Source organism: Oenanthe melanoleuca, chromosome 3 (genome assembly GCF_029582105.1).
Source record: "Oenanthe melanoleuca isolate GR-GAL-2019-014 chromosome 3, OMel1.0, whole genome shotgun sequence".
Classification (NCBI taxonomy): Eukaryota; Metazoa; Chordata; class Aves; order Passeriformes; family Muscicapidae; genus Oenanthe; species Oenanthe melanoleuca.
In genome coordinates, this window is record NC_079336.1 from 71073896 (window position 1) to 71218074 (window position 144179).

Genomic DNA, 144179 nt, shown 5'->3' on the forward strand with positions numbered 1-144179 from the left:
TATAATTTTTAAATAACTTTGGTTGGAAGGCACATCCAGAGCTGTGACACTTCTCTCCACTCCTGCTCAGGTTTTTGTCTAATGTCCAGATCATGATAAAACCTGATACATGCTGGGAAATTCTGCTCCAAAGAATCCAAACAAATTGAAAACATTAATCACTTCCACACATTTTTTGATGATTAACTCAGGAAAAAAAACCCATGTAGATGCATTTTAGTCAGCAGAAGGCAGCACTAAACTGTATATTCGGGGTTCTTTTAACATAGTTCTTAATTGTAGTCACTTTCACAACAAATTGCAATAAAACTAGGGAAGGTGTGATCAATACCATGAGACAAAGACTTTGGTGAGAAGTACTGTGGGTATTTGTTTTAGTGTTGAATACACAAAAAGGGCATGACTGCCTCTCCTTCAGTGTCACTCAAGAGACATTTCATTCATGTTATTCCACTCTAAGCACCAGTTGTTGAGCCAAAGTAATTTCAGCCCTACAGATCCATCCATTCATTTTCACATTTTCTCCTCCTGAGCTGTGCAGTGTGAATTTCCCTTTGACCATCACTGAACACCACTGGTTTATCTCTTTTATCTCCATTCCTAGAAGGAGCATCAATGAGTAAAGTGATGAGAAAACATTGCCTTTTATTAACCTGTCTCACAGAGCTGTCTAGCATGATTCAATGAAATTGGAAATTAATATCAAGTGGAAAACCTCAGGATTTACATGGGATGGCGTCAGAGATCTGGTCTCACCAAAAGACTTCAGTACACAGTGTAATAGCTAAAGGATGGTGACATCTGAATTTTACATGATTTCATTCAGGGATCTCAAGGCATTTTGCAGGCAGAAAATCCATTTTACAGCAGGATCCTTCCTCTTCTCCAGAAGAGATGTGTAAGTGAGTCCTGATGCTGTTTTTCTCATCTTGCATGGAGGAATAGAGACAATACAGATTCACAGAATATGAAGAGACCCACAAGGGCTCTCAAGTCCAGTTCTTAAGTGAGTGGCCCCTTCAGGGGTCAAACCCACAACCTTGGTGTTATTAGCACCATGTTCTAACCAACTGAGATAATTTCAGTCCTTGCCCAATGTTAGAGGGGGACCCAAACAGCTGGGAATAGAGCTCAGGAGCCCTCATCCTGAGTCCCTTGGTACCCACATTCCTGACACTGACAGCTGGGGATCTCCCAGATACTCCGGTCAGTGTAAAGTTGCATGGAATTAAATGAGGAATATTCCACCATCATTTGGCCAGTGCTGAATCGTTACCTATCATTCAAGCTGGAAGTGAATATTCAGTACCACATTCTTGCAAAACCCTTGTTATCTTACAAATCCTTTTCCCCTTCATCTAGAAATTTCCCAGCCATGCAAAATCCAGCCACAGTTCTAAATGTCAGTGTCACTATACCTATGTCCAAAGTGTGGTCCCTGTTATTTACACAAGACTTATTTTCCTACTACTACTACTTGCATCAGTCCATCACTGTAGGGGCATTTCACATGTTGTCTGGGAACACAGTTTCTTGTGTGCCATCAGGATAATATTTTTCTGTAGAAAAGAAGATGTAAAAATTCTGTCTAGTGTTCTTTCAGGTTGCCTTATACAAAGCTAGGTCAGGATTTTTTTTTGGACGTTGTAGTGAGGATGTAAATTATATCTACAGTACTGGTAAAAGAATTTAAAGAATCACATAATCAGACAATCAGAATTGGAAGAGCTGCATTTACATTATTATATTTGCTTGTAGGAGGAAACTGAGAAGTGAAGTGATGGAATACACCAAAAGTGAAATGCAAAGACAATGTGAAATGGCAAGAAAATACACAATCTGCTGTAATCAGAAATAAGATCACACTTTCACAATAAAAATAAATCTGCATATACAGTTCTCATTAGGAGCTCTTGCATACCTATCTGATTTTTAGGGAACTGCAGTACCTCCAGGACATCTGGATAAGCAGTGTGAATTGTCTGTGCATCTGCATAATAATAAATCTGGAAGGAGAGTGAGATGATAGCAGCATGTTCACAGCATTTGCATAAGCAGATTCAACCATAACAATGTGCTCAAAAGCAAGCCATCTTTAAAAAGTCATTTGAAGGTAATTTTCTGCATCTGCCAACCGTAAAAGTAGCTATGTTCACATTGCTGTTCCTTCCTCTCATTCACCCTCATGTTGTGCCCAGATGATGCTACTTTCACCTCTGTAGTGTGCAGGAGAACAGTGCATACATGAAAGTCCTCTTCCCACCTCTATGCTTTGCCTCTCATCCATGAACTATTAATTTAAAATAATCCCAGTGCTGCCAAGGCCTCACTTATTTCCAGTACAGCCCATATTTTTATTTATACATATGTATAAAAACCAGTCCTTGCTTCAGATGACTGCCCATGCCCCTTGCCTTTGCTCAGTCTCCTGCTTGGCCAGCTACACATTTGTTCCTTCTTTGGCTGTTACCTTCATGCCTTTCCACTTCTGTCTTTGTAGATGAAGTAGTTTCCCTGCTCAGGGTTGTTAAACCAACACCCTTCCTCACCAGTTTCTCTCAGAAATCTCAAGATAAATTATAGAATCTTGCTGGAAAATAAGTTACTAATTTTATTTTCCTTAAAGAAAAGAAAAAGTCACCCACCCTCTGACCTGGCATGATCTTTTTCATATCTCCATTGGAAAAGCTGATAGTTGTCATCCTTTTATCAGCACTAATCTTTTCAGTACCATGGTGGAAAGTGAGGTCCATCAGAAAGCACCTCTTTTACCTCCAAACACACCAAGCATCCAATATCAAGGAAGTTAAAGGAAATGAGCAGTGATAAAAGTGCATTCTGGCAAAATAATCTGTACAAAATGCAGAGAAAAAACACAGGAACAGAGAGCAGAGCTATCTCTGGGTATTGGGTTACTGATTTACCAAGAAAGGTGCTTGTATTAGCTACAGTCACTCTTCCAGAACAAATTACATGGCTCTTAGCTGTTAGATGGTGCTATCTGTGTAACCAAGGGCTATTCTGGATGTTACAATTCCAGTTTACCATTACCATAAATGTTCTTTGCAGTCTGGCAGTGTAAAGCCTTAAGTCAAGTGACATCTGGCACACAGCATCCAGGGCAGTCATGAGCTGATGTTAATTACAGTTTGAAGATGTGGTGAATTTTGAATTATGGGATCTGAAGGAATAGGGAGAACTGCTCCCCACAGGGCAATGATATGCTTCAGTAAATAACTATACACACCATGCTCAAAGTTGCCAGATCCATCTCTACTGCTGTGTCTACTGCATAGGATGTGGGAACACAATACTTTCTGTTTCTTAGTGTGTTTTATTTATTCTCACAGAGGGAAAGAACAGAGTTGCTGCTCATGGAAGAACAAGAATTTTAAGTAGCTCAAACCTTTTATTCAGCATCCAGAAAAGTAGAACTGTCTGTAGATATTTTGTTGCCATATGCAATTATGCCATTTCTCTTGTGTATGGTCACAAAAGCCACTTTATACTGAGCTTTTAGCAATTTTCCTGTCTTTTTAAAAGCTTGTTCTTCCTGAGACAAAATTAAAATGTTAACTAACAAAATAAATCTGTTAATGTTCAACAGTTGTGCAGAAATATATTGGTAAAGAAATCTATTATTTGAAAGCCATTGCAATGTTGTTTTAAAGACTGCATTTATATAAAGAGTAAAGGCAAAAAGATAAAGTCAGGAGAGTATCATTGCCAAATGAATGGAGTTAGCATGCTCCTTATGAAAACTATGACCACAGGCTTACTGTAACTCCATTCTATAGAGTTAGAAGGTGAAATTCCTCTATTTCTTCATTGTTCTTGCAGGGTGCAAAGCTGCAAGTGTCATTCCTGTGGTTGTGTGAGAGGAACGTGTTTTCTGAGCTATATGAAATGGACAAAGGTGTCCCTGTAAGAAAAATCAAAGAAAAAAGGGTCACTGAAAGCACATGAAAATTGCTGACTAATATGTCCACACCTATCTCAGGCTTTTAAAATGGCAGTTTAAATAGACCTTGCTGCTGACTTACTTTGTCTGGTTCAAAAGGTGGTGAGGGGTCCTCCTGCCAGTTGGTGTTGTACTTCTACCAATGGAGGAATTAGACTTTTTCTCTTCTTGGTGTTCCTTTGTCTCTGATCTCAAAGAGACCAGAGCTATTTATGTCCTAAAAGGTGTAAATACACTTGTATGAAGTTAATATAAACACCTTCAAATAGCATGAAAAATCCTTCTACAATAGGTATTTATCTATTAACCATTAAGTGGTTAAAACTTTAGGAAAATGTTTGGTTGTGTCTGGCACATTCAAGCACACACACACATTTTGTACATAACTCTGTATTTAGGGTCTTGTTTTGCTTCCCACATTTCTCTGTGCTTGGACAGCAATGCAAGTCAGGGGTAATCCAAGGGGTAGAGTGTGAGGCCAACAGCTGCTGAAAGGCTCTCATCTAGGTTATCACAACTGGGCTGAGTCCAGCAAAATATTGCACAATATTTCATATATTGCACAATAGTTCATTTTTAGTCCAACCTTTCTATGTTTTGGTCTCATACATCTCCATCAATCAAGGCTGATACAAGACTTGTAGGACTCTAAGGGGTGTGTGAACCACAGAAAGGAAATGACATGCAAAAATTTTCAAACTATAGCAGTTATTTAGACTGGAAAGATCATGAACACTTAAAAGCACTTCCCCAATTTTTCACTGAGGCATTAGAGCAGAGCACAGAGGAAACATAAAATATTCTGCATGATCACCATGAGATACATGGGATTTACAGGATTTGCACAATGACTCTCAGGCATTTGGAGCTGCCAAGAAAATATTACATTGATATGACAGGAAAACTGAGGCTGCATTCCTGCCTAACCAAAACTTTGAAGGTACTGTACTTAATGTAGAACTGCATGGCAATGTGAGACAAAGTCTCACTGCCCACATTGCTTAACTAACCCAGAAATGGTAAGGGATTGTCAGAATTGATAGCAGAAGGATCTCTAATGCACTGAGTTGATGAATGACTTGGAGTGAGTATATGATGGTAAGAAACAAAGAAACAATCAAAGTAAGTTGGAAATGGCACCCATAACTCTGATTTTGAAATGTCTCACACACTGAAGAGTGGCTGCTTGAGAAGATGTGTGTAAGCTATTCAAGGAAAGAATACATTTACCATTAACTTAATTTACTCAAGTCCATGAGCTATTGCTCAAGGGACATGGGACTAGCAAAGCACAGATGGGAAGATTGCACTTCTCCTTCTCTCATAACAATGGTTAGTGTTTGACAGCTGTAAAATTTTCTCCATGTTATCAATGAAATTTAGGGTATCTGCTGCTGCTGTGGATGGTGATGACTTATTTATAGTATTAAGTGACATTACAATTTAATGTATGCTTGCAAGGAAGGAGCCAAGAAATCAATCCTATTGCAACACCAGAAAATGGCAGGATTTTAAAAGGCTAAATTTTCCTTCAAGCATAAAACAGTTCTCAGCAGAAGAAAGGCAGCTGATTAGCTCTTTCAGACAAGGTTGCCAGAAGGTACATAAATTAATAGAATTTATTGCGAAAAATAATAGAATTTGTACTTTGCATTTGGTGATATTTTCTGCAGTCAGATTCTTTGGATATGTCTTAGTTCTCCAAACATTATTGGGTTTTCAAATAAAGGTGAATGGGCAAACTGTTAAAGTATGCCTGGGACTTCAGCTTGAGACATATGGTATAGAACTGGGGACCTTTAAGGCTATTTCTGATGAAGAAATATTAGCTCAGAAATTGTAGAGGAATAGAAGGAAATTTCCATCATTTCACAGCTAAATATCTCAAGACTGAAACTGCCAAATTATTTAAAAGAACTTGAAAAGCCATTGGAGCAGTTTCACAGCAGTTCAAACCAATTTCAGCCTAGATTGCTGGAGTCTCACTCCTTTTCTCCTGTCCCCAGCCACATTTCCAGTCCCTCCTTTATAAGGCATCAGCAGCTACAGAGGGGAATTGACCTGGTTCATTGAGTAGAATCAGGCAGAGATGAGCTATTTTTTGCAGCCTGGTTAGTTTTGAGCCAGCTGGCTCACCAAGTTTAGAAAGTGCCAATAGGAGCACAGCAGCTTAAATATTCACCAGCTTCGGTGAGACACTAACATGTGGCAGCATTTGTTATCCTTGTGGTTTATTATAGAAAGAATGTTGCAATTCAAGCTTTTGAAAACCTTACATAAGACTTGTAAATAGAAGATGCTTTGTGGCAAGATGGTGTCAGAGGAAGTAGCAGTATTTCCATGAACATGATGAGATGTATCAGCCAGCTCAGCTGAAGGAGCATCCATGCAGAACAGTGTTAGTACTTCAGCTTGTTACACATGCCATTGTAAAAGCCAGATTTCATTTTTTATGCATTGCATACCTATTTTTAAAGCAATAATGTCAAAGGGATCCAGACAGGCTTACATGAATCACATGTAGTCTCTGTTTCCATTCAGAGGAATGTCATTCTAAGAGATCATTTGAAAATTCAGAGCCATCACTGTATCCCAGGCAACCACTACAACTTGGTTTAAAGAGACTCAAATACAAAGCATCTGGCCAAATCATGCATGACTGGGTTCTTGATAAAGATTCCATCACTTTCATAAATGAAGCCATCTAAGTATCTCTAATTTTCTTCATTGCAGATATGTGGATGACCAGTAAATGCAGTCCCTTGATGTAAAGGGGCTACAGGATTAGAGCAAGAAGCAGCATAACAACGTGCACAAGGTAGATAACGTTTTTCCAATTTTCACTGAAAGCATTTAAAAAAATTAATCACCAGATCAGCTGATGGCAACAAAAGAGGTGTAGTTTGGTTAAGAAACTTGAGTTCATTCTGTATCTTCAGCGTGGGAGCTTTTGAAGCACAGTTTGAATTGCCATCAGTGACACTGATCCTGCTCTTGGCAAAAACAGGGACCTCTTGAAATTCCTCTAGTCCTACAGATCTATGCTATCAGGAAGGCAGTGAAGAACAGGAGGAGATATTGTTACTGAGTGTTCACTTGACCACAGGAATTCTAAAAAGATGTTCTCCTGGATCTTCATGCTTAACAATAATCAGTTACATTTTCAAATGAGCTTTTGCCTCCCAGCTGTTAATACCTACAGTTCTTCATCAAATTTTCCCAGAAATCTCTCACTTGTCAATTCCCCTAAATAAGAAATTCTTATTGCCTTCAAATGTCACAGCATGTGTCTTGCAGAATTCACATTCCTCTTAAAAAAATAAAAAACTTGAGAAAAGGCAACAAGTACTCATCAATAAAACACTGAAGTTCAAATGCTATTAAAAACTGTCCACATATTCACAGACCTTCCCTGCTTCAGAGTTGGTAATTTGTCAGGGAGAACACTCACAGGCAAGGAAATAACATGCTCAAAGGTCATAAAAATCCCTTGCAAGATTAGACAGCAAAATCCATCTAAGATTGGAAGTAAGCACATTTGACCTTGTCTGAAATATTAAGAAATGCTATCAGTATACTTTTCAGTGGAATTCCCCTCCCCTCCTCCCACTTCCAATCCTGCCAGGCAAATGAATTCATCTTTTTTCACAGAAATCATTAAAATCTATCCATAGGTGCATGTTGGGCAGGGAACTGGCAGCTTGTTCTTGCTAATGAGCAGCATTCAGAAAACAAACTGTTTTCAGAGAATACATGTTAGCAAATATAAAAAAATAATAAATAATAACCATGTTGGCCCATCTGTCCATTCTTTCATGGTTTGAAAGAATCACTAATGAAGTGCAGTTAAAATGAACATTTTTCTTCTCTCACTTAGCACAACTTGAACTGGACAGTTCCTCACCAGCCAGGTCATGTTACAGGACAAATAGAGATCATCCTTAAATGTATTACAGGCAAAAAGAGTACATCATTTTCAGAGATGTAGAACATCTCTTGAATATGTTGGGTTTTTTTTTTACTTCATAAAATCTAAAATGTCTACAAAAAATTGTTTCTTTAACCTGTATTGATCATTTTTCAGACTTGCTTGCCAACTGTTTTAGTGCATATCCTCAAATGCTATTAGCTTTGACAAAAATAAGTCAGATGGCAATTATTTTGCCCTTTTGGTTACAGGTGAATAAACTCAGCAGTCCAAGCGAACTTTAACCTGCATATATGCATGTTTTCTTCCAGTCCTAGAACCATAAAATATTTTAGATTGCAAAAGATTCTCAGAACATCAGTTCCAAACATTGACACAGAACTGTCAAAAATTTCAATTAGAATTCTTTCCAGATGCTAAACAGAACCATTAAACCACCAATAAACCATGTCCCAAAGTGCCATATCCACACATTTTTTTAACAGTTCCAAGGATGGTGGTTCCAACACTTCCCTGTTCAGCCCAATGCCTGACAACCCTGCTGTTGTTCAAGGTTATCCCATTCACTTTTATATGTTCCTATGCTCAGTTTCTCAGTTTTGGATAGAAATAGTATGATTGTTTTATCTAGATCCAAAATGCAGAATTATCCAGATTCACGGGATCTGTGAGGGAAAGCATTCACCTGCATCAAAAGAGCTCAAATGCAAAGAAAATACAAATGAGTCACTGTGTTCAGATATATCACTATGAAAAAGATTTTGGGCTTCTGTTTAATGTTCCATTTACCTGAGGCTTCAATTCTAGAGTCAAATAATTGGCAGCCACTCTATTTACTGTGAAGTCTTTCTGTGCCATCAGATCAGATAAAGAGCATGTGCCTCTGTCAAACATTTTAGAGTTCACTCAGGACATCTGGGCACTATGCCCACCAGTCTAGCTCATGCTTGTGCTGGATTCCAGTTGGACTGGATCCAATCCTGGCTACATCCTGAAAGCCCAGATAGCAGGGAGCCCAAAAGTCTGCTGTCCTCAACTTCCCCCTTCTCAAAACTGTGGCTGAAGTCACAATTTTCATTGCATGTGGCTGTGTGCCACAGGAGGAAATTATCAGTATCTCTTTTCATATCTGGCACAGTATAGAATTCACCAAAATTACTCCCTAGTGACTTTCAAACACACACTCTCATGCTCACTATAGCTGAACAGTTGCCTCCCTTCTCATCTGATCTCTTTTACATTTTATTTCAGTTCCTATACAGGCAGAGAGCAGTGTGTTGGCTAATTTAATATTGTAAGTATTTATAAATATATATAAATATAATAAAATTTTCCTTTAGCCAAAGGAATAGTTTCCAGTAGAGAAGATGAATTTCAGAGAGACAGTACACTTGAACAAAGCATAGATTTCAACCAAGTAAGAAAATGGACTTTGTAATGTCCAAGATGCCCTTAATATGAAGCAAGAAATACAAAGCCAAGAGAAAGGAAAGCATAAAGATATTTAGATATCTAAATTCTAAACAGTGAGATGTGTTAGAAATGTGGTAAGAGAAGTAGTCATGGACATAACAGTCAGAAATAAGCATCTCATTTGACATAGTGAGCTAACTTGTCTCAACTTGTAAAAATCTAAGTGATTTTCCCACTGAGTGTAGGGGGAGAAGTATACTGCTACATATTGGCAAGTAAAGCCTTGAATGGAAAAATACTAGATTTATGGTTTGCCAGGGCAAGGGAATTCCCTGTAAAATCAGCCTGTGGAGTAGCAGGTGCAACAAGTTCAGAAAACTCTTTGGAAACAACACACAATTCAGTTAGGTCTAGAAAAGAGTCGGGGGGAAGGATTTTGCTCCTGCAAGTGCAAAACAAGAAGGAAATCTATAATTCATGTAGAATTATGCACAAGCAAGAAAACATGATTATTCTTATACATACTTTCATTTGCAGAAATTTTTATTCCAAAGAACATTCTCTTAAATACATATTTGAAACTCTAGAAAAGTGACTACTGGCAATAGGGATGCATACTTTATTATTCTCATCTCCAAGGAAGTGTTTTTGCAAAGATGTCTTCAGCCCCACGTGAGAGATGCTGTGGCTCTTGTGATTATCTTTCCATGAACTTTCTTCTGGTTTGGATGAAGATGCTGTCCCTCACAGAACAGCTTCTGCAACCTAGCAGAGAATTTTTTATAAATACATAATCTTAAATTCAAGTCACAGCTAGTAGAATCAAACAGCCTTCAAAGCCACCTGCTCCAATTTAAGGCCATTATCTTTTCATAAGAATTATGATATTTAAACACAATGAATGAAATTCCACATGTTGTTCTGCTAGGGACTGAAAATCCCCAGCATCAGAGAAAAACTTTGTAGGTGCCAACCTCTCATGTTCATATACAGTATCCTAGTATTACTTTCACACAACAAAAATATTCAGTATTTCAAGTATTAGTTTTATATCAGCAAAGTGGTAGAAATAAAACAGAAATCTGGCCAGCAGCAGAAGTCAATTAGCTTTTTCTTATGCTGGCATTCATTGGAATTTTTATGTGTTTTAATTTTGTATCTGTGACTAATCTTTTTTTTTCTCTGACCTTCACAATCTATGAAAGGATGAATCATAAGAGCAGATAGGTTTGGGAAAAGTAAAATAAAGTGCAATTTAACTTCAAATTACATTTTCAGTGAAATTTAGGAGTTATCTGGAAAATCTCATGAACAAGTATATTACAAGCAAATTGAAAAAGAGACACAAAACTTCTTCACTCCAATAAAGCAAAGGATGGGTTCATTGGTGGTTTTAACATTTTTTTAAAATACCTGACTAGAAATTAGACTTGAAAATTAGGGAAATGCCTAAGAGAAAATGGCTCAATTTTATTTTATTCTAGGTTTGGCCATTCTGTGGAAGTGGAAGTTTCATCTCATTAGACTATACCATCTAGGAGATCATTATTTTTTCTAGTATCCTTGACACACATTTCCTTAAACTGATCCCTCAAAGTATGTATTTTTCTCCCTTGAATACACACAAGGAAATGAAATGACCCACTCAACCCAAATTTCAGGGTTTTCTTGAATTCTAGTCTGAACCATTTAATTTCACCAAGGCTTGCTGTCTCCTCTATAAAAAGTGAGTAACTTTAATTTCCTTTAACTCCCTAACAAGAAATTACTCAGTTATATACTAATGGAACAAGGAAAATTCTAGTAGTACATTTAGCAAGTAGAATACTGAATAAAGATATTACAAGACTCTCTGTAAACCTGTGATTAAATAATTTTGATTTCCAGAGAAAAGCAAAGATATTTACATCAGCCAGCTACATTTTCCACTCTGTTTATCCCTCCTGCTCCATCCCAGTGTAACTCCTATTCAAGAACCCAACTTGTGCCTCTGCAAGGCAGGCCACTGATGGTGTTTCTTCCAGAAAGTTTACAGCATAAAATAAGAACTAAGATTTAAGAGGAGGTCCAACTATATTTTTTTCCAGGCTGAAGAGGTGTTTTATTTAAAAGGCAAATGGCACTATATATATAAAGAGTAGAATTATTTTCAGGAGGCTTTTCAGGAGACTTTAATTTAGGCACTGAAAGTAAATTAGTTATCTAGACTCCCTTGCTAGTTAGTGGAGGGAGACATCTGGCCTAAGAGTCTATGACAGGCTGGCTGTATCACCTGGTAAAGCTGGACTCCTCATGGATGAAAAGGCTGGGTGGGAGAGAACCACACAAAAAGTGCATTTTAACATGGCTCACTGCAGAGCTGACTTTCTCCCCTTCAGGCTAAGCATGGCACGAGTGGAGTATTCACACATGACAACTCCAAAGAAAAACTACTGAATTTTTCAAACTGTGTTAAGCAGATAGTATCTTCCAGTACCAGAGTCTCTGATTTTCTGTCCATGAAATTAATATCTTTGGGGGTTTTTTCTGCTTTCTGCCTCTGCTGTTCTGAAACTCTGAGCTCATCTCAAAGCTCTGTGTTCTGCCTGGTCAGCAGCTCAACCTGGTGTCTCAGTTTGCTGCAGGCAACATGCCAGTAGGGCTCAGTTCTCTTGAACTGCTCCTGCAGTCCAGCAATCTGCTCTTTTAATACCCATCAGTGAAAAAATGAAAGTGTCCATGTCATTGCCTGCTCTGAGCTAGGCATGCCCACCTTACATATCCAGAAGCAAGCACTGGAGCCTTTTGTTCTGCTTAAAGGTCTACAGTATTAAGGTATGTAATAAAAAACCAACCAAACAAACAAACAAAAAACCCCCAAACAATAAAAAAATACTACTTTGCAAACTCTTATATTAAAACAACCCAATTGTTACAAAATGAGCAGAGACAAGTCCGTGCTGAAGAAAATCATGAAATTCAAACTAATCATGCAAACAATCAGCATTAAATGTCAACATCTCTAAGAAAAGGCTAGAATACAAGGTAGATCTTAATGACAAGGATGTCAGGTAATCAGATCTTTGTATGGTGAAAAGAGCACAGGAATAGTTAAATACTTCTTACAAACGGCAGGGGATTGCAAAGATGTAATTTTCAACTGAATTGAAAATGAAAGTAATGAAATTTGGAGAGGACATTTCCATATACACCCACCTCCATTATTTTTGCCTTCTCCCTTCTTCCCTCACCCCTGCTGGTGCAGACACTGATTCCTTTTCCTTCAGGGCACCAATGCTGGATAGTGCAAAGAGAATACTGGTGGAGTTGAGCTAGAAATGTGCAGTTTGCTCTATAGCCAACCAATTCTCAAGTGCAACCCTTTCTCACTTTCACTTGTGTGTCTGCCCACTTGTTTCCTGATCATATTCCTTTGTTAGCTGAGAGCTGCCTGCACACATAGTCAGGAAACACAATGATTCCTTGGCATACATTCTATTATTTTTTTCTAATCCAGGTGGAAAGAAAACTGATATTTTAATATATTGTGCAGAAAGTGCATTCAAAATATTTTTAATCAAAACACTAAAGCAGCCTCACTGAAAGATTTCCTGTTGAAAATGCGACTTGTAGACAAATAAGAAAAAACATTTACTATATGTATGACCCAAAAAGGTATCCCAAAAATGTACAATGAAAAATAAAGTATAAAAATTTTGAACAAAGTACTATGTTGCCAGTTTTAATTGTTCTGAAACCTTTTTGATCATGAAAGTAATTTGAATTGTCAGTTTGCTGTCAAATATATCAGTTTGGCTTAGACATTCTTTTGCAGCAGAACATTGTTCCAGACATTTCTGGGCTTTACTATTGCCTATTCTTTTATTTTATAAAAATATAACTTTCAGCTGCCCCATTTCTGTTATTGGTTTCACGTGTCTAACCATTTTTTTCTGTTTATCAGTGATTCTTTTAGAAAATTGCCCCTTAAGTCATATTATGTCAAGCTGTTTTTAATAGGGATAATGGCCACAGATAATCAGAGATTATTTTATCACTAAGAAGTTTGAAATAAAAGCTTTAAAAACATAGAATCCCCTAAAGGAATTTAGAAGAAACCCTAACAAATGACTTGGGGATGTAATTAGGCAGGCTAGATTGTTAGACACAGGGCTAGATATCATAAAAATAACTCAAAGCCAAAGAACAGGATAGTTTAGAGAAAAAAATAATGACAAATACTCAGCACAGGAATGAGAATGGTGGCCATTAACTGTGTTGCACTTGGCACAATGAGTCCCAATGTTTACAAGTAGGAAAGTTCACTGTGCAGGAGTTGGAAATTTTTCAAGAGTCAGCTCTGCTGGAGAAATCAGTACCAGGAGGTATGAGGAGCATGGGAACATTTTAGCTTCCTTAAAAAAATGATAGGCTCAACCTTTTTTTTTTCTTATACAAAAGAAAGGGATGTACATTTAAAACACAAATCAAATCAGAATCTTATTAAAATTAAAATCTTCACTGTGTATCTTACCATCCTAAAGAATGGCAGGAGTAATTTACCATGTGTGGCAAATGGAAAGATTCAGGTGAAAACATAGGATGTTTGAATGGAAGGACATTAATTGAAAGGGACTGCATATTATTCTACAGAAGACAGCTTACTTGCATTTATTCTGATTTTACGTGTTCTCCAGTGACTCTAGTTGTTCTTTTTCACTTGCTCTGGGCAATTCTTTCTGCAGTAGGTGAGTTTGATCTCTATTGCATTCCAAAGGGTGAGCCAGCTCCGTGCTCCTGACAGTCTCGAGCTGGTCTATTCATGTTCTGCTCATAAGATAAACAAAGAGTGTGAAATTGGTGTAAGAGACTGTAATGAAGGACTGTATTTGAGTGTACCTTCTTTGGGAGTGATCTTTGGAGGGCTGGGGCATGTCCCTCCTGTGCTGATCCTGCTGGGAGTGGAAACCAGTTATCAGCACTTGTCAAAATTAAGGAATTCCCTCCCTGGGAACACCCATGAATGCATGCAGTTGGAAAATTTGTTCTCTTTAGCATCTGGAAAGAATTCTAATTGGAATTTTTGACAATGAACTTAGAGGCTTTTTAAACACATTTTGTATTCAGGTAGCTGAATCAGGTCAGACCTGCAGAAGGCACAGCTTGTTACCTGTCAGTGTATCTGTGAATCTGTATCATGCAAAACTGGGGACTGGGCTGTATTTTCATCTGCCCAGTCATTCCTACAAATCAGATTAGCTATGAACCTGAATGAAATGGGATAAAGTATTTATTTCCCACATGTAAATATCCACCAATAATTAAATGAGGGTGTTCAGAAGAGATTTTGCCTTTGAACTCAATGGCCCAAGATGTGACTGATCTGGAAATGCACTTAACATTCAGAAAAAGGGGAAAAGTACAGATCTTTACATATCCTCAAGCTGAGCTTATTTATATGACTCTGATCTAACTTCTCAGTTCATTTTTAATCTGACATGAAATTATTTGTTAGCTTCCTGCTAACAAATAAAAAGTGAGCTTCCAGCTCCATTCATGACCTACAGCCACCATCTGTCCTTCACTATTACTCAAAAAGAAACATGAACTACAGGAGGCATCCATGACCTCATCTTTCCCTTTCAGTAATAGAGTTTGAGCACATCAGGAACAAAATGTGAAAGTTCTCACAGATACTAGGAGAAAAAGAAACTCCCTATATCCTGCTGCTCTTTGTAAATAATTACCTAATGTTGTTGTTCTCTATTCTAAATAATCTTGACTAATATTCTGGTTATAAGCATGATGGAGAAAGCCTCAGCAACAGACAATATAAGTATTAATTCTCCTCAAAATAATCAAATTGAATGAGTGAATAGAGGCCCTGTGTGATAATGTCTAGCCTATCACTCCTCCATATCCAGACCAGTTACTCTGAAATACAATGCACTACAACAAAAGCAAGATGCAACATCTATGTACAACATTTTCCATCACAGACTGAACAGCACTGTGTTAAGTCAAGGCTAGAAAACAGACCCTGCCCTGAGGAAATGCAACAGCCAAGGATACCAGGAGCACTTGTGACTTTGGAGCTGCTGACAAACAGGTCATAGCCCAGCCATAAATTACCAGAGCTATGTGTAGAACCCAGATAGAAAATGCTTTAGAAGAGGCTAAGCACTTTGCACAAACTGAAATTCTTGCTTGTGTGCCAGGCCCACCTCTGCATGAGGCACGTTCCCTGAGGCAGGGCTGCCTGTGAGGCAAGAACATACATGAAGCAAGTATTTTTTCCCAAAAAAATGTTTTTCAGTGAGACGCAGGTGGAAAAAAATAAACCAACCACTAGCACTGTTGGTCCAGCAAGCATGCAGATTCCATACTACAAGGAAACTGCATTAAAAATGGCAAACAAGCTGCATTGGTTGGAGGAACAAACAAATTACCATGACAGAATCCTCTGGCTGACACCAAGTGCCAGCAGAACAGCCTCAGTGCTGCAGGGTGGAGCCACAGGCTGATGCCTTGGGCACTGTCCAGGCACTCTTGGGCACCAGATGCACACAAGGCACTACATCCCTGCTGGTTTTACCCTCTTGCATATATTAGTTGTGCCTGGAAAGGTCTGAAAACAAAGTGCTTGGAAACAAAGCAAGTTTGTCATGTTGTGCTGCTCTGAAAAAGAATTTCATTGCTTCCAGTGGGCACAAGTTGTCACACAGCACAAGTGAGCTGTTCTCAATGGGCAGTTATCTCATGCTCCTAACAGGGCTGCTGATTCAAAAATGTAAAGCAGGTTCTTGGATTGCATCAATCAGCACAGGGAAAACACAGCCAGGGAGGATAAGCTGCTTTCTGCAATTAGCTTTAGCTCACAAATTAAAAAAAGTGAGTGAAAAATGTATGCATTATACTGGGCAGGCGTTTTTGGATAAACATCTGTGTGGAAATGATAGGGGTTACTATGGCTAATGACATTTATAAATCCATTCAAGCTCTTTTAAAAATATGAATTATTATTAAAAAGTCTCAGTAATTGCATGGGTAAGGCAGCACAGTCAGCAGGCTGAGAATACAGTGCTGGCAGAACTTGGCACTGCAGGAATTCTGCATCAGTACATCATTACACAGCCAAAAGTTGCAGCAGTAAAAGCAGCACCTAATTTCATCAGTAGTTCATGAACTGCCAAATCCCACAAATATTCACATCTGGAGCACCTATCATGGTCAACCAGAGATCCAAGAAGGATCTTTAATGAAACCCGTTCATTTTTAAGACAATGAAAGCATTTTGCTGAAAGGCAACTATAGGAGAAAATTATACAAACCAATAAATGTAAAATAGCTTTTTGCACTATTCCCATTGTCTTTGAAATGGACAGAAGAATGGACAAGCAGATCAGGAAAATAATTTTTTACTTTACATAATATATCAAAAAATAAAAATCAATAAATTATGCTAATTTTGCACCAGTTAAGAACTAGGCTTGAAATACAAAGAGGAAAAGAATCTCTCCTGTGTTTGTAGTTGATAGCACCTACTAATTTCTAACAGATTTTATCATGTTAAAAATTCATATTTGATTTGATTGTAAACAAGCTCAATTTTTATTAGAGGCATTTGTATAGCCTACAATTAGTTAGTGCTGTAAAGGCACTTCCATTACATACCCCATAGATCCAAAATTATTCATTGTAGGAATTTTGTGTTAAGAAATTATTTTTCTTCTATGAAGGTGTAAACAAAAACCAAACCAAACTAAAACTTAACAAAAGCAACTTCTGAATTTTTATAGTGTCAATCATATCCTCAGTCTAGTCAAAATATTAGTATTCCTGAAATAAGAATGCTGTTGGCACTGATGTGTGCTCTACACTTTTTGTTGACCTCAGAAATCTCACTGAGTTCTTACTGGTTTCACTGAAACCCAAAAATATTCAGCAAATTATGGGAAGCATTTGACATTACTCAGCTTTAGACCCAAAGTGTACCAGTTTTTTGAGAACTGATGTCCTTCAGTGAGGTGTTTACTTTTAATCTAAATGCCTAAATAAGTGTTTCAGTTCAAAAACAGCACAGATGCCCCTGGAAAAATGCTAGTTTGTAAGTAAGAATTTAGCAGCCTGATTTTAAGAATTCTAAAATAAATATTTTTCTCACTGCACACAGAAATCAGTTTCTTGTGTATATAGATTTACCTGCAGAAATGCATTTCTTCCTCAGGTTCTTCTCTCACCATGGTCAGTGAAGGGTACACATCAGTCCCTCATCCTCTGCTAAGGATGTCCTGGGTTTCCTCTGCACAGGTATCTATGATAACACACAGGACTTTGTGACTATTTATGAACCCTCTCTATGTTTTTAAAACCACAAACTGTATAAGTGCAGAAAGATTTATTCCTTAATCCATCAAAAAGAATTAATGCATTTTGTCTAATCATTCAACCATTCCATTCCCAGTATAGGTTTTAGTAGTGTAATCCAAGCCCTGCAAATCAAGTAAGTGAAACAGATTTGGTGTGTATCAATGTCAGTAGCTGAACTCCTTTTTAGGAATGTGAATGCCATGTGATGGTTCAACTTTTATTGAATGTAACTTTCAGAGGCCACAAGAGCCCTTTTTTTACAGCAGTCTGACACAGAGTATAGTGTGCTTAGTAGATTATGACAGAGCAATTGAGAGAAGTGACTATTTCTGCCATGTTGATTATTGGAGAGAGGAAAACTTATTCCAGTTAAAAAGAGAAAGCCTTAGGGTTTAGGATGAGGATAAATGTGTGGGAAGTCCTTCAGTGGAAACCAAGAAAAGTCAAGAACCTGTTTAATATAAAGGACTAAAGCCTTCATTACCAGAAGTAAGATCACTGGGCCCAAAGCTGATTGACTAAAAAGCTGGGACCACATTAAGAAAAAACTGAGTGAAGTTCTTAGGAGATTATAACATTGTCACTGATCTGAGGCTTTCTGTGTTTTAGGAGAAAAACATGCAAATTTGAGAGTTAAAAAGAAAATGTGAATATTTCACTGTCAAGGGGTGAGTCATACCTAAGCTCCAGCGAATTAATTCTAGCCCTGACTTCAGGGATTCATTGAACATTGCATCCATTTCATGGAATCAAAAGTCTGCACCTGAAAGTGCACCTCAGACTTAGGAAGAATGACTAGTGATGATGGAGAAGAAAGAAAAACAAGGGGTTTGTAGATGTATCTCTTCCTTCTTCTCTGTTTTTTCCAGTTTAGGTCTGAGAAATACTGACAGAGGTGGGCATATAGCTAGGGAGCACAGGCAGAATGAGTCATAAATCCAAGAAAAAAATTTTCCCTAATGAAAAATAAACACAAACCAACACTTGGGTAGTTCTTATCTAATGTGTCTGCAAAGAGTGTTTTCTGTAGTGCCTCCACTTCAAGAGTTTCTTTAATTTTCAGTGCAGGAATCTCATGAGCCACTCCTGAAGATGGCAGATGTAGGCTTTTAACATTGCTGGCCCTATTCCCATTCTTTGACTCAGGCTCATACTCTCTCCTTTTCAATCTTGTGAGATGAAATAAAGAGTCCTGAAAAGAAGAGTGAACCTTGCTCCCTTTTAGACCAACAGCTCCAGTACTAGAATCACTGCTGCTTGTGCTGCAGGCTGAAATTCCTTGAATATCTTGCTTCCTTGATCTGTTTTAGTTTCTAACAGAGAATTTTTTTCTGTTCCACTGGGTTTATCACTAGCATAATCACCATCAGAAAGACCCAAATGTCTGTCAGTGTGATCTACTCCCTGAGGCACAGGCTAGGAAGGTTTTTGAGCATGGTGAGTTTTGGGGTCATCATCCCTTTTTGGGTATAAGCAGTTTGACTCACAGGAGGAAGATGCAACTTGTCATATTGAGGCAATTGTTCCCTTCCTTTGCCACTCTTACTGCAAGGCTGAGGATGAACTTCCCTTCTCCACAGCCTCAGCTGAGCTACATGTAATTTTGATTATCTTGTCACTGACCACCTTAAACCCAGCGTGGATTTGCCTTTTGCTTTACGAGTTGTGGCTCCCCACAACAACTTCCTGTGGGCAGATCTGAACCCACTTCTGACCCTGTGTGAATGAAGGACCTGCACTCCACCTCTTACTGTGATCTGTACCTACATCCTGGAGTGGATAATGCCTTTGTAGGGCTTCCAAGGGGGTTTTTGTTCCCTCTGTGAGATGGCCTTTGAGAGGCTGATCCTCCCTATCTACATCCTTTTGCAGAGTACCCTCCATGGCAGTTCTGCCTGCTTTTCCTAGAGGATCCATGTGACAGTCTCCATTTCCTCACCTACTTGTAGGTTTGTGTCTGTCACTGTTTCATGGTTGCAGGATTTCAGGCCATCTTCTCTGTGGTGAGTCACAGAGATTTTCCTTTGAGTCTTCATCTCTCCCAATCACTTCTTGTTCTTCTGCACTTTGCTCAACTACTTTTGTTTCACAGTCAGTCTTAACCTTTATCTCCCTGTCAGCTGAAACACAGTCTGCCTTTTTTTCATCTGTATCCATGGAGCTACTGACCTGCAGCTTTATCTGAGAGCTTTCCTGTGGCCACTTGGCCAGACTGGGAGAAATGACCCCAGCAATTCAAACCAGCTCTTCTGGAATGCTTGCTGTCTTCTTTTAAAGGTTTCTGTTTAATTTTTCTGAGCCTTGACATGATCTCTCTTCATTTCAGAAAAACCCTTTGAGGTGTCATTTTTGGGTTGCTCTGGAAGAAAATAAGAATTAAATCCTGACAATCACAGACAGAATAATTCTCCAGAAAGAAAGATATTTATAATGACTGAAAAAACTCAGACACCAGGAGTCTTAAAGACCCTGGGTATGGATAACTGAGTACATAAGAAACAGCCCTGACACTGCAGGGAAGATGCAAGAAGCACCTTTTTAGAAGCAGTCACTATGTGATGTCTCCATTCCCTCATTCATTGGTAGAGTCAAAGGGTTAAGATGGTGCTAAATGTCTGTATGATAGAAGATGAGAAAAGTTCTATTCTTCTTTGTTTTCAGGGGAAGTTCCTGTAGTTTTTACCATGTGGCACAGAAATAGATAGCTGCATCAGTTTGAGATGTTATTTTGCTGGGTAGACATGGGGGAAATTTCTATGTGATGAAACATGCATCTTTCAAGTCACCAAGCCAAACCAAATGCTGATTCTGACACCTAGAGGTGTCAGGCATAAGCTCATCTCAAACTGTACCCATGGTAAAAAGCAGAACACTCTCACTGTACTTGACCTTTGTACAAAACCTGCATTTGGAAATGCCCCCATTCTCACATGGTGGGACATGAGAGACCAGTTATTATTGAGCAAACAGAGTCATCCTTGATGTCTAATTTAACTAAGTGTCTTGAGACCTGGGCACAAACTATGACCCAAAGAATAGGTGGAAAACAGAGGAATCCAGTGGGAAATCATGGGGGAATGGATTGTGACTGAGTAATACAGCCCTTTTTCACTTTGGGCGATAATCTTCCAATATCACACAAAAGAACAGTGGAAAAATGTGCTACCATGTAATGAACCAAAACAGAGCCCACACAATATCTCTGTCCATGAGAATTTGTCAACAAACAAAGTGGGTACACCAATGGCAACAGTGCCTGTTGCTCCTTCTGCTGTTTTTCTATGAGATGATTATATGCTTTTAGTTGCTCTTCATAAATTTTTTCAGAAGTTTTCTGTCTAATACCAATTGCTGGTGTGATTTGTCTAAGCAAGGAACAAGAACTTACTTATTGGTAGCATACTCCAGTTAGTTTTTTTTTAATATAATTTGTATGGAGGTGATATGGAGTTCAGTCTCTGCAATTCTTTTAAAATGTGAAGCTTGTTAGTAAAATTCCCCTATTGTATGAATCCAACTCTCACTTTAAAACTGTCTAGACCAAGCATTAATTGTACTTTCAGCAAGCAAGGTTTTTTGGCTGGTATCAGTCTGTCCTTAAAAATAGGTAAAAAAAATAGTTAAAAGGAAAAATATTTCAGTAATTTTCTCCAGACTAGAGTTGATGACAATCACAAAGAACTCACTGTCTCTCTGGTAGAGTGGCTCAAATTAGATAGTGAGGAGTGATAGAGTAGGAAAAAAAAAATGTCCATAATGTTGTGGAGGGCCAAATTGAAACCTGGCTCAAAATGAAGCACAGTACAGCATACATGAACATACTTAAAAGGAAATTTGCTTGAGCTTTAGTTTAGACACTTATTAACAATTTCTGCCAAATATTAAAAAATTCTAGAGTTAATAGAAGTGCTGGTTGTGCTGCACATCACTGTCCTTCCCACACCCCATCTCTACCCAGCATCACTGTACCATGGATAACCTTCTGATTTGTCTGTCTCTGTTACCACACAATGAGCTAATAGTGTTAGATTGGTAGGGAGAACACTTGCTAAGGAGGACTCAACATTAGATAATACTCACTTCAGTGAAGCTTGCTTCAAACCAAATATAGCCTGGTGCCAAAGTGAAAGGGTCATGAAGAGCTGCAGAACATTCTGTGCTTTAGCTTCATCAAGATCATGGTAACCACAATGTGAACCAAAGCACAGAGAAAGTTTTAGTCCAGCTGCCAGAGGAGGAGCCCCCAGCCACTGAAACAACTATCAAACCTTCCCTTTCTTTAAAGAACTGCTGCATTTCACTGCTGGAGTACAAGCAGCAGCAGGTGCAGGTGCCACTGTCAGGAGAGATTCCCTGAGTACCTGGGTTATAAAGCAATGATTTTCTGCTGTTCAGCCACCAGCCTTTGCAGCTGCTCCATCTGCTGCTTCATCAGCTGGTCCTGCTGCCCTGGAGCCTGAAAATCAGGAAGATATAGTATCAGACTACACTTCAGCATTGTGTTTAACCAGAAAGAATCACCATATCTGAGCTTTGGGGGTACATGTTTCTTAAAGTGTGTATTACTTTTAATAAAGGATTTTGCCACTTGTATTTAAAGCTTTTTTGCCATGTTAGAACTCAAGGTGTACCTGGCACTGTGCAGGCAGTATGTGCCTTGCCAGGTTTGGCTACTCAGCCTCACATCAGCCAGCTTTTTCTCCTGGTCTCTGGGATTTCCCTTCCACAGAAGCTATAGCACAAAAGTGAGAGAATTGTACACCTGTGTTTCACACCAAGAAGGTGCTAGAACAGCATCAGAGGAGATAATACCATCACTTTAAAACTTAAAAATGTGCCAAGATTCAATATTCTATTGTAGAACTATATGATAAATGGAAGTTACCATTATTATTGATGAAAAGGAGCTTTCAAAAGTCAATATCCACACACCAGAGCTGCAAGTAGCAGGAAATATAAGCATGGTTTGAAAACAAGGATGAGAGGATAGAAAGATGATTCTGTCTGACTAAATTGCTGTCACTATTTCCACAGGCCAGGCACTTCCCTTTGCTTCCCCACAGGCACCCACCTATTCAACTTGCCTTGATTTTCTGGATTTCCCAGTTTATATCTGTTTAACTCCTTCTTTAAGTCATCTGTTTGTCCTGTCCTGTTCACTGAGAAGAACTACCAGAGATCAGTAGCACAAGTGATAGGCCTTTTTTCCCTTTTGTTTATTTATTGTGAATTACAAGATCTGTTCCAGAGCTAAAAATCACTGCATAAAGACACTCTTGTATATCAGATTTTATGACCAGTTTACAGTTTACATTTTATTGCCAGTTTATTGACAGTTTACAATATTGACAGTTTACAGGATACATTCTGGTCATTAAACTTAATGACTTGGTTTACATCATCTGAGAACAGAAGTGGCAGACTCCCAGGACTCACAAGAAATTATCTTCAACTGCAGCATTACTCATGTTATTACTTTTCCAACAACCAAGGAATAACCAGATTTCTGCCCCTATATGTAAAGTACTACACTCTTCCTTAGAATAAAAAAATGCTAAAATGATGCTAAACCTCTAGTGGAGAAAGGATTGAGAACTGCCAGCATAGATACGTGCTAAGTAATAAATTCAACTGTGCTGGAAACATATGAGTTTCTTTTAAAAATGCAGCTTAGGCACTGTATTGTTTACTACCTTATGAGAAGCAAACCACTAGGTTCTGAATGAAATGGAAGTGAACAGCCCTTGCTGGAGGACTCACTCATATTGTCAACCCAACCTGGGTATAAAGAAGATACAACCTTCTCAGTTAAACTGGAAGATGGTACCCTGCTTGTCAGATCACCGACAGTCTGATGTGATGGATGGCCTTCCACCTTTTAAAAGTGTCTGCTTCCATGCCCTCCTTTCCAAAATCCATTCTAGAGAAGCATATCAAAAACCACCATGAAAAATGTGTCACATTGATGTAGCAAATCCTGTGGTTTGTTTTCTTTCTTTATCCAAGAGAGGTTTTATTTTAGCCCAGGCTGACTGTAGAGTAACTTCAGACTCCAGAAACTGCAAATCATGCATATATATTTCTGCATGTTATCATATATGTAAAAGAATATATAAGTATACATACATATAAAATGTTGTTAGGATACATGCAATACAAATCCCCCATAAAATCCTTTGCATTCAGAGAAAGTGTTTCATGATCAAAGACAGCAGGTGATGAAGATAACAGAAGGAAAAAGGTGAAGACAAATGTTATGTGAGGGGAAAAAAACAAACAACCAAACAAAAATATCACTAGAAAACTACCTGATGTTTAAGTAGCTCAAAAGAATGTTTATTTAAAAAAGATAGAGTAACACTGCTACACTACTAGTTTGCATCATTCTCCCTGGGACTGGTAAGTCTGGGACAGCTGGGAAAACACAAACAGTCTGCTTCCCCTCTTCAGGTACTTGGCTCCAGCCCTTCCAGGGCACGGGCCAGGCTTTTGTTACTCACCTTAAAAAATTGGGGTGGGGATATTTCTTTCAGCAGGTGAAGCTGGTGAGCACCCCCATCTTGATTCAAAGGTACTTTATTTCCATTCTCTGAGAAATGTGGAGTCTCCAAGGACTTCCTTTCTGGTTTGCACCTCAGTCAAAATCATGATGAAGCCACTTCTGCTCCTGGCAACACAGTAGTTCCTCAGCAAACATGGGCAAATAAGTCAAAACTGCTCTCTGTGAGGCAGAGGTACCTTTGCACCACTACCTTGGCAGTGCAGGAGCAAGCAAGGAATAGTGGTACAAGCTGATGAATGTCTTGTGAAGTGTTTGTGGGGAATCTCAGCTTTAGCAGATTTATTTTTTTTTCATTTAAAAACTATCACAAAGAACAACGTGTTTTATCTCAGTTGCCTAATAAGTATTAAACAAAGTAGAGAAGTAAAATGCTTTACACTTTCACAGGCTTCCACCCTGGTAATTTTAAATCATTTGATGTGTTAATTGGAGTGTTAAAAAAGTCAGTGTGTCTATGCATGCCAGATCTTTGAACACTGCTAAAACCTCACAAATTCACCTGAAAAAAAAGCTTAAATCTAATTTAATCAGGTCCCCAAAAACAGCATTAGGAAGTTAACCACATGTACCAGGCCTGCAGACTTCAGTGGAAGCCTCACTCATAGCCCTGTAAAAGAGCTGCCAGAGGCACCCAAGGGAATCCCCTTCCCATTCCACTCTCTGAAGAACTTTTGGGAGAAGAATTTTCCTAAATCCTGAAGCAGTTGCACAGGTTTCTCCCTTCTGAAGATAGCAATGAGAAGTTATTTCTAAATTGTTCTCTTGCTTTTAAAAATCATATTATTAACAGTGAAGTAGCAGCCATAAACTGAAAACAAATTAGATAAACAGAACAAAGAGACATTAATCAGTGGTGACAATTTTCTTTTAAGTAGCACAGAATATAAAATATTCAACAAGCATTCAAGTGCTGGACTTCTCCTGAACTCACTGCATTCTCCAAAATCTGGTGAATGATTTATCATTCTTTATTTTCATTGCTCTGATATCCAACAATCCAGGCACAGATCTTGATCCTTCTGTGTTGAAAAATCATAGAACCCCAAAACGAAATTGCACTTTATTTTATTTTATCTTATCTACATACATGGACTGTCGGGTCAAGTCCAGAGGAGGGTCAAAAAGGTGATTACAAGGCTGGAGCAGTCTGTGGAGCAAGTCTATGAAGGCAGAGTGACAGTGATGGGGCTGTCCAGCCTGGAGAAGGCTCCAGGGGAGACCTTACAGAAGCCTTCCAGTACCTTAAAGGAACCTGTGTGAGAGCTGGAGAGGGACAAGGTCACATAGTGACAGGACAAGGGAAATTTACCTTAAGATAAAAGCATTAAAAAGTTTAGATTAGATATTAGGAAGAAATAATTAACTCTTAAGTCTGGTGAGTCACTGAGACAGGTTGCCCACAGAACCTTTGGATGTTTCATCCCTGGAAGTGCTCAGGGCCAGGTTGGATGTGACCTGAGAAAACTGGTTTAGAGGGTGGCATCCCAGCCCATGGCAGGAGGTTTAGAACTTTAAGGAACCTTCCAGCCCAACCCATTCTGTGATTCTATACAATATAAAACTAATGCAAAATGGATGAAATCTGGCATTCATTTGCATTAACCTATGTGTGCTATGGGACATGTCTAAACTGACACAATGAAAAATACCATGCACAAACACAAAAATCCCATTAAATATTTTCTTTTAATACTACTGAATAATTTCCAAAAATACTTAGCTAGCCAACTACTTTTATAGAGGAAAACAGAACTATCAGTGATATCAGAGCAATGTCTAACACTTCACACCTCATAGTGGTTTAAGCAAAAAGCAAGATTGGTAGCTACTAACCAAAACAGAGTTCCAGATGGTTCCTAGAATTAATTAAATTTAGGATTTAATTATATTGTATATAATTAAATAATATATATTATTTGTCTCAGTATTTGCTGCTGGAGCACCCAGCAAGCCACTGAAGTCAAGAGGAGCAGCACTGGAGCCCTTCCTGTGCAGAGGAGTGACACTGTTCCTCACTCCCAGCTGAGAGCAGCTTGGCTGAGCTCAGCCTGCTGCAATGTTTTTCTGCAAAGTGTGAGCACCTTAATAGTGGTGTTCCTAACATTTTTATTCTTTCTCCAAGTGGATGGCAGGTCCCCTCCTGGCAGGATGCTGCCACCTGCTCAACTAGCAAGCTGGAGCCTTTAGAAGCAGACACAAATGAGTCTATGCTGACTCATTTTTCTCTTTGTTTTTTTTTTTTAATCCCTCCTTTTCACTCAGCTGCTGGCAGCCTGGATGGCTGTCTGCCCCAAAAAGCCTGCCCAATGTAACAACGGTGTGACCTGCCAACTCAGCTTTGTGGTACTTCCTTCTGGCTTTTTGGATAAACAGTTTCAGACTGAGATCATGACTTCCCCTGTGCAACAGCACGGCTCGAGGGCTTGCTCTTCCTGAATTAGTAACTGTGATTTGTTTACTAGTTTTGAATGCACACTACTATCAACTTAGTAACAGTATCCACAATGCAGTGTAATAATTTAGTTGTCATGAGCTACTCTCATTTAAGCACGGCTCACTTACTGTCTACCATTTAGAATACTCCAGGGTGCTTGAATTACATATCATTTATCTTGGCCTCTGTAAAAGCTCCCATGAAGAGACTTCTGCTGCCTTGCATGCTGCCCATTCAAGTCTCACAGCAGAATTATTGTAAAAGTGCAAACTTCCAAAACAGTTTGGTTTGGAACTTCTTTTTTTCTCATTTCTACACCATGCCTCCATTAATTGCAGGAATGGTTCAGCTACCTGTTAAACATGATCAGCATTCTGAAAAGGTCCCAAATTACATGAAGCTAAAGATCAGTCAGCATGTCCTAGCAAAGGTTTCTCTATAAATGAAAAAGAGAAATCTACATTTTTCCCTATGCTCTCCTGTTAGATATATGAGCTACCTTTCTTTCACTATCTATTTATTTCCCAAGCTTCTGGTACCAACTTTTTGTCCCAGAGTGGAGTGGTGGCTGAGCTGCTACATCCTCAATATCCATGGGACTAACCCAGTGAGATGTTAGCAGTCCTCTGGTATCCAAATACTTTCATATTCAAGAAGGAAATACAATGAGTGCAAATATAATGGGAGAGAAACTCAGTGAAAAACTGAAGTCTACCCTGCTGTACAGTTGGTCAGGGGCTGTCTAGCAGAGGATGTGATCCTAAAGTGATTTGCAAAGCAAACAAATATGAGGTAGCAGGATGCTTAGGACCCCTGACTAAGAAATTTTAGGAAGATAAAAGCTGGATGAAAACGAGGCTTGGAAATTCCCAAATTAAGAAGCATGACCCAAGTCTATAAATATATGCATAATATATAAATACATATATAAAAATATACATAAATATACTTCTTGGTTACACAGAATTTATGAAGAAGTCATAATGTACAATCAGTACAATCATAATGTGCATAATCAGTACCCTATACAAATAAATTTGGAAAGCTCTACATATAGAGACATTTGCCACTGCAGTGGGCTGCCACAAGGTAAGTGCAATTCTTCTCAATAGTTCTGCTTAATCCCTGGCAATAAAGTTTATGAGGAATTTTCTGGGTGGAATGAGGATCAATTTACCTATTGGCCAGTGCAGCAAAACCAGCCACTCCCTGAGACAAAACAAGCAAGCATTGTTAACTGAGTATAAGCAGGGAGGCTGGACCAGCTGACTCCCTTCTACCCTTACCCATTCTGTGACTCTGTAATTATTTAACCCCTAAAGAGAATAGTAATTAAAAGTAGCTTGAGAATGGATTTCAAACTTCCTGCCCTACTGTTCATTTCTATAAATGAATCCTAAACAGAAGAGGAATTCACCAAACAGCTCCCAGTAAATAAGCCTGAAATGGACTTGTGATGTTTTGTTGGGTTTATTATATGTTGCTGTGTCTCAGAAAAGAAATTTACAGGTAAAGTGAAAAAGGGTCAGAGATTTAATTCTCTAGAGACACTACTATCTGCTATGAGGAAAAAATAATTCTGCTAACTGGACAATACTCTCCCAGCTGATGGAGAAAGCTGTAGTAACTGGTAATTTGTGGTGATACCACTGGGAACAGATCCTCTGTTACACAAAGACCGCTCCAGACCACAATGAAAAAAAATATGACTTGGGGAAAAAATAAAATATCTGACTACATTGTGATCTCTGATATGATTCTCTTTATTCAAGCTGTAAAGAAACTTTGGTTACATCTACAAAGTAATTACATGTATTTAAGGTCTGATGTACATGTGTATCCTTTCAATGTAAAATGACAAAAGCCTAAGATAGTACAGACATGACATTACACTTACAGACATTTGGTGCCTGTTGTAACCACCAGAGGGAAATGTTGCACTGGTCTGAGTGTGCAAATAAACTAAAATTGAAGCACACAGATTATTTTTCAAAATGAAACAATTAAAATAATTCTAGGCCTGAAAGAAACGTGTGCTCTTTGAAGAAATCTTAAGGGATTCTTAGGAAAATAGCAGTGTCTCAAAACAAGTTATATTAGATGTGAAATTTCAAAAGTTTGTACTCAAGGAACATTGGGTATTTTGTATATCCTACAGGCTACTAAACTCAAAATGAATACTGAGTTTGCAAGGGTGGATTTCCATGAACAGTATTATTTTGACAGCTGTACCCTTGGTCCTTAACTAGGTAAAGGTATTTTAGAAACTCAGCCTAACATACTTTTCACACAATCTGCATGAGGTTAATGAGTTTCTGCAGAGTTGTATCGTTACTACAAAAAACCAGTTTGTACCTTTATGAAAACAAAAAGAAATATCAGAAAAAGTGAACAGGAATTAAATCTTCTATTTCAAGCAATAAAGCCACCTTAAAACCATGATCTCCATGTCTTTCTTCAGCAACATGTTTTAAAGTCAAACTTGGGGTGAAAGTTGTTTAGAGGGTGCAACAGGAATTAGAAACAATTTGTAATGAATACTGCCTCATGCAGCCTAAGACAAGAAGAAGAGGTTAAAGAAAAAGTAGAAAATGTTTCCTGCATTGACAAGCCTGTTAAAACCCCCCTGTTTTTGTGAAAATCCCAGAACACGAATACTTTCAATAACAAACATTGTGTTCATGCCAAATTAACTCCAACACAAAAAGTACACCAGGTTCTTCAACCACTGTTTGTACTATTAGTATGTCTGCTGATGTTGTTCTTTCTTATAAGCAGCTGTTTTTGAAAAGTAAACCTGACATATATATCCACTGTCTGAAAATACCACAGACTACAAAAAGCTTCTGAACACATTACTATTTTTACCACTGTTGTTATGAGCCAAATCCAGTTTGAATCTGAATCAGAAAAATAATACAAAGATATTATAATTTTCTATTATAATCTTATGAGAAAGATTGTCAAAATACATAATAATTCACCTGAAATACATCCATAAGACTCTTTTAACTTTCATAAGTAAGTCTCTCTTGGAAATCAAACTATAAACCATAAATACATATAATTCATGCGTTCTACCCAACAATACATTTTCTGTGTCTTAGTATTATTTTTTTCTCTTCCATTCTGTATTTCTGTAATTGAATACAGTACCTGAATTGAGTACAGTACAGTTTTAAAAAAACATTCTTGATACTAGCAAAAAAACCCCTAAAAAATTACATGGAGTAGAAGCAAAACTTGGTCTGATACCTACATGAAATTCATAGGTTTAAATCTGAGTAGCAAAAAGATGAGCAAAGAAAATCAAGAACAACAATTAAAGTTCCAGTAGTAACTACTTTAATGGCTCTATATTTCTGTATAAATTTTCCAGAAATGGGACCAGAAATCACAATAAAAACAGTATCTGGAAGATCTAATACAGGATAAAAAACAAATGAAAAAATCACCAATTTTCTAGTAATCAGATATTTTTTACTTTCTCATTCCTTACCACTAGATAGGACTAAGTACAAATTCTTCAGAAATAGTGGTACCATGTTTTGTCCTGAAGCATCACGACTGACTGTGGTTGGCATAAATTCAGATCACATATTTTCTATTTTGGAAAAAACTTTTATTTCAGTGTTCATCCACTGCTTTTTGTGGAAGAAGCTATTGTTTTCTACCTCCCCTAATCCTCAGTGAATCACAAATCTATAAATTAATTCCAGTTGTTGCAGAATAAATACATTAAGTTCATATTATACATATTATTACATCAGTTTGTATTGATTAAAATAAAAGTCTGGGAATGATAAAACTAGGCTAAAATTAAATGAGAGCTTCAAAAACTTTTAGTAAAAGAATATTAATTAAATTTGTTTAGCTGAGCCTAATATATATATATATATAGACCAAATTGATAATGCAATAATTCAATATATACTTCTAACATGAAGGCAATACATGCAAATGAAAAATGAAGATTACATTAGAAATGAATGGTGCACCACTAGTTATAGCTGGGTTACATGATATCCTTAATTCAAAGAAAACTAACTATGGATATCAGCTAGAAATTTGTACAGGCAACGGGGTTTTCAGTTTTTGGGGAAAGCAGCCCTAGCTTGGTGGATAATAATTTTTACCTTCAAAATAGCTTTTTAATTAGTAGGTTGTGTTTTCTAGAGTAAATAAAACTTAGATGCTTTTCAACTCAGGTTAGGCAATGGAGTCCATTCAAGCAAAAATGAAGAAATTGTTTTAAGGAACTCATCATAAAAGGAACTGAACCGTGCTCCAAGAGGCTGAGAGAACAACACTCTGTTTAGTGGTCACACCATTACCACCAGGTCTTGTGTCATGCATCCACAGTAGAGGAGGTGCCACTTAATTTCCTCTTCAGCCTGAGGGACATGCAGAAGAGAAAATGCAGGAAAATTTGAAGGCAAATTGTTCACCCTTTTTTGACTGCACTCAGCATGGATTATTTCAAAGAGGCTATGAGCCCTTGACTCACAAGGGGTGACAGAGGATTGGTACCCCCTGCCATAGGAGGCAGTTGGAGGGAATACCCTGATTACTTGGCAGCAGCATAAAATAGTAGATTAGGAACCACTTTCAGTGGTTTTATGAAATCACTTCCTTGGCATTTGTTATAGTATCTGTAAGCTAACCAGAAATGTCAAAATATTTTAGATGCTTCATGGGACAAATTGTTTTGACAATTTGAAACTCTTATCATTTTCACTTAATCTGAAACTCTTTTTTTTTCAATCGTTTCCAAATTTTTAAAGCTTCAAGTACCATCTCTTGCTACTTCTGCAACAAGAAAATTTCCCCAGAATTTCCTCAATAAATAACAAGATTGCCCTACAAAGATTCAAAGCAGAGTTATATCTGTTATGTACTTCACCATCATTAATAACCTTCCAAAGCAAGATGTTCTTCTCTAGACTGTTTTTTTCAAGCTTCCCTTCAGTTTTCACTCATTATCACCAAATGCTATCTACCTTGGTGTGCAATTTTCTTTCCTTTGCCTTTTGAAGCAAGGCACAGATGGCTTTGATCTTATCTATGCACTTTGACTCTCTTGCAGGCTCATCAGTTTTTAGTGATCACTCTTCTCAAAAATGTAATGTATAAATAGAAGAGAGAACACACGAAATTTAAATTTCACCCTGTGAAGAAAGTTATCATTTATTGTGGGGAGAAGAATAACAAATCAGGTTCATTTTCATGATCATACATGATAGAAAACAGATTTAGCTTTAGACTGTCTGCACTGAGGCTTTATGCCCTTATTTAGCAGTGTGCACTGGTGGCCAACATCCTTCTGGACTGCTAGAACAGGAAGCATCAAGCAGGGCCACTGTGGACCCATTCAAAGCAGAATGGAACCTTGTGCATGCAGCCAATGCCACAACCCAGCCCCAGTCCCCAGCTGGAGGAAGATACAAATCGACTTCTCGAAGCTTATCACCCACATCTTCTCTGTGTAAGGCATGATGGAGCACTGCATATGTCCTCCTCTCTTTAAATGTGGTGGGAAACAAGAACCTGTGCAAAACCAAGTCTTGTCTTTCCAAAAATCCCAGATGGAATACCTGCAACAAAAAAGGAAATCTTACCATATGCTTGTCATACACAGCTACCAAAACAATGAGAAAAGAACCATAAAATGCAGTATGCACAGTAAGCTTTGAAATGTTGCTCTTTAAGCATTAAAAGGAACATCAAGTTCCCAGGCTCCTCTAAATCTGTGTTCTTTTCATGCCCTGAACTTCCAATATCAACCCCAATTCATGAGTTGGTTCTGCTGACATGGCCACCAGAGGAATGATGGAATATCTGAGCCACATCCACTGTCCAGCCTGCCACTATGGCCATCTCCTTCTGGACATTGAGCAGAGTAATCCTTCTCTTCCACTGCTTTTGCTCTGAAATGGTGTCTCTCTTTTACCTTATGGTAGATTTCACAAAAAATGTCAAGAAGGTATAACATAAAATTAAATTTCTCTCTACCCACCCTTCCACCCTGTAGTTGCCCTCAAAGTGTGTGTAAGAGAGCCAGCATCCCACTGGCTGGAGCTGTGGTTCTTCCTGCACAGCCCCCTGGGAGATGTAGGGAGTTTGTTCAGTCAGGTTTTGGTAGTGAGGGAGCTTTAAGGGTGAATTCTACTCCAAGAAACTGCTAGAAGCTTCTCCCACATCCAACAGAGCCAATGTCCTCCAAGATGGACCCACTTCTGGCCAAGGCTGAGCCCTTCAGCCATGATAATAATGCTCAATAGGAATAAAAAATATTGGTACAGAAGTGTTTGCAGACAGAGAAGACAGGAGTAAGAATATGTGAGAGAACCAACACTTGCAGACACTAAGGCCAGCAAAGAAGGAAGGGGAGAAGGAGCTCCAGGCACCAGAGAAGAGATCCATTTGCAGCTCATATGCAGACAATGGTGAGGCAGGCTGTCTCCCTGCAGCCTCCAGAGTTCCACGGGGCTCAGGGACCACCTGCAGACCCTGGAGGAGCCCCAACGAGAGCAGGTGGATGCTTGAACAGAGGCTGTGACTCTGGAGAGCCCACTCTGGAGCAGGCTCCTGGCAGGACCAGGAGAGAGGAGCCCGTGCTGCCAGGTTTCTCATCAGGAACCTCACAGGGAACCCAGGCTGGAGCAGCATTTTCTTGAGGAAGTGTAAGCCATGGAAAAGGATCCCCTCTGGAGCAGCTTGTGACCTGCAGCCCGTGGAAAGAAGTCCTGCTGAGGGAATTCATGAAGAGTGTCTTCTGTGTGAGGAGCTCCAGGTTAGGGCAGAGAAAGACTCCTGTTCCTGAGGAGGAAATGATGGCAGAAACAAGTGCTGAACTGACTGTAGCCCCCATTCCCATCTCCCTGCTAGCTGTGGGAAAGGAGGTAAAGAATCAGGAGCAAAATTATGTCTGGGGAGGAGGACAGGTAGGGGGAAGGTATTTTTAAGATCTGTTGTACTTTTCATTATCTTACTCTGATTTTGGCTGGTAATAAATTCAATTAACTTCTCCAAGTACCGTGATAGTGATCAGAGAGTGATCCCTCCCTGCTCTTATATTAGCTGATGAGCCTTTCATGACATTTTCTCTCCCCTGTCCAGTTGAAGAAGGGAGTGATAGAAAGGCTTTGGCAGATGCTTGACAGCCACATAGGTTAAGTCATCACAGGAATCCCCCCATCTTTCCTAGGGACAGAGCACTCTTTCATGGCAATCAAGATTTTGGCTGCACCCCAACAGGACTTTTGGCAAGGCCTTGGCACCAGCACAAATTGCACTCCAAGTGCTGTTTTAGTCCCACATGTGCACTGTATTCCTCTGCCCTCAGCAGGAATTCTCTCCCATATGCATTGGGGAGCAGCTGGTACAATTTCTGACTTCACTGTCCTTTCCAGTGAGCATTTCACCCTCTCCAAATCCAGCAGCTGAGAGCTGTGCTGCTCCTGCCTGGGCCAGCTGTCCTACTCCAGCACTTCCAGCTTGCCTGGTCCCTCCTTGTCCCATAGGAAGGCTATGGCACACTTTCCCTAATGTGCTATATCTTCTTTTTGCCAGGGTCAGGATTAAATGCACAAGACAGTATTTCTTGTTCGGACTCAGATGTTTATTAATTCCTATCTATATTACATTCTCACAAACTGTGAGTTCCACAGCACCTCAAGCTAACAAGCTAAAAATGGAGCTGTACTTCTCTCTCTACAAGGCCTTTTAAGGATAAACTGTCCAGTTAAGAAATGACACCTCAATTATTTTCACTTTTAACCCAATAACCAATCACCCATGGCCTGCAATGCAGACTGTTTTATCCAGTTACAAAATCCCATCCAGACCCATGAAGAAGAAGGTGAAAAAGACAAACCTCCCCCTTAAAGCCTCCATCTTGCTTTCTATATATTGCTATATTCTAAAACCTCAAATTCTGAGTTTTCCACCATGTGATATTACACACTTCTATTAAAACTACACACCCATAACCCCAGTTCTATCATTCAATTTTGGAAGCCTTCTCCAAGGCCTCGGGTCAAAAGCAGTGTTTTCTTGGGGGTCAGTGCATGTCAGTGCAGAAAATCTAAAATTCTTTGTGACCAGGGTTCCAACATTTCCCTTCCTGGGGCACATTCCCTCAGGGAGTCCCTGATGGATGGACTGTTCAGATTTTGACAGATTTTTCATGGACTAAGAGAAAGTTTCACAGCAATGGATATAGCAAGGAACTCTTACATATGAAGGGATTTTTTCCTTTTCAGTTACATTTTTTATTCACTGAATTCTTTTCCAGAAAATCATCATGGCTATGTACAGCAAATTGCATGCATCTGTATTTACATAATTTTCTACCATATTCTTGCGAATTGTTATTCAATTATGATAAATATATGCACTCGTTATCATATCTGGCACTGATATTTAAAAACCTGATGCTGCAGTGGAAACATGGATGGATTGTACCAGCCAAGGCAGTACTAGTTTCATGTGCCACATTAATTATTTTCTTAAGGGATCTTCGGCTCCTACTTCTGTCTATCTCACTGTCCCACAGTGACTCCAGCAGTGGTAAAGCTCACTCAATGAGCAGAAAATCCACTGAGGATTTGCTGAAGTGTTTTACCCAAGGCTGGGTAAAACTAATTGCATTTATTACAAATATTCCTATATTTATAGTGAGTCAAATACAGACTCAGTAAAATTTCTGGCTGAATTAAGTCAGATTCTGCTCTCTTTTTTTAGATAATAACTTCTAAGTAACTTCTGAAACTATATATTTGCATATTTGAGCTGGTAAATACATTCCTAAGGAATCTTTGCTAGTGGTAGCTAAATACAAAGAAATGCTTCATATTTTGTCACCAATCACATTCCAACAAATAGTGTTGGAATAATTGCAGTTTCATGCAGTTAATTGCCTTTTAAAAAGTAGGGTGTGAATTTCATCTAGAAAGAGACAACATTTTACAAAGATATATTCATCAGATTATCAGCTTTGTTGGATTCCAGCATCTGAATCCTCATTCTTGTTTGTGCCAAACAAAGAGAAGAAACTTTCAAGCAAAGCTTCACTCTCTGTTCAAAATAGCACTGAGCAAAGATTTGCAAGACTAAGCACCACAGCCCAGCTATGTCAGCAGTCCTGAGTTTGTTTTTCCATTTCTCAGTTCACAATCCTTGTTGTGCTTTCCTCAAAATGCCGTTTCTTTGGGTTAGTATTGTCACAATGTGACCAGTCTGCAACACAAACACACTGAGAGCTACACCTCAGTAGGATTTCCAGGTGGAAGTAATCAACAGAAACAACATAAATGGAAGAAAGAGCCTAGACATAACCTTTTTCATTTACTTATTATTTTGGGGATATTTCAGTGGTGTAGAAGAGATGAGATGCAATTTTTCCTTACACAGTGATGAGGGTTCCTCTGTAAACTTCACTTTCTTTATGATTCCAAGAGAATGTACTTTAGAGGAGCACCAAGAGAAATTGATAAGGCTTTGGTTTTACACAGGATAGTATTATTCCTTTATCCTAATTAATTTCCTGAAAGGAGTTGCAGCTCATTGGATGTCCTTTAGAGGCACAGAGAAGGTCAGAAGACTTGCTGCCACATGCACAGTGACATTGGTTTGGGATGCTTGGTGAGAAGATTCCTTCAGAACTAACATTGTTCAAATTGTATTATATAGTGAAAGATGATCCATTGTCAGTCAGAATTTCACTAGTCTGTCTTGAATGATAAGTATCAGAGTTTGTCCTTGAGCTACGTTTATTGTCTTTCTTGTCTCTCTTGCACCATAGGTCCTTCATTAGCTTCACAAAATAACTTCTGAACTTCACTCCAATAAATGCATAGAGCACAGGGTTCACACAACAGTGTAAAAATGCTATGGTTTCAGTGGTGTATTTTGCATAAGCCATGATCTTGTCACTGTCACAAGATTTGTCTATCTTGCCCATGTTGACAGCTGTTATGAGAAGAACAATGTTGTAAGGTACCTGGCAAACTAGGAAAACAGCTACAATTAATACAATCACACGGATTGCTTTGTTTCTTTTGGAATTCTGAGCTTGTTGTAAGGATTTGACAATGAAGGTGTAGCAAAAAATCATGAATATGAAAGGTATAAAAAATCCAAACACAACTTGCAGCCACAGCAGGAGCGATTTCAGCGTCGTGCTTTCAAATATTCCTTCAAATCTGTGATCACAAATCTCTTTGGTTTCATTGATGGAGAAGCTGTAACTTTCACTGTACAGAAAAGAGGAACTGGAGATTAAAATTGATGATATCCACACAGCCAGACAGATGAGTTTACTGTGTGCAAGGGCTCTTGCCCTGAGTCTAAAAGACTTTGTTGCCTGTACGATAGCGATGTACCGGTCCACGCTGATGAAGGCCAGAAGCAGCATGCCACAGCTGAAGTTGATTGCATAGATACCTCTAGTCATTTTGCAAATGAAATCACCAAAAATCCATTCATCAGCAGCGTAATTGACTGCCCACAGTGGAAGAGTAAGAACAAACAGTATGTCTGCTATGGCCATGTTGAAGAGGTACACATCCGTCATGGACTTGGTTCTTTCATACAGAGCGAAGGTCATCACCACAAAGATGTTACCAAAGAGGCCAATGATGCAAATCAATGAATATGCAACTGGCAGAAATGCTTTTGTGAAGTTCCTGACTTCCAGCTTAGAACAAGGTGACGTGATTAGAAAAGGATAGTCTGAATCATAGGGGTAATCTGTAGAAGGAGGGTCTGTCTGTGGAAAAGGACAACACCAGATAACACACAGATGTTAATCTTTGGTCCCTGTACAGTACGAACATGATAGATTACTGACCACAGATTCCAGCTACAAACACCTTTAACACTACAGACAAGGCTTGTAAGAGCTATCTAGGAAATTTCATAAAATCATACTTAAAATTCCAGTGTGGAAATAATCCTTTTGATGTTCATATTTGAATGCATTATGCAGAAAGGACAAGTCTGCTGTCACAAAACACTCTACACTGTAAAAGTCTGAATTTGAATTAGGGGTCAAGTCCTTACCATCACACAAGGCAAACAGGGTTTTCTAGAATGTTATGCATTTCATACTAATGTAGCTTGGCTAAATCAAGCCCAAAAATGATTACTTCTCTCTACTCAGCTGGACAGGCAATCTGTGATAGCCAGCCTGAGACACATTTACCAGCATGATGAATACCAAGCCTGTAGTGAAAATCCAAGAGACAGTGTGCTTTGACAGTGAAGTCTGCTGTCAGAAACATCTCTTCAGATTTTCACTCCTGAAATTATGGAATTTGGATCTGCAGACTCAAGGAACTGGGTCTGACAGTGTCATTGCTTTATTGATATACTAATATAGTCTATCAATTAGATACTTACAAAATTCATTTTGGCAGTACACTTCTCAGAAAAAATATGTTCAGAAGGACCTCAAAATATTTTCCCAAGTATTTCTGGAAACAAAATAAAGATTTTTCGATCAGGAAACCAGCAAAACCTACTCAAAACAGAGTCTCATCACTGGAGCATGTTAACAAATCAGACATCTCTACAAAATGTGTAGTTGTAGAAAGTGAACAGTTTTTATCATTATTATTAAGAGCACAGACATATATTGGATGTTTATTCATAGGCTAAAAATTATATATGAGAATATGTGACGGCTATTTCACATTGAACTCACACCACAAGAAATAAGAATAAATTTAAAATAAAATAAATAAATTTAAAATAAAATAAATTTACTTGGAGAACTTCTGTAGGACAATGGAAATCCATGTACTGAGGGAAATACGGACAAAATAAGGAGTATGGAGTTAATATACCTCAATACAGTAATATAACAATTTACCTTTATTCCCCACTCTGACACTTAATCAGTGCCTCAGCACTTTCAGTCCTCTCCGTCCTTTTTTATTACACTAGCAAGGTAATAATAGTTCCACTAACAAAATAATAATATCTTATAGTACTAAGGATAGTAGACAATATATGAACAGATTGAACACTGGTATTTTGTCTTTGGTCAGTGAACAGATCTACAGTGCAGTGTTTAGTGTGCAATTCAGACAGCATCCTATAAAAATTTTTGTTTTTGTTATCACTGTGATACCTAACTGTTTTACAAATGAGGCTTATTTAATTTGCACAACACCCTGTGGTGAAAAAGTATTACCACCTTTATTTACAAGGAAGAATCTGAGTCATTAAAGTTAACCATCTACTTAAGACGTTCAGTCTGAGACAGGTATCTCTCTCAACATCTCTTCTAAGAGTACTCAAAATTATGAAGGACTTCAGCTAAGTAAAGGATTTAATTCATTGACTGTTTGCATCCAGGATCAGACTACTGCAAATCAGATCACAGAGTCCAAAGTCACAGAAAAATAAAATTGAGAACATGCCATCGGTGACCACGTGTAAGAAGCTGGGTTTAAATAACTTACAACTTGTTCCACCTCACACAGGAGCTCATGGGCAGGAGATTTAATTCCTTAGCATCCCCTTGCATGAGTTCAGCCTTTGCTTCTTTGCATTAGCTGCTCTCTGAAATCAGCACCTACCAGCAAGGCAATAGTTTCAGGGATGAGGTCCCATATTTGTCAAGGCTGTGAAGGACAGTTTTGTCTAGAGTTTGTCTGCTTTTTGCTAGTTGTATTACTAACTGGGAAGAGCACACGGGCCAGCTTTAAATCTATAAAACCAAAACTTCTTGTTTGGGAATTACCTAATGTTGAAAACAAGAGAGAGAGAATTTGCAAAAGTGGGGCAGATGAAGTCCAGATAAAATGGGGAAATTAGAGGAGGGAAAGGACAGAACACTCTCCAAAAACATAAAGAGGATGACTCATGTGGGCATGCTGGCTCATGACAGAGGGCTGCAGCTGGGTAAAGACCTGAACTCTATGATGCAGCTAAGGCACCACAGCTTATCTGGATTTCCTGCCCTTTAAACAAATCTTTAACTATCTCTCAGCTTCATCTGCTGGCTTTTCAAAACTGATTTTTAGAAGCTGCAGCCTGAAAGTGCTTGAACACCTTCTGAAGCAAATTTCAAACAATTTAAAGGTGTCTCTCAGAAGTGCAGACATGTATAGGGCAAGCAGGCAAGAGAGGCTGTGGTCCCCTAGCCCATCTTTGCACAATTTTAGTCACTGTCTGCTGTCACTGTCTACTTTCTGGTCTCATCCAGCTGAACACTCATGACCTTGCTTGGTGTTTCTGTGACTCTTTGCACTTGGCTGCAGCCACAGTAACCCTCCAGATGGACAGAATTAAAGGGGTATCTGTCTAGGTTATTATTTTAGAACCTGTTATTTTATTGCTGCAAGGAAAATACCATTCTAGGCGTCTGCCATTCATGTATTTTTTTTAAAGATCTATGTGGTTAAAATATAGAGACAAAGAGAGCCTGATAGCATAACTTCTCTATAAAAGTCACTCTTCATTCCACTTAGACAAAGCCACTTTGGAACATGAGCATAACATACAGAAGGGAGGTGACTGGGTGAGGGTATTTAGAAGAAAGAGAGCCGTGGGTATTTCCTACAGCCTGCAAGGAGGGCTAAGGAGGGAGATCTTTTCAGATTATCACTAAGAAAAGGCTTTTTAGTTCAGACAAGATCAGCAATATCATATGGGGAACAACAACTACTCATCACAGGAGAGATGCATATTCTCCCTGATCCTACAGGAATTCAAACAGGCACCACCAGCCACACATCTACCCATAAAATTACTTCCACTGTCCTGCAGAAGCTTCCTGAGGATGGTTAGTATGAGAGTTGTAGCAAAGAACTCAAACTGAAATCAGAATTGCAGAGATCAGATTTAGATCTAATTTAAATCTCTTGAGCTGACTTCCTTTTCTGAATTTGAAACAGCAGTCACAGAAGTTATTAAAAAGATGCACTGGCTGCTGAGGAAATTGAATCATAACTCTTATAAACACAATTTCCTTTTCAATTTGAATCTTTCTGACCGTGTTTCAGTAGGCATCTTTATAATTTACAATCTGCATATCTACATCTTTATTTAGCATTAATGTATTAGGTAAATATAAAAATAGATTTCCATTTATATATAAATATAGGGTGGTATGCCCAAACATTGGTACATATTCATTGTACATATGGATAGTACATGTCTGTGCACATGCACTCAAAAACACCCATGTTTTGAATATTAAATATGTCAGCCTTGAATTTTTGAGCTTAGTATTTTTCCACTTTAACCACATCATCACATTTCTTTTCACTATGAAAGCAGTGTGTGAGTACTCAACATAAGACTAAACCACAATCTTAAGAGAAAATATACTCTTTGAATTATACAAACAAAACACGATGGATAAAGACAGACCTGAGGAAAAAGACAATGCTATGAAGAAAAACAATTCAGTCATTAAGTACTTTTAATAATAGCTTGCCCTTGTAAGCAGAACCCCACTTACATCTTCAGTTTAATACATTTGCCACACATATACATGAATTATAGATTACCTGTTTTAGTTTAGTACTTACCCGATTTAAAAATTGTCTGAAGGCCAGAGGAAAGAGGATGTGTGATTCTTTTAATGTCTATTTTGGCTGCCTCAAGCACATTTACCATCAGCCTCAACAAGAGTACACTCTAATTTAAAAAACAAGAAATAACAGCACTAGTTAAAGGTGCAGATTTAAATTGAAATAACCACCACTTCCTCCTTACAAGCAACAGATATAACCTGTTTTTTATGTAAAGGAAAATGTTACTGTGCTGAAAAAATACAAGCTGGAGATGAATATTTTATTGATTTACTTATTAGACTACCTATGTTATGACATTATTTTAAAAATAATCAAGCTAGATTTAGAATCATAATAAGTGGGGTGTTAGATGTCATTGTGCTCAGAACATGTCCTGGGTGTTGACCTGGTTTTGCAAAGGGTACACTTAGTGTCATGCAGATGAGTAGTTTCAACACCAACCATTTAAATCAATGAGACTGCTCAGAGTAAAACTGTGAAATGAGACAAGTATTAGTTATCAAATTGATTAACAGCTGTTCTAGAAGAAAAAAAATAGCAATCCATTATATGTCAAAGTGCACACAACCCAAATGTTTGTCCAGATCTGCAAAATGTGTAAATGCAGGTAAATAATAAAATGTGGTTGATTTGACTGTTTGGCACAAACATTTGTTCATGTTCATGCTGTTCAGGTCTGTTGCTAAAGACAGTTGGAATCAGACATGAAAGTATTTAATGACTCCTGAATTTTAAAAGTAGAACGGTTTCTTTTTCTTTTCCAGACCTTGGTTCTGAATACAACTTAGATGTTTGCATTAGCAGGAAGGAGGAAAAAAAAAGAAAAAAAAAACAACTGGTAAATCCCCCTCTTTGAACTCCTTATTTGTTTTAGAAATTGTGTTTGTCATCTCATAAGAGATGCCACATGGCATAAATACAGACAGTAAGATTCTAAGATATGATTGAATTAATAGAACACTGGTCCTAAAGAAATGCAGGATAACAGATGTTCTGCTCACTCGCCTGTTTTTTTCTAAACTGGGAATATCACAGTAGTGACTCCCCACCAGTTTAAGCTTCTTTCCACTGACCACACCCAGTGAATGGAACAAAAACGCTGCCTGGTGTCAAAAGGAGAACTGGTACATTTAAAGCACCATGCCATAATGGTTCTAATAATCATCTAAGCAGGCACACGTCATTTTCTCAATGGCTCATTTTCACAGGATCCAAGGCTTCAGCCATAACCAAATAACATGTGCAAGGAACAGCACAGAGACACCTGAAAGCCCTGGAATAGGAGTCTTGTTTTACCTAAATGTGTGTGCATACATGGTGAAAGCATTTCTTGATGTTGAACAGCAATCTTCACTCTTTGAGGCATACAAAGCAAAACAGTGTGAAATCTATCTGTGACTCAAATAACTTCAGCTTCAACTTCAACTTTTATAAGATTAATTTGGCCCCTCTAATCGCTGTTTGGACTAAACCACTCCCTGTCATCACAGATCTGGAGCAGGTTGTGATTAAATCCATAACATAGCTAAGCTCTTGGAAATTGTTTTATAAATTCCAGAAACATGGAGGAAAGAAGATGTGTGAGTTTAGTGCAGAGACAAGGAGGTGAAGACAGAAGCCCTTGTGAATCTTTCAAGATATCCTTAATCACAATAGTGAAGTACTCTTCACTCTGGACTTTCTTAGAAAGAAAACACAAGCTTCATTTTGAAGTCTCCTGTTCCTCAGGTGCTGCAAGACACAGTATGTTTACTCCTGATAAACTGAGGTGCATGTGCTCTTTGTGGTAACACAGCTACAGGTAAAAGCCTTGATCCTGCTTACAGAGAACTCCCTTTCTGTAAACACTGTCTGAAGAAAACCACTGATTCTTGTTCACAGTCTCTGACAGCTTGAAACAAAGGCTCAAACCCTTTTAGAACAGCAAACTCAGAGCAAAATCACATTCTGTTGGCAATGGAATTTGCTGATGTGTCATTGTGGGGTATTGCACTAAAACATTTCTTTCTCATAACTGGAAATGAAGAGATGGATCTGTGTCTTGCAAAGCAAACTTGTCACACCAAGACAAATGTAACACACTTGTCACACCAAGACAAATGTAACACATGGCACTCATGTAACCAGCAAATAATAAGTAACAGAAGTAGAAGATCCCTCTCCATTACAAAACATCTGTGACTTCATAATGATTCTAATGTGTATTTGGACAAGCACTTCTAGTAACAGCTTCCAACATCTCTCAGACAACAACTTACCTTTGGAATACCAAGATTAGCCTGTGAAGAAACTGAATATTATCAACATATTTTCATGGAATGATAGTCATCAAAATATAGATCAGATTTTTAATGGTCAATTAAAAGATAAATCAGAGTTTTAGCTGATCCTTTGCAAACTCTATTGTTCATCTTGTTCCATAATCTGGTGATTTATAACTTAAATGTGTCTTATGCTTTTAGTCTGTAATATATTCAATATCCAGCATAAATAACAATCTTTCAGAAGGTAAAAAATACAGTTTGGTGAATTTCAAAGTTACTACAAGACACCTAGTCTAACTTACCTTTTCAACACAGTTTCTTTCAATTGCTCAGCCTTCTTTACAGATGCTTTGTGCTTCACCTTCACACTGTGGCAAGTGGAAAGAGTTTGCTCTTTTTAACACCACTATTTGTTAATCATCTGTGTGTTAGCTAGTGTGGGTTCATATGTTAAAGCTCTGAAAGGAAATCTTCTCTCACTTAGCTAATATGGTAATTGTGGTTTTTCAAATCTCACCACGTGTTAGTTTCCTGCCACAATTAATTAAGGAAAGGAAATATTTCAAGATAAGGGAAGCAAAGCCATTGTCTGAGTTTTTCCAGAATCCATATGTTTCTTCTGAAATGTCACCTTTTTTAATCCTAAAAGAAAGGCTGCATGCACCCCTATGCTCTTCCAACCTGATTTCATGTTCCTTCAGTTAAATTTAGATCAGTCTAATTCAAAAACCTAGCCATCAGATGAAGTTCTAGTCTCTTCATCATTGTTTTGGACTATAAAATGCAAATTATGCATTTACATTCAAGTTGTTTATATTACCTATTTAATTTTCTCATCATGACCATCTTATATTCAATATATACTTTTTTTTCTCATTAATTCTATCAAAACGTCCTTTTGTTAGCATCTAGCTTCTAACTTCTTGCTGGTTTGAGTATTTCTGTATTTAGTTTTTTGTTCTCCCTATTTCTTCCTCTTTCTTTGTTCAGCTTTTCTAGATTTCTCTTATTCCCATCTCTTGTTGTCTTTCTAATTTATCTTCAGCATTGTGTTTTGTAATACCCCTCACTTCCTTCCCCTTTGATCAGTTTTGTTCCCATTTTACCTCACTCCCATCTGCTTCCATTATCCCCTTGCCAGAACAGCCCTCCTCTCACATTATGAGGTGTCAGTGACTCATCCCAGCCACACTGACCAGCATCCATCCATGTTTTTGTCCCTTGTCACCTCTTCAAACCAGGCAGGGAAGACAGAGCCTTCCTAAAGGTTCCACAGGGATTTTTTTCCCACAGGAGGAAACAGGGCTCAGGGACTAAATGGGTAGCAGCTGGAAACAGAGCACGTGGGCAGGAGCCTGCACAGTCACTGCTTAGGTCTCACCTCTAGCCCAAGCTATGACTGCATTTGTGAAGTAGCACAATCCATCACTTTTCTTCCACCACTCAATATTTTTCTTGAAAATGAAGTGAGGCTGAAAAAAAACCTGATGGGAAACAGTTTGCAGGTCACGGTAAAGGTTCAGATGCTTTAGTCTTATCAGACTAAACATGGAATTTCTGAAGGAGGAGCACAGTCATAGTCAGAGCACTACTCTGCTTCACTGCAGCATCACTTCCTAGAACCAGCTGAGCTCATAGCAGGCCTGAGTTCCAGAAAGGAGCATGAAGAGCAGTAAGTGTACCCTCCTGTTGATAATCACTGGCTTCAGAGAAGCTGGTTCAACAGATTTCATTCTATTGGAGAAAATGTTAATAAACCAAAGTTGTAAATTAAAAATTTTCAGGAGATTTTTATGGCAAAAATACTGGTTTATGAAATGCACCAAGATGAACTGCTGAGTTATTATATGCTTATTTATTTTTTTATCCTCTTTTGTAGTCTCAGTTTATCAATTAGGCTAGGTTTCCTAGCTTGGAAAGATAAAGTAGGCAGTGAGTAATGTCATTCCATGGTCAAAGATCTCTCAGAAGTTTAGACAGAAAAAGTAATAGAAACCATAAGGAACAGCAGCTCCCATGAGACACAATACCACACTTCAATTTTTCATAAAAATGTTTCTGGGATAGCTAAAGGCATTCTGAAGGGAATATCTGGTTTATTGAAATCATGGGGTTTTTACTTTAAGAAAGAGCTTTTTCTAGATTATGCTGTACTTGGTCTGTTTCTTACTATTCCCTTTTGACTGCTTATCTTAAAAAGGTTTAAGAACCATTTCTGGTGAAAGCATCTCCCCAGGTTATGCCAGAAGTAATGAACCCTCACAGTGATGAACAGAATAACACAATCCTTGTACTGCCAATGGCCAACTGAATGATGATGCCCAGCATTTGTAATCTATTTTTTCTACCTTTTCAACCCAAAAGAAACTGTTTTATAGACCAGAAAATATATGTCTGTTCCTGAAATCCCAATAAAGAATGTATAAGGTAAGTCAGTCCCTTATTTAAGGGCTTAAGATCATATTCTTGCTAAAGTGCATGTATTTTTTTTTTTAATTAAGTATATCACCTCAAAGAAGACAAAATTTTGCAAAATATTTCCAAATATCTGCTGCTTCCTGAAGTCAGTGGTCTCCTGTAAGAAAATTCTGCTGAATTATCTGCCGGTGTTTACATTAGGCTGAAGAGGACAAATGAATTTCCATGTCAGAAATGTTGCCTACATGAGATAAAGATATATATTTTTGGTCCTGTAGTCAAACAATACCCATTGTGGTAACATTTTTTTATTGCTTGACTCAGGCACACACTCTCTGTTTCATATCTCATTGAAATAACTACCAAAGTAGTTTCTCAGAGCCTGTCATCACTTTGTACTCCCAGGCATTTACACTTTAACCTGAATGTGCTGAATTCAGTGACCTGATTTCTTTTTAGACTCATATTTTCTTCATATGACTGTTTTGTACAAGTGACCCATACCATGGAATGCCCCAGTCCCATGTCTCCAGCACTGGGGTTCATGGCCTGAGTAAGAGCTGAAAATAGTTTAATACTAAACCACAGACGATGAAATGGAAGAATTAAATCTGAAATTTGTTTCTGCACAATATGCAGTCCCTGTGTTGGCAGATCACAGACAATTCTTTCTTCCTGTGCGACCAAGTTACATCATGTACCTTTCAGCACGTGGGCTGTGATTTTGCTGATTACAAAGACAAACTGGAGGTGCTGGCTGGCCACTTCAATGAGAAAATGACTCCCTCATTTTGCATCTATATAATAGTGCAGGCTGTAACCACTAACCACACCAATGATCTGAGGCTACCCAGAGAGAAACTGCCACAAGAGATTGCTCTGCACAGAGGAAAATCTCATTCCAGGTCTTGTGGACAGGAGGGATTTCTGCTCCATACAGTCACCACTGAGATGCCACTTGTGCAGGCTGGTGTAGGAAGGAAGTTGTGTCCTAATCACACATCCTCTCTATGGTCAGATATTAATCAGTGAGATAACCAAGCATGTTTAAATAATTTTGCTTTTAAAAAGTTTTAAATGTTTCAGGCGCTTAACAGCAGAAGAGTTGCACCATGATTCCTTTAGAGCATTGAGCATAACCATTTATTTCTGTGTGGATTGGGAGGGAAAGGAAATGCACAGAGCTGTGTTGTGCCAGGGAAAGTAGCTGCTGGCACAGGATGATCTGCTGTGTACAGCTAACACATCTGTCTGCATTCATATTGCAGCAGACATGTAACCTTCCATATCCTTTCTAAGAGTGGGCAGTTGCTGTTCTCACTTGATCTCCAGGTCTTTATGCATGCAATCACTGGTGGTTAGGGCTTTGATAACATTGATTTTTCCACTGTGATTTCAGAGGTGGTTAAAAAAAAAAAAAAAAAGGAGTAATGGGAGGCACATTACTGAACATTTCCTCACAGGAGGAAGAAATGGGCAACTGCAGTTGCCATTCCCGAGGGATGATGGGTTTGTTGCCTTAAATATAATCTAGCCTGCCCAAAGACAGGAATTTGCTAAAGTTGTGAGGCAGGTATATTAGAGAACCAAGCAGCACAGCTAAATTTACTGGAATGATGCTATAGGGGAACAGCCTGGAGAGTGAAGAGCAGCTAGCCCAGTTACCCAGGTATAACTGTCCTGGTGACACCAGGAGCACAAAGGGACAGGACAGTTTTGTAGGCATTCTGGCACTGACTTGAACTTCACTGGTTGCTGGGTTGACCCTGGCTGGATGCCAGGTGCCCACCAAAGCATTTCTACCACTCCCCTCCTCAAATGGACAGGGGAGTGAAAATATAGACCCATGAGATAAGGGCAGGAGAGATCATTCACTGATTGCTTTGCCTGGGCATCTCTAGAGCAGTTATATTCTCTCATATATTCTTGTTCTTCTCTTCTTTATCTCTCATTGCTCTTGTGAAGGTTTTTCCCCACCACTTCTTAAATATGTTATCCCAGAGGCTCTGCCACCATTGCTGATAGACTTGGCCTTGACCAGCAATGCATCTGTCTTGGAGTGTCTGGCATTGAGTCTCTCAGACATGGGAAGTTGTAGCATCCCCCACTTACCTCTATCAAAACATTGCCACACCAACCCAATATAATCTGGAAAACCAGAAACTTGTTTATGTCTCTTAGCCTTGTCAAGGCAACTTCTTGATCTGCAGCAAAACTTCAAACTTTTTAATGGGTCTCTCAGAGTATCTTCTTTACCCAGTGCAAAGCTATACTAGATAGTTCAGGTGGCAGATGCAGTACAGCCCCCAAAGGATCTATCAATCTTTCTCCAAGTTAGATTATTTTTGATGCCTGCTCAGGCACCTTGCTCATCTCTTCATGGCATTGTCCCTTCTTGCTGCAAGAGGAATGGACTAGATTACCTTTGAAGGCTCCTTCCAAACCAAGCTATTCCATGATTTTAGAATCGTATGATTGTGCTGTGCAGCACAAAGATTTTCTTTAGTGAGGGGGAAAGCTGTATGTGTTTGTGAGGACACACTTGAGAAAGCTGGCAACCCACGGTCCTTTCTCCTCAGGATGTTTTGGTTGCCTCCACTGCTGAGATTTTGAAAAGTGAGCTAGTATTAACCACATCCTGCTTCACTACATCTTTTCCCACTTTGTTGCCTAGATTTAACAGACATCTAAATTTGCACTGGTGAATCTCTCATTCCCAGTGGGCTCTCACTGCTCTGAAGCTTTAGTGCCTGTTCCAGGAATCACCACCTGAGCGCTAACTAGGACACCCTCACCAGGATCTGCTGCTGCTCCCAATTGCCGCTCTCTGTGGTCCTACACAAAGTCTTGCCTCTATCTGCTTCCTCCTACAAAGATGACCATCTTACATATGAAAGAAGTTTCTTTCTCTTGCCCCCAAAACATTCTTTCTGTCCATGCCCAGCTGACCTCACCAGTCTGTTTGGAGCCAGGATCACAACTCAGCTGGTGATGTTTGGGATAGCAGTCTTGCTCTTTCATTACTTCACAGGCACAATATTCCTTTTGCTATTTCCAAGCTCAGCTTCTTCCAAATCACCTCTGACCTGAAATGCTGAAGTAAGACCTGGCCCAGCTGGTCATTTGCCTCTCCCTGCTATCAGCTGTAGGGGCAGAGGAGCTGCTCCTCTGCACCTTCTGTCCATTTGTCTCAAGCATACCAGAGTGCCAGGACTAAGGGTCCTGACTCTCAAGGCAACACCACAAGAACCATCTACCAGACCACCTTAGTAACAAATATACAACACCAGAAGCCAAAACTGTAATTGGAAAAGAGAAAGATGTTGTGCCACAGCAAATGTAGACAGCAGGACCAGAGGTGCTTGTTCTGCTTCAAATGCTGGCAGACCTGTCTGACCAACCTGACCCACACCACCTCTGGCTATAGGCTGGATTGTATCCTTGTCAAAGGGTCCTTGCTGTTAATACTTCATTGGGGCTAAAACAGGCAAAGCTTTCACTAATATGGAGTTTTTGCTGCACTTTTCCAGTGGTTTTATGAAATGAGCAGCCTGCCTCGGCTGTGCCAGAGTAAGGGATGGATTCCTACTTGATAAGCTAAATCAGAAGGCTCTTGGATATCCTTGAGTGATAATTTTGTGGTCTCTTAAAGAATTTAATACAAATACAACAAAAATGTTTGTGCTGTGATGCCTCACTGAGTTGCATTACTGAAAAGAAACTATGAAATTACTGTAATTACTAGCTTTGTGTCCTCTGCTGTTCAAAGTTTCAGTACTCAGGTAGACATTTCTTAGTGCAAGAGGCTGGTAAGAGTGCAAGAGGGTGAGAGAGAAGCCGTGCCAGCAGCTGGAGAGAAGCCCTTGAGCACAAATGAAGCTCCCAAATGCAGCCCCTTTGCCTGGTTAAGTGAAATGGAAGGTGAATGTGAGACTGGTACAGTGTGAGAGAGAAGGTGTGTGGGAAGTGTCAGTACTTTGCAGTTCTCCCTTAAGGCTTTTTTATGATTTAGAAATAACTTTTCCTTACTCTAATTTTCCTTTTCCATCACTGCTAAGTGCAATCAAGACTGTAAAAGACAAGACAGAATGTTAGACTGTAAGATTTTTGCAAGTAACAGGAGATTTGTGGTTAAGTTATTTTGAGCTTCTACTGAGAAAGATGCCTCCTTCCTGAAGGTAGCACAAGGTTTTATTTTTAAAAGCTCCCATCTGATTATAAGTTAATTAAAAAGTTGCTGCTTAAATAAATAAGAAAGAAACTGCCAGAATTCAATTTTCTATAAGCCGTGAACTAAGGGCAGGGTTTTTTTGTAGAGGTCTTAAGAGAATTTTTATTGAAGTTAAAATCTTATTATTCTAATAACTAGAAAATACCAGAATCATTGAAAAATGCTAGACTTGTGTCATCTAATAGTCATACACACAGAGATCTCTGATTGCTTACAACTTTATCTTGTTTTATCTGAGGTGACAACATCCTACTCCAAAAGTCTTTCATCTTCTCTTTCTGCACTCCTGCAAGGCCCAGGGTGGTTTTCAGTCTGTGTTAGAGTACAGCAGCATTCTCACCCTGAGCCTTTGAAGCTGCTGTCAACAGCAGCTTTTCCATGGGCCCGTTGCCAGCCTGCTGTCCCAAGAAGGAGCCCTTCTGTCCCCATCCCCCTCCAATGCTCTGAACCTCAGGCTGCAGCTGGAATCACAATCCCTGCATGAGGACACTGAAGCACATCTCTGGGTGCCCAATTCTCCCTCACAGCCCCACCTGAGACTATAACCTCTCAGTCTGCCTGGTTCCAGCACCTTTTCTCACTACACAACAGCTTTAATGTACCACCAAAAGTGCCACTTCCATTACTGAACACTTCAGGAACTACACAGGGCTCCTAAGGGGAAAACCAAATCTGCTTGATTTTCAGGCAATCCCAGGGTTTTCTTCCAGGTCCCTGGAAGACCAGTAAATATATTAGTGAGGCCTCCCACCCACAGCAGAACTATGTTGAACTGTCTTTACTGGAGGGGCTGTTGTGTCTTTCTCCCTTCTGACTTGCTCTAAGAGCTCAGATCAACACCAGAGTAGGTTTTGTTTCCTTCTGAGCAGCAGAGTTGCCATCTCCTCAGACCCCAATCAGTCACAGGATTTTTTAAGTAAACATCTTGTGGTTACCTGTGCTGTGCTTAGAGTGGCACAGTTCCCATTTTGACAGGCTTCACCACTAATGAAAGCAGAGGGCTTTGCTGAGATCAGAGGTTTCTACCCTTTCACAAGCCATTGAACACTGAGAAGGAAGAACAGCTCAACTTCTCACTAACACCACAGTGCAAATCTGGAAGTGAGGAATGTTCTGCACCATGCAGCTGGAGTGTGCCTGACCATGCTCCACCAGGACTTCAGTGCTGGTCCCACACTGCCTCACCACTGCCCATTCCAACCCCAAATATACAGCAGAGGATCCTCAACCATCCTTCATCCCCCTCCTTTCTGTGCTTAACTGAGACTAGATCTAATTTATGCCTGTGTAGTTTTATCTATATGTGCAGTTTGCTGCAGGTAGAGGTTAAACTAGTCCATAAGACACATCAGTGTCCCTGCATTTATTCACTTCAGTAGGTTTAACACAACAATATTAAATTCCACTGCCCAGTGCAGCCTTGTGCACAGAGAACACACTGCCCCTTCTCAGGCAAATGGTCAGTGAGGGCCATCCTCTCAGCACCTTGCACTGCTGGGCAATACCTGTGGCAAAGTGGCAAAATTTCTCTTTTCCTCAAAGTGTTGGAAAATTCTACACCCCATGATACTTTTCTGCAATGCCACATCTTGAGACAGAGTCTTACATCCATTAAATATTGTATTCACTAAAAATAAAGCACACAGTTCACTAACAATCATCCCAAGTAACTGTGTGCCCCAGGCTGGTAGCTAACAACAGACTGCTGTGGTTTTAGTTTAAACCCTCTGGTTAAGAACAAAAACCAGGAGAGGAAAGGGGCAGCCGTTCTCAAGAAAGAAATCTGTCTTTAGCTATGTAATTAACTTGTCACAGCTCAACTTCTGCTCTTCTATACTGTTGGAACCAAGAAGAAAAAAAGCACCAAGCAATTAAGTTTGCTTGATTTGAATGATCTCTCTTATGTTCCTGCCTGTTGAAAGTTTGTTTCAATTCCCTTCCCTAACCCCTCAAGGATGAGAGGATCAAGTAAATACAAAAATATTCATTAGCAGAATTTGGCACTACCATACAGAAAGAAAAAAAAAAAAAAAAGAAGCAGATAATCTGTGTAAAAAAAAGTAGTGACAAGAAAATGTATAGATGCTATTTATTGTCAAAGACCACACAACTGGACAGTGCTCAGTTTGCTTCCCATGACGAACAGATCCTTTTATTACACAACAACACGAGTCAGGATGCACACATTTTCTAAAAATTCTAACTACGCTGAGACATGAGTAAATGAAAAAGGCTGTTCTGCAAGATTTCCTGTTCCGTGATGCATGGGCAATTGGCCTACATTTGTGACCCCATTTTTCCTTCGGGTCTGCAGCTGTACTGCACAGACTTTATCCTTTGATGGAAGTCTGAAGGAGTGGGAATGGCCAATGCTGGGTCCAGACTGAGCCTTGCGTGAGCTGCACTGCCTTCTCACCACCACATGCTTTCTGGCTTCCACATGGCTCTGAGCCTGAAGTGCTGCTCTTCAGCAAAGGAAAACACAGCAAGAGGAGAGCAGCCTCCTCCCCCAGGCCCCTCAGAACCGCGCTGGAGCTCGAACTGCTCGGCAGAGCCAGAGCCCCAGGCGGGTGTGGGGCTGTGGTGCAGAACACGCTGTCTGCAGGAAGAGAAGGAACCTCTGCTGCTGCTCCCACCAGCAACAGGACAGGAGAGCCACTGCCCCTAAAAATCACATGTTTCACAGGCTCTTGACATGGCTTGTACTGCCAGAGCTGTGGCATTACGAGCTATTTCTGTGGGGCACGGCTGTGAGATCATGGAGTCTATACGAGCTGATATGGCCACACATCTCCTAATCTTTCCCCAACAAATGGATTTTCTAGCTCATTCCCTACAACACCAGGCCACAGCCAAAACTAAGGTCTACTTTCTGAATTTTTGTTTACAAATAGGATTATGACCTCCTGGTTCAAAACCAGAGTGCTCCTCACAGCTAATCTCTAGCGTGATGCAGTTATTTCTTCAGATTTGTGAATTTTTAAAACTCAATCCTTGCATCTCCTCTCTCTTCTCTAAACTGGCCAGCTTGGTATCTGCTTCACCATCAAGAACACATCCACATGCCCTCGGGAAGGGAGTACAGCCTCAGTCAACCCTTGTCAGTGCAAAGGGAGTTTCCTGCACTAAGCCGCAGTTCTTGTGTGGCTGCCAGCACTGTTACTGTGTCAATCCATTTTACATAACTTGCTCTCTGCTACCACCCATTGCCTTCTCAGCTTCATTGTTCTTTGGGCTAGTCTCAATTTGTGTGTATGTGCTTGATTTGATTTTCTTTGTGCAAACTGGATTGACTTGAGTTCTTTCAAAGTGGTACTTGGCACTGATTTCTGCATATATTTTTGTGCCTCTCTGGGCTCCTTTGCATTTTTCCACAGTTTATCTTAATACATTTTGTTATTTAGTGCAAAAGGATGCATGCAAGGAATCAGTGCAGAAGAGCTGCTATGAATTAATATCATACTAGCATATCCAAATCTCACTTGCCAGACTGGATGAGACCTTCAGCCCCAAGGCATTCGTTTGACTGGCACATCCAACACCTTCACATTAAGTACCATCAAATTAGCACAAATTTATTGAAATCAGAAACTCATGAAAGAATTAATTAATTTTAATTTCTCTTTCATGGAAGAAGACCATGAGAATTTGTCCTCTTTTTCTCTCAGATTATCAGCACCTTCCTGCATCTGTGCTCACACCTTAAAGAGATCTGCACTGGCAAAACCTGTTCAAAACTCAAACCTTCTTGTACAGTTAACAGTTTCTGTTCAGGCGTCTAATTTCAAATTTCTCTAGGCTTAATTAACTTCAGTCTAGTGAATGAATGTAAGTGACAAACACCAGGTTTGCAGTGCTACAGTTAACAATAGTGGTGTATGTGTGTGTTGCTCTTTAATGACAGAGCCTACTACTTAAATCCACAATTTATTTCATAAGAATTATTTTACATTTCTTATTTCTCCCATGAATATGCATTAAATTATGAAGTTTAAGTGTACGTAATTCTCACCTCCAGGATTGCTTTAGTCACTGAAACCCAGAAGTTACATTTTGTAAGTTTCATCTTGGCTTGATTGGAATGCTTTGAACTATGTATCTTTCAATTTTATCAGTTTCTTTTTAATGAACAGAGCACAGACTTCTTACTTTGCAGTTCAAAGGAGATGAAGAAAACATCAGTCATCAGCTCCTCAACACCATAAAGGTGCTTTTCTTATAAAGGTTGCCAGAATAATTTTGTAAACCAAATCTGTGCCAAACGTTTCTAGGTAGCCAAGTATCACATTGATTTCAAGGAAACATATGCTTCTAGATTTTGCATAAATTCATCTCTAATTTATCCAGAAGCCAGTACTACTTAGACAGTTTTAAGCATTTTATTCATGTTTAGAAAGAACTGGAAAGAATTTTCAGGGAGAGCAGACAGCACTGTGAGGGGTAGGCACAGTCAGACACACTGTTGAGTGGCAGCCTGTTTGCCCACAACATCCCCCTTCCCTCTCTGCCCATGCTTGTTCCTCCAAACCACCATGACCCTCCCCTTCTCCCCTTTTGGTTCTGGCTCTAAATACCCCAGAACAGGATTTATGTACCCCCCAAACATCCCATCAGTCCGTGTCTCTGTAGGTCACTAAGCCTATGTGGTGACCTGGGGCTTGCCTGGGGGCACCTCCCCTGAGATGGCTCAAGGAAGAGATAGGGCAAGGGGCTTCAGCTTCAAGAGTTCCAGTTCAGTACTGGGCTTCCCCTTTTATTTCTGTCCTTATAAGAGCTGAGCCTTAATCCTAAACCAAACATTCACCAACGTAAAAAGCAGGCTGGCTGCACCATCACCTCATATAACCTAACACAAAGCACCAGAAATACATATCTGAAACATGATGGGAAAATCAGTTTAAAAGCAAGTCTGCCACAATGACCTAAGCCAGATGCCAGCCTTTCCCCAATAGTTCCCCTTGCAGGGAAAGCGCAGCCTGAAGGACACCTGTCAGCCAAAACAGACCATGTTGTGAGCACAAGGTGAGACCTTTTCCATTTCAGAGAAAACAAAAAGGTGAAGCAGTTTCTTGCTATGAAAGTGCATGTGATACTTTAACAGGGGAACGAGGCAAATGACCTGATTTTACTACCTTCTATCTGTTGTGGTTTCCCCATAGCACAGAGCAATTGAAACTAAACACTTAAAGCTGTTAAGAAACTGAAAAACAACTTTTAGAAACCTTACACTTTGTTTTTAAACTTAGATCCAAGTGTAAGGATCAGCTGCAGTTATTCACACGGCACACTACTCAGTTATGTTCCAAGTCCACATTTTCTAAAAGATTTCTTCAAGGCTGTAAGATTTAAGTCTTTAGAGTCAATGTTAAATTACTGTATTTACAAACTTTGGCCTTTCTCTGTGGCATAGCTAGTATGAACATAAACACCTGCATTGATAAACTGTAGCAACACTATTTCTAAGCGCAAATAGGGTAGTTTGTACGCACAGAGGCAGCCTGATGGTCTGTCTATCCTCATAATTAGTTTTCCATACAGAGGTCTGTTTCCACAGAATCATGAAATAATCTAAGTTGAAAGGGCTGGGTGGAGGTGCAGCCTGCTACTCAAAGCAGATCAGGTGGCTCTGAGTCTGTCCATTTGAATTTTGAAAATGTCCAGTGATGGAGATGTCACAATCTCTCTATCTGCTCTAAGTCCTGGACCATTTTCATGATGATTCTTTAGATTTTATTTCATGTATAAAACTGGAATTTCTCTCACTGCAGATTGTTGTCCTTTTAATGGGCACCTGTAGGAAGAATACAGGTCTCTTTTCCATATGATCCACTTTACCATCCATCTTTACCTTTTCTTCTACAGGCCGAACAGTCCCAGCTCCTCATAGATCACACATCCCAGCCCCACCACCATCCTCTAAGCTCTTCTCCCAGGCTCTATTTTGTTGGCAGCTCTTGTACTGGGGAGCCAAACTGAGCACAACACCCAGGTACTGGTCTCACAAGGAAGGGGAAGTAACCACCTCCCTCAGCCTGCACACTGACCCAGGCTTCCACTCTCCACAGCTGCCCCCAGGCCCTTTTCTGCAAAGCTGCTTTTATCCAGCCTATCTGTCCACAATTTGGCTACAGAGATGCTTTGGGAGATTTTGGCATCTAGCCTCTAGATTTAACTTCAGTATGAATGAGTTCACTTACAAATCTACCAAAACTGCACCTCTTGCAATTCAATTCAGTTTCTCAGCTCTGCCTTACAAGGAAAACATCAAACCAAAGGGCCGGCACAACGACACGCATCCGGCACCACAAAGTTCTACCCATGGATGAATGTTTTTACCTGAAGAGGAGGTTGGTCTTTGTTGATAGTATTTCATCAGTGAAAGTTACTATACTAAAATGAAAACAAAGTAGTAAACCCCATGTTTATCAGCAACACCAAATCAGATCTTTCAGTTGTCTCAAGAGCTAGGTGTAGTGTATATATGTCGTCAAAACGGTCTAAACCTGATAGTGATTTTATTATATCTGGGGAAAGCATCTCTTACAAGGAAATATTTTATGAGATGTGCTGTGGTTTCCTACTTAAAAAGAGATGGAATGCAGTAAGTGCACTAAAAAAAAGATAAGTATCATTTTTATAATCCATCCTTATTACAAGAGCCATGTTAATGCTATAAAACTCTCAGACATGGTCTAGTTTTTACTTCTGAAAAACCATAGAATTTGTTAAAAAAATTACAGAGCATTTAACAAAAGACCAGACCTAGCTTACACAGAGCACAGAGCAGTCATCAGTGTCCCTCTCCAACACTCGCTTCTCTGCTCACAGAAATGTTCCCATCCTTTATTACAAGACTCTGGTTGTCAATTCTTACATCTGAGGTGGGGTACTCAACTACATTCATCCTTTTGGGAGAAGCCTATGTGAAACACCAAACAATATGGTTTGAAATGTACAGTGAAAAGGCATTCAAGAGAGCTTGTCACTTCTGTTTAAATACCTCTAACAAGGGCAAACAAGGCAAAATTTTGCCAATTGAGATTGTTTGGTTTGTTTTCATTGTTGAATCATAAACCATCTGACAACTTGGGCTTATATCACTTAATGTAATTCTGGCAGGTCTTACCCAGATTCATCATCAGGAATTGAAAGATCCTTTTGGGCTTAAAAAGATTCTCAATTGCAGACTGGACTAAATAAAAAGCATTTTTCACAAAAACCCCTCAAATCCCACAGAGCTCCCTTAATTTATCTAAATATTAAGATTTCTGGTTCAACAAATCTCAAGACACGATTTAGCCAGCACAATAGCTTTATTATACAATTTGAATTATTATACACAATTCAGTAAAAGCTCACAGGAGGAACAGCATGGAGACGTACCACTTTTTGGTATTTCCTTCAATTAGAGCCAAAGTGCAAGGTCTCCAATTAACTCCCAAGGTAAGAGAACAATACTTGGCTGTTAACACAAGTCATGTTAACACTAAAAATATCTAATTAGTTAATGAAAAGGCCACATCTTCAAATGCAATTAGAAATATTTTAATAAACTTTTTGTTTCTTTTGGTATGATAAATTGCCACATATCCTATAGCTAACTGATAATGGAACATCATGTTTTCCCAAGGCATGTGAGAAAGCAAACAACACTGCCTCTGCATTATTCCATACACCTTAAAAATGAATGCCAGAAAACAACTGTTCATGTGGAATTTTATTTCCTTCAGACATGCAGATGCTCTTCTTAAGAAAAAAAAAAAAAAAAAAAAAAAAAAAAAAAAAAAAAAAAAAAAAGAAAGTAAAAAAGGGGGGAAAAAAGTCCAATCCAAACTTTTCCATACACAGTATCTTGAGGCACAGATTCCCCTACCCTTAAATGAATTTTTTACAAAGGCTACATCATATGTTACAACATGGTTCCTATTTGAAGTTTTGGCACATTGACTTTTTGGGGTGAAAAAAATTCTTCTCTGTGTTCAGCTGCTACAATATGGCACAAAGTTAAAAGTTAACACCAAGACTAAATACTCCGATGCTTTCTTGCTGGCTATTTTTGGGGTGCACATAAATAAAAGGCACACTTTTGCTGTCTCCTCTCAAATCATTTATGTAATGATTTACATCATGTTATTTATGTAACTTCCCAGCACTGCTCCAGGCCTGCTGGCCCAGTGCAAAAAAATATTTTGATCAGCTTCCAGAGCTAGTAGCAGCTTTATATGCTTAACCAATGGCTTTAGTTTAGCATACTACTTCCACTGTGCTGACTACTGATGACAGGCCAACAGTGCTCCTGAAAAAGAAAATTACAAATCCTAAAAAAAGAAAAAAATGCTAAAATAAAATTTATATTCGCTTACATGTCTATTTTCCAGATGTGTTCACAATGTTCAGAAAGTGCACATTTTGAAGTTATGTTTCAGTATTACAAATGTCCATGACCTACACATTATAGCAGTGCCACTTACAACAGTATTGTTGAAGAACTGTCAACCTTGACATGACTGACACTGTTCTGCAAGAGCATCACGAAAATACAAGAATTCACTCTTAGCTAGAACTTAGTCTCCATAACGTCTTCAGTACGGTATTTTTAAATATTTGCATTGAACTTTGTACAGCAGTCAGAATCTGAAAAGCAGAAGTTTAGTAGTTTCACTTTTTGGCGCTTATTTTTATTTAAAATATTTCCAAGAAAGAAAGTGATCTTACAGCACATGAAGAACCCTCAAAAATAAAAGCTCCACTAAGCATTACACACTGTTAAAAACTTACCCCATAAGATTTGGTTACTGATCTGTGGATCCTTACAAAATTACTTTTCGTGATGTAACAACAGATAACATTGATGAAATCATCACACATAAAAACAGCTTAGGTCTTAACATCAATGGTCTGACAAACATATTGAAACAAGAATATTCTGAGTTAAGACTAGGGCTAAATTTAGCTCCTAAATATAGCTAAATTTAGGTTTAAGAGTTTAGATACTCTCAATTTAATATGCCTTTAAAAAAGGTAAAGTCCAACTTTCAGAAGAGTCTGTAAAAGAGCGATTGCAAGTAAGTCTGGAGTAATTGGGTATTGTGGCTAGAGTTGCCATAAACATGTACTACATGCTGCCTTGACAAGATTGTGTTAGAAGTGTGAGTTGAACCACTACCTTTGAAGGTTCTTGCTTTGGTTATCTTTAAAAAAACCTGACTGTTAAAATAACAGTGCAAGTTCACTATAAAGCCACATGCCTCTTCTCGATGTTCTCTTACCAACTGATTTTCATTATGTCCACTGCCAGCAATGGACATTCTTCTTGGAAAATCCACCTCCTGCTGTGAGAGGTTTGGCTGAACCAAATGAAGAAAGTAATTCTGGTATCAGACTCAAATGGGAACACACTATTTCATTTAGTTCTTGTTAAGAATATTTAAAAACCTTCTTCACCTACAGTCTCTGAAACACAAGGCACAAATAGAGAGTGGACATTCCAGCAAAAGGTGATTGTCTGAAATTAATAGTCCACAGCAGTCTTCTTGTCCAGCACAATGAAAGATTTTAGCTGTCCAATTTTATGCCACATCTTCTAGATAATCTGCAACGTCGCTTAACTGAGAAATGGTAAGGTCTTGTGTGATGCTTTCGAGCTAGAAAATAAAAAAATTGCAAACTCAGAAATGACAAAAACAGTAAATATTATACCATGCATTCCTACATATACCTTATGGCCTCAAGCTCTTTCACTGACACTACACCATCCTTTAGGAGGAGGTACTGAGACAGATCTTGAGATACCGGGGTAAACCTTTATATGTTGGGCACTGAACCAGCTTCAAATAAACTTTACACAACTGGAAAAACACTGTGAGTTGCACTACTGAATAACTGTTGAAGGGTTTTTGTTTTGTTGTGATTTTGTTAATCAATACAGCATCTAACTTAGCAAGGATATTAAGTGTAAAAACAGAATGTAATAAATAGAACCTTAACATACAACCTAAGAACTAAAGGTAACAGCACATTACTTCACAGAAGAATACAAAGAACAACAATAATTTTAAAATAATCATACTTTATCACTGGCATTTGACTCTTCTGTTCCCACAGAAATTTCATCTATTTCTTCACCAATACTGATGTCACTTTTTTCTGAGCGATGACTCGTACTAAAGAGAAAGAAAACCATAAGCACAGAAATAAGACTTCCTTAGCAAATATCCAGGTATGACAGAAATAAGACTTCCTTAGCAAATATCCAGGTATGACATTTACTTTTTATCTGACATTTTGCTGGAATTTCACTTCCTAGCAAGTTAGATTTGAAGTTACTTAAAACTCCTTAAAAACTAAAGGTTTTCTACCTAAATGAAGCTATAATAAATACTGAGAAATACTTAGGCCTTTACAACACCAGTACCTTCACATCCTAAGCAAGAGGTTGTTAAATATTTATTGCTGACTACTCATGATGCTTTATTTTTCAGTGGAATACCTCAGTATACAACATAATTATTTACTAATTGCATTAATTGCTAAAACATTATTAAGTGCATGGTTCAGGAAAAAAACCAAACCTCAAACCCCTTCCCCAAACAACCCAACATGGTATCATGCTGAAGTTAGCAGTAGTTTTTAAGGAACTCATTATCCCTATACAAAAAGAAAAACAAAAAAGATTTGGATGTTTTTTAATCTGTAAATAAATCTATTCAAATAGCAAACTGAAGTTTAATGGAGTTCAGAAACACTGGCAGATCCCAGTGATAGTGACTGTCTGCCATATTATGAAATAATTCAAATATGCTATGGGATATGCTTATACAGCAAAAAGTAATACCCTACTGAGATATGATTCTTCTCTTACCTGTTGAAGTCATCAGCATATTCATCATCATCTTCATTTCCTAAATAAGATTTAAAATGTATTAATCAAACAAGTTTTCTCTTCAGGAAACTCAAAAATCCCAGTCTATTCCTGCACCAATATACATGGTTTGATGACCAGCAAAAGTGGGAGGAGATTAAATTGCTTACACTGATTAGAAAGATGAGTTATGTTTGTCATTATTTAATCTCAGTATTATTAACATAAACTGCTTCAAAACTGAACATACATCTTCAGGAAGTTAGCTGCACTGCTGAACACAAAACTTAAATGCCTGACAGCTCTATTTTGAGAGAATTCTTCCATCACACCTTCTTCGTATTGCACCAACTTTCAAAGGTGTGGAGGGCAAGTAAATGTGCCCCTGAAAATCAGTATCAGGCTATCTTTTACCAAAAATATAAACCTGCTCTTTTCATAGAAATCTCAACAACAAAATTCATCACTTGGTGTTAGTAAATGCATGCACAGAATGAATCAAATTTTTGCTCCATGTGTAAAATATTAACCCACAAGACACCAGTTTTCACTTTTCTGTATTTCTTTAGATCACATCTCGCTTTTAACATTAAGCATCTCAATCTATGTTAAATAGAACAACGTTAAGTAAAAGCTGAAGATTTTAGTTCAATACTTATATTTGAGTTTCTCAGATTCCTTTAAAAAGCTGGGCCAGAATTTATCAGTTATGGCCAACCAAAAATATCAGAACTTCCTCATGTTTAGCAGTTACTTGCCTAATTCTAGTGATCCCAGCTTTGCATTCACCAACCGCAGGTCTTTTAAAACAGAGTTTCTATCCAAATCTGTAAACAAAAGCACTTATATCAGAAATTTGACTTGTCACTTGTCAGTAAGATCCCACTTATACATACAAACCAACCATTTATAACAACTGTTCTTCTATATCAACCTAATGTACTTTTATAGTATAGTATGGCAATATCATATTATAATTTCACAGTTAAACTCTGATAACATTTAAAAACTTGAAGAGTAAACAGTAATAATCTCCCACTATTCAAAGATATACAAAATGAAAACAAATACCTAAAGAACCGGTACAAACAATTTAAAAAAATATAAAGGAATAAGCCAATTTTAGTTTAAAACTGAGCAGTAGAATTATATACTGCTTTATATACACACACAAAAGAAGGGACAAAGATAAGTATTTCATGCTCCAAAGCATAAAAAGCCCCAGTGGTAGCACAATATATCCAAACCAATATGCCATCATTCACTAAGAAGGCACTACTGTAAAGCACATTACAACCAGAAGGGGGCCACATACTCTATTGTTCTTCCATCTGAACCTGTAGCTCATTCATTTCATTACAGAAATAACTTCTACAATCATCAAAACACAAAAATAGATGAAAACTTACTGTCAGACTCCTTTAGCAAAGGTGCACCAGTCAGGGAGCTTAACCCACTTTTTAGAGCTGGTGCATCAGAAAGGGATGCTAGACCTCCTCCTTTATTAGCCTCAGTTTTCCTGTAAAAACCAAATAAATAAGTACTCCACAGAGCTGTAAAATATGCATAATTAGGATTTTTTTTCTGTTACTAAATTGCCATTAAACTATAACAGCAATAATACAGCAAAAAAGAGCAAGGGAAAAGGACTATTCACACTGCAACCTTAAAAGCAGTAGGCAGTTCAAGTGACAAGTGACAACCACAACATTGACTGAGAAAGCCACTTTCTCACCCATGCAAAGACTTCTGCCTGTCTTCTCTCACAGACAGAGCACCTTCATCAGCATCACTATTTATGTCTAGGGACCTTTCATCATCCCCACATGTAAATGCAGCCAAAAGAAAAAAGATTCAGATAAAAATCAGTTTGTTTTACATCTTAAAGAGATTACATCCGATGAAGTTATTAATTCTAAGAGCAGTCAGTTCACAGAATGAAAACCTCTTGGCTATAGGAAGATAGATCTTACCACATGTTAAAGTTCATTTGGCTACTACCTAGTTCAAATCCTGCTTGCAAGTAAAGGATGAAGAAACACAAAAGAGACCAAGATTTTCACACTCAGTATTGCCAGAACTGTTTGCTATTTTGATTCCATTCCTATTAATAATGGGCATCATTAGAATCATTCATTATATTTAGACCACCAACATATCATGTGTAACATCACACATTAAACTGCTTCAAAATTTTGAACAATGGGTCAGAGTCCTAGAGATAATGAGTGGCTGGATCATCTCTCACAGTGTCATTAGCAACTGCTTGCTCTGAACCCACCTTAAATGAACAGGCAAGATCTCCATAAGGAAACTACATTTTTGCCAAGAAAGCAATGCTGGCAGCTATCCTACTTATCTACCCCTTGGGACTCGAGCACACCAGCACAAAATAACACAAAGGGGATTCTACCTGGAAAATATAGGGGGTTTTTTGCTCTCTAGAAGTGTTGTCAGGAAGGTAAAAATGATCAATTCAGCACACATAGCTCAGCTAGAAATAGCTTCTAGCTCATTTGTAAATGAGCTAGAAGCAAACCTTATTATGGGATGTTATTAGAATAGCTGCATCACAGTAACATTATGTGCTACAAAATACTACTCACGGACCGGGACTCTACTACAGACACATAATCCAGAAGCAACTTTTTCTGTAGGAAGTTTCTCTACTAGGAAAAAAAAAAATCCTTACTTTACTAAATAATTAGTCTGTTTCTTGGATTGTCTTTTAGAAGAAATCTGACTTTCAAAGAAAATTTCCCTTGCTGTCATATGAAAATGCCCAAAAAATAAGAAATTTGTAAATATTATTATTACGCAAAAGTTTTTACAGACTTTTCTAATTTACCCAATTTATCATTTAGACTACCTGCTACAATGGTTATTTTGGTTAAAGGCCAGTTAGATGAGCTCTTGGGTAAGGAGGAGTAAATGCACTCAGATGCAGTTTTAATCTTGATATTAACAATAAGAAAAGGAGAAAAGAAGGAAGGATTAGTTGTAACACACAATATTTTCCAGAGTACAATCACTGCTCTTCAAGGAAAAAAAAAAGTCTACTCCAACAAAAAACATCCAACAAAAGCTGTATTATAAATAATCTTTCACAAAGAGTCCACTAATTTACTAGGGAGACCTGGTTTTTACTAGGTTTACCTGGCATGATTACTTTGTGCTCTACCAGAAGGATCCTTCTCTAAGACTAAGCATCTACTGTAGCAGTAATACAAAAAAGCTTATGCTGCTCTGCCCACTGTCAGCAAAGCTGGGGGGAAAAGCCAACTGTTAAAGTGACTTACAAATGATTCTGCAACCCCTTCTTAATGTCTGCTAAGCCAGTGCAATTCTCTGACTACTTGAGTACAGCAAAAGATCACCAAGAAATGATCCTGAAGCATTGTTCAATACTGTGATATCTAAGCTAAGCTTCAAAATAACTCAACATGATAACGCAAAGACAGGTTCTTCAGTTTTATAACAAAGCTGCTGTATAGTTCAGTCACTAGCTCTTGCTCCAAAGGGCATTTTTCAGCCATCAGACTCCACAGATGAACAATAAAAAATGTGCTTCAGATGCATCTGCAAAATCGGCACATGCAGAAGTAACAACACTTCACTGAAAACACAAAAGGTGTTGCAACGTGAAGAGAAAATCCTCAGCCATAAGAAAACTTTCCTTATTATTACAGTCTGTGGAGCCAGTTTAGAGTTTTTTTTTTATTCCTTACAAAGCCATATTGATATTTAATGCACTGTCCCTATCACTGTCCACTTCCTTCAGTACAAATCACCACTGCAGCTCTGCTGAAAGAAGAAACACTGATGTCTGTGCCTCATACCTGTTCATTTCACCAAAGAAACAGGCTGGGGACACTAGATACCCTAACTGATGCACCCTAAAGTGCAGGTTCTTCCATTCATGGTACATCCAAGAGATCCCACAGGACACTGCTAATGGAATGGAATGGAACGGAATCATGGAATAGAACAAAACCAGAGACATTAATATTTTGGAAACTAAATGTTACAGAGCTGAACACTTACAAAAGCAAATAATCAAATAACTAGTAGCTCTCAAAGGTCTGCAAGCATTCAGAGGACAAAATAAACCATGTATTAAGAAGAACATCCACGTTACCTACCAGCTGTAAGTTCTTTCTGGTTTGGGTACAGGGTCATCAAAGAAAGAATCTCCCTCTACATCATCTTCATCCACAATTGGATCACTTTTTTCTTTGGTATTCAAGTCTTTGTTTTCTAGTTGAGGATCTAGTTTTGTTTCATTAGGCAGAAAATGAATACTTCTTTTGCTTGCTTCCCCTGATGAGACACTTGTATCACTCTGAGTGTTTTCAGCAGCCTTGAAAGATAAAGACTGCAGTAAGCATTCGTGTCATGTAATACACTAAGTGTATATATAAATGCACAACATATTAACATACACTTAGCATCACTTTTTAAAATATTACTAGTACTTTTCAGGATTTGAGGTAAGTTCATTAGTATAATCAAGAATCACACCAGAAAAAAGTTGTTTTCTCACTTTAGAAAGTGTTATTTATTGTTACTGCTATTAGAATATTTTATTCCATCCTGTGCATCGCTATGCTATCTATATCACTTCTATTACAAAAGCAAACCATTTTAAAATATCTTGATTATCAAATAAAGAAATCTGGCAGACAGACTGATTCTTACACTTTATCCGTGTTATTTTGCAACATCTCTACAAAGGTTTTTAGTTATAGCCATTGCCTTCAAAAGAAGTCAATTTAAACCCATGAATATTACTCTGAATTCCATATTAAATGGTAATCTCTGCAATATAGTGTTAGGTTTTAAAGCAATAAGCGTAAGGAAACTGGAGTTATTGACACATTCTCTCAAATACTAAAACCAAAAATGACAAAAGCAAGGCTTTAAAACTACATAACTTTCAACCATCTTCTCATGCTTATGGCTCAGACCTACAGTCTAGAATGCAAGGACAATTCCATGTGCAACCTTTAACATCAAGTCATACAACTTAAGCTGTAACTTAGCATGGCTTTGTGGACAATAACAATATTCTAATTTACCTAGATAATCAAGGTGCTGAGAAAGAAAAATGTTTTTATATCATTACCTAGCAAGGAGTACTGCTATTTTTACTTTCTCCTAGACTTACTAAAATTAAGCTAGTAAAATACTTACTACATTAGCTTCCCTTCTACAAACTAACAGTAGTACAGTTTTGAAACAAAACAAAAAGTATTATTTAATCCAGCCAATATATATGCAGGTTGTACTGTCTGAAGTATTTTTTTCATCAGTCATTAACTTTCACTCAGAAGGCTGAGGTCAAATTTTCAAACTAAAGACCATCAAAGTTAAAATTACCTTGGCAGGTCTTTTTCATACCAAGGCTATTTTATCTCAGTCACAGAATCACACTGAATCGCTGGCAGTAGATCAGTTTTTCTAGGGCAGGAAAAGGTACTTAACCCACAAGTGGCAGTAATAAAAATATTTTTATTTCCTATCCTAGAGGAACAGAATTGTTTTTGAAATTTAAGACTACAATAAAAGGGAAGCTACTTTTCTGTTCTGGGCCCTGTACTATGCCATGCCAGAAAAGTATAAGCACAACAGTTCATCTTTGCTTGGAATCATATATGAAAATTTTGCTGAGTGGAATAAATATTTTGAAATTGCAGATCATTTAAGTGAATGCTGTCATACCTGCAGTTCCACAGGGGTTCTCACTTTTACTCATCTCATGTATGTTATGAAGCTTTTCATTATATTCAATCTTACCTTATTTGGTATAGAGTGTGCACTTGACCGTCCATCAGATGATTTCGATGTGGGGCACTGGCTGTCATTAAGAACTGGAGCCACCTAAGAAGTTTCAAATAAGCACTTACCAAAACTTATATTTAATTTTGTATTAAAAAAGCACTGGTGAGCTTGCATCTTGACTATTGCATTAAGTTTTGGGCCCCTCACATAAGAAAAAATATTGAGGTGCTGGAGCATGTCCAGAGAAGGGCAGTGAGATCCATGAAGTGATCTAGAAAATGTCCTAAGAAGAATGGTTGAGGCAGCTGGTCTAGACAAGAGGAGGCTCAGGGGTTATAGTGAGGTAGGATATAGTCTCTTCTACTGTGCCTGCAGTGAGAGGTCTAGAGGAAATGCCTTAAGATGAAACTGGGGGATTCAGATTATATATCAGAAAAAGATGTTTCATTGTCATGGTGGCCAGTCATTGGAACAGTTGCCCAGAGGGGTGGTGGAGTGGTGAACGTCCTTGGAGGTGTTCAAGAGGCATCTGGATCTGGTGCTGCGTGCTGTGGGTTAGGAGTTACAGTGCTGGTGCTATGCTGATGCTTGAACTGATGACCTTAAAGGTCTCTTTCAATCTCGATGATTCTCTGATCCTATGATAATTGCATCCAACAAGAAACAAGGCTACCATCCTCTCACCTGGACAGTATGCAAACCTTAACACCAGGAAGACAACTGAGGGTAGAACTAGAGAAAACTGGGAAGTTATAGTCACACACTATGGCTGCTATGGAAATCAGAGAGTCAGGAGATCCTGGAGGGGGCTCTCCTTTCTAAATCGCACTACGGGATTTGACACCAATACACTGCTGGCACATGTCTCTCAGCAAGTCAGTTAAACACCCTCCAATAGAGTGGACTGCTCAGTGGAGTTACCATAACAGGACACTAACAGTCTGGCCAGCCACACGGGTCTTGGCTTTCCTGGGGCATTCCCAGCCTGATCAAACCCAAGGAAATACAACGGCTCAAGGAAACATCCATTTCATGTGACAGAAAATTGCTATGTCAAGAAGTCTATAACAGCTACTCCTGAATTTAAGCTTTCTTTGGGACACTGAATGCATCCTGGGTGTGGAGAACTTTCTTTCAAATCACAATCAAATGCTATTAGTTGGGTTTGAGTCACTTAATCAACATATTAAGTATCTATTCCATTCAAATGCTGCTGTCATTGCCTTCAAGTAGTTCAATACTTTGATATATGTAATTTTAAGTACATATGTTTCCAGTAGAATTTTAAAGCTTTTGACAAAACTCATTTGAGGCTTTTCAGGTCACATTAAAATTAGATGTGTGCCAAGGAAAACAGGTACAGGTAAAAGTGCTATCAAACCACACCAAAAATTAGAAAATAAGCGACACAGTGTTCTGTGTCATTTATCTAGATTCACACTGTGCTACTATGCTGTAGTAGGATATTAATGAAGAGCCCTAGGGTTGAATTAAAAGTAATAGTGATAAGGTTTATCTCTAATCTCTGTAAGTTGAAGGCATAATATAATAAAGATCTGAAACAGTATAATAGTACAAAAATAGTCAAGTGTTCATAATTTCAGTTTATTTCTCATCATTAAAAACAAAATTATAAAGAATTATAAAGAAAGAAATTTCAAGTTATTTTTACTTACTTCTCCACCACCTAAAGTCTTTTTCTGCTGACACTTCCTAACAACCTCCAACAACAGGGGACCACCCACAACACCTTCTGCTTCTGTAATTCCCAAATCTCGAGCTAAGTTTTCTCGACCATCAAGGCCATTTAGCTGGGGGGACAATAGAAAAAAAACATCGAAATAACTGTCAGAAAACAAGATAAATTCTGTAATATAAAAAAAGTCTCATTTAACACAGCTCTACCTGAACTAAACAGTGATTATTTATGATGTCTTGCTATTGGTGGACTAAAGTAATAAAATCATACAACCATTCAGGTTGGAAAAGACCCTTAAGATCATCAAGTCCACCACTATACCATGTCCCTAAGTGCCACACACACCTATCTATATCTATATATATCCATATATATATATATATATAATCATCCAAAAAACTCCAAAAAAGAACCCCAACAACACTTTTTCAAACTGAACTTCACACTATAGGAGAAGCAGAATGCTACAGCAAACCCAGGTCGGTTAACAAGCCCAGATGGCAACACTGCAAAGGGCACCAGTTCATCTGATCTCTTATGATCATTTAGTGACACTTCTTATCAGAACACAGGTCAAGCAAACACTGAAGTGAGCCACCACTAGTCAAGCACACTGGATAAAGAGACAGTACAAGTAACTGCTCAGAGACAGAGGCCAGTAGACAAAGTCAAATCTCTCAGCACCATACACAGCAGTCTTGGCCAGCTCATTTAACTTTGGCAAATTTCCTTTATGCTCTGCAGTAAGTGAAATGGACACATTTACTGGAAAACAGAAGGGGGTGTTTCAAAGAGCATAAGATGCCTTTACAATGCAAATGAAGCACTGCTCCCAAGAGTGAGTGGCAACATAACATGAAGTTGGCTGTTTTCATTTGTTTCTATTTGGTAGCACGAACATGAATCTTTGTACAGATGTGTTCTAGTAATAAATTAGCAACTAATTTGGCTAAGGATATTTGGCAAAGAACAAAGTCATATGGGATTTTCTTTGAATAAGCCACTAAAAAGAAACATGAGGTTCTGAGAAATAGAAGTCAACTAATTGATTGATTTGAAAAAAATCCGGATTTTTAATATATTAACTATTTAAACTGACTTCAAACAAAAAAAAAGTACTTGAGATTTAATGAGAAATTCTGCAGTGAGATGAAACAGCTTCAAACCCAAAATTATTATTAAAATCTTAATATCATACAAAGAGACAAAGGGACAAAGATGATGAAACCCTCTAAAGCCTTAAAGCAATCAGTTGGGTCACATATCACTGTAAGTCCCTCCCAAATGAACTATTCTATTCAATCGCTTTTTGTCAAGTATATCTGCCCAAAGTCCTTTGTGCCACTGACGTCTCTCTCAGAGTAGATGACTGACATTATTTTAATGTTCATGTAACAATACTAACTTAATAATATAACATAGTAAAGTTAGTGGCAAAAAATTTGCAGGGGTGTGCAGGATTCATTTATTATTATATGATTCTGCAAAAATTATCAGCTTGTTAATTCAAAATTAAATTATCTAGCACTGATTTTGATAAAGAGAAATATTCATATTAGCCCACTTTCCTGAAAAATGTATTTTCATGACACTAAGTACCTATTACAGACAAAATATTAAAAAATATTTTAAATAAAAACAAGCAAGTGGTTTAAACAAATCTGCCATAGCTTCTGCATTCATTGTCATGCACTTCAAACAGTGAGTACTGCATATAAACAAAACCAGTATATCTTACTGTGCTTGATTCAGGCTGAAAAACAGCTAAAGTAAAATCAAGATTGAAAAACCGCAGAAATTCTGCAACAAGACCTGCTACCAAGCGGCCTAAAAAGAAAATGAGAAGAGTTAAAATACACCAGACAGAAACAAATCTCATTTCAATGATTTAACATTAACACCAGCACATATGGCTTCACAGTATGGACAGTCAGACATTCAGCAAACTATCACCTCAAGTTTGTATACCAACTCCCTAATCTTGAACTTGGCTGTCATATCAAAATCATTTAAGCCAGTCATATTGCAAGAGTATTACAGACTGCTTATAAAAGTCATGTGCAGCCATTTTTTTAACTATTCAGATGTTTTAAAAACACAGTTTTGACATTTGCCAAATGTGCGCGTTCACTCCTGTACCACTACTCTTAGTTTTCATGGGTTACTGTTTCTACTGGTCTAGAATGTCTCTGAGTTAGCACAACCATAAAGCATCGTCAAATATTAACTTTAATGCCTTAATCACCTTAATTAAAAATACAGCTTCCACAATATTAACTTTAAAAATTCTAGGTTTAATTCTATTCTGATTGAGTAGTAATTAGGACATCTGAAAGGAACAAAAGCATATTTAATGTAATGGAAACTGCACCGTTAAGATACAAAGATTTAATCCTGTGACTCTTATTTTTATTATCTTGCAAAGTATACACTAAACAAGGAACTTACCATCCTTTGTACCTAAAAAATTCTTCAAGCTTTCATTTACCAGAGGTGCTTTGTTCTGTCAAAAAGCAAAAACCAAACAGCAATTAATGTCATCTACATGACAGCAAGAACCTGAAAACCAGAGCAAGCTAGTGTTTTGGTGTGCTCTGCTGTATAATGACACCCCGCCCGTGCAATTCACTTCTTAAAAATCTACTTTTGTGTGAATTCTACAAGTGCAAGTAAAAGCTATATACAATACATTTATTTAGGCAAATTAAACTTGTCTCAGAACTAAAGTAATTTCACCAAAATTCTTAATAGCATACTGATTTTTATTTATCTAATGACTGAAGGGGTAAGCTAAGCAGGTAACTTCTCAAGTTGCTCCTACAATATAATGCAAATGTTAAGGCAAGTCAGTCCAACCTTCTAAAAAATGGGAATTTACAAATCTTCCAGATGAAGTAGTGGACCATGCTAATGGTCCGTGTGTGCACCATGCTAATTATTAGAACACAAATCAATATTAATCTTCTATTAATTAAAACACCTTCAAAGACATTATGAAATTTTTTTTTCTCCCTTGTTAGATTTGCCCTCTTCAATTTTTAAACAGAAATAAATCAATATGTTATGTCTGGGATTGTCAAAGTCATTTCTGATTTTTTAAAACAAATTCTAAATGCCATTCCTAAGATGGAATGGATATCCTGGGTAAGGAAAGGATCAGATATAGGTACTTATCACTACAGTTGCAAATGATAATAGACAAGAAATTGCTACCGGAAAAAAGAAAATCTTGCTTAATATTTAAGAATTTAGAGTAGTGGTAAGTATTTATATGTCACCAGTGTCGTCAGTGTAATTTTAAAATATCATGATACATGCAAGCTCTTTGAGAAATGGTGAGCTGAAACGTACTGTAGCAAATCGCTCTTAACATGAACTATTGCTACTACTCCCCAGGTAGTGTGGAAGGTTATTCTCTGGGTGATCTACAACATCCTTCCCATAAAGCTTCACAATAAGCAATGGCACTGCTCTTCTGTATCACTCTTCCACCACATCTTCTTCAGCTACCTTATGTTAAGTTTCTGGAATATGGAATCTCATATAATAGAATAGCTACTTCCCATCCTTACTAACATCCCAATATTGCCTGTTTCAGTTAAGCATTTTTCCAGAAAGAACACAACCATCTAACCAGCAGAGGAATAGAACAGTTTTCCATTCCTCCCCTTTTGAAGTAAAGAGGCTGAACATACAGCACTCTACTTCCCAATTCTAGAAAATGAAAGACAGAGGAAATGAAGCAAGGTTGGCAGTAGAAGAGCTCACAAAACTGGTATCTGTATACCACAGCAGTACTGTTATGCAATCATGAATCAGTATCTCATTCCCCTAATATTAATATATTGCCAAAGTATCAGTACATAATCCATCTCTTTATTGAGAACTCATGCTTAAGTGTTAAAGCAAATTATTCTGAAGCAAACCTGTAACATTTTTATGGGAAATACATAAGCATTAGCATTGGCATTTTACTGGACTAAACTGCTTTCGAAATATACTTGTCAAAGCATCTCAATATAATATTTTCAACTTCAAAATACATTATTCCAATTTTATAAAAATCTTGATCAGTCAAGTAGATATCTTTTTTAAGAGATGTATTTGATGGAGAAAACATTAGCTATTCTGGTCAACTGGACAGAAGCCATATAAACCCAGCAGAGACAGACACTTAAAATTATAATTTCAAAAGGCTACTCAACAATTCCTATTTTTAAACATCAGGAAACACCCTGATAGTCCTGTTTGGCGTCCTTTATGAATCTTATGCAGAAATACATCTTTTTATCTTGTTGCATTTCACAAATAGAAAGTATTAAAGCTATTATATTTAATTCTACACAAAGGATGTTTTTTCTCATTTATTTTTTAAGGTTCTCTTACCTCTACTTTCTCTTGTTCTTCTAATGCCAAAAACACAGCTGCTCGTAACTCTGCCTGCCGAATAAAAAACAAAACAAACAGCATTTCTACAAGCACTTCTTTTCCTAAGCAAATAGGATGCAAAGAGCTAGCAAGTAGCTTTACAGCTACTTGTTTCTCCTCAAGCAACTTGGCATGGACTGTAGTCTGTATCAGTGCAATTAAAACACTTAAGATTACAGGCAATGTTTTTCGAGGCAGACAAATAATAGTTTGTCTGAGAACAAGGCAGGGGGCAGCATAATTTGATACAAGACTTCCTAAATTATTTCTTTGTACATAAAAAGATTTCAAAGTACCTAAATTATCTCCTATTAGTTTCTTCTGAGAGTTAAACATCCATCTCTTTCAGGCAGTTCCAGAACACCTACCCTTAATTTACAATTCATTCAGGAAACATGAACAAATAGGCTGAAATAACCCATTAAGAACTGAACATTAAGACATACAAATTGCTATGATTTCTTGTCAGATTACACTCAAAACCCCAGAATTTCTCAAGGAAAAGAACATGATCACAGTCATTCAAATAGTCCTGATAGTAATGGTTTATCTACCTAATTTCAAATATATTATTACAAAGAATCAGGATTCTTCTAAGGACTACTTTGAATATTGAAGCTTAAGCCTTGTCTACTTTTTAAATTTTTTATAAGCACTACAGCTTTTTCTGCTTTCACTGAACGCGTCAAATGGACAGCATACATTTGGTGAATTAGTTTGCCAGATTAATCAACTCTTAATCTAACATTTTGAAGTAAGTCAGTAGATAACACTGCAGTAATAAACTAGAAAAGACAGGATATTAAACTTTTCTCAACAGCACAAAAAAAAAGCAGAATTTAAAAGAAATATTTATTTCCATAACTAAGAATAAGACCAATATGAAGAATGCCTGGATTTTTTCATATATATTACAAGAGGTAACTAAAACTGAAGTAGCTGGTTCCTCCACCCCCACCCAAAAAAAAAAAAAACCAAAAAAAAACCAAAAGCAAATGCCCACCCACAAAAAACCCCAACAATGCAAAAAAATCCCCAAACCAACCAAACAAAAAAATCAATCAAAAAACAACAAAAAAACCCCCAAAAAAAACCCAACAAGAAAAAATCAAAAAACTCAAACAAACAAACCAAAAAAAAAACCCACAAAAACCCAACCAAATAAAACAACCCAAACCCAAACACCCCTGATGGGAAAAACAAACTTCTTTTTTAAGCAAGCTCCTTTCTGGTCACCTAATTGAAGGACAAAATACAATGCAAAAAACCTAAAAGGATTTCTCACCAAAAGAAGAGTAAAAAGCTTATAACAATTATATGCAATGGTGATACTGACATTGCAATCACATTTTTTCAGTTGCTGGGATACAGCATTCAATCTCATAAGCAATTAATTTATTTTTTAATTGTCAATTGGTAAAACCTTTTACACATCCCACCAACTTAAATATTATTCCTACAAAATCAGTTTTCATTTAACTTTGCAACCAACAGCTAATAACTTGTTTATTTAGTCTTACCTCACTAACAGAAATCTGAAACACTTACAAGGCTTTCTTTGTCACTTAGGCTACAGAAACCAAACATATTTACATAAGAGGATAACAAAAATAACAAAACATTCCTGACTGGCTGTTACAACTGTTCAAAACAAAACACACCAGTTAATGCATGCGGGTAGGGGCAAACCCCCTTAAGGGTCTGGATCACAGGACTGGAGAATAAAGTTGTCTGAAAGTAATTGCCAGGACATCAACTAATCCAGAGTCTGACCTGTTCTGAGACTCTGGAACAATATCAAACTGCCACTTTTTTTTCACCTAACTGGGATTGTTTGCCTGCTCCACTCCTCTACGTCCAATCCAACAGCTTTTAATTACTAATGGAGGTGCTTTTCTTCCTTTTCCTATTTATTTAATGACACATGGTCAACTTCTCTCACATGTTCCCATTCCCCTTGAATAGCTGGTTCACCTTTATTTGCTTTAGTGTCCAATTAATAAACCTAAAGTCAGGAGCTGACCACCAGAAGGCAATGCCACTGGTATTTACACCTCCCTTTATCTTACCTGCATCATCTAGAATACCATAAAGCCCTGCAATCGACCCTCCTATCCTACCAGCATTGCAATGTTTGAAGTTACACATTCCTGTACTGTCCCCACAGGGAAAGTTTACACTACTGCAACACACTGACTTCATCCTTTGACGTGGGTACCGCTCAACCATAACACAATATTCTCAAAATATCTCAGTAAATTTAGACAAAGAATCATACACTAGAATTTGTGTGAGGTTAAAGCAGCAATTCTCAATTTCATGCAGAAGTAAAAAGCAACAATAACAGAGCTGAGGCCAACAAAATGAATCATACTAAACCAGTAGGATGGACAATGCCATGTAGACTTTTTAGGACCTGAGGCCAGTCACAGAGAACTTGAACACCAGAGATTGAGATCACCATCATCAGGTACGGCCACAGCAATTTGCTCCCACCAAAAGATATGAAATTTTACATAAATACACAGATTAATAATCCACTTACAGTGTTCTTCTCATACTTCTTTTGTTTTTAATGGGTATGAACAGATTGCATTTCTCCTTGTCCTAGGAGCTTTTGGCACCACCCCAATAGGTGTTTCATACGTTACAATCTGCTCTTGTCATTTTCCATACTTCCCTGTTCCACACTGCCATTCTGCTAGCAGTATCCAACACAATCCAAATAGACTGTAAATAATTTTATTCACCATCCAGTAGTAAAGCAGAGCAAAGCTTGACATCCTAATTCCCCACCCATATTCTTTCTAATTCTTCAATAAAACTGGGTTATGTCAACAGAGACAGGTGTCGATGAGTAAGTGTCTATCACTCTTACATCCATGAAGCCTACAGACTTCTTTCTCATACTATGAAAGATACCCATTCTCTTCTACCCCTAAGGAGTTTTATCAGGCAAGAGCTCATGTCAATGAAACAGCAATTTGGTTTCACTGAACTTGGCTAAAACAAGTAAGGCTATCATTGTATATGACAAATACTGTCTGTGTTAGAGAAATGTATGGGCCAGTGTTTTGAAACAAAATTAAATTTCCTGTTTTCCTCCCAGGCATTTACAGCTCATCAGACAACACTGGTTTTTACTGACTGTTGTTGTACTATAAATCAGAAATTGAAGTCTGTGAAAAAAGCACGTTTTCTGCACTGAACTACAGTATCCCTCTTAGAACCTGGGTAAGCTTACCCTATTCCAAATAGAGACCCTTTTGCATGTACCCTAAGTACTGGCCATGAAAACAGCTCCCTTAATCTGCAGTTCTCTGGAAAGAAGGATAACAGTTCTTACTATAAGGAGAGCTCCCCAAATATACTTTTTAGGTGGCATCTCAAAAAATGCCTATCTGATTCAGAAATATGCTTTTAATAGGAAGACAACAAGCACCAAGATTAACAAGGTTATTGGCTTGATTTAGCAGTATGCTTCTAAAGCCATCCACAGCACCTTACATAGCAGAAACTGGATGAAAAGTAAAAGGATAAGACAGAGACCATTCAGGACCTGTACTTTGTTACTAGCTTCCACTGGCAGACTCCAAAATGTGTAATGCTTAGCATGTCCATGGAATTTCTGGGGGTGTTTTTGGTAGTATTTGTCTTTGATCGTGCTAGAATAGATTTGTCCAGGACTTAAACAAGAGATCTGATTTTCCTAAGACAAAACTTGTGACAATGTTTTCCAACAGGAAAATACTTGTAAACTTCAAACACATGTCTACACCTCAAAGGATGTAGGCACATCAGTGGCCAAGATGATCTCTTATAATAACCACTGGATACGTCTTGCTCTTGTTTTCATTCTGTCTCCTTTGTACAGTTGATTTTCTGGTATGAACTGCTTCAAAACAAATATATCACAAAATGCAGAAAACAGGAGGTTACACTGCAGTGCACAGTAAGCTCATTGTGACAATTAATAATCCTAAGATATTTAAAAGCACTGCTCATTATTGTACATGGATCGAAAATGCAAAAGTAAATAGGACAATTTTAACTGACCTGTGCACATGCTTACATTAAAAAATAGTACTTTTATCCTCTCTAACATCACATCACTTGCCCATACCTTAGCTGTCTGGGTTTTGAAGCAGATTAGTAAGAAATTAGCGGTACCACCTGGCCAAAAGCTTTACTAGGTATATGACATTAGTGATGTATGTGATCTTCATGTATGTAATTGTAGCAACAGCAAGTTCCAGAGAAGATGCAAAATTCAGGTAATATAAACTTAAATTATTCCAAAGCCAGAGATTAAAATATAGAAACCAAAACAAAATAAAATAACAAAGAAATGCACAAGAAGTGTAATGGCTTCTCTTGCTCAGATGACGACAGCTTCCCTAGGAGAAAGATCACATTCTCTTCAAGACAGAACACCCTATTTGTACACTATCACATGGAAACAGTGATAATTTTCACCAAAATACAAATATCTACAGTTATATTGTGTGTTTGCAGAATTCATTAGAAAGCAGCTTCATTCATCAGACTCATTCCAATGATCAACAAACTATGTATATAGTATACAACTGTACTATATACATATATTTATGTATGTGTATATATATCACACACATATTGCAGGATAGAGATTATAGGAAATTCTCAACTGCAAGCAGCAAATTTATACATTTATACAACTTCCAGTTTTCTCAATATTACTTTATTAATTACTCCAGTGCTCAAACTTTAAGACAAATACAAAAATCATGAACAAATTGCAAAAATGTCATAGAAGTAACATTTTTTCAGCTAAATAATTTACATCAACACCAATGCACCCAAGAAATTAATCTCAAAATAAGAATAAACTAATAAATTGCAAGCCACTATAAAATCGTTTTAGGAGAGAACTAAATTATGACAATAAGTTTCTTTCTAAAAATTGCTCTCATTATGTCACAAAATGTGTGACTCTGATACATTCTATCTGCTGAAATAATTCCCCTTGAATTCTAGTCCTTCCAGTGCTTTATAGCAATGCAGCTACACACTGACCACGTATTTTTCTCCTTAATGTAGCTACTTCAATGAATCACAAATACTTCATTGTAGCTTTCTATCCTCATCCATCTTGAAAAGTGGTCAGTTCTCATTCTAAAGTATGAATTAAGCATCAGTTTTGATAACGTGTTCAGCTTTACCACATAATAAAAAATATTGATACATAATAGATAAACTCTATTAAACAAAATCAAGTTTAATTAATTTTAATAAAAGGATGACTGCAACTTTTTAAATAGATGGTACAATCTAATTTCAATTTAAATATGATAGTTTAAGAGGCCCTGTTCAAGCTTAACTCTTCCAGCAACAGGTTTTTTGTCAGGTAATAGCAGAACAAAATCAGTAAGTAATTAACACTACCAATCAACACTCATCAAACTAACATGCCAATTAAGTTTACAGCTAAGAAAAAACCACCATGAGCTCCTCCAGTCAAGAGCCTTAGCCATAAGCATACCAGTCATTCAACAGTAACGCCTTGTGTTAAAGAGAAACATAGTCTCAAGGAGGCTGCATTTTGTATTTTTCTAAGTCATTTGTTAATTTGCAGTAATGGCACCTTACACAGCATTGGATACGGCACACTTTAAGCATTATAGAATAGTGAACTGAAATAAATTTATTCACATAAAACTCAATGGACTGGCAACTATAGTATGAAAATTTACATATTACACAAGGTGGGAATTAAGAAACTACAGTTCATGAGCTCAATGTGACCCAACTGCCTTGCTACGCTTTATAAAATTACAATTTTACTATCACCATACTTGCATCATTTAACAGTATGTGAATGGTTAACAGGTAGCCCAAAAGGCCTCTCTGACATCAATTAGAACTAATGGTCTCACTACTCAGAACACAATTACTTGAGTTAGAATCTTCATTCACTTTCAGAACATGCATAAGGATCATCAGCCTGAAAGGGATGAACAACATGGTTTTGGATATTATTTTGCTGAAAAGCGTGACAAGTTCAAAATACAGTAAACTTGAAAATACATACACAAAGATGCTCTCACTCCCATAAATCACTTAAGTTGTTGAACTGTTCTTGAAATATCAGCAACGACCATCTACATCTGGAGACTTAAATCAGAGCACTGTGGATAAACACCGCCATTCCTGATATGAAAGCTACACTTCATTTCTCCTCTGGCCTTGAAAGAAACCCATTTATTTTTAGGATTTCACACCGGTGTTGCTCTATGTGATACGGAACAATTATTCCTGGAAGCTTTTAATTTGAACAAGAATCCTACCCTTTCTGACACAAGCTCAGGCTGCACCACAGACTCATTAGCAGTGTGCACTCCACTATCTTCCCTATATTTTCTTAACATAGCGCTGTTTGTTCCCTGCAAGCAGGTAGTATGCCCAAAGAGCTTCCAGACTTGGCAAGCCTTCAAGGCACAACTGAAGAACAAGTGCTCGAATAGCGACCCACAACTGCCGCTGGAAATGTTCCGTAAGGGCTTTCCGTAGCGAAGAGGGGCTAACTTCAGCCACCCCGTCCGCCCCACGCCGCTGCCCGCAGCTCCCAGCCAGCCCGGCGGCAGCGGGGAGCTCTGGCGGCCGCACGGAGCCGAGAGCGAACGCGCGCAGCCGGGCCCGCGCTCCGCCCGCCCGGGGGATCCCCGACTCAGGCCCGGGCCCTCGCACCGGCCCCACCAGCGGCCGCGGAGCACCGCGGGGAAAGCAGGCGCCGCCGCCAGGCCGCCACGCCGAGGGAGCGCTGCAGCCGCGAACGCCGGCTGCAAGCGGGAGCGAGAGGGGACGCAGCCTCGGTCCTCCCACACTGCGCCGCCAGCGCCGGCCAACGCTCCCCGCCGGCGGGAGGCTCTTCTTCGCCCACCTTAATCTTATTGAGCACCCCGCTGCTCTCCAGCGTCTGCACCAGCAGGTCCCGCAGCTCCGTGTCCTCCTCCGCCGCCGCGGCCGCCATCTTGCTTCTCCCTGACAACCGCCCAAACCGCGCTAGCGGCGGGACCGGCCCGGCAGATTCGCCGCCGCCGGCGGCAGCAGCCTAGGGCGGGCCCGAGGGAGCGGGGCGGGCCGGACCAGAGGCCGCCCGCAGCACCGCCCCGAGAGAGGACGCACAGAGGCCGCGGCCACCCGATGCTTTTGCTGCCCGCTGAGCCTGGAAACTGCGGCGGCGAACGCGCAGCGCGGGCGGCGGGCGGGAAGTTCAAAGCGGGGGCGGCGGTAACGGCTGAACCGGGGAGCGGAGCCGCTCCTCAGAGCCGCCCTGTGTCCCCCCTTCTCCCGCCACGCTGGAGCCCAAGGAACCGTACGAGGAGCGGCTGAGCTCATTCGGTCTGTTCAGCCTGGAGGAGACTGAGGGGACATCTCAACACAGTCTGCAACTTCCTCGGGAGGGGAAGCAGAGGGACGCGCCGTGATCGCTCTGCGGTGATCAGTGACAGACCCAAAGGAACGGCATAAGGCCGAGTCGCGGGCGGTTTAGGTTAGATATTGAAAATGTTTTTATCCAGAGCACTGGAGCAGGCCCAGCCCCAGGGCTCCCAGGGGAGAGGTCACAGCACGGAGCCGGTCAAAGTTCGAGGACTCGGAGCTGGGGCTGGAGCCGCGAACAGCCCCGTCCCACGGCCGCGCTCGCTCCGGCAGCTCCTGAGGGCAGCACCGGGCCAGGCCTCGCCCGCCAGCTCTGACACTGAACAGCACCTAAAGGGGCTTCTGCAGCCTTGTTTCGTAACAAGCGTGTTCGTTGTTGCTCTATAAACAAGAAATATAAAGCTTTGTAAATTTTAATGCTTTCTCTGCAGCACTACATGCGGCATTTTTTTCCACGCTGAACTGCTTATAATTTTTCTTGAAGAGAAGTCCAATAATGACACATAATTTCGTAAAGTAGGAATGTTCCCAGGGAGCGAAGCAGGGCGCTGTAAAATGCGCACCGACTCTTCAGGGATGCTCTAAAGGCTTGGCCAAGCCTGTGAGGACAGGTGTCCATCCCACCCCACTTCTGCTGAACACATGGGAGCTACTGCTGGAGCCCCACGCCCATTCCCACAGCTGCCCAAAGAATATAGTGTTACATTTTGGAATCCTGAAGTTCGGAAATATTAGCAGTCTTTCACTTCAGTACAAAACTGTGTTAAAGTAAACCCACAACACGGTACTTAAGCACTTAACAATTCTTTCCGTTTAATTTTCGAAACCGTGTCAGAAAAAAATAGCAAATGTAGAAACGTCTGGTACTACAGTTATTTTTATTTGTTCACTAGATCTCTAAACTTAATGGGAAGACAAAACCCACTTGACTGAATAATTGGTAAAGGAAAGACAGAGCATAAGACAAATCATTAGACTTAGAAGATAGTTTATAATTTGTGAGATTCATTTAGCTTTTCATAAGTGCCTTCCAGCTTTCAAATACATGTAGAATATTTTGAATCCATTCTACAGAAAACATTTTCTGAGCTCTGCAAAACAGCAGATTATTATATAGCTAAATATCCATCAGCTTGAGGGCAGCAAAGCACAGTCTAGTGTCCTATTGCAGTGCACCACCTCAAACTGACTCACGTTTGAAGGAAATGTTTCCATTTTGAATGTATGTAATTCCCAAGTCAACTCTGTGGAAATCCTAGAAACACATAGCTACAGGCTATTAACAGAATTTAAATCAAATTTAAGCTTTCAAAATAAACCATGGACCAAGTCTATTGACTTAAAATTAGGAGATGAGAATATACATATATTTCAAAATGCATACATCTGCTCAGGGTTGTGTAAATGTTTCCTTACCACACGTTTAGGAATAAAGTTTAGCTGCATTTGTTTGTTCTATTAATACAATGGGAATAATCAAAGCAAAACAACACATTGTGTTAGGGAGGAAAAAATTTAAAGTCTCTATCTTGATTCTTAAATCCTAATGTAAACTGCTGAAAGGTGGAAAAAGGTATTCTTTTGAAGCGTTTCAACTCATTTTGGGTGGGGTTTTTTCATGTCACACGTCAGCCAAACCATCCACATATATCTAGGGTACTGCCACATCTGTTCAGAATTTTTTGAGGAGAATATAATTTTCATGATATTTAAAAGAAACTTTTCAAATATTTTGACATTTCATAATTTTTTCATAGCATCATGAGTTCTAATAGGCAGCGATCAGGAGATAAAAGACAATAGAGAAAAAAAAGATCATGGTAGATAAATATTAAATAGAAAGTCTTAAAGAGATAGTTATCCAATATAGCTGTTCATTGTCTGTCTTTGCATATTTCACAAAAACATTCTTTTTAATAACAGCCTCCATTAACATGCATTATTTTATACGGTACATAAAAATGTGGCTTCTTTGTCCTAATCTATTAAAGGCCTACACTACTTCTGAGTAGCTTTGGATCTCTCTTTGTAAGCACCGCAATGAGAAACTTGGGCTCAGTTATCGCAAAGTGTTAATCTGGCACCATCAGAGAGCAAATCCCTGCAGCACCTCAAACAAGATTATCACTGGAGCACATGACCCTGCAGGCAGGAGAGCATGTGCAGTACAGCCCAGTGTTCTCACTCCTAGCCTGCAAAGATAAAAGGAAAAATCAGTCCGAGAGAACAGCTCGGCGTGCTTATCTACTGATTTAATGGGCAGCGACAAAGACTTCAGTGCCGCATGGAGCCCGGATATCCTTCATGTGACACGATGGACGATCCGCACTGCTCACAAGGATCTGGAGAGCTTCACTGTTTATAACTCTTCGAGAAAATTTCTGAAACTTTTGATACCTCTTGGACAACAGCAGATGGATCACTCATTCCATCCAGCACATTTTCACGTTTTCACAGAAAGGTAGGCAAAGGGATTAGTTTTGCCTCATCCTCCTTCCTACCACATAAATACATAAACATAATTAAAATTATTTTACCAGTTAATTTAACTGAGACGTTGAACACAGACCTTATTACAAGAGACGTTGAACACAGACCTTATTACAAAGACTGTAATTAATCTGTTTAAAACAAATGTTGTTTTGCTTGTGGAAGCAGATCTGCCCACATATTTCTTAAGTGCATTAATGTAGGATGGTTGTAACATACCCCCTGTAGTTCAAAACTATGTAATGGTAATTAATAATCACACTTTGTATTTATGACTCATGCATCAGCAGAGAAAGAGGGGTCAGAATATGTTTCATAGTTTAACATACCGCTGAGAAAATATTGAGCCAAGTCCTGACTCATCTCTTGGGGCTCCTTCCTCAAAAACTTCCTACTTCTTCCAAACACGAGTTGTTACCATTTCAAACTTCTCTATTTGGAGAAGCACGCCACAGACGCCCATGTCACTAGTCTCTATTTAGAGCCCCCATCGCACTCTCGAAAACCTCTGTGCCGCGCAAATGCTCACTATGAAACCAACATCATTAAATCCTTGAATATGCTAAAGAACCAACGAAAACAGCAGGATGAGCCATCCACATAAAGTACTCCCTCCGCAGCCCGGCGCTCCTTTCTTGCCCGCGCTCTCAAGGGCCGGCTCCCGCGGTGCCCGGCTGGCCGCGGGGATGCTCCCGGGATGAGGTTCCGGGGATGCTCCAGGGAGGCAGCGCGGTACTCGCCCGCAGTCGGTGCTGTCCCGCAGCTGCGGTGCCGGGCAGGCCGCGGGCAGCCGCTGTGGGGAGCGGCGGTGCTGCCGCCCGCCTCCGGGGCGGGGCCGAGCGCGGGCCCGGGGAGAGGGGGGGGCGCGGGGCCGCTCCTGCGGGCAGCCGGAACGGCGGGCGGAAGGTAACGCGGGCCGAGGCGTGCTGGGGTCTGAGCCCGAGGCGGGCAGGGGAGGTCGGATTTGAGAGGGGCCCTGCTCCGGCTTCTCTCGGCTCCCTCTTCTGCCCCCTGCCCGCCGTGGGGCCGCGCTCCCACTGGCAGCCGGGCAGGAGGGAGCTGCGGTCCGGCCCGCCCGAGGTGTTTCTGGGTTGGCTTTTCTGCCTGGGAGGGTGGCTCTCTGCCGCTGAGACTCTGAGCTGAGCGAACTGCAAAGGTGGGACTTGCAGGCCTGGGTCTCAGTTTGTATTGGCTTTCACTTCTTATGCTTTCAATTCCATGCGTAGCACATCGAAAGGCAGCCAAATAAATGTCAGCAATTTCCCAGCGGCGGAAAAACTGTTAATAGTTTTGGTTCTTTTTTTACACTTAACGCCAGCTTTGGCATCCCCCTGTCCCCTGGAGGCCTCCCTCTTCCGGTGCGTGTGTGATTTGCATTCTTTACAGCTTGTGCAGCGCCTCGGTAATGGTTGTTTATGTGGAGCGAGGGCGTTCCGCTGTCGGAGTTCCATGGGTGCGGGAGCGGAGCCGTGCGCTGGTTTGGCGTGCGGGAGGGCAGGGTGCCCTGAGGCAGCCCCTGCTCCCTCCGCGCTCTGCCGGCGCCGAGAGCCCCGCACCGCCGAGCGCGGTGAGAGCGGTACTGCCGACACCCCGCCGGGCTCTCCCAGAGCTTCTTCCTAAAGTTACTCGGGCCGGCACTCCGGCCTGGGATGCGTGGATAGCTGGAGTGGACCGCGGGGGTAAAAGTTGCCGGAGCTGAGAGCGTTGTTATAAATGTAATTAATGTTTCTGGCATACAGTGTTGCGACTTGGTTTATCTAACTCGTTGTGGCGGATGCAGTGCGTGCTGAGTTGTTTGGGATGCTACCAATGCCTTGGGTGTTCATTTTTTGTGGCTTTAGATGCCAGGCTAACTGTCCTAAATCTTATCCCTGGACATTGCCAGCATTTAGCTGCGTGCATGTTATGCCATAACCATGGGTGTCTCCTGCTCCTGCTTGAGTGCTTTTCTGCAACACCTTCTCTTCTGATTTTATATGCTGTACTAAACTGTAGAGCAGGACATTTTGTATTAATGACAGGTTTGCTAGTCAAGCTAATTGTTAAAAGCAAAACAAAAAGAAAATAAGGGAGTAAAATAAGAGGAGACTAATTGCTAATGTCCAAAAGAAGCATGTGCTACATCAGCAGTCCCCTCCAGATGGTGTATTAGAATTCCAGTGAATGTGTTAAAGGAGGATTTCCTCAGTGTTTATTACAAGTTATCTCTAGTCCTCTGTAAGCCTGAGGAGGTAAATGCAACAGCATGGAGCAATGCTAACATAACTGCAAGTGACCTTGCCCTGACCGGGTTACTAACACACTCACAGAAACACGTGTTTGCATTCCTTTTCTAGATATAGTAAACAAACAGTCATCCCAAAGCTGTTCTTGTGCTTTGGAATATCATCCCTAATGAAAATGTGTTGATTGCCTAGTTTCAAGTAATAATTTTATGTATGTTTTAAGTTTTCTGCATTATGAAATGTTTTGGAGCATCATGACTTTTTTTTGTAACTAACTTTCGTAATATGAAATCCCTGTTTCTTATTGGAGAATAATTGATATAAGATTCATTAAATCTGTTCTTTCTTGTATTTATGAAATTAATAATCTAGTGTAATTTTTAGTAAATTGAAGCTATTTTTATTAAAAATGGATGTGCTTTATGCATCTTAGTTGTTACTACAGTTTTCATTTGGATGCATGTATTTCCTCAAATGTGCATTATTCAGGTGCCTTTAAGGTGAGATTGATGCAATTTCCACCCACCACCATCAGTGTCACAGACAACTAAAAGGTCAGATTGGATAAATCAGTCTGTCAGGATAGTTGTGGTGGCTGCAGGTTTGAACTAAATCCTTAGAGCGAGTTTATGTATTGTGTATCAATGGAAAAAAGTGAAAATTACTGACTGGGGGCTTTTAAACCTGCTCGCTGTCTTTGTTGCCCTATGTTCTGCTTCCAGGGTTCAAGAACAATGTGTAGAATAAATCTGCACTTTCTGTTGCTCCAATAGCAGCATTTTTTGAAACCCCCTCTGTTCCTGGTTGTTACTTGATCAGACATGAGTCCAGTGAGAAAGGAGATAATTGCATTTATGCTTTTTTTTACAGCAGTCACTGAAAAGAAAAAGCTTCTTTCTGCCTACCAACTTACATCAAAAGAAATGCTATAACACTTGCTGGGTTATTTTTCTTTCATAATCGACTTCCTTAAGGTGTTTCTTCCACACCTTCATAGAGTACAGCTTTTTTTTTGGTGATGTAGGACATTACTATCTTTTGAGTGGTACTTCCTGCTTTTTATAGGTAGGGCAGAATTTTAGATGAATCTTACACTCCTTACATCTCTCGGTGTTTTGTCTTGAATAGATAGTTTTTCATGCAGAAAAGTAGTCTTGCTTGGTTGGTTTTCAGTTGAAAATAATGGAAGATGAAACCATCAAGCATGTCTGTAAGGCAGAATCTCATATCATTTATTCCTTTTATTCAAATGATGAGACTAGAGATCACTTAGGGTGCAGAACTCTTGGGGAAATTTGTTATCCAGCAGTTAATTACTCATTTGTGACTTTTTTATACACCATATGACTATATAAATTTCTTTAATACAGCATATATGTCTTGCTTTAGCTAACTTTTGCTAAACATTAGTTCTATGTTATTGTTTGCTGTTCTGTACAAGTAGCACTCTCCAAATGATTTTTTAAAAATTATTCCTATTTTTTCATATTTTACCTGATGAGTGAAATTACTTCTGGTGTTTTTTAAGAAACTAGATCAGGAAATTAACAGTTAGCAATTAATACTTGTCTTATCATATTTTTTATTAGGCCAAGTACTTTGATAATGTGTCCATTATAAATTAGAGAGGCATTAATGTATGGGATAGAGGAATGTCTTAGAGGTGTTAGCTTCCTCACAGTCTAGCAAGACCTTGTGATAAATTTAGCTGGTTAACAGTTACTGTTGCCTAAGCCCCTCACAAGTTTTGAAATCCCCACACATTTTGCAAGCAGGGAGGTTCCCTCCTTTGTACTTCTACTCTGGCACAGCTTTTGCAGAACTGTGGGGTTCTGCAAGCTGGGTCCAGAGCTGCATAACAACTGTGGGAAAATGGGCTCTTCTTTAAAATGAGCTGTGAATATGAATTACACTGAGTTTTCTCAGTGTAATGGCTGAATCAGCCATGTCTTCACTGGTGTCAAAACAGGCTTTACTTGACTGTTGTAAGGATGAATTAAAAAAACCTTCATAGAAAAAAAGAATACGACTTGTGTAGTGAGTAATCTTAGAAAGGTCACCTGGGTTACAAGCAGTGTCTTGTGGTGTAGAGTTGCCATTTTGAGAAAGTTGGGAAGTAGGTTTGGTGGGGCTTTAATAACTTGCATGTAAATATACGAATGCACATCCCTTTCTAGAAGGTAGCATTTGAAATGCTGTGAAATGGCTGGCGGATTTGGGAGACAGTTGGGATTTTCGACCTGTGCCAAGTGAAAGTCCTTCTGTTTATGAAAGTTGATTTGGTTTTTTTATCCCCTTACTTCTAAGGTCCGTGAAGTATTAGGCAAATTGTGCATTGTTTCATAGAGGCTGTCTCAGGTTTGTAGCAAGAACAGAAACTCATGGTTTTAGCAGCTTTTTTTTCAAATATTAGTTTAGTAGTCAACTGACATCTAGACAGAATTTCATCTTTGCACATCATACTTGGCTTCCTGTGAGTTTCTAATATTTGCCTTGGCAAATCCAACACGAATATTAAGTTCAAAGTTTCTGTAATTAATCACTTTAGGCATTTGAGCTGACTACAAGCAGAGTTTTCAAGTACATAAAGTGTAGTTGTGTAGAATATTATATATTTCTGTTAATTGGAAGGTGGATCTGTGGCAACCATGTGCAAGTAAAGAAAAACAGGAAATGGTGATCTCATCCTTCATGGCATTAGTTTATGAAAATGACCATACAAGCTGGGGAATCAGGCACAGCCCTGAAAGAGATCTGCATTTTACATATGGTTGTAAATCTAGAGTTACCATTACCGCTATTTCTGACATAGTAGTGTTTTTTTTGCATTTTAACATTTAAGTGTGTTGGATAGGTAACAGATTTCTTCTTTCAACACCTTTTTACAGCTATTTGGATAACAAAATGAAACCTGCAAAGCTGCACTTTTGGATTCTGGGTTGGTTTACCATGGCATTATGTTGTTGGTATACTTCAGAGGCATTTACTCAAAGGTAAGTTGTGCTTTAAAATGAAACTTCATTCTTAAGTGCAGCTCAGAATGATTTAACTTCTAATGTAATGTTATTGTGTACTGTTTTCGATGTGTTATTCTTCCTAAGGTGATTGTAATAAAGCATCTACGTTAACTGGAGGAGCAAGGATCATGCCTGAGGAGACCTTTACATGTGTCAGCATGAAGAAAGAGCGGGAATTTGTTGCACTTAAAACTTTTTCCATCTTGCTGTAGATTAATCATTTAGAGTTGTGATATAGTAATGACAAAAACTGAAAATTATTTTTAAACTTACAGCAAAAAATTAGCAGTAATCCCTGTGGTGTGAACTACACTAACTATTGCATTGTTTACTTTTTTATATTTTTTTTTTCCTTGCTATTTTCTCAGTTCTGACAATATAAAATTCTTTTTTCATATGTTATCCCAACTGAGACTGTATCAGATTGCTGCACTGCCTTTTGGTGATTGCTGCACCCTGGCAAAATCTGAGCTTCAATACCAATGGACCATGGGAGAAACCACACCCCAAATCATACCCTTCTGTGGTCAAAGCTGAAATTCCTATTGCATTATATGAGGAAATAAGCTTTTCTGCTTCCTTTCAGTACTTTGGCAAGAGAATGGTTAGAGGTGCTCAGTTCAGTGCTGAACACCTTTCAGTGCTACATTGCAGCTGTGGGTAGCTTAGACACTGCTGATGTTTCTTCTGTGCCCAGGATTTAGGCTCTGGCTTGGCCATCTTGGCAAAGAGTCAGCTCTAGAGGCACATTCCTGAGCTGCACAGAGCAGGATAACTCGGGTCCAGAGAAGAGGGGATCTCTCTGAAGCTGCATAGCACTGAAAATGGCTTTCCTTGGATTCCAGTTCTGAGCCTAACTTGTTCTGTTTAATAAGTGCAGTTTTCTGGTCTATCCTTAGCCAAAAGGTGTGTTCCAGGAGAACTCTGGTATGACTGACATTGCAGAAGGTCAGCTGCTATTTCAAGTACAAGTAAAAGATCTAATGAAAAGTGTAATGAAAGATCATTTCTAAGCAAGGACTTTTTAAAACCAAGGAAACTAACTGCTCTGCAGTATAGGGCAATTCCTCTATTCAGGTTTCTACAGCAACAGTAAAGACCCCCTATAGTGTTAACAGTTTTCATTGTGACTGTGCCCTGGTAATTCCAGAGCTATTCTCCTACATTATATAGAAAATCACAGATACATGTGAATGCTTAAGAGAAAATGTGGCCAATGCAAAGTAGAAAAACTAGAGGAAAAAAAAGGTGTGATATAACCAGGAAGCATTCCTAGGCTGTCCTCAGGTTGAGAAGAATTAGCTTTGTCTTTTATTCCTTTTTTTTTTCCTTTTTCTTTTGGTAATATATCCTCTAGCAAGAACTAATGACTGACAAGTGGCTATTAGCTTCCAGAGAATAACAATTTATTTTGACAATTCTGCATGTAATGCTGTCAATTTAAATAATTTATAATTCTGTTTATTTTTTCCCATTTGCTGTTCTATTTAATTACTTTGTCTGGTTGCTTAATAACCAAATATATCTGCTGTAGTGTCTGCAACAGGTTTTTTATTTACTTCTCCTTTAACCAGAACAGGTCTGCTCCAAACTGTTGGAAAAGGCCTCTATAGAAATGATGTGATACGGGCTTCCAACACTTCTTGAACAAATTTTTGAGGGGTTTTTTTTCCCCTCTGCATATGAATCAGATAGTACAGATGGGTCTGTGAGTTATAAATCTCTTATTCTTAGAAGCTTTGAAAGAGGCATGTTCTTGTAAAATATGGAATACCACTTAAATTCTTCCATAGCTAACCTTAAGACTTTGTCATAGCTTGATCACTTTTTAAATGTTTAAAAATTACTTAATTTTTAATAAGCATTTAAAAATGTACTGTTTGAATTAAATGCCTATAAACTGAGAAAGTCAGAATTCTTGAGATTTGTAGTTTGTACTTTACTTTTTATTCTCAATTTATTTTTAAATCCAAAAATTTGGAGACACTTGCAAGATCCAGTTGCATGTCCTGCAGTGTAAACTACATAGTTTGTGAGTGATTGTAGTCTTTGTTTTTTAAATGAGTAGTTACAGTTCCGAGGACATTTTATGCTTTTTTTTTTTTTTTTCAGATAATATGCCTATCAAGAAGAATTAGAAGATTTTTAGCATCTTAATTTTTTTTTAAATAGGTGTTTTGGTTTATCATTTTAAAAGTGTGCCAGTAAATGCTCACCTAAATATAAAACAGAACAATGTGTTTTTTCCATATTTGAGAAATGGAAAGCATATGGAGGTAGAGTGCCAGAAGAAGAATTTGTTTAACAATGGGGATATTAGCAAGTTTCCTAATAATGTTGTTTCCCTCTGACTTGTTAGTTTGGAGTGTGTGCCTGAAGTCGTTCCTCTTTTTAAAATGCTTGAAGAAAAATAAATGTCTGTCTCTCTTCAGTGACATCCGCTCTCATCCATGGAAAAAGCTGTATTTTGCTCATCATTGGCCAGTGACTGTATGTAAGGTGAGATTTTTGTGTTTCTCTTTCATCCTAAAAAAAGGTTACACTGGGTAATAAATGTGTGAAAACAGATTGAATAAAGCCCATTTAGTATTTAATCTTGGTTATTCCTTTATAAAGGCTTTTACTGATCTTGATGCAACTTTTCCTACTTCCCCTAGCAATGTAGAGCAGCCATAGCAGGAAAGATTGTGGTGTGTTACACATAGTTGTCAGTGTAGGGTGTACTGTACACTAAGCTTGTTACAGAATTTGTGACATCTTATTAATTATAAACTTAATCCTAGACTGTCAACAGACTGTAGGAGGACTTGCCTGCCTTGTTTGACTGAAGACAGATCAGTATTTGAACTATCTGCTGCACAATTAAGTTCTTTAGCTTTGTAATGTTGGCTCCAATATTTCTATGATGTCATCAAATACTGATTCAATCAGAAAGAGCTATGAAGGTATTGTGGCAGGTATGTCTGGGTATTTCTGCAGTTTCTGCTGTATTTGGGGGGTGTGAACCCAAAATGAACCCAGCCTTTCAACATGCACCCTGTGGAAGCACAGCTAAGAGGGGTACTGTTGCTATTAAGTATCTGCTACCATCTGACAAGTAGAACATTTTTCCTATACTGGAAGTACTCAAAGGTCTCTTCCCATACAGTTAACTTAAAAATATGATCAGATTTACTGATACAAGATTGAAGAACCTTGTGGATAATACAGTAGCTTCAGGTTCAGCCAAATATCTCTGCAGTGAGAAAGGTTTCTTAGGGTTTTTTTTACAACATTAGAATCTTATTTCTTGTGATTTTTTTATTTCTCATTCCTGTTTCTGGAAATAGATAGAAAAGCAGTAGCAACAAAAGTCATGTGCTGCCTAAATATCTGAGAAAAGTAGATGTACTTTACCGTACTTAAATGTGGAGGGCAATGTTAATAACAAAAGAGATGTGTGTGACTGACTGAGACCGAAGACCAAGACCACTGTTCTGTTTTTCGTTTGTTTGCCTGTTTTAGATTGGAAATAAGGAAAGATTTGATGCAATTTGCCTGATTTTCTGTTGATCAGACATCACTGTTTAATGACTTGAAGCAGAGATGTTTGTGTTGAGTTTGTAGTGCCTAGCATGAGTCAGTGTTCAGGGTCAATAGCAATGCAAACCCTTGCTTACATGAATAAGATGAGAACAATTGGGAAAAAAATAGAAAAGAAAAATGAAACAACCTGAAATTAAAAAAACAAATCCCTACCAACCAGTTTTCCTACTGTGTATTTGGTTACTCCTCTGAATTCCAAGGTAGTGCAATTGATAAATTGACAAATAATTTACATAACCTTCTAGTGAAGTTGTAGTGAATAATTGAAGGTATTGAGCATCAGAAAATGTAGGCATCCTTGCACTATGTTGGTTTCTTATGATGTTCTGTAGTAAGAGGCATTCAAAGAAGTGCAGAAAAAGGGGTATTGAAATCATATTAAGTGAACTTTTTTCCTAGTTTCCCATCATTAAGTCATATGAAGAAACAAGATCTCAACTATACTCCTATAATAGCTTTCCTCTTTTACATAAGAGGAGTTCCTAAATTCAGGAATTAATTAAAGTATTTTTAAATAGGTAGATTCTTCTGTGTGTATTTATGTATGATAACTGGTGTTTTTCAGGGTGTAAATATCTTCAATGTTCTTATTCAGTTCAAAACTTTTGACATGATGTTGAAAAGAAAAAGCTGTGAAGGAAACAGCAAAAGTCATAATTTATTGCAAAAAGCTGTGAGATACTTCTTTTTCTGAAAGTATTTCTTAGTTTATGCCTCCTATATAAAGGAATCTGATTATTGACCCTTTCACACATAATGTGTTCTTGAGGTGTGTAGATGAGCTGCATCTTAATTCCTACTTGTTTTGCAAATCTGTACTTGGAAAGGTTTTTAGGCTTTTGATGGCTTGAAAGGCCCTCTTTAAAATTTAGGGCACAGATCAGCTTGCCAGAAATTTGAGAATACATCTCTCCCAGCTCTTCCTGGGCTTGAAAAAGTAAGTGTTCAGCTCGTGTTTTTTAATACTGAGTGTGATCAGCATAGTTAAATTGGAAAGAATTTCATAATCATATCTTCCAAACTGACCCATTAAAATAAAGTGGTGTCATGGAAGAAGTGATAACCCCAGGACCTAATTACTGACTACTACACTGAAAAGGGAAGAAGATATTTTCTTCCTTGTAATGTGATTAGAAATCCCAGTACCATATAATTGACCTAAGGTGACTATGTCTTATGCAAATATATCTAAGCTAGATTCACAGACCTCAAGTGACTATGAATTTCATGTTCCCTTAAAAAATTGTGCCTGCGGCTAATTCGTGCCACACTTTTCAGTGACAAATCAGTGTGACTTAAGAGCAACTCAAGGGCAAGAAGAGGGACTTTCCTACACCCTTTTTATGGAGTTGTGAAGACCTTTTATTCCAGAACTTAAAAGAGAACTATTATTTCAGCTTTTGCATCCTGGAGATTGCAGAAAGACAAAATTTTATGTGTGGTTGCATTTTTTGTGTGTGTGAAATGTGGAAAATACAGTGCAAGTTTGTAAGTTACTCAGTTACTTCTCTATTAGGAATGGGAAGGACAATAGAGAAATGGAACCTGCTGGCATCTGCCTTCTACTGTTTATGTGTGCTGATCAAAGGAAAGAGTCCAAAAAAAGGACAATAGAATAGGGTAATGAACAGAACAGCCTACATTTAAGTTTGAATGTTGTGTTAAGCAACAGATGATTTTATTTTTAATTTTTATTTTTTTAATATGAGATTAAAAGTTTTCCTAAATTCAGGCCTTGGCAATAATTTTATAGCAGAGGCTTAAATGAAGAATAAAAACGCTCTTTTTCCTTCTTTTTTTTTTTTTTGTAAGAGTAGAAGTAGTCATATAATACAGAAGGAATTAAAGTGACTAAAGTGAGGCCAATACAGGATTGAGATTAGCATGAGATCAAAAAGTTCCTTAGGTGTATTTCTTTGCATTTTAAGCCAGCTCTTCCCATACGCTGTTCTGGAGCAAAATAAATGCTTTTCCCAATGTCCATGTAACTCATAAGATAACTCTTTTATCTGTGTCTACAACTTCTGCAGTTTTTCTGTGAATAAGGTGTGGTTTAGATGGTTTTGTGGGTCCTTATATTCGTGAGGGGTTTTCACCTATCAGCTCCTGCTAGAGAGGTGTTCAATAAGAAGGAAATTTGTTTTATTTGCCTCCTAATTTTTTTCAGCAACCCTATAAGTTTGGTTCATTTATTCATTTGTTTGACCCCAGGAGGTGGGGAGAAGGATTAAGGGGAGTAATTGCACACTGTTTGATGGGAAGAAGTTAAAGTGGTGAGCTTTCCACAGTTTGAAAAGCAAGAATTTTTCTTAGCAGTTGCCATGTTTCATTAAAAAATAACTTATTTACCTTAATTAAAGAGATGGCCTACTTAAGCAAGGTCGTTAGAAGGGATAACAGGATAAATTTTTCACTTCCCAGAAGCTGATTTTTTAGTTCGGTTTGGTGTCACTGTCTGTGATCCAGTGGTGCTACTCTGGCATTTACCAGCTGCTCTACCAAGGGATTTGTAACTTAGGCAGCTCAACAGGTAATGCTTCTGTGATACATTGATGTTATTTCACTTTTTGGCTTTTCAGAGATGATGAAAGCTTCCATGCTCCTGGCACATGCTGTTTGTGCAATGACTTGCTGTTACAAATAGGCTAACCCCTCTGCTGTAGCATTCCCTCTCAGCATGGTGGGTGCTCTACAGCCTCAAGAGCACTTAGCTCAGTTTTATAGATCATTTCATTTGGATTGGTTTGGTTATCAGATTGCTGTAAAACAGGAGAAAACAGTGCTTCTTTTTCAAATTAATCTGGGTGTATTGTTCTTTCTGGGGTCCAGTGCCCACTTGAAAATAAATATTTGTACCTCTGCTTCAATTCAGTGGTTGCCTCAGGTTAAATTAATCTTCCACCAATCGGTCTGTGATAAACAGGAAGGCTGACAAGAAGTAGTTTTACATTAGCAAAAAGGGGTACCCAGCTTCACAGACCAGCATTTGCATTTTTTATGATATTGATTTAAAATGAAGATTGGAAAGATACTAAAGCTAGAATGAAAAAGGAGATTGAGTGAAACTGGACAAAGCATGTGGAGTGTGAACTGATGTGTTGTAGGTTGCATTGACCTCCCAGCTCTGCCAGCACACAGGGTAACGCCAAGTGCTGATGGAGTGGATAGAAAAAACTGCTAGGAAGGCTAGTGCCACGATTTCAAATCTAAAATGCTCTGGTTGTTCCATTAGCATGTCTGAGAACTGCAGATAAGCTTGAATAAGGAGCACAGTTTGTTGCCACCTCAGTTGAGCAAGTGTTGACTATTAATTTGGTGTACTTTGGGCTAGGTAGCCAAACCCTCCAGCTCCACAGAGCTTGTGTCATGACAGAGCAATATTGTTTAGGCATTTGCAGTGTGTGCTTGTTCAAAATACTCCTTTCAGGAAAAAAAAGCTGTTGCTGGGGTATAATTGCTTGTATTGTTGCTGGCAAGAGAGGAGAGGAAGGAAATGGACACAGAACAAGAAAGTCTTGCAGAGTGTGCAGGTTTGCTGCCACTGGCCTGTGGCATGGGGAAGGCAATTAGTGAGATTACAGGCCTGTCTCTGCTCTTCTTTACACTCTGCTCTTGCTCTGGCATCACATAAAAGGCATTGTGGCATAATTAAGACAGAATGCTGAGCCAAAAAGGAAAGCTATTATTATGGGAAAAAAATGTCTGGGGAGGTTGTTAGTTAACAACAAAAAGTGTTTACTTGAAAAAGCTGTAATTGCTAAGAAGAATAATCAGGGAAAATACAGTAATGGTATTCTGTGATGTGTGACATGGACTTTTTTAGTTTGTTCTTTTCAGAGATATGTCTGCTCTAAACAGTAATTAAAGTGTAGGCTATTTCTCCTCTATTATCAACAGTTTTTATTGGAGGCTCTATTTTTCTGGTTTTGTAGGAATATATTTAGTCTTTCTTTTTCTCTGCATTCTCTTGTCCACAGGTCGAAATCCTTAAGCATAAGTCTGTTTTACTTGGAATAAGCAATATATTTTATCTCTTCTTTATATTTTTCACTTTTAATACAATGATAAAACTAGTCCTGAATGCTTAAAGAGGGTTTTGTGCTTGTCCAATATTATAGTTTGTTGTGCATGTTTTTATTTTAATGGCTCTGTACTCTTTGAAAATATGTGGTAATGAGAAAAATACAGAGAGCTGCCACCTGGAATATTATAAGTGCAGATAGAGCTCTGTTCATTTAGTGTGGATCAGGCTGCTTCCTGTTACCTCAGAACCTGTCCTTTTGTGTTCTCTTTACACTGTCTGTTCGGATTTCACTGATCTGCTTCAAAATTTTAATGCCAGTGAGCCCCTAAGTGGCATAATCCATGACAGCTTCAAGTGACTCCTCAAGGAGTTCACCAGTTCCTGATTTGGCAAGTAAAAGTTAGCATGTCACAGTAGAGCCTGGGGCCATCACTGAATGAGATTTACTTTTGCCTTTAAACTTTTACTCCTGGATACATTCAGCAAATACCCTGTGTTTCTGTTCCCTACAGATGAATGCTAATGATTGTCATGACCCACCAAAGTACTGGACAATCCATGGACTGTGGTATGATCATAGTGTTTTTATTTCAGCCTGGAAAGGAAAAATCAAATTTTGTACTGGGATGTTTAGTGATATGGTTTTCTTGGGTGGGGATTTGTTTGTTTGGGGTTTTTTGTGGGGGTTTTTTTGGAGATCTTAATCTGTCCTTATGATTCCTTGGAACAAAGGTAAAACCCTATGGCTTGACATAAAACTGAAGTACACTTCTGTATCTCATGACTTCATGAAATCCTCTGGCCACATAAGCATTGTATTTATAAATCTCCTCATAAAGATCAGAAATAGTCTCAGGCACAAAAGAAACTATTGTTTCCCTTCTTTTTTTTTTTTTTTTGTCTCTCTGAGTAAAAAGAATTTGTTAATATCTCATGACTGCTTGTGGCTTTAAATATCTTATCTCCACACAAATTTTGCAAAAGTATAGGAAAACTAATTTGCTTCAGAGGAATCAACTCACTGGAATTGATGCCAATGGCGGCAATTCAAAAATTTTCTGGACAAATGCAGGTTAAAATAAGTACAGGAGTTTAAGCTATGCCTCCTGGAAAAGTGAACAACGTTATGTATTGATTCCCTGAGAGTGTCTTGGTGCTACTTGCAGAAACATCAGATGGGGCAGCAATTTAGGAGGTCACTGCCATTAGTGACACCAGTGACACCATGTGCAAGACCTTTCCAAGTCATTGGCACACCTGAATGACTTTTACATAGAATGAAAAAGAAATTACAACAAAATCTTTTGGCTGTCTTTTGAATCTTCATAAGAAATCTTTTGGCCATACTTAATGTCTTAAAGATGTTACTTCTAAACCACTATAGGTTCTGATGGTTTACTTGCATTTTTAAGTAAAATCTCCAGCTATAATCCTGCATATTTAAGATTCAGGCCAATGATATGTTAGTTACCAGCAGTGAGTTAGGAGACATCTTTTTTTAATTTTTTTTTTTTGCTTCCCTAGGCCTGACAGAGCTGAAGACTGTAATAGAACATGGCATTTCAATGTCACCGAGATCAAGGTATTTGAAACAAAAACAGACATACCAGGCAGAGCTAACTGCAATTACTTTTACACATTCTATATGCAAAATCTGCAGTTTATAATATCATTCTTGATGTTTATTGAAAGGTATGGTTTTTTAAGGGCTTCAGAAATTCTTGTAGTACTTCTGGTACTATTTGAAGTTACCATTCTTGTGATCATTAGCAGCTCTATGTACTGGATTTTGTGAACATGCTGTTTGGTTCAGTCAGCCACATCCTCCTTAAAATCTAGAGGTCCACCACCACATAGGTGATGTATCTGCAGTGGCAAAAAGTATCTGTGAAAAGAAAAAGATTCTGCCAGTTGGTGTTCACTCTTCACATTTTCTACTGCAAAATCAGAACAAAGAAAGTAGGAGTTCAGAGTACTCTTTTCTGTGTGTTTTCTCCTAGGCCAATAGTCCTTTATTTTCTTCTTTTTCTACTCAAAAAACCCCCAACGTATTTAATTTTTAAAAATCATTTATAAACAGGGATAAGAGACTTGAGCCAACAAATGTGAAACACTGCATGATTGAACAACTTCTGCAGGGACAGTTGAAGGAAAGTCTTGCTCTGAGGCAGTGTGTCAGTATGTTCAGGTATTTAGGTAGGTGTACCTGTTACCTCCAACAGCAGCATTTGCAGAATATGGGGGGAAAAGACCTTTTATTTTTTTTCAACCAAATATTTCAGTAATGGACACTGAAGGATGAGACTTCAGTTGTAGAAAATGTATCAATGTATGTAGATTGTATAAGAAACAGTTTTTCAATGCTGTAGGTGCATTTATTAATTGTGGTATTTTTAGGATCTTATGTCAGACATGAGACAGTACTGGCCTGATGTGCTTCATTCATCTCTGAATCGCACCCAGTTCTGGTGAGTACAAAAAAGCCCTAAAAAGAATTTTGGCTATTATTTTATGAAAATCCATCTGAGTGGTTCTTCAGGTGAGATGTGGTGCATGAGAGGGAGTGTCCAGGAGGCCATTGAAGCAGCATCTTGCCAGTCTCATTTACAGTATAGATCTGTTCTCTTGTAAAATACAGCTGTTGAAGAGAGGGCTATGGCAGAAGTTTTAGAGAAATGAAACTTAGTGAGAGAATGTTTCCTCCCTTTCTCCCCAGAGAGCAGAAACAGCTGCTGTTGACACATTAAGTCTGAGTTGCAGTAGGACTCCTGGGATTTCACAGCTAGCTGCAAGAGCAGCTTCCAGATCTCTTTTCCTAGCTAGTTTAACTGTGTTGCTGGTCTTGGTCTTTCCTTTTGGGTTTCCTTGTAGAAGAGAAAATAGAAAAATAGAGTGCACCATGTTATGGTAGCCACTTCTCTGTTCATGAAATTACTGGTGGCAGCTCTGTGCTACCACCAAGCTTGTAGGTGCAAGAGGTGCAGAAGAATGCAGGCCTTCACAAACACTGGCATCACAACCTTTTTTTTTTCTTTGTCATGGCTATGCTGCAAAATAATGTAACACTGTGAAGAGTGTCATCTTAAAGTCTTGGTAAATATTTTGTGGAGACTAAAGTCTCTGTCCATTCTGGAGTTCACATAACTGATTAAAACACTTGGGCCTGGTGCATTCTTGGCTTGCTGCAGATGATGGTGCACAGACACTGTCAGTGCAGAATGCACCAAATCACTCCATAGGAGCAGTAATGGGGCTTCTTGAATGCCAGCAGATCTTTGGCCCTTTATTTCTGCCTTCTTTTTAGAAAGAGCAGGACACTTAAATACAAATACTACTGAAAGTCTTCAAAAGACAAACACTTCACCATTAGGTTTGCACAAATGCATGAATACATTCTCTGAATTTAAATTGTTATCCTACCTACAAAGCCTTGCCTCCAGCTTGCTTCTGTTTCAGTAGCCCTTTGGATCTGACTGTTGTCTGCTTCTGATCCAACCTAACTGTATCTCTTTCTAAGGTTTACCCCTAAAAGAGTTTACTTGGCTATATTTGGGAAGATACAGTGAAAATCTTACTGTAAAGCTTATTCTCCCCTACCTCAAATCTCCTGATACCACAGTTGCTTTATTAATTCTCTGTTCAGAACTAGTGCATTACTTCTCTAGATCCAAATATAATTTCTTTTAAGGTGTTTTAATTCCTTAAGAAAAATCTGAAGTTTTTAATATGAACAGATAATTCCAAGGTAGGCTTTCAAGTGAATAATAGTTGTCCTCTGCTTTTTGATAATGTAAATAAGGCATCATAAGGTCACAGGATGCTGTGATGATGGCAGGAGTTTAGATAATCTGATTATATAATCTTTGTGTATATCTGCTGAACTGATACCTATATAGTACAAGAGGATTGTGAAAATTTGGAAAGGATTTAAAACAAAGACATCCACAAACAGTGCCACTAAAGATTGTACTTCTTAGTCTTTCAATGGACTTTGGAATTGATAGAAACATTTTTTGTCTTTTTCCCAGTTTTTGTCCCATTCAAGTTTGTCTGCTGTACACTGCAAGAATTTCTTTTGCTCTCTGTTCCTTGCCCATAGGAGGATGGATAATGAACTAGAAGCAAGACTTGAGAGGAGGCCTGTGAAGATTTTGCCACAGGCCAGCATAAAATTTGATGCTAAAATCTTAGCAGCTTGTGCAATTACACTGTTTCACCCAAAATGAGGCTTAATCCTTTGAGTTCAGAAAAACATTTAGTACTTGAAGTGCATTTAACACAAAAAGTTCCACTAAAACTTACAAAAAACTTAGTGATAGTAATTTTCTAGGCAAATTCTTTGCATCCTGATCTCCAAACATCTTTGTGGAAATACACTGTATCTTAAGAGCATGATAGATATTTTCTTCATTAATAGATAGGTGTTGCTGTAATTGGAATAGTGAGAGTGATCTTGCTTGGGTTTAATTTTTACATGTGTGATAAATTTGAATGCAGTGTCTTACTCCACATGTGTAATCTTTTGGATACTTGATTTAAGTATGATGGCTAGCTTGTACAGCATGTATATCTGCAAATAATGTGTTCTAAAATTTGCATTTTGCTTTTCTCCTATAGGAAACATGAGTGGGACAAACATGGCACTTGTGCAGCCACACTTGAAGTCCTTAATTCTCAGAAAAAATACTTTGGTAAAGCCTTAGAACTCTACCAGCATATTGATCTCAATGGGTACGTAAATGAACTTGATGATCTGGCTTTTATTTCAAACAGTTCCTAAAAGTTTAAAATCTAGCCTCAAATGAAAGTCTGAAAATCTGATGGTAGAGAGGAAATGAGAATTAATGTAAATTATTTTTAATGCTGAAGTTCAGAGGAGGAGTTGTTACCCTGAGAAACAGTCTCTGGTCACTCCAGATCAGCAGCATCGTTCTAGACAGTCCTCTGCTGTCCTTTCTCACAACCCCAGTGTGACACTTTTGCTTTGTCCTAGGGTCTGACTCCTCCTTATGGTTCCAGAGCACTGGCCATTCCAGATTCAAAGTCTTGATGAGACTGTTGTGGCTTGTCCAAGTGCTGTATGCATGTGTTCTGGCTTCAGGTGAATGCTAGAGGGTTAGAGTCCTTTCCTGACCAGTGCTTGGTATGGGTGAGAGGATATTTGACTTAAATTTGTTGACCATAAGAGGACAGTATCTATCAGAGGAAATAGTTTCTTTCAAAGAAACATACCTTTAAAAAAAAATTCATTAAAACAACCTAAAGGAACCCCAAACCAGCTCATCCTGTTTATGCTTTGCCAGTATCCTGTCCAAGCAATCTTCTAGACAAAGTCTTATTTATTTTGCATATGCACAAAGGAAACAAGTCTTTCTTCCCTCCCACCTTGGTTTTGTTGATGTCTTTTAAAACTGCAACAGATTTTTCTACATACAGTGTTTGAGTGTGTCATATGTAAAGTTAAAATTAATGATGTCTAAGTCAATTGCCGAAGTAGCTGTGATGGTGTGACTAAAACATTTACAGATGGCACAGTGACCGATGATGGGACTCTGTATCAGCATGTGCAACACTGCAAAAGAATAGAGGCTGAAGCATGTTGAAATTAATTGCTGAAAGCTTGTTATCTATTGTAAAAATGAGCATAATTCATTTTATCTTTACTAAAGAGAAAAAAGACTGAAAATGTTCTCATTGTATGTCATTTCTACTTGAATCAGGAAAAATGTCAGTGATTAAGAAAATTGTTTCCAAAATGCAAATTATTAAAAAGAGGACATCATGCTGCCTTCTGTAAGAATTAATAGAACATCATCTCTTTTATTTGCCTCCTTATATCTAGTGTAAAATGACAGTGAAAAACAGTTTGTCTTTTAGTCAGCTGGGTAAAATCTTTCTTGTGCCAAAACTGACCTTGGAAGGGAAGGGTTAAGCATTGTCAGCATTTATGGTTTAAATCTTGCAAGATAGTGACCATTCCCACTTCTTACAGGAGAAGCTGGGACTCACAGATTCATCATGTGTTAGGTCCTGAATCTTGTCAGCTTGGAATGTGAATTCTTCCTGGGAATGAGCCTTAAGGAAAGGGTACACAAGCTAGAGGTTCTTGAGCATTACCTCATTTCTCTCATGTGACCAACTTTCCTTCTTCAAAAACATATTTATTAGGAACAGTTCTTGCCCTGACAGTAACATTGATCCTGACTGACATGCTGTATCTCTCTCCCAGTGTGCTGTGTCTCTCCCATCACAGGAAGCCCATCCTGTGTTTGAGTATGAGGATGCCTAGACCACCTTCACAGGTCTGCCCCTGTGCCCTCTGCAATGGCAGGAGCACATGGGAATGGCTCAAGGCAGGGGAAAGGAAGCAATTAAACTGCATGCCCTACCTGGCACTAAACAGAGCACTCTGAAACTCCCTTTCCCCTAGCTCTGTCTGAAGACTGAACTATCCTAGTTTCTCAGATTAACCCTGCCAAGTTAGATGGGAAGTGTCCTTTCAGAAAACAGCCTTTCCTAGGCTGGCAAAGAATTAAAGACAAGTTGCTCTTGCTCCCATCACTGTAATGCTTGACAGGTTCTTGAAATTATCTGTTTTACCTAATGATTATGAAGGTATATTTGCATACAGGAAACATTTAAAAATGTTTTGTCTTTGTTTCAGTTGTCTCTTGAAAGCTGGGATAAAGCCGAGCAGTTCATATTACAAGGTAAGAGGCAATCTTTTATTAACAAAATCATGTGCATGGACTTTATTTTTCAGTAGGAGTCAACTAATTTCTGTAGAACAAATGACCTTTTTAAAATAGTGTAGTTATTTAAGGTGGTGCTTTTTATAAAAGTTTTTGAGAGCTTAACCAGTGTGGCAGCTGTTGGAAGATATTGGAAGATGTAACCTATTAATCTCTATAAGCTTTTTAATTTTTCAGATGACTGCTATAAAGGAAGCTCTTACAAGATTTTATGGTGTAACACCAAAGATCCAATGCATTCCTCCAGAAGAGGTAAAAACTCCCCTAACTTCCCAAAATAGAAAGAAAAAAACAAATAAAAAATAACTTCCTTTTTTAAGGAGCACTTTTTATCAAATATACAGCAAAAATAGAGTGAAAAATCTTCAGTATGGTGAAACTTAGGTCTAGGTGTTCTTTGTGTATACAGCTGTTTGCATATAGGTATTGTTTGGTTCTTGGAGTTGGGTTTTAAAGGTCTCTTTGTCTTAAAAGATTTAAACCTGCATCTCTTGCATGAATGATGTAACTACCATGCCAGATGTATTGGTGTAGCTGAGCACTTTCCACCATGCCTGCTAAAGTTTAATTGCTGCATGGCAGATGACCATGAAAACCAACAAGAGTGAGCTGAATGGAGCCAGTGACTATCATCAGCCTTGGTGAGGGTGCTGCTGTCAGCAGCAACCTTCCCTCCACTGGGCATGGCTCTTGAGTTCTGCAAGAAGTCACTCAGTGAACAGAATCCTTCTGAAATAAGGCAGCTCAGGAGCTTGTCTTTCAGGTTGTTCCAGAAAGCCCATACCTAAAGAGGTACAAAAAGGCATTTTGAGCTTCAGTGTGGTTCAGGGTCACTGTAGTCTTTCCTTTTGAGCCAATCATGTCTCCAATTTCCCTGTCTTTTTATTTTTCCTTGCCAGTGATTGTGCTGTGCATCATGATGCAGTAGAGAAGATGGTACACAGAGACATTGTTCTGTAAAGTGTAGGTCACTGTATCTGAACCAAAAGTGCCTTTGAAGGAACAAAATAGTATTCTATATATGTCTACATGTGTAGGTTGTAGAGCCCTTTCGGTTTTTTTTCAGCTGTTCTTATAGAAAAAAATAAAGCAAAAAGCAAAACCCGCAAGGTTATCTTTCACTCTTTTAAGTTGTTCCTTCTTATCTCAGCTTGTTGAAGGTAATTTGCTACAGAACTCTTGGCAGAGTTACTGCCCCTACACGGGCAACAATTCATGAAAACTTGCTAAGATACAGTTGCCATTGGAGTGTGTTGTCAACTCGTTCCTTGGTAATGCTCTGAGGTTTTTGTACGCATAGGTTTTTTAACATTTAAAAAAAATCTATAGGCTACAATATTTTTAAGGAGCAACGGAATATTAGTTGAACATGGGTTGTACACTCCCCCACCTTTTGGCATTAAAGAAATACAGAACTAACACAAAGCCCAGTTTCTAGCCCTGTTCACTGTAGTTCTGCCATTGCTTTTAGTACACTTGGGATACTGCTCCAGTTACACGAAAGTAATGTACAGCTTGGGTCTCCTGTACATAACAGATGAAGGTATTGGGTAATAGGAATTAAAAAGTGCATCTGAGTTAGATGAAGATAGGCCTTTTTCAGAGTTCTTGTTTCCTAGACTTGTCCATGCCGACAGCATGATGGAGTACTTGGACATTTGAAATGGATTAGATGCACTCTGTTCTTACATTTCTTAAAAAAAAACCAAAAAAAACAAAATAAACAAAGCCCCCAACACCACAAATTACAAACAAACAAAAAAACCCTCACCACAGTTACTTTTGTCTTGTACGTATTTTTTTTGCTGCTTAATTGTTTCAAAAAACAATTTTTTTCCACATTTGGTTAGATGTGAGTATTTTGGGGGATTTTCCTGTAATCTTTTTGCCACATGAAAGGCCTCCATGCCTACTTACTTTTTTCATGGTCAATGTTTTTCTTCCTAGCCTGTTGTGTAGTCCAAAAATGAGGCTTCTGCTCCTTCTGACAGATAATTTGGTTCAGTATTCTTTTGTGTAAAACTGTTATAAAATTTAGTTTCTGTTCTCATGTATGGAGAATTTTATTTGCCTCAATTCCTGTCCTGCTATGAAGAGTTGGTGAAAAGTATATTTCTGGGCACTGTGCCCTTCAATATTCATAGAGTTCACCCAGAGCTCATCATTGAGGTGAACAGCTGCTGTGGCCTGTGCATATGAGTGAAGGCTGGGATAATGTGTCACAGCATTTCATAACAAGGCTTACCAGTTTAGACAAGTCCCAGACTGGTATTGAGTGACAGTATCTACTATAAGTTGTTCAGAGTGGATGCCTCTTGTACTTTTCTTTGCATTTTTCATCTGGTAAATGCACAAATAATCACTGCTGTGTTCTACAGATACGGCAATGTAGATTGATTTATTTTCTCTTTCCCATGAGGCTGATCTTACCTTTCATGTTTCTAGGGTGAAGAAGCACAAACAATTGGCCAGATTGAATTCTGCTTCACCAAAGAACTGCAGCTGGTAAACTGTGTGGCACTGGAGGGTGAATCCAGCCCAATGCAGGCTCACTTGAAGCTTGGAACTTCAGAGCTGTCGGTCTGCAATGATACTCTCCCAACCTATTATCCTTCAGAAGTCCAAGGTCACAAATGAAGCCATAAGAGTTTGAAAAACTTCTTAAACGACAACAAAACCCAACCTCATGTAATATTACAAGCCCCTGTCCATATCACAGGTCTACAGGGAAGATTTCTGCTGGAAAACACAGTTCTTTTGCTATTAAAGGAGAGTGGTTCACATAGTGGATCAGCATCAGATCTACAGCTTGGTCTGGATTTTTTGGCTTGCTTATGGTTTGAATCAATGTTCAAAAGAGTTTGACATGCAGTTAAGTCTGCCATTTCAGCTGCTCTTTGGTTTTTACCAGTGAGTCAGGGAAATTAAGTAATTCTTTGTATTGAAAGGATGATCATCTCTCTGAGATGAGGTGACAATTTCTTAAGAAAATACTGTAAACAAAAAACTATGAGACCTGTCTGAAGGTCAATTCCCAGATATAATAGCCACTGCCTTGCATAATTGCTCTCCAGAAGTGCAGGACAGAGAGGTGTTGAACATTTTCTCACTCAGGAATCACAGTGGACCAAAGACAACTTTTGCATAACTTCTTAGTGAAGTAATAACTTTCTGCAAGTTTGGGCTCTTCTACCTAAAACATCTCAGGGAGACTGTATCTATAGCCTTACCTGTTCTTTGATTATTTTTGGGGCAGTAGCTCCATATAATCTTGAGGAACAACCAATGCTAGAGCTTGATGTTTATATAGGAGAACGCTAGCCCCTAGAAATATGTTGTTACTAATTTTTAGTTGTGTTTGAGCATTCAGCATTTCTACTTGTGAGTGCCTGCACTTTTATATAAAAACAAGATTGTCATGTAATCACTTTGTTCCAAGAAAAAGCTTTTTACAGATGAAACAATAAATACTGAAGGATTTTCAGTAAAAGGTACAGATGTTGGCATCTCTACCCCATAATGATGAGCAACATGCCACAAAGTTAGATGTTTCCAAAGGGAACCAAATTTTGATGACATGTTCCCCACAGTGCTCTGTTGATCTATGTGTCTCAAATTGTGTTTCAAAGACAATTAAGGCTCAAGGAACCATCTGTTTGTTAGAATAATGTTAACTGTGAAAACATGAAATGCAATATTAGAAACAAATTTGTTATTTTGAGGGGTTAAAAACCATTTACTCTGACTTGTGACTGTCCCTGTTTCTCTACCACCTTTCATTTAATGCTCTGTTACATTTACATTGCAGAATGCTATCTGTTTTTCAGGCTTTTCTTGAAGCTCAGATATTTATTTATTTTAACAGCCAAGAAATTATTATGGTGTGTCAAACGAGTGATTGTTGGGTTTGCCTGTTTTTCTGCAGTTGCTTTAATTCCTCAGTCTTGTTTCTCAATCAAAGGTAAAGCTGACTTTTGCCAAAAGGAGTCAGCAGATACACAAGTCACAAATGACCAAACTGCAGAATAGATAGTATGGATTCCATGCATTTTTTCAGCCTCATTTTCAAATGCAAGAAATGCGAAGGAGCTGATAAGTCTTAACATTTTGAGAAGAAAATAACATAATCCAAAATGAGTGAGGGAGACAACATGCCAGCAACTGAGTAAAAATTGGCTGAGAAAAAGTAAAGCTTGGCTAAAACAACCTCATGTACTCTGAAGTCCCATTTAAAGGGACTTACCTGAAGTACTGTGTTGGCCTTAAAAAGCCCACATCCACATACTTTTTATTACAGATTAAATATTTAAATTTTCTATGGTGAACTTTTCAGTAGTAGCAATAAAACATTATGTATAAGACTACTGTTGCTTGGATTTTGGCAAACCCACCTGCCTAACTTCTGGGTAGACACAAATGTCTTTTAAAAGCTACCTACTGATTTTTATACAGAGATGTGCCAAGACATTATGAAGTTTTAAGTGATATATTTAGGGGATGCTGTAAGTCTGTATCTGGGCAGCCAGGAGAACAGATGAATGAATGCTATCACCACTTCAGATCATGTCCCAAGATCAAAGATCTTGTCCAGCCCTTTGTGTTCTCTAGCAATGGCTCACAGCCAGTTGTGAGCCTTGTCAGTTGCTTTCCATCAGAGTGAATGTAATTTCAAGAGCTGGATTAAGGCTGTTTAAATAAAAGAAGCAAACAAAGGTATATTGGGAGCCATAAAATTCAGTTCTGAAAAGTGTCACTCACTTCCTTGTGCAATACAAATTCTGTCAGCCTTGAAAATTCAGCACAGCCTGGGGATGATGGGTCCTATATTCTTTTCTGCATCATTGAATAAATTAACTAAATTCCAGCAGAGATGTTGTGTGTGCAGTCTCAGTGGTTTAAAACACTACTCCACAGAGGGACTTAGTTTGTTTATACCCTTAGTCCATGTGCTCCCTCATGCAAAATGCTTAGGCATCCCTTGGCACGTGGGTTAGAGCGTGTGTGTGTGTGTCCCTTTTCCAAGGACAGCCTCTCTTCCTGGGGCATGGGTTTGTTTATTGTTTTTTCTCTCTCTTCATGGCCTGCACTGAGCCTTTCTCAGCTGCACAGGAGCCCAGCTTGAGCCAAGTTTGTGGTGGGGCAGAGTAGGAGATTGGGAAATGCAGCTTCTCAGTTTGATGAGATGCATGTATCATGTGCTTAAGGGCACATCTGTCCCTCCCTCCCAGCAGAGAGCTGATCTGGCACTGCCAATCTGCAGCAGGAGATGAGAGAAACGGAGGGGAATGGTCCCCATCACTCCTGTTCTTAGTGGGGCAGCAGCTGGCTGGGATGGGCACAGCTGCCTCTGCAGGCTGGACTGGAGGTGGCACAGGCTGTGTCCCTGCTCTGCACCCTCAGTGGCTGGAGACTGGCCCCAGCTGCTGCTGGCTGGAAGGAGAAGGAGTGAGGGCAGGACTGCAGTGTCCATGCTGCATGTCAATACACTGCAAATGAAGTCCCACCAAGGGGAACTGGTTAGGTGTTTAATGCTGCAAAGCAGCAGGTTGGGAAAGGGGATTTTGACCAGAATGGGTTCTTGAATCTGGGCACCTCAGTTGTGGTGTGGTCCTGCTTCAGTCAGCTGTGCTCTGGATCTGGCACTGAGCACTGTTAAGCCAAGGCCACAGAAGGTTAATGGTGCTGCTAGCAGTGTTATTGATGCCTGATGATGCAAGGAGGAATTGTCAGGACTTTGCAAGTTGCTTTCCCAGGAATGGAGCAATCAATGATGAGGAATATTGTACTTATTGTAAATTCAGACTCATGCTGATATGGCAGCTTCCCTCACAAGGGTCATTGCATGCCTCCTGTTCCTGTAAATACTCCCTGTTCCACGAAGTTACCATAGATCACCCTGAGCTGATACAAATAATTAATTTTAGAAAGGATTTAAATTTCTCTTGCTTTGAAGAATAAGAGGTTTTGTATACAGGCTAAGTGAGATCTGATATGGGAGATAGATTATTTTGTGTTTGTGCTGTGATTTTCATTATTCCTTACCCTAGAGTGCACTGGAACATCACAGACTGTAGGAGGATTAAATTGACCTCAGGGGCAGCCAAACCCAACCATGCCCACAGATTGGTGGTGTAAATCAATACATCAGTTCATTCAGCATGAAAATAACAGTGCTGACATTCATTTGCAATGCTCACTCTAAAGGACTGATATTTCAGGAATCTTTTATAGAGCAAAAGAAGTAAAAGTGACCATATTTGATCAGAATTTTAAGGTGTTATAAAATTCTCAAGCCAATTGGAGAATACCATAGTGCTGTTTTCCAAGAAATACTTTTCTGAGTGCAGCTTATTTACCAGAAAAGAGGCTGTTTGCTTAGGTTTTTTTCTATAACTCACACAGTTGTTTGTGTTAGAGACCTGTGCTCTGCATGCAAATCAGGAGAGAAGAGCCAAAACAAAATTAGCAAGAATTAAAAGCCCAGCAGTTACCTTGTAACAATTATAATCTCTGTAAACAAGCAGGATGCATCCCAGCAGGTGCCTCCCTTTACATCACTTACTTCTCCTTGGTATTAAACACAACTTACTGCTGTCAGCCTTGGAGGGACTTTTCTCTATCCAAAGTGCTCACCTGAGGGTGGAGCAGCTGTGTGTACTTCTAGCAGAGGTTGGAAGAGCTGTCATGTCACCTGCCTGCTGTGATTTTATCCCATCAGCCTTCCACAGATCCATCCCCCTTACCAAGATTTCACAGGTTAGGTTATGAAGGCTGCACATACCCTGATGACTTGTGCTAACAATTCCCAGTGCCAGCTGTTGTGGGCTTGTGTTCCAAAGAACATTGTGAAGGGACTGCCCCTCCTCATAAACCCTAATTTGCAGACAGTTGCTAAGTGCCTGGGGTATGCATTTGCCAAGGATTTATTAGCCAGGAGGATGGCTGACTGATGTGTGCAGTGGGAGCCACTACCTTGTCTCCCAGACTCCCAGATGTTTGGGGCTTAGAATACTCATATCCCACTGAGACAGTTCTTTTATATGTAACAGCTGGCCCTGACTTATTTTTTGTCCTTCAGCCCCTGTATATCTTCAGAGATTTCAGTCTCAGTTTCTGAGGGATTTAGTGAGCAGCTTGTCATTTCTGAAGCCTACTGCAGGATAATCACTGTAATAAAACAGCTCTGGGACACAAACTACCCTCTCATTTCCAATGCCTTGTGTTGTTTTCTCTTTGATTCCCTTCATTATCCTCAGTGACTTGAAGGATGAATGGACCATGCTTTTGATCTTGCAGAGCAACTGAAGGCACAGATATTATAGGAGAAAAAAATCTCTTAAATCTCATGGACAAAATATTATCAAAATAAATGCCTATTTTCTCTCCCCATTTTCCCCCCTCTAGGATTTTGAAGGATTCTGACTGCAAGGAACCCTGCAGGTCTGAAAGAAGATAGGTGTATTGATGGATAGCTTTTAATCCTTTATTTATTGTATGTTGACACCAGGTTTTTGGCCAGCCTGGCTCATTAACAGACTTGCTGTCACACTTAAAACTGACCAAGAACAGCATCTCAAAAACTGAATTTAAAAGGTGGGAAAATGGATATTTACTAAATTAGTTAACAGTCTGGGGCCTCCACAATTATTTAAACAGAAATATGGCATGACTAGCCTGGTCTGTCTGGGCCAGATGGGACAACAGGGAAACTGGGGTATGTTTTCTGACTTATCCCCCCTGCAAGTGAAATTCAGCTTGAAATCTGATGACAATTTTAAGTCTCACAAATTAAATACGACTTCTGTGTACTTGCTGTCTTCAGAGAACCATTTCATCCTCCCTAGATCTGGATAAGTAACTGAAGTCTAAATGCTTAAAAATATCATGGCTTTTGGAGGTAATAGAACATGTGGTCCCTACAGTGGTTAAAACCCTGGTTTAAGCAGCTTACATGGTGTGAAATCAGTGGCACTGCAGAGAGATGCCTCAGGCAATAGTTGGACCGAGCCTTAAATCCAGCTTCATCCCAGTGTGGTAAGGAGGAGTGTCCTGCTGCTCTGGTCAGTGCTTCCTAAGCCTTTTGGGATAAAACAGGTATGGCATTCCTGGCAGGAGTGCCCTGGTTAGAGTCAATAACAGCACTAGTTAGTGTCCATAACCACTGCTTCATCATGGGGCACAGTCACACTCTTCCAGAACCCCAGAGAGGTTTCTGCTGCTACACAAGGACTCTGGAGAAATTGCTGAAGCAGGTTTTATAGCAGAGAGGAGAACCAAGGGCTTCTCCTCACTTCAGGCAATCTAGCCAGTTTTCTTCACAGCTTCAAAAGGAGAGACTTGGAGGAAAAAAGCCCTCAACCTGGTGGTTTGGATGCTCAGAGGGGAGCAAGAAGCTGTTGTCCCTGTTTGACCCTCCCTGCCAAGGCTGGGACCACTGCTTCACTTACTGACTCCTGCAAACAGCTCCAGTGTCTTCAGCTGTGTGTTAAACACGGTGCTGTCTTCTGCAATCAATTTTTTCCTGTTGGGATAAGTGACATGGACTCTTAGGAAGCTGCCCCAAAAATGGATAGGTGAAGGAATAACCTACCTGGTGAGGAAGGATTGCATTGGGTGCTGAAACTCCTCCTCCTCACCCAGATGGATGAGCCTCAGCTGTACATATCCAAGTGTCTGGGGAGGGTCTGAACAAAATGCTGAGAGGGAGGACCTTGCATAATAAGGTGCCAGGTGAAGCACAGTTTCATAAAATGAGATTTTACTCTTTTCATGCCTAAATTCCCTGAAATTTCACAAGAAGAACAAATGCTTTTTCTCATTCATCTCTTAAAATTTGCTTAGCAGTGTTCTGTGCATTTCTCCTTCTCCAGCTGAATTCTGCTGGAAGTCACTAGTGGTCAGTGGTGGAAATTTTAATTACTGGCAGCTTATTTTATAAGCCACAGGGAGCCAGACAGAGCTAATTCCATAACCCTAAATCATAAATAATGTATTATCTAATAGAGATGCTGAAGTCCCTTTAGGCTTGCAAATCAGCCAGTTAATAACTTTTTGGTTTAGACATACTGAACGCTGTAATAACCTGATGTCATTTTGAACACAGCAATTAAGTATTCGTTTTACAAGACAAATTGAGACTCATTACAGTCAATCAGGGAGAATTACACAAACTTAAATTGCAGATATTTATCACAGTCTCTCAGAAGAAAATTTTATTAGCTATTTTAAAAGAAAAAGCTGCTGCTTTGTTATTCTGTGAAAGAACTGCCTTCTCTATAAAGAGCTTCTAATGAGCTCCTGCTCCAATCCTAATGTGTTTTGGTAATCTGACTGCAACATGTCATCATAGGTCATAGTGAAATTAGAAAGTGAGCGTGACAAATATATCACACAGGCAATTTCTTAGCAATTTCTTTTAAAATTTTGCAATTGTGATGGCTAGAAGGAGATAAAGTTTACTTTAGATAATGCAATAGGAGCTGATTCAGAAGCCAGTGACTTCCAGTACACTGGAAAGAACAAAACCAAACAACCAAATAAACAAACAAAACAACTTGGAAAAAGAAATACTGAGATTTTGTATGCCTAGTTCATCATGTTTGCTTAACTTAGGAAATGTTGGGAATTTTCCAGTGCTTTAGTGCTCAGCAACATAAGTAATTCAAAGGCCACTTAGTTAAATACACAACACAGATATTCAATTATTTAAGACTGCAATTTTTAATTATTTTAATACCACCCATCTTTGTAAGCTTTGTACTATATTTATCTCTTTTACAAGATTGACTAAGCTGTAATAAAGCTGCCAAAAGCCAATTACCAATATTGGGGTAATACTAATATTTGTAGAAGAGGAAGTGGAATAAAATTATTTCCATTTAGCCGAGGATTTCAGATGAAATATTAAGTAGCATCATGGCTAGATTTAGAGAAAGAAACCAGGCTGAGGCTGCTCTTCAGAAACTTGCTTAACATCTTTTTCCCCTTCAATTTCTTTACCACACAGGAGCCCAATGCTATTGGCTCAGCCTATAGCACTTGGGGGTCCTATTGCATTGAGGCAAATTTTTATTATCAGGTGAACAAATCACAGAAAGACTCTTTAATCCCTAACTTTTGCATCATTATGAATGACTGACAATAAAGTTCCTGTTTTATCTCCCTGCTTTCAGTAGCAGCACATTTCTCTTCTAGGTTATTTGGCATCATTCAAGTCTAGGCTGAGGGGATGTGTTTTGTAGTCACTCTTTGTGAAGACATAGCTCACATGAACATTTCATGAAATGTCACAGTCAGCTTCAGTTTCATTAAAGGACATTGTATTACAAGACAACTGGGATTTGCATTCAAGTAACAACAGAGCAGAAAGGTTTGCAGAGAAAACCATCCTAATGAAGTGGTTTTGCCTTAGAAAAGTAGTTACGTTTCCATAGGAGGTTATGTTTTTATTTTCTTTATTCACAGAGAATTAGATGTAAAGACTCCGAGATAGAGAGCATGCCAGGAAGCAGCCTGACTGCACCAGACAGTTTATTACCAAATTTTATTCCAGACTTCATGTATAATTTTCTGGAATTAGCTACCATGTGCCCTGCTCTCAGAAGCGTTTCAGGGTAGTTTATAAAATACAGAAAATTGTACCTTGGTGTTATTTATATGAGACAATAAGCAATTCCAGATTCTGATAGTTGTGACTTTATAGGAAACATTTTACTTTTGGGAAATCTTTTCCAGTCTGTCAAGTGAAAAGTGGGATTTGGTAAGAATAGAAGACTATCAATCCATCTGATATACTGGATGTGTCCACATTGGCTTAACAGCTGATTTGTTCCAGGAGCTATCCAGAACATTTCTGAATCTCAGTTATCCACACTGTGGTCATTGGCTGCATTTCTGTCCTGGGAGAATACTTTTCAAGCTAACCATTTTCTACAAGTCTGAATTTTATTTCCCAGTGAGCCTTTTCTAACCACCAGAAATATCCTTAATGCAGCCAAGATATTTGCAGTTCCAAGAACAGTGCACACAGTGCAGAGCTGTGCATTGTTCTGTTGTAGCTGGATCAATACATTAGCATTGCAGATAATTCAGTTCTGAAATTCTGACACTACTTGTACTTCTAATTTGAATTTCTGCCTTGTTTATACTAGCCTTCCTATTCTGGATTTTATAGAAGAGGGAAAGAAACCAAAGGACCAAGTGGCTTGCTACAGATTACAGAGAAGTAAAATCAGCCATGGTCAGAACCTCATTTAGTGCTACCTGTATTAGCTTAAATTAGATTTGCAGGGTTATTGGCTCTGTTTTGTTGCACAGTATTGTTAGGGATTTGGCAGAGGATTTGTTTATGTCACAGAGAGCAGAATTATAAATAACAATGTTTTGTTCCTACAGGTGCTGTTTCACAAATAAAATGACTGCAGGAGAAACAGAGTCTGAAAATAGTGTGCCACATATCTGCTTTCAAAATGTATTAATTTATAACAACAAAGCAAGTCAGCATGCATTTTGAAACACTTCTTTTAAGACTTCCAATTCCCCCAGACAACTTACATTGCCCATGTGGAGATGAATCGTTGCTGTCCTTGAAAACCTTGTGCACTGGAGCTGGAGGAAAGCTGTGCTGCCAGTCATCCCAAAGGGTTTCTTTCTCTGAAGTACCCACCAGCTAAGAACACTGGCCCCTTAGAAAGCTTTCCCACTTTTTCACAAGTTTTCCTACTTAGCAAGCAAAATAAGCTCTTTTATCAAGTTCTCCCAAAGACTGAGATCCTCCCTGCAGCCTCTGAGGCTTTTTCACTAAAGCTTTGTTAGAGGTGTGAGATTTTCTTTGAAATAAATTCTGCAATTTGAGAGCTACTGTGAGGCAGTACTTTGAGACTTGGCGGGACTGTTCCTGTTCCTCTTGGTGGATGTTTTGCTCCTGATTCTAGGTCTTTGAGTGTTAGAGACTTGAAAACAGGTGGCAGACTCACAGGGATTTATCCATTACCCAGAAATTACATTCAGAGAGAAAATAAATAGAGGAGGTGTAGATTTTTTTAATAGCTTTTTACTAATTTTGTGAAATAGGCATGACTGCAATGAATAGACTGGGCCAAACATAGAGTAGTTAATTGACTCCACTGGTGATCTATGGTGGAATTTGTATCTATTGATCAGGAACAGAATTCTCTGCTGGAACCAAGCAGAACAGGAGACCAAGGAGGAAAATTGTCTCTTAAAACTGTTTGGAGAGTGCTGTCTGAGAGGTCTAGTAATTAGATATTCATCTAAGTCAGGGCAGCTGTTAGCCTGGGGTTGTTTTTAGCCATTGTGACTTAGCTACTTGGTCATGTTATATGGCAAGATAATACACACAGAAATGGCTTAAATTGCTTATGTAGGAAACTTCTAGTCAACCATGTCACAGTAATGTCTCAAGGAAAATTACAGCCAAACTTGAAAGAATGTTTTGCAAATCACTTTGGATGTCATAAACAACATTTTTCTGGTTTTAATAATACTGAGAAATCCTAATTATTTAAGTAAGCCTTTGACTCTCAGGTGGTAACAGGTGATTAAGACACTGCTTGAAAATAATACTGTCATATACTACTCAACATGCATATTATTTTTTTTTTCAGCAGCCTATTTGTGGAGCTGTATTATTGCTCCTAATGGGGTTTGTGATATTAGAGTGGAAATTGTATCAGTAATTACTCAGGTCAGAATATCCTGACATGATAAAACAACATTTCTCAAACCCCAATTAACTGAACTGAATGATGATTCAGAGCTGTGTACAGGATATCATAGGTGACCTATAGAAATGTTAAATGTATAATTATTTCTAGAATATTTAAGCCATCAAATATCTAAGCAGTAGAAACATATTTATGATTATTTTCTGTAGAAGCAGTAAAAGGAAGCATTTAAAACAACAGGTTTTAAATATGAGGTAGAACTTAGGGGTTTCAAAAATAGCAAAATTCTAAGATAAAACTATTTTTTTAACAAGTTAAAAGCTGAGATAATGAAAATTCATTATTAAGGTATCTACAGCAAATCTAATTTTTCCACATTATACAACACACAGATCAGCAAACATTATGATATTAAAATCAAAGAATAAATTAGACATACTTAATAACTCCATGTGTATCTACTTTATTGAGCAAGATGCCTAAGAATATGTATCTTAGTTTTAAGCATTTCAGAATTGTTTCAGTATTGCAAAATGACATACATATATAGCTAATTGTCATTAAAAACCCTCAACAAAAGCTTTAAGGGGAATACTTTTTAATGAGATCTGGGGAAATGACACAAACTCAATTTCTGAAAAACTGGTTGTGCCCTTATTTGGAAAAGGACTGGATTTCATTTGTCAAGGTATCAATGCAGTTAACTAAACTAGGCAGAATAAAATATGTCCAGGGATTTTATTGCTGGATCTGTACCATCTACACAGTAATTCTGGCCCCTGGGAAACTGCCTTCTCCTACAGGCTTGTGGGCTGGAGATGGTATATGTGCAGATATTGGTTGCTAGCATGAAGTTTTTATCAGTGTAATTCCAGATTTGGTTTCATAGAAGTGCACAAACTGCTGAAACATTTGAAGGCAGTTTGACCAGTCCTGATCAGCTGCAAAGCTGCAAATGTTTACATACAGGAGTCGTTGACTTGTGAGATTTGACTTTTGTTTTAACTCCTGAAAATGAGGAGTGAAGCCAGGTCAGGCTGTACAGGTGACTCCTGAGGTCACTGCATGGTTACCACAAGGGCTAATGATTATCTTGGCAAAAGTATAATTCTTGAACACCAAGAACAAAGGTTTCCAGTTTTATAATGGTTGGCACAGGGTATCAGGCACAATAGGAAGGGAGTAGAACATGAGCTTCTCATTGCATTAGTAGAGCTTCTTTTTCAAGAAAAATCATTAAGACATTATGAATCTGTACCTAAATGGGTTTCTAGAAGCAGTGATTCATACATCAGAACAGTCCCTCCAGCACATACATGAGTCTTTACTCCTATTTTGAAAATTTCTGAAGTGTAAAAAGATTTTTTAAACAAATCTGATTTATGCTAATATATTGCAACATTTGAGGAAATCTGTGCAAGATGTAGACTTGTCTACATAGAAAAAAAATATTTCTGATTGCAGTGTGTTAAAGTCTGTATGAAATGAAGCAGATCAATGAAACAAAATGCATTTTCCTTGCTGTATTTCTGTCTGCATGTGTAAAACCAGTCCCAATCCTAATTGGACACCAATTTCAGACTGGTTTAAGGTGATTTACATAGCAGTTTCACTTGATTGGGATGAACCATTGATTGAATAGTCCTTCTTCACTTGACAGAAATTCCTGATAATTTCTGGTGGTTAACCTCATTTTACAACCTTCTAGTTGTAATATATTCTGATCCTAAAGGTCTTACTTGGACTTAAAGCTGATTTTCAAAGCCAAGATAGATGGCATCTAAACAATTTGTTATGTAATACTTGTGATACTGCTCTGTGAGATTACTTACAGATGTTAGACACTTAAATTTTGACAACTTGGGTAAGAGGTCTGAAGATCTGAGACAGAGCAACACCTTTGATGCAGAGAGGTGGAAAAATACTCCAGTTAATGCTGAGTGAAAGCATAAGATCCAAATGGCTTCAAAAAGTACAATTACCCTTAGAAAGTTGGATACAAGTAAATTGTGCAAAAAAAGCAACACACATACTAAAAAATCCCCTATGAGGTAACACTTTGTTTTAGTTAAGGGCTTAAACACTCACTTGGAATGTGGGGATCCTTTATTTAGCTCCATTTTTTGTCCGAGAGGATTCACTTTTCCCACCACTCATGAAAGTCCCTCACCTGGCAGAACAGTCTGGTTTAGATTGCATCAACTGTTTGTGTTGCTCCTTCCCTTTGCACATGTCAGCACTCTGCTGACAGGACTGAGTCTTGGGACTCCTATTCATCTGCTGAACTTTTGAGACATTACACACATTAATTGGCTCTTCTCTTCATCTCTGTGAAATTTCAGATCTTTTATGAAAGGCTAGGCAGCTTTTCAGCAAGACTGAGGTGATTCTCCATTCAGAAAATAACAATTAAGGACCCGTGGTGTGGAGAGGGAAGTATGGGTTAAAATGTCTCCAGGGCAAAAAGGTGGCAGTGAATCTTCAGCACTGAAAAGAAAATGCAAATCCTGCAATGCACTTGTCTGTTTACTTCCTAGAAAACATTTCAATATAAAATAATACAGTATGGGGTAGAAAAGTAGTGGGGGTAGGCTCTGTAGATACAGTAAGAAGTACATGTTGATCAACCTGGATGCTGATTATTTTGTAATTATTTTATTATAGGTGAACACTATTTCTTCTGTCTTCCTGTGTGCTTGTTGGTTTGTTTTTTTAATCTTACAAGGGATGTCATCCTGCAATGCAAATAATTTAAGAATCCAGTTCTTCTTCACTGACCTTGATAATTGCCTTCAGAAAAAAAATTAAAACGCTTTCTAGTTGAGAGGACAGAAAGAAATTCAATGCATTTATTGAACATTTTCACAGCAGTGGGCTGCATATGGCCTGGGCACTGTGCAGCTGTCACACGAGGTATCAGCCAGCCCACACCTGGCAGCTTCATGTGGTGTCCTCTGAGGAGCCAGGTCGATGTGCACAGCCCATAGAGGTGGAAAGCTGGAGCTCACTCCAGCCAAAGGCTGTATCCCAAGGAGATCAGCTCAGTCAGTGTCCTGGTTTGAAGGACAGGTGTCTGCCAATAAAGGCAGAAGCTTCTCTTTGAAATAGAGAATGTAAAACCCCTCCCTCCATATTATAATTTTGAAATTAAGGGGCTCTCAGGCAAAGATATGGGAATTAGGAATAACAGTCATTTACTAGGAAAATAAAAATAGAAATACAGTATTACAAAGAACAATCCCAAAAATACTGACAGAGTCAGAATACAACCTGACAACCTGTCAGTCATGGTGTTGGTAGCAGCCCCATTAAATTGTGGCTGCAGTCCCCCTGCAGTGGCAGATGTGGTTCAGCTGAAGCAGTGCTCATGTAGAAAGGTGCAGTTTTCCATTGAAGGTCCAGGGATGATGTGGAAAGGTCTGGTGTTCCTCTGGAATCCAGTGGAAAGACGGTATCTTCTGTCCAAAATCTCAGTTTTTTTATCTAGTCAGGAAAGGCTTGGCTCCTCCCCCTGGCTGGAGCATCTCCCAGGGGGATGATGTAATTTTATCAGTCATACAGTGGGACTGAATGGGCCAGCAGCAGATGATACCTTCCTGAAGGGAGGATGGGTTGTGGAAAAGATAAAGATGATTGCCCCACCTGGTTTTAAAGATGGCCCATTAGCAGATAATATGTGCCACGGAGATAAGGGTCACTGCCCCACCCAGCTTCAACAGAGGGTGATAGAATACACATTTCTGGCCACACCAACCCAACACAGTCGGCTGTTGGAAAAGGTAAGGGGATATTCCCTGTGGAGAAGTTGATTGAATGTGGAGGTCCTGCCAGGAGATGCACAGGACTTTTGTCAGCATTGGTTGGAAAGGTCTTCACCAGTGGCACTCATGGGATGATCCAGTTTAGCTGAAAAGATGAACATTCAGGGTTAATTCCAAACATGAGCTGAAGGCAATCATTCTGTGTAGGAGTTAATTGACCCTGAAGGCCCAGATAGGCTAGAGAGCAGGGAAATACTAGACCTCAGAGAGGATGAATATGAGTATGGATATGTGAAGCTGGGAAATGAGGGAGGAATTATTCCTTCCATTTTGTTTTATTGCTTATTGAGTATTGATGAAAATGCTGTGAGGGACTTTTACTACCCTGTTCCAGATTCAAATTGACTTGAGAGACTGTGCAATTCAGCTGAACTTGAACACATTTTTATTATTCATTCTGCCATTACCTCAGTTTTGTACAAATCTGTTAAAATTTGAAAAGCAAATTGCAGGTTTACAGCAGCTGAGAGCCCTGTATGTCTGTTTGAAAGGCTCTAATGAGGCCAAGGGAACTTTGTTTTGAAATCTAGCAGCATGTCTGCTCTTGCAGAATCCTCTTTCCGAGGAGAATTGTGCCTCATTTGCACAATCTAAGACCTGTTTGCCTCTGGTCACCATTGCCCCCTGCACTCCCTCCTTCAGTACTCTGAGGAACAGAGTCTGATTTGTGTCTCTTTTGGTCTTTGGCCAGCTGGTGGTCAGGCTCATTTAGCCACTTGTGTGCAAGGCCTTGAAACTTCTTTGGAAGCAGCTTTAAAAGTAACTCATGATGATAAATTCTGCTATTCTTGCAGAACAACTGTGTTTCTTTTCTAATACAAATAAGCTTTTATTGATCAGTTCTCATACACTAAGTTTGGCAAGCTTTTGCTTTTCATGCCTTGCTTCACAAATTGGGCATTAAATTTTTTGAGAAATACAAAAGCAAGTTAGGGACATATAATGATTCTTGAAGCAAAACACAGAAATCATAATATAAAAGAGAACATAAAATATAAATGAAATGGAAAATTCTACTGCAGGCTTAATTTTATTTACAGACAAGTAAAACATTAATTTTGGAACAACTAATATACTATACTTGTTCCAGAGCTTTTCAAGCTCTCTTGATGGAAAGATAGCAAATGGATGATAAAAGAAGTCCCAGGAAATCCATATCTTAAAACATCAGGATTTTTTACTAGCTGGGATTTATTCTGCTATACCCTCTTTCTCTCAATCAATCTTGCTAGCAACAAAAACCCCACTGTAAGTAAGTTACTACAATTTAATACATAACTAAATCAAAATATCAGCCAGCCAGTGCTCTTCTGACTGACAGCCCCATGGGCCAGATGTGAGACTGCACAGCTCTCTGCATTTCCTCCACTACAAACACTGTCCTTGCTCAGGCAGGATGTGTGTCCAACCTCTCCACAAGAGGCTGAGAGCAGCAGCTGCTCCCTTCTTGCCAAAGGCTGTGCTGGAAAGGGCTCCCAGCACTAACAGCAGGAGTGCTGCTCGTTCCCTCTGGAGCCTAGGAGCAGGTGGCTGTCCTCCAGGTGATCCTTGCTACAGGAGGGAGGGGCTTCCAATTAGTGCAGGCTGGGTATGCAGAAGCTGTTTCTGCCTTTGTGGCTGTGGTGTCTTCTGCAGTTTGTGCAGGTATTACTGTACTCCTAAGCCTAGCTGTAGCTGAACCCTAGGCTGAGCAGTTAAACCAGCATGGGAGTGACACTGGAGCCCAGCATACAGGTGAGGAGGGAGCCATTGTTGTACCAGTCCTGTGCTCCCCTTGGCATGACTATTGTAGCTGCAGTGTACCTGGAGCTCTGTGGTTGGTGGTGAACCCTAACCTAGGTGTAAGCCTAACCCCAGGCTGAGAAGTTAAAGCTGTGTTGGTGTGAGGCTGGAGGCACGCAGAAATGTGGGGGGAGCCATGTTATGGCAGTCCTGTGTGTTACCTGGAGGGTGAATATGGAAGCACACCATCCCTATGGGCTGCTGGGGCTGTGGTACTGCTGCACTTGACCTGTGAAGGTGGGAAAGTGGCTTTGAGTGGCACCATTTCATTTCTGCTTCTCAGGAGGGGGAGAAGGGCACCTAGAGACAGGCTGCTAGCACATATCTGTCTGGCTTATTCATCTTGGAAAGTAATAAATGGTGTGTAAAGTGTACAGGCATGTTTGTTGTTTCTGCCTGTGTTCTTTATGTGGTGGGAGCCTGTGGATGTCCCATCCCAGCCTTGAGTGTTTCTACCCCACCAGCAGGTGGGAATTCTGGTCTGTGCATGTAACTCATCGCAGTGATTCTGCTGTGGAAAGCACTTGCTCGACCTCTGATGTCGATTTTGGAAAGGCTTGCTATGTTACAGCAGGTGTCCCTCTGCCAGTGGGCACTGGAAGTGTTTAATAGTCCAGCCCCTTCTGCAGTCCCTTTTAACTTGCCCATCAAGCTGTTTTTTTGGTGTTTTTAAAATCTTCCTAAAAGGGATGTGAAATGTGATTTGTGTGGGGGTGGTATACAGCTGTGCTGTGTAGCCTGGCTCTCTGTTCAGTCTCACAGCATTAAAGGATTTTAGCTTTGTTCTATCACTTTCTGCCTCTAGCTCTCCCCTCTGTCCTTGCCTTTGATAATAGCAACTGCCACGATGAGGGGAAATCTTTCTAGAATTGCACAGTTGAGAGATGCTGAGTGGGCTACAACCAAAAAACCTTTAATCATCATCCATAATATACTTCATTTCTTGGGCTCAGATATTCAAGTCTGGATCTCAGTTATCTCATACTTGTCTATAAAAATAAGCAGCTACTGTGGTATTCATTTGAAAAAAGTAATGAAAATACAGCATGTCACATGCTTAAAATAGCAAACATAAAAAACTGTTACTTCTGTCTGCTTGAAATTCAAAACGCTGGAGAAATTAACTCTTTTTTGGATATGATTTGTTTTTTTACCAGAATTGGATATAAAGCACCTGCAGAATTTAATAACTCCATTTTTCTTTCTCATCTTCAAGCTAAAGTCATATTTGAAAAGAAAAATGTGAGCTGATTGAAGGGGAAGAAATCATACTGACTTTGATTTTGTATTAGAAATTCTTGATTTCTGATTTAATTTGTGTGCATGATTTCTGAGCTCCTTATTGATTTGAATCAATTCCATTTGAGAGGAAATAATTCCCTTTGATACAAAAGACACTTGATGTTGCAAAGCTCCTGTAATAATGGAGGATAGGTGCTGTTTATGTTGAATAGATTTGATTAGTTTCCTGACTATAAGTTAGACCCCTTAAAGAAGAATTTATGGAGCTGAGTTGGTGCTGCATTCAATCCTGTTCTTAGAGTGTGAGATCATGGTTTACTGAGTGAAAACCTACCAGCATGCATGAGCTTTCAAAATAAATTGTAAATAGTCTGATCCTTTCCTCCATTCAAGGTTGTGGCTTCCTCAGGCTAGGTGTGGATCTTATTAATGGAGATGTTTTGTTCCTCCATTTTTTCTTCAAATGTCTTTGCAGTTGCTGAAAATCTCATGTCTGTGTACAGGTTTGATGAGAGTATTATTTTCAGTAGATCTACTCAGACAAAACAAAGTCCATTTTCATGACACTTAGCTTTTTTCTAGAGCACTGAATGAAAAATGGATCTCCTTTTAGGAAGGCTATAATTCAGTGTTTAAGCATATCTTTAGCAGGATCTGAACTGAAAGTCTGCCCCCAAAGGAACTAGTACCTTTGTCCTCAGTCACCTAAAGTGTCTGTGTCACAGCTATTGTGTGGCTTTACTGCTAGGTTTTCTATGATGTGTAATCTTACATCACATTTATACTACTCTTACTGAATTATGCTTGAAATATTGCTCACAGTCCCCTCTCTGTATTTTTAGGCAATCTTAATGTCTCTGCTATCACAATGTTTCCTCAGCTGTTACAGAAAGAAAATTAAGTAAGCTTTTTAGTTTCAATTTTTTTTTTTTTAATTTATAAAGTTTATATGAAAAAATTAGTTCCTGAGCATTCTGTCACCAGAGTGCTAGATCTAAAATAATAATTTCATTATGTACTTAAGTTGATAATTTTCTTGGACTCCTAAATGTAACTACTGACAGAAACAGTGACCTGTATGAAAGTAGTTGTTTTTGTCAATGAAAGTTAAAGAAGGTTTAAACCTATTTCTTGAGGACAATTGCCCCTGTGTAGGCTGGAGTAGGACAGGTGCTCTTACCCTGTTCAATGCAGCCACATCCACCCTAGTGAGATTCTAGTAGCAGTGCAGCCCTGTTATTTTTCCTGCTGGTGTTTCTGCTGCTTCTGCATGGTCCAATTGAGAACTGAAGCTGTTCTTGCTCCTTGTAGTGAGGAAGTGTTTAAGCACTAGAGAGACTGGGTTCCAGCTACCATCTTTTTGCTGTGTGCCCCACTCCTATGGCATTGAGGTGACAGGGAAGAGTTTCTCCTTGTTTTTTCCCTTGGGAGGGAAGAAGGGTACATTGAGGTGGTATTATCTCTGGATGCAGTGGGTGCAGCAGGTAGAGTGAAGTGTCAACAATTCTCCCCCATCATCCTGAATTGCTTTATTGCCTACAAATCAGTTTTCCTTGCCCTGACAGGTCCTTTTCCCTCGCCATCCCCTCATTTTGGCTGTGCTAAGTGTTCAAGCTGTGCTGCAGCTGCTGAGAAGCCTTGATCCAGCGTGACTGGAGCTGTTTGTGTTCAGCTCTCCAGCCCCTGACAGAAGTGGCTGTGTGCAGCAGGCAAGTGGAAGCCTCTTTGTTCAGCCCAGGTACTGCTGCTGCAGTAAGAACTGGCAGAGATGGGAATGTCCTTGGAAATCTCTGCTCTAGGGCACTGTGAGCTGCTCCTTGAAGAGCTACATAGAGTGTATTTTGGGGGAAAAAAGTCTCTTCTATGCTTGCAGGATGAGAACATGAAGTCACAAAACAGCATAGTCTTGTCTAGCAGGAAAGCTTTTGCTTCACCTTATATTTGTTGAATATCTTTAACTGTTGTTTACCAGTGCATAATGGGGATTACAGCTTAACAAAGAATATCCCAGAAGTCTGCACAGGGAATTGCTGTGTAGGAGATTACTTCAGTAAATTCTTCTGATGGTCAGCATCTCTGTCAAAGGAGTCCTTTCAAGTTATTATTTTTTTTTTAATTAGATACAGGATGTAGCAGGTAAGGCTACCCTGTGTTTGGCAGCTCAGCTCTGAGGGTGATGTTAATGCCTTGCATGGAAAGGACATTAACAGGCTTTGGATTTCAGGCAAACTGTCAGGAAATCAGCTCAGGATTTCTAGCTATGCAGGCTTGCAGTGCAAACATGATGCAGGCACCTAAATGGCTTGTGGAAAAACCAGCCAGCACCTGCTTGGCTGATGCCATGTGAGGCCACTTGGTGCTGCTTCCAGTACTCTGCACTGGCTCACTAGCCCCAAGGCATTCAGGCCATTGAATACCCAGTATTGTACCTCAACTAGACTGATGGGAACAGAGTGAGGTCTCTGCTGTTCCAGCCAATTATCCCTACTGGGGACATCAGCTAAGCCATGTCTGTGATGAAGGAGCTGGTCTACTGAAGGTACCTGAACTAGCTTTTCTGTTTTCCAAGTTAATTCTTCCAGTATTTAACTATTCAGTAATATTAAGCACTGATTAATGTAGGATGTGCTAAATAGCTGCAGCCTTAATGCAAATAACTAACAGATGTGAAAAGTGTTTTTCTACAGCTCCTAAGAGCCCTCATCCTTGTTTTGGAGAGGCACCAGGCTGGCTTGTTGCCCCCTTCAAACTGAAGGAGTCTAATTGCTCTTGTTGCTCTCTAAGCATATTGATTTTAATGTTCAGTCTAGACCTTCTCATTAAATACAAATGGTGAAGCCAGACTATTGCCAAGGTTAGGAATTAAGCTTTCTCTCCAGTTTTGAGCATTTCTTATTCCAGGGGACTCAGCAGACATGATTGTAATTTGAAAATGTTATAAGCTTTGCAGGGGGCAGATGTGCACTGCTTTAATACTGAATGCCTTACCTGCCACTGTTTTCTCTTGTGTTTCTCAGGCATGTACTTTACAACTGAACAGTAAATTGTTTTAGCAGCACTAGGGATGCCTCTCCTACTGTAATAAACACTATTTATCCAGTGTCTGGCACAATTAGCTGTGTATAGATAGTGTTTTGTGCTTCTCTCTGGTTCTGCACAAAGGATGGTAGGCTATCCAAGTGCTGAGCTTGAAGTACTTAATGCTGAGATACTGAACAAATAAGCTGAGGAGGAATATATTCATCTTGTTTAGGAATGAGCTTAAAGCATTTCAACATCTGCTCTCATGGAGAAAAAGTAGCGTGAGGGATTTTGTTTGTTTGCTTTCCTCCAGGGAGAGTAAAAGTTTGACTGTACAGATTACAGGAAACTAGTCATGCACAGCATGTTTCTTTCACATTTGGGATGGTGGAGTAGAAGTCCCATATGAGCCTCAAAGACCATGGTTTCTACTTCCCTGCCATAAGGCTGCAGCTGATGGATATATCGTGATGGGTATACATCATGACAGTGGTCTGTGTGATTTCCTCCAGTTTATCCAACCATTTACCATCAAGTGAGGTATCTTGAAGTATTCTTTCAACATGCCTTGATCTTTTTCTGTTTAGGACATTAGGAGGAATTTTTTTCACAGAAAGGGCAATTAAGCATCCTTCCCCATGTGCTATTCCATAGGTACAAATATGCAACAGAAAAAAGAGGTTATGACTGCTTGCTTGAAATGTGCTTATGTGTTGCATGACAGAGTTCTTTCTGCCCCAGATCCATCCTTTTTTGTCTACAGTACATAGCAGGAACCATTAGAAGGCACCAAAGAAATTCCTTTTTTGTGCCTTTGGAAATTGGATTAATCTGCAGGAAATGTTGCTAGTGCTCTACTCTGATTTTGTTCTTAAGTGACCTTTGGGGGAACTCCAGCACACATTGTAGAGTCTCATCCCTTTGGAGATTAGGGGGTGATCAGTGGTTGAGTCTTTTGTAGTTGATGTTCAAGGCTTTCCAGGAGTCCTTTAGCAGCCAAAAATGGTATCAGGCAAGTAATGCACTCCATGGATGCTCTGTAGTGCAGCATGTGAAAGGGACAGGAGAGTGTTACTACTTTGCTCTTGGCAGTTTTCTTTCTCCCACTTTTACTCATGCTACTGACACTTCAGAGACCTGATCTCTTCTCAATGCTGGCATTGGGAGATTCTATCCTTTAAGAAAATGTCCCAAGTATCTTGTGTTTGCCTGGGAGTTATTGAAAATGAAGCTTAAATTTTGCATGGGTAATGCTGCAGATGAACAGATAGGCAAGAACTCAGTGTTGTCCCAAAAAGTTATGTACATTTCACTTGAGTAAATACTTGATTGAAATTTAGGAAAAAAAAAAAACAAAAAACAACAGTTGGGCAGATGATGCTGGTCTGGCAGTGTAGCCAGCCTGATAGTAGGTGATGTTTGTACTGTGGCAACCAGGAAGGGGCATTTAAATGCAGAGGGACAGTGGGAATGCCTCTGAAGGAGAGAGGAATTTTTGCTGACTTCTATGTCGAGTAGTTCATTTGGTTGTTGGACAGAGAGAAGGTTACCTAGCTCAAGCTTTGAGTGACTCTGAGCCCAAGCTGCATGCAGATGAATTCTTGTGCTTTGGCATGAGGTGATTCCACTCAACTGAATGCTGAAGTCATGAACTTGGAAGTGTGCTGAGCTAGTGGCAGAGGATAATATTTCTCTGTGCTTCTTCCCTTTTGTGCCTTGAATGGGTCCTTTCCTTTTCCACAAAGCGACAGACATGTAAGTTATTAAAGTATCTTAATGTGATTTGTACACAATGCCCTTAAGAAATTTTCTTCTGTGTTGTGTGTCTCCTGCTAGTGTAGGAGTTACTGTAACCCAGCAGGATATTGATGTGTCTAATCCCCCTCTCTGCATCTGGCAGTGACATTAGCTACCACTCAGGAGACAGGTAGAAATAGATGAAAAATCATCATGCAAGTCTTCCAGTGCTTCCTCACACAGGAGAAAAAAAATGCTTTTATTCTCTTGATGCATGTTGAACTAATCTCCTTGCAATTCTCTGCCCAGCTAACAGATCTGAAAATATTACTTCTGTCAAACTGTGAGTGTGGTTAACTAATTTTTCTTAGGAAAAAAATTTGTAAGTACTTCTTGCTCTGACCAGATTTCTTGTGTCTTCAGAGACAAATTTCTTTGAATTTCTGTCTGCTCTTTTGTGTGGTTTTTTGACTCCGTGTTCCATCTCCCTCTTCCCTTCTATTTCTTTATTCTGCTCCTCATGAGGAATTTTTGGAAGTGGACTACTCCTGATTTTGTGATGCTGCAAAGTAAAGGGCAGGGGCAAAATTACCCAAACCTGTATTTTCATTTGAGCTGAGGTTAAAAGCTTTTGCACTTTGTTAGGAAGGGATAAGAATTGGAGTATGAAATGCATGCCTTGGTTAGCTCAATTATTTTTGAATATATAATTTGGGTTCAAGTTGTCTTGGTACTGAAAGAGCATAGGCAGTCTACTGCACAATACATGTATCATGATTATAACAGAAGGGTAAATGTCGAAGGAAAAACAAGATCTTACCACTTGTTTTTCCCTGTTTTTATTTTATGCATGTTTAGACGGACCAAACTGGTCTGGCAATAAGCTTGAGGTTTGATCTCCCAGTTTGGTAATAGATTAATACTTAAGGAACCATGTGACTGCATGTGTCAAGAGTTAAGTGAAGTTCATGGAAAAATTGTAAAAACATTAAATCTGCATGCGCATATTTTTTACTTGACTGCAGTGCAGTGACCCCAAACCTTGGATTTGCCTCCCCTGGGATTATCTGGACCTCCCCAGCTCCCTGTTGTCACAGATACTTTGCTCTTAGCCTGTAGCATCCAAGCCTTGAATCTCAAAGGCTAAAATGCAGTTCTATATATTGGAGTTACACGGTTTTTAAAAATCAAGACGGCATGTGGTGCAATCATGTATAATCTTCTCAGGGATAATATGTCTGGTTGATAAATGTTCTTGGGTTTTGTAAAACGAGTGTGGTTTGTGCTCTGAATTTGTTTTGTTTGGTCCTGGCTTTGGCCTCCCAGTTGTTGGTGCTATGAGGCTGTTTGGGAGTGCCTGTATGCCAAGTTAAAAGTAGGAACTCCATCTCTCATGTGTTGCTGAGGAAGAAACAGGGGCAGGACACAAGAGCCAGGGAATGTGTTACAGCCAGGTATGCAGCTCAGTTACATGTCTATTATGAGAAGAACATCATTCCCACTACACTTTTTTGGTGAGCAGTGAGTAAAGGCAGTGATCTAGATATTTAATTGCTCAATCTGTAAAGCAGATGAAACTGCATAATTGGTGTTACAAGTTGTTACTTAAGTGTTGTCACAGATGTCAAGAAAAGTGTTTATATTCTAATACAATTAAAAGAATGTGTTCTCTCAGCAGTGTCTCAATGCATGGCTCTGTTTGTGGCTCTGGTTGAGGACTTTTTTTTTTTTTTCTTTATTATGGTTAGTGAATTTGATTTTCCTAACCATGTTTAGCATTTTGACTCACAGGGGAGCTTATTTATGTTAAATAGAGTTTGGGGAAGCTGAGATGGGACTGGAGGAGACCTTCTTAAATTTTCCTTTGTAGATTATCAGAAGAATTTTTGTTGTTAATGAAAACTTGTCCTGAATTTGTACAGCACTGCTTATATGGAAGCAAACTATGGCATTTTGAGCATGGAACAGAAGAAAAATGCACTCTGCATATTGACTCTTTTTTCCAAAACGGTTCTTTGAAGAGCTGTGATTTACTTAATGCTAAAACCTTTTGGCCCCTGATGAAGTCAGCTGAAGAAGTTAAAATGCATGTTTTGTCCTAAATTTGAGGAGAATTCAATATCTGCCTAAACCCTGGTCTCTGGCAGGTGGGCATGTGATGTGTTGTCATGCTTGCTATAGTAAGGTTGTAATAGCTTTTGAGATCTGGAGGAGGAGGAAAGGGCATGTGAATAAACAGACTTTACTACAGGCTTCGTAGCACGGAGATGAAATAGTAAAGCAAATGACATTTAATTCTTTTCAAGACTGGAATAATACTTGGCTTTGTAGACCTTAGAGCGTGCAGCTAACAGAGCCTGTCACGACTCCAGCGCTCTGCACAGTGCTCTAAGCCGGCTGGTTTTCCCGCTGGCTCTCCAGCCCAGCCCAGCCCAGCCCGGCGCCGCTCCCGCTCCGGTCCCGGCGGTGCCCGGGGCGGGGCCGGGCCGGGGGGGCCGCGCCGGAGTTGCCATAGCAGCGCCCGCCGCCGCAGCATCCATCCTCCGCAGCAACTTTCCCCGGCTCCAGAGCCAGCCGAGCGGGCCGGGAGCCGCAGCATCCATCCTCCGCAGCAACTTTCCCCGGCTCCAGAGCCAGCCGAGCCGGCCGGGAGCCGCAGCATCCATCCTCCGCAGCAACTTTCCCCGGCTCCAGAGCCAGCCGAGCGGGCCGGGAGCCGCAGCATCCATCCTCCGCAGCAACTTTCCCCGGCTCCAGAGCCAGCCGAGCCGGCCGGGAGCCGCAGCATCCATCCTCCGCAGCAACTTTCCCCGGCTCCAGAGCCAGCCGAGCGGGCCGGGAGCCGCAGCATCCATCCTCCGCAGCAACTTTCCCCGGCTCCAGAGCGGCCGGGAGCCGCAGCATCCATCCTCCGCAGCAACTTTCCCCGGCTCCAGAGCGGCCGGGAGCGACGGGACGGGGCGGCGCGGATCCGCCGGCGGCTGCGGAGTCCTGCGCTGCCTTGTCGTGCCCCCGCTGCCAGCAGCTCTCCCCCGGGGCAGCGGTGCTGTTTTGCCTGGAGGGTCCCGCTCGGCGCCGTGTCCCGTCCCCGCTTGGCTCCTTCCTGCCTCCGCTCCCGCCGGCGGCCGACCCGCGCTGCTGCTGCTGCTTCATCCCGTCCCCAGGCAGGAATCGCCCAGCATGCCGATCGCCCACCTGCTGGAGCTATGGAAAGGGATAGAGGTGGAGCCCATGGAGACAGAGGTGAGCGGCTGTGGGGGTGCTGCCAGGACCCATTTCCCGCCGGGGAAGCAGCCCGGTGCTGCCCTAAAAACCATCCCGAGATGGGGAGTGGTGAGCATCCCTCGCCCGCTCCGCTCGCCGCTGGGGCTCGGAACCTGTTGCCTCGCAGGCAGAGCTGTTCGGAGCGGCAGCCACGGGATGTCCCGTCCCGTCCTGTCCTCTCCCGTCCCGTCCAGTCCTGTCCTGTCCGCCCGGTACTGGGCTCGGGTCGGAACCGCGCCCCGGGGAGCTGGGGCGGCTGGAAAGGAAGGAGCGTATCCAACAGATGGAAACCCACAAAGCGGGCTCAATCGGACTCAGGCTCGCATTTAAACATGAAGTACGAGATCTGTAATTATGGGCTCGAATAGGTCCGTGGACCTCATTTGTTTCCTGATTGCCCATTTGCCCGTTGTCTCTTAGCGTAAGACTGTGCTTTCCGATCGTACTGGAAACCCGATGCTGATGTGTTGAGTGTGCTCGTAATTTGTCCTGCTTTGTTTTCATTGCCTGAAATCTAAGGTTATCTCCTGTCAAGAAAGTCATCATCCAAGCTCAGGTGGTGTTTGGACAGTGCTGTCAGTCACATGGTGTGATTCTTGGGGATGTCCTGTGCAGGAGCTGAGCTCTGTGATCCTTGTGGGTACCTTCCAGCTTGGGTTATTCTATGATTTTATGATTTTTATACTGTAATGGGACAAGGTAGATTACTCAGTATTTCCGGGAGTGTTGAGCAGTGCACAAACACTAAAGTATTTCAGGTCAATTGTTTGTAGCATGGGATGCACATTTGTAACAGACAGGTGGTAAATAGATGAATGAAACTTGTGAGGTGGGGCAAGGTTGGTGTTTATTTTTTAATCCACCATCCCTTTGTTTGATTGGAAGCATTGTGACAGGGTTTTGGTGAGAGGGAAAGATAGGAGTGTGACTGAGCCAGACAGGTTATGGAGAACACAAAACAACTCAAAAGGAGTTGCTGGACTGCAGGAGAGGTTTCATGTAAGCTGTTAGATTGTACATGTAAACAATACAGCAGAAGTGATAATGTGATATATTCTACCAGCACAGTTCATTCTGGCATCCTCTGTGGGGGGCTTGCAAAGGTTTAAATCATGTAATTCACTTCTGAATACTGTCACTTCTTCATCTTGATGAGATGAAAGGAAGCTGAGGGCTAATAAACAGGTTAGAGCTGGGAAAATAATTCCTGATTTTGTTTAAGAAGTCAACTGACACCTTGTTAAATCACTTTCACAATAAGACTTGTGTAACTATATTTATGGTGAACAGTTTCCTGTTGAACATCACATGGTGCTCCCCTCCCAAGCCTACATTTCCATTGACTGGTATTCAAAGTGCATGTACATACCTGTTTTTTTCTTCCTCCTTCCCTTCTTTCTAAAATCAGTTTGTTCTTTGTATGCCCAGCATCTTTCTTTCTGGCCCAGAAAGCACTTCAGCCATTGCTTTTTCTATTGTCAATTTCTGAGAAAAACTCCCCTAGATCACAGGGTACATCCAGTACTAAAGTTCAATTGCCTGGGAAAGCATCTTTGTACTGTCACCTCTTTTGCTGGTAGAGGATTATTTAGACCTTTCTTTCAGAAGAAGCTGTGTGAATCTCCTTACCAATGCTAATTGACCCATTGCAATGACAATCAGATATGTGGGTTTGTAGGTTTTGGTGGTACTTTTTTTCATTTCCTACTTGAAAGAACAGTGAGCTACACTATCTATCATTTGCTGAGATTTCACTGAAAAAGAGTTTAGAGGGTTAAAGAATTGCAGGCATAAACTCCTGCAGTTTAGATAGGAACAATAGATAAAGCACCATTTACTGGCTTTATTTATTGCTGTCTCTAAGCATAATACAGATATGCTATAGCTTAAGTCCATTTTAGACCATGCTGTAGATGGAATTGCTGAAGTACTGCTTGCTCAAATCTAGCAAAAGCACATAGAAATTAATTCCATCTCTTATGGGCTCTTGTTCATGAGGTCGTTTTCAAACAGCAGAAACATTTACTCTTTAATGAGCTGCATGCAGCTTAAACACTAGTGGTTGTACTGATTCAGGAGAACTGTCATGGTCTCTGAATCTGTGTGGGATAAAATGTTTTCATGATTGTCTGCAAGTTGTTCTTTTTCACGGAAGCTTTTCACAGTTAGTAGACAAGGAGGGAGACAGTTTAATTCTTTGATGCATATGGACTTCTTTCTCCTCCCCTTTCTTAATGCCAAAAACCCTTTTAAAACAGACATTTATGAGTGCCTGTGCATGACTCAGGTGAATGACTTGCAGATATTAAATACAGCTTTTATAGTAAATCAATCACTTGATTAGGAAGAGTGCATCAAGGGCATGTTCTATATTATGTTTGTGTAAAGGAAGATTAGAGTTTCACCTGTTGACTCAGGAGGTCATTAATTGTGTTTGACAAGTAAGCAAGAAAATTTGGATATTTGCTGTTCTAGAATTTCTTTGACAGCAGGCAAAGTTATTGATCCCACTCAGGCTGGATGGATAGGACAGTGAATTACAGCCTTGGGAATATTTTCCTGAGAAGGGGTTGTCTGATCAAGCTCTGGTAATCTCCTTACCTGTTTTCCAAAGGTTTCATCACTTAATGGATTTTAGGTGAGCACAGCATTTAAATGGAAGCCGACTGTTTAGAAAAGTTGCTCCTATATATATGCCTATATTCTCTCTTCCCAGCAAAAAATGTTGTTCCATTTCTCTAGTTTTTTCAGTAATAATCTTTTGGTTTTTATCCATTTTAGGACAAATTTGGCTTCAACTATTCATCAGCAATTTTAATAGTTCTTTTATTATGCTTTCTTCTCTTAGCATTTTATAGATCTTAGAAAAAGCAGATCCCTATGGATTTAAAGGCTAATTTACCTGTGAAAAGTGTGTAGAATTGAACAAGCCTACTATAGTAGGATAAATTGAAAGCAACTTAACTGCCCAAAACTAAATTGACTGTGTTTCATGCTAGATCTTGGCTTAAAATTGTCTTTCTTGATAGTGCATATTTACATGATTTTTCTTCTCTTTTCTCCTCTCTGTTTGCTAGACTGTGGCAGAAGATGCTGCCCTGGATGAAGAACCTGTAAAAGAGGTAAATCAGCTGATTCATGGATCACACAAATGTTAACAAATTATTATATCATCACCTTCTGTCTTCATGAAACAAAATGTCTCTGGTAGATATTCTCCACATGCTTGTAGCTGTCATGATACAAAGCCAACCCATTTTTGGTCTCTTATTACAAGGTCAAGTGAGGAATAAAAAAGTCTTCAACCAGAGGTTAGGGCATTTTATTGTACAGATATTGGCTGTTCATTTTTTCCAAGAAAGATCACACAGATTCTTGAGGTATAGAGTTTTCCTGTGGAGAAGATTTTGTAATGACCTTAAAAAGAGTAAGTGTGATATTAACAAGGTTTGTGTATTGTAAATTGTGCATAAGTTAATTCTATTCACTATTAAATTGAATCATTATCGCTTGTTCCCTTGGCTGGCTCTTCACAGCTAGACTGAGCTGACCCTTTGCTTCAAGTTAATCTGTTTTTTATGTTATTGTAGCACTGTACAATTGTGCTAATTAAAAAAAAAAATCCAAACTTACAGGCAAAGGTAAGTCTTGCACAAAGTGTTTAAGTGCCAAGTAAGTCATCAAGATGTAAAGCAGTAAGGTCAAACCATCATTCTCTATTGTGATGGGTTGAGGTCAAAGCTTGGCACTGGTCCCATGTGTCAGTGCAGGGTGCTGCTGGTTTGTGTAGAGTGAGCCAAGGTGTTCTTGATAGACCATCAGCCACTTGCTCAAAAAGCAAAGTACACTGAATCCCTTCAGGACTGGAGGGAGGCTGCAAAGATGCATGCCAAAGTAGCAACCTTTTGAAAATCAACTTCCTGATATCTCTTACTCCTTGAAATATAAATGTTACCTTTGATGTGTGGTTTTCTGTGCAAGGATGTGTTTTTGTTAATTTTTACTATGTTAAAGGCATAGTTTAACCCCCTAATGGTAGGAAGGAGGAAGAAATCTTAGCTTTGATCTCTGAAATGAGTACAATTTCCAAATTGATTTTTTTTTTCCCTTCCATTACCATTTCTTAAAAAGAGCAGTAAATTGCTCTTTAAGAAGCTTGGGGAAGAAATTAGGTGCAGGTAGCTTGGCTCATCATTTTCTTTGAGCAAATGGCTGAAGATAAAATTTCTCATTTGTGGGTTTTAGGAGGACTTTTTTGTGAATATAGCCCTCATTTCACAAATTAATTTAAACCAAGTTAATTTTCATTAAGGATGCTTATTTTTAAGTTTGAAATTTGGCAGAAAAAAAATGGCATGTAATGACTGCTGGTATAGAAACCTTAATCCTGTGTTTTCATTTTCTGATGTAAGCACTGCAGTGTGCAATTTAATGTCTGTAATGGTGTTTCTTTCTGATTCTTTTCTCCCTTTCTCTGCTGCTGCCATGCTTCCAGCCCTTTGCTGGCTCAGTCTGTAAGCCTCTTCCATTTCCATGGAACTTGTCCTGCTATAGTGGTATTGTAACAAAGGGCAGTCTCCTCTTCAGGGGACTGATAGTCGTACTGTGCCCAACCCCAAAGATTTTTTGTTTTTTGTTTTGTTTGTTTGTTTTTTTGTTTTGAGACATTGAAGTGAGTGAATTTAAATCGTGTGATGCAATGGTTCTTACCTGCTTAAAGGATGTTTTTGTAAATAACCTCCCTCAGGCTATGTTGGCCTCCTGCTGTTTCTCCCATAAAATACATTGTAAAACTGCACTTCTCATTTTTTTCTGAGGTCTGATTTTCCTGTTGATGGATAAGTTCTTTAAATGTCCTGGGGGCACAAATTAATGGCATTGTTGGATTGAACAAGTGTTCCTGAGACATCTTGGCCCTAGAGCACTGTGTCAGCTCTGCTCTAGAGCTGTCACCCAGATTACTGAGGGTTGACATCAGGGCTTTTTCCCTAGGAGGAGGAACATCCCACAGACCCTGTTTGCCCTGCCACAAAAGCAAGCAGATTAGTGGATGGAAATTTCCTTAGGAGGATTTTATACTCCTGCAGCAGGTCTTGCTTAGACTTGTGGGATGCAGTTTTTCCTTAAGAGGTTCTTTTTGACAAAATGGCCTTTTCTTGGTAGAGAAGAATAAGTCTGAACACCTGTGTTAGTCAGAGGCCCCAGCATACTTAAGGGTGATGTGTCTTGTGGTCTAGTCTAGGCCAAAGTGTTGGCATTCCATCTAAACTTGTTGAAGGTGCAGCTGGTAGCAAAATTCTGTCATATTTTTCTGAAATGAGTATATGGGCAAAACAGCTTGCAGTACTTTGGAATTGCAGTATTCAGAAGCTATCTTGTAACATTGCTTTGAGCTGTTTTATCCTTTCAAGGGAATTTGTGTGCTCTGGTTCAAACTCTGCATGGGGCTCTTGGGGAAAGTAGAGCAGATGTGCAGTGGAATTGCTGATACACAAGCATGGTAGAACTGAAAATAGCAGTACCTAGGCTTACTCCTAGATCCTGTGCAGTTTCCAAACACATGTGACTTTTGCTGATACTATGTGCACTGGTGAAAATGTGAGGCAGCAAAGCTGGATGCTCTGCTGGTAGCTCATGGCAAGCACATGTTGCAGTTTCTGCCACTTCTACAGTGAGGATATGAATTTATTGGATCCTCAGAGATCAAGTTTCATCAATGGCAGTAACAGCTTGTGATCCTTTTTAGGAACTGAAGGGAAATGGCATTGAATGATGACAATGAGGAAAGCATGAAACCTGCACATCAGTGGGAATCTCATCTTTGTTGCTCTAGTGTTGCTGTTATTGAGGCAATAAATGTTAGTGGCAGCATAGAAAGCTGATGTTGGAAGGTGCCTCTGGAGATCATCTAGCCCAGCCTTCCCTGCCTTGCTGAAAGCATGGCCAGTAGTGGGAAAGTTCTTGGCACTGCATCCAGTTGTGCCTTGAAAGGAAGGCACTACAAGCTCTCTGGGACCTGGTTCTAGCATTTGATCACCCAGAGAGGAAAAGAAAACATTCATGTTTAGAATTTCCTGTGTTTTGGTTTGTGCCCACTGCCTCTTGGCACTTCACTAGAGGTACCACTGCAAAGAGTCTCATTCTGTCATTTTTATTTTCTCTCTTTGGGTATCTATACATGTGAATAAGACACGTTCTCTATTCTTTCTTTGTCTCCTGCATTGTCTTCTTCAGGGGATACAATTGCAGCTTTCTCAGAATCTTTTTTTGTAGGTCAGATCTGCTCCTCCATTGTTTATTTTTGTGTTGGTTCACCTTCACTTGCTCCAGTACGTTCATGTCTTTTTTTTTTTTTTCTTTTTTTTTTTTTTTTTTTTTAACTGCATAAACCCAGAACAGGACATCACTCCAGATATCTCAGCAATGCTGAGTGGAAGGATCACCCCACTAGACCTGCTGGCAACACCTTTTCTAATACAGCCCAGAGTGTTGCAACTTTCTTTACCAGCTGGCTCAATTCAATTTGTCCCCTAGGATGCTCTGCAAAGATGAATTCCAGCTTTGTGACCCCCAGTGCAGAGGGTTATTTTTCTTGAGGTACAGAACCTTGCATGCTTTTTGCCCTGTTGGCCAATTTCTCCAGTCAGCAAAAGTCCCTCTGGACACAGCACAACTGTCTGGTGTTAGCAGCTGTTAGTGTGTTTTGTAACATCTACAAACCTGTAGTGTGTGCACTCTGCCCAATCATCCAAATCATTAATAAAGATGTTAAATAATCCATCTCCTTTCCTGAGGAGAGGAACCACATCCTTTCTCACACCTCTCAAGATGTTTTTCCAATTGCCATGCGTCTTCAGAGTACTGAGAGTGGCCACACAATGATATTGGTCAGTTCCCTCAGCATTAATGGATCATAGAGTCCCATATTTTTTTTTTGCAGGGTATGTTGTGTTTGTTTAAATAACCCTAACCTGACCCTCCTCCATCAAAGCCAAATCCTTTCCCACTTTTTTTCAGGGGCTTGGGAATCAGAATTTCCAGTAACGGCCAAGGCAAAGAAATTACAGGGTACCTCAGCTTTCTTGTATCCTTTGTCACCAGCTCTCCTTCCCTGCTCAGTAGCAGGACCAGAGGTATTCCTTTTGCTGCTGCTAGAACTCCATCAGTCCTTGTTACTCTCTACCTCTGCCACCAGATTCAATGGCACAAGGGTTTTGGCTTTCCTGGCACCATCACTACATGCTCAATAGTCTTCATGCTCCTCCTGGACACTTCTGTTTTCTCCATTTAGATATACTTCTCTTGTATGTCTGAGGTTTTTCAGATGCTCCTTTTTCCTCCATGCATGTCTTTGGCTGCCTTTGCATGATTTTTTTTTTTGTTGGATAGGGTGGCCAAACCCTGAGCTAGGAGGAGGTGATCCCTGAAAATTACCCAGTTTTCCTGTATCCCTCTGTCTTCCAGGGACATCTGCCATGGCATTTATCCAAGCAGGTGCCTGAAGGGAACAAAATCTCTTCTAATAAAGTCTACAATTGTGATCTTGACTTTTGCTTTTCTCTTTTGTCTTAGGATCTTGAGTTTCTTTTCATGATAACTGCAAGGAAAACTGCTCTTGAACTTCAGTCCTGACCAGTTCTTGCTTGTTTGTACAGTTCATGTCCAGCAGAACAAATTCCCTTATTGGCTTGTTGATCACCTGTATCTGGAATTCATCAATGCAGCAATCTCTTGGATTGCTTTTGATTTTCAGATTATACCAGAGTGGATAAAGTGGATTCTTGGACGACTAGGATCTATGCATAGCAGCATTCCTGGTCTCTGAAGAAGGTCTCTGCTTATTCCTGGACAGCTTGTCCGTGGTGGTTATCAACCACAGTGCTGAGGCACCTCTGTGCTAGTGTGATATTGAACCACCTCAGCAGCCTCTCTTTCAAAGGGGCTGGATAATTTTCAGCTGCAGAGACAACAGGGAGTACTTCCAGGGAGTTTGCTGTGATTTTCACTAGGATTATGTCAAAACAGCTTAACCAGTGCAACATTGGAGTTGTTGGTATATCTATTTATCTCATTAAAAAAAAAACAAAAAACAAACAGCAGTGAGGTTAAAGCAGGTCAGAACATTCTGGCTTGCCATTAAAAGAGTTTCTTTTCTTGCAAAGTTGGAGAGGTGGTTGTTTTTTTCCAGTAGCATCTGGTGAACTTTCACTTGTCTCCCACCTCAATTAACTAAGGATCTCAATACATGTGGTTGGAGTGCTCAATCCGTTATAAAACCCAATGTATGTTAGTGATGATTTTTAACAGTAATTATAAATGACTGCACAACGAAGGAAAGAAATCTGCAACTCTGTTGTTGAGCTTGTAGGTCACAGGTTAGCGTGTGAATTGAGGTCCTTCAAACAAAATAACTTTAGTTTTTTGCTGCTGTGTGAGTTGTGTTTTAGTTGTCAGGAATGATCACAGAACACAAGGTATTTATTGGTATATATGTTTGCACACACCCACACACACACAAGAAGTCTGTACATTATTAAAAACCTTGGCCTGCAAGAGGATTTTTCTTTTCAGGGAAAAACAAATAGGAAGCTTATTGTCAAATGAGTGGTATAGCACAAAGTGCAGAGATGTACAATTCTGTAATATCATGTAAAAAGTTTTGAGATGGAAGCCTGCTTCAAGTTGCTAGATGACAGCAAAAAGTTTACTGAACATACTGGGTTTTTTTCTTCCTCCAAAAAAACCAAACCAAACAACAAGGAACCTTATTTAAGAAAAATGCTTGAAGTAATGAATTTTTTTGTATTAAGTAATGCTTTATATCATAGTATGTAAGTAATTTTAAGTTCAGATATTGTGCTACACACCTTTGTAAGAGAAAGATTTGTAGGCATCTATCTGGGATGAATTTTTTCTCTCTATAGAAATAGATGCTGAGAGCATCTATTTTCCAGGCCCTGACTGGAAAATTATGACCTTACATCGATTCTTACAAAATTGCACTGGTGGTATATTTAAGAAACATTTATTTAAGAAACATGTATTTCTCCTTTCCACAGTTCTTTGAGTAGGCAGTGTAAGCTGTTTTACTTAAAGTTTTTAATTTAAAAAAGTAATCCCTAATATTTAGCCCTTATGAAGGATTTGGTTAGGTAATAACTTTGTAAATTGATTTTTTAGAAACTGTTTTAATTCCCAAAATGTATTAATCTACCTTATATGTAATGTAGATTGTATTATCTATAGTGTTAGGCTATGGTCTAACACTTGTAAAAAGAGAAAATAACTGGAATTTGTTTTGGAATGAAGTTGATCAGGCAACCAACAGAATATTGGTTTCTATTTAACTCCATGAAAAACAGTGGACGAAAATGTGTGTCCTTGATAAAGATTAAAGGTTGTTTTTTTTCACTGACTGTGTGGCTAAAATGTGAGAGGAGACAGCTGGGGTCATGGAATGAATGAAATGTCTCCTTCTCTTGCCCCTCTGTTCAGAATCCCAGCAAAGAAGGGGCAGCTGACAGGGCAACAGCTGTGCTACTCTTATTGAAATTGAATTTTGTTACTTCTGATTCTTTGTAAATTGGTTTCTTCTTGTCACTGTCTCATCAACTGAATTAAAACAGACATAGGGGAGATACCAATATAAAAGGAAAGGCTATTATTTTTTCACTTTTGTTTTTTCTTTCTCTGCCCCCTTGTATGTTTCATAAAGCAAATAGGGACATAGAAAACTTCAAATTTTTGGGGCAAGAGGTGTGTAGAAAAACTTATTACCTAATCTGAAAGACTTGTGACATTTGAACTTAAAACATATTTATGTATGATATCCCATTCACATTTTACTTTTTGGTTCTAGCTGTTATGGCACAGTCACTGTTACTTTTTTGAATTAGTGCTTTCAGACAGTGTGCTGTTGTGGCTCTGATGCATTACAGAGAAGATAACAGCACTTTAAAAAACTACTTCAAAAGCCTGTGAACCCTTTTCAGGATTTTTCAGCCCCTCTGGCTCTCTGCAGCCTTTGCTAAATGCTGCTGTCTGTGGTGGATGGCAACATTCATTGGAACTATTGTCTCCATGGCCAAAGGTGACAGATTCTGTTTCTCAGAAATCTTAGTCTTTCAGCACCACAAATTAACTCTGTCTCTGTAACTCTTGAGACCTAAAATGATGGATTTTTAGCTGGTAGAGAAAGTCACTGACAATTATAGCTGGCAGCAGAGCTTCCCTTGAGATGGTAGCTGATGCTCCCTCCTATTGAAGTGTAACTTTTACCTGGCTGTGATCTTCTTGGGCCTTTCTTGAACCAGGATCTTGGTGTGATGGTGATTTCATCTCTGTTCCTGCAGAGCTCAGGGACCATGCATGGGGATGTGGGTTTATTTGGTATGTTCTCTGCTGGATATTTAAGTTTGCACTGTTTACTAATGGAACAAACAGATAATCAACCAAATTTTTTTTGCTAGGTGGAACACTAAAATGACTAATTCTTGATTTAATCAATTAGACAGGCACATGGATGCACAGAAAATATACTGTGTTTGGAAGCTTTTAAAATAAATCTTGCTCTGCAGAGGTCCCAGCTGAGCAAATGTCATGCTGAGCAGGGAAAAGAGGTTCTGACAGTATTTGCAAGAAGTAAAATGCTTCATGGAATTAGGCTGCTTGATTTTGAACAAGGGTTATTACTTAAAAAATGAAAGTTCATCTGGGGAAAACCATTCCCTCATGAAAATAGTCTTACACTGTAATGGCTGTTGGTGCCCAAGAGTGTGCTGGCTGTGAGTGAATTGTGTCATCAGGAGAGATGAGTCACTTGGCAGTCCTTGGAGCCAAGGATAAATTGTTTAGGTGATGGGTATGGTGCCTCCTAAAGAGATGCTATTTAAAATGGAAACTACAATTTACACACAGATGGTTACAACTCTAGAGTGAGAAAATTAATTTTTCTTCATTACAATGGAGTGGAAGTCAATTGGTTTACTTTTTTCCTACTAGATTGCTCCTATTTTCTTGCTCACTCTGGTTTGTTTTCTCCTTAGAACATAATGTTTTGTGTTGAAATGAGCTCTTTCTTTGTCTCTTCTACTCTCCAAGGTTAATATGTAACTTTTGCCATTAGAAAAGAAATGTGACAAAGAAGCAAGATGAGCACTGTTGTTTTAGAGGAAAATGCTTTGACTACTTCCTCCAAAAGATTTGGAAGGAAAAATCAGAAGATTGGTCTAAATCTTAAAAAAAAAAAAAAAAAAAGAAAAAAAAGAAATATTCTCAAGTGGGCATGGTTAGACACAGAAAAGTTATGTTTTTATTGGAGATGTCAAGTATTAAGTTTCTGTTTCTAGGTAGTTATGTGCTTCATGATGCAGATTCTTTTTTTCAAGACTTGACTAGTTTTCCCTGCTGACCAGAAAGGGAGCTTTTGGTAATAGTCTGGCTGCATTTTGAACAAATGAATTGCACTTGCAGAAGTTTAGTGTTTATAGAATGTGTGACCAGTACTCAGGAATGCTTATTACACTCAGGGTTTCACAAAGATGATACTGACATTTACCAGTGGCAGGTGAAGTACTCAGAGCAGTAACAAAAACAACACTGCATAAATTTTGGAGGTCAAGAAGGAAGGCAAATTAGCTCTTCTTGAGCACCTGGATGCTTATAACTATCGGATGCTTTGTCTGCTTCAGCCAGTTATTTCTGGGAGTTGGCCACAAAAGTCATGTTGTGTATCACCCCTGTGGAAGAGAGTTGCTACAACAGCAGGAAAGTGTGGGGCTGAGTATAAAGACCTGATGTCTAGGGTAGCAGGTGGGTGTTTTTATAATACTGTGTCTGTGAAATTAACTGCAAGTTCCCAGCCTTTCAAAACTTTGATCCAGCATCTATGTAGAATTCCTGGTATATTTGAGTTTCTTGAAGGGTAGGTATCATGATCAAATGACCTCTTTGTAATTACACAAGGTAGAAATTGGAAGTCTTCTAAACATTTCAGTTTTGATGTGAGGAGTTTTGTAAATGACAAATTCTGCCCCTGCTCAGACCTGTCTCATCAAAAGTGGATGTGGATTTCCTGATTGCTATTTTAGTCTTTATTTTGTGTATATTTTCTCCCCCTTTTAATTGTGCGAGATCAGTAGTTGCAGTGATTACTAGGTTTGTTTAGTCTGGTCTAGAAGTATTCTTTCTGATAACAAACATCAAAAAAAAGAAGAAAAAGAGAGGGAAAGCATAGTGGATTCTAACTGGCATTCACATCTGTGATGGATGATTGAAATGCAGTCTACCCCTTTCATTGGTGTCTTTAGTTATTTAGGGTGGTCTGGGGTTTAAGCGTGCAGGTTGGACATATTTATCCATATTTAGCATTTGTACAAGAAGTCTGATCATTTTGTGCACTAGCAACTGCAGTTCTCACCTTCAGTATTCAGTAACTGAGGGTTCCTCAGAATTTATTAATCTAAAACTTTATATTTTCAGTCCAATCCTCAATTTTCAACTCTAGGGAAAAGATAATACATATATTTAAAAATACATTTTATGGAAGCAAAGATTGCAAACAGAACAATGAGAAGTATGGTGCTGTTAAAGTGGAAATACTCTTGTACATGAGACCTGTTATTTGAGTGGATTGCTTCCTGGTTTGTGCTATTAATCATGCATGTTTACTTAGTATAATCCTGCATTTTCCTATAAAAAGTCCTCTATTATGGTGAGCAGTCTTGAGAGAGTTCGCACAGTATATATTACAGCAGCTTTTAACATGTTTTGCTTTATTTCTTTCTTAAGAAAGCTAAGGATTGTGACTCATCCTTCCTATAAAGGAAGATGTTACAACAGAATTAAACTGCTTGAGTAGTGTTTTGGGTATGTCAGTGAGCCTCCTCTGAGTGCCTGTCATCTGAAAACTGTTTCTAAAATCCTGCTTGAAATGCTGCAGCAGTGGTCTCAGCATCTCTGAGCACTCTGCACAGCTGAATAGGGAGGGCATGCTGAGGGGGGTGTTATTTATTTATTATTTCAGTTAAAGTCCTTGAAATGCTTGGTCTCCTCATATCTTTTCAAGTCAGTCTGGGGAGCTGCCTTAGAAAGGGGAGTGTAGCAGTAGAAGGAGGGCTGACTTCTGTTCCTGAAAGGAAAGCTAGAGCAAGGGGATGCTTAGTGAATCCCAGATTCCTGACTGCAGTATTCCTGACACTACAGGCCTCTGAGGTGAGGTCTGCTTAGAGCCTGTCCTGCAGCTGTTTGCAGAGGTGGAGATGATGGTTTTCTCCAGAGGGAAGTTTTCCTAGGGCAGCATCCTTTGGGCTGCCCTGCTTGCAGAAGGAGCCTTGGTGCATTGGCCCTGTGGGTGCCAAGCAAGGGCAGGACCCTGTCCCAGCAGGGCTGTGTGCTGGGTAGCTTGAGGCACACAGGTGTTCTTAGGCTTTCCTTTTCAAACAACTCTCTAGGTTCACCTAAAGTGGTCTCTTATACTGTTAGCAGCCAAATACTTGCAGAAAATGACAAATCTGAATGCCTGTGCTTGCTGTGTGTAATGCTGTTTACTTTTGGAAGAAAACCTGAAGGATTAGTAACTTCTTTGAAATTTGTTAGGTTGTAGATTAGATGCACAGGGAACATCCCACCTAAAGAATAGAGTCAGAAGATCTGTCAAGAGAGAATCTGTAGGAGATTTGTGGTGTGTGTCTGAATTTATTTCTATATCTGACTGGTTTATTCTCTTGAGTTTGCTGCTGTTAGTTTTTGCTAGACTGGCATAAGGCTTTATCACCCTTCAGGGAGGGGAAGATAGTCCTGAAGCTCCAGAGTGTGCATCTGGTTTCACAGAGAGATTTCTTCTGGAAATGGTGTATGAGAAGCAATCTTATTGCAGATATTAATATGTTTCTGTGGGTAACAGTCTTGTTGAGTGAAAGGCAGATTAACATAGCTCAGAGATCTGAGTAGTATTTGTCAGCTTGCAGTCTGTAGGTTTGAATGGTATTTGTCAGTTTGCAGTGTGTAGTTTGTTTACTTCTGTAGACAGACAAGTGATCAAATCCTATAAACATCTGATTCCAGTATTCAACAAATATTTAAGCAATAAAGCACAATTCTAAATATGACTTGATATCCAGGCTTGATGCATACCTTGTACAAGATATTGTTGTGGATATAAAGGTGAATGTAAAGGTATAAGAAGGTGACAGTTTTCCCCTGCTTACTTACTGGTTTGAATCAGGCTTAGTTT

The 144179-nt window shown here is 39.2% G+C and overlaps 3 protein-coding genes and 1 pseudogene across 4 annotated transcripts; 1 reads left to right on the plus strand and 3 right to left on the minus strand.

Moving 5' to 3' along the window:
• Positions 1–491: 491 nt before the first annotated feature.
• Positions 492–23415, minus strand: LOC130250856 (centromere protein J-like; annotated as a pseudogene).
• Positions 23416–34258: 10843 nt separating this feature from the next.
• On the minus strand, positions 34259–43882 carry CCR6 (C-C motif chemokine receptor 6). Its single transcript, XM_056487441.1, has 4 exons — positions 43766–43882; positions 41194–41302; positions 38051–38124; positions 34259–37418 (listed from the first exon to the last, which is right to left on the minus strand). The coding sequence occupies exons 3-4, from the start codon at positions 38057–38059 to the stop codon at positions 36333–36335; spliced, it is 1095 nt and encodes a 364-aa protein (XP_056343416.1). The 5' UTR covers positions 38060–38124; positions 41194–41302; positions 43766–43882; the 3' UTR covers positions 34259–36332.
• A 13524-nt stretch (positions 43883–57406) lies between these two features.
• CEP43 (centrosomal protein 43) lies at positions 57407–79962 on the minus strand. Its single transcript, XM_056486878.1, has 12 exons — positions 79801–79962; positions 72840–72893; positions 70902–70956; positions 70192–70280; positions 68431–68565; positions 66770–66853; positions 65116–65333; positions 62383–62492; positions 61732–61800; positions 60974–61013; positions 60182–60275; positions 57407–59756 (listed from the first exon to the last, which is right to left on the minus strand). The coding sequence occupies exons 1-12, from the start codon at positions 79888–79890 to the stop codon at positions 59682–59684; spliced, it is 1113 nt and encodes a 370-aa protein (XP_056342853.1). The 5' UTR covers positions 79891–79962; the 3' UTR covers positions 57407–59681.
• Positions 79963–82491: 2529 nt separating this feature from the next.
• On the plus strand, positions 82492–107262 carry RNASET2 (ribonuclease T2). 2 transcript variants are annotated; one of them, XM_056486880.1, is made up of 10 exons: positions 82492–82761; positions 87904–88008; positions 90465–90531; positions 96154–96209; positions 97166–97223; positions 98039–98109; positions 100259–100372; positions 102306–102351; positions 102571–102645; positions 104839–107262. In XM_056486880.1, exons 1-10 carry the CDS (start codon positions 82556–82558, stop codon positions 105028–105030), a joined length of 990 nt encoding a protein of 329 aa, XP_056342855.1. In that variant the 5' UTR covers positions 82492–82555; the 3' UTR covers positions 105031–107262. The 2 variants fall into 2 exon arrangements, with proteins under 2 accessions (XP_056342855.1, XP_056342854.1); XM_056486879.1 differs by lacking the exon at positions 82492–82761 and adding an exon at positions 83473–83696.
• The last annotated feature ends 36917 nt before the right edge of the window (positions 107263–144179 follow it).

Coding starts and splice junctions, on each gene's coding strand:
- CEP43 (XM_056486878.1), bottom strand. CDS start 79,890: ATGGCGGCCGCGGCGGCGGAGGAGGACACGGAGCTGCGGGACCTGCTG. Junction 70,957..72,839: donor AAGAACAAGAGAAAGTAGAG/GTAAGAGAACCT, acceptor GCTTTTTGACAG/AACAAAGCACCTCTGGTAAA. Junction 68,566..70,191: donor TTCAGCCTGAATCAAGCACA/GTAAGATATACT, acceptor TTGTCCCCCCAG/CTAAATGGCCTTGATGGTCG.
- RNASET2 (XM_056486879.1), top strand. CDS start 83,488: ATGAGGTTCCGGGGATGCTCCAGGGAGGCAGCGCGGTACTCGCCCGCA. Junction 100,373..102,305: donor CAGCATATTGATCTCAATGG/GTACGTAAATGA, acceptor TCTTTGTTTCAG/TTGTCTCTTGAAAGCTGGGA. Junction 102,352..102,570: donor CGAGCAGTTCATATTACAAG/GTAAGAGGCAAT, acceptor TTAATTTTTCAG/ATGACTGCTATAAAGGAAGC.